The sequence below is a fragment of the Hetaerina americana genome, unplaced genomic scaffold (genome assembly GCF_022747635.1).
Source record: "Hetaerina americana unplaced genomic scaffold, ioHetAmer1.1.p SCAF_13, whole genome shotgun sequence".
Lineage (NCBI taxonomy): Eukaryota > Metazoa > Arthropoda > Insecta > Odonata > Calopterygidae > Hetaerina > Hetaerina americana.
Window position 1 is genome coordinate 13,874,790 of NW_027286403.1, and position 139,643 is coordinate 14,014,432.

Genomic DNA, 139,643 nt, shown 5'->3' on the forward strand with positions numbered 1-139,643 from the left:
AAGATTTTCGCCATCTTGCAATATCCCCCACACCGCCTTCTTATAGGCGTATTACCGGTACCAGCCTCCCATGCACAAGAACGAGTTCATACTTGTATAAGCAAAGGGAAGATGGAAACCTTGAAAAGAGAGTAAATTAATACTTAGGAGAAGATGTTTGGGTTTAGAAAGGGAACGATTATGCGTGAGGTCGTGTCGATAATAAGGTAAAAAGTAGACAGGAACATAGAATACAACCAGATTTTTTTATACGCTTCGCGGATATTGAGAAGGAATAAACTGGGCATGATTAATAAATATTTTGCAGAAAATAGCTGCATAATGGAGAAATAAATGACTTATCCAGAACCTCTGCATGTCTTAGAGTGCCCAAGGGCAAATAGCGAATGTCCAGTTGGGCAGTGCCACCCAGGGGAGTCCATTATCACCTCTTTTGTTAAATACATGTGCAGTAGTTTAATTCGCACCCATCTTTCCGTGACATATTCTTCCTCTCATCACCTCCAATTACTCTATTCTCCTTACTTTCCACCTAACCAGCTCTCATGATTCTAATATCACTTCCATGTGAATGACATCGATCTAACGTCACCTTGGTACATAAGTGTAATCAGAAATATTCATTCAATTCATTCAAACTAGCTCATCACACTATTTAAATTCATCTGACCCGGCATATCATCAGGTATTATTCGTAACGGGTTAGTGTCACATTTTTACTCTCAGGACTGTCCACCTCTCATCGCTCATTTTTCTAAACGTCAGCACACCAACAGTCATTTCTTCTATGACACTCAATCCAAATTCAACACACTATACTAGTAAATACACAAAATATATTAATACACTCCCTCATCAACATCCTCTCTTGGCTCCATATCATCGGATTCTTACGCCTGCTCTTGGCTCTCTTCGACTCCACCCCTATCGCTTAGAAAAGCATCCTCCATATGCATTTGAGCAACCTTAGCCACAGTCCACCCACCACCTCCGCCCCTATACCTCTCCAAGCCTGATCTGACGTATATTATCAAACTTCCCCTCAACTCCACTATTCCCTCAGGATTTTTTAAAACGTACCCCCAAAAATAATGGTCTCTCACTCGTTCTATCCAAGCCGCAAGACAATTCGCAAGACCAATAGGACAAGCTGGCTATAAGCCTTTCGTTCGCACGCTTGGCGTCCCATGAAATCTCTCTCTTTACGAAGGGGCTCTCATTTTCTGCCACCCTCAGAGTCAACCGCGTGTCTATTCCCTTGGGTATCTTTAATTGCCGCAAAAATGTAAGAAGGAAAGCTTTTTACATAACTGAGTCACTGCCCCAACTACCATCTAAACTAATACAAAATTCGCTCCTAAAATTCAGAGCGAGAGCTGCTCATAAGCCTACTCCCTCGAATCATTTGGCAGAAATCTTCATCAATTTCTTCCTTTCCAAGGTCCCGAGTCTTTTCCTTAATTCTCTAAATCTATTATCCAATATATCTCTATTGGACTCCCCAGCTTTAAGATAGGCCACCGAAAATTCTTTGAGGATCTCAAGATTAATCCGGGTTTTGTGCAGGGGGACCCCAAAATTGGGCCCAATGAGTTGTGAACTGTTGTCGTTGGTTCTCTATTTCCTATACGAAAAAATACCTCTTGAAATATAAGAAAATTACTGACAAATAATTTTTGGAAGAATACTTTGCATATCATCAGTCTTTCCTGACAGCACACAGTCCTCTTCTTCTTAATTTTTCACCCGTAAGGCGAAACATGAAGCCCTGTGTTTGATGCTACTGGCAGTTCAGCTACGTTATTTATAGTCTTATAGAGTCTATACTAATATACTTCAATCCTGAAAATCATTTTACCGCAATGCGACGATTTTCAGAAAATAAAGAAGTATCGAAGGCCGTAGCAGGCTGTAGCAAAGCTGTATTGATGAAGAATTTTGACCCCTGAACTGATACCATTGTTGCATCCGTGCAAATGGTACTCATTATTTTTTGAACTGCCTTGTCTAGATATGAGCTTTCTTTCTTTCTCTTCACGAACGTTTCACTTACGCCAACGACATTTGTTTCTCCCGCTATCAAGAGCGTTGCCACCGGGATACACCTTGCCCCAATGTTGGGGTGCTAGATGAACAGAAATATAACGCTCGCAACTATTGAAGCTACTTAGCGACCTTTAAATATCATTGCATAGGCTTCAAATTTTGTATATGAGATTTTTTTCGCCGACTGTTATTGAATTCAGAGCAAATCAGTATCCTTTTCGAAAAGCTTAGAAAAACGAATCACACTTGTGGCAGTAAACGCATTTTTTGTAAACGTGAGTGAACGTAATGTAAGTAGGGTTATCGTTTTTAAGTAATTATTACAAAGAAATAACTGAGATATCAGGATTACATTTATTCTGCGTATTAATTGACCCTTGTGTTCATTGTTGCTATTTTCAATTTTATACATAACAGCTATTAATGCTAATTTGTTTTGTCTAAGGAAGCCGTAGATTTAGGTATGGAGAAGAAAGATGCTCGCAGTGTGATTTATTTTCTTGATTTGAAAGGTTACAGTACCAGAAAAATTTACGGAAAAATGATGGCTGTTTGTGTAAATGATGGATAGATATGAGACAGTTGTGACTCGGGAAAGCAATTTTCAAAGTGGCCAAATGTCCTTCATAGACAATCCAAGAAGTTGAAGACCGTCACTAACAGATAATGCTGCCACAGTGAAGAAAGTTGAGGACTTTTCGCGGGAAAAAAGAGGAGGAATTTTCGCTGATCCCAGTCACCTTCATCATTGCGAGAATACGCTTTAGGCTGACGTGAGAATTGTAGGAGCGGTGGTATGATTAGGGCCAGGAGGAGGGAGAAGAGAGGGAAAGGATATTAATAAGGGGGCGGGGGTGAATGATATTTATGCGCAATGTTTAATCCGGGAGGTTGGAAATATTTTAATAGCCATGAGCATGTCTGCTCGATTGCTTTCAATTGAATTGTTTTGCGATTGTAGAGGAGAGGGAGGGAACGGTTAATGCATTGTAATATTCCTAAAAAAAACCGGGGATCGAGATGGTGCGGGGGCTAACGTACTGGCTTCTCACCCTGAGGGCGCGGGTTCATATCCCGGCGGTGTTGAATATTTTTCAGAGGTATTTCGATCCCTACTTGAGGTGCTTTGTGGAGGGCACTTTGAGTGAGTACGCCGTCCGTCGGATGGGACGTTAAACTGCGGGCCCCTTGGCGCCTTTCGTAAAGAGTAGGCTAATGCCGACGCCGGGTTTCCCTCCACCCTTCATCCTTTCCTGTCCATCCCCTATGGCGCAGATGACCTTAGCTGTCGGTCGCCTCCCCTCAAAACTACTACTACTACTACTACTAAAAAAACCGTGGGTTGCTGTGTTTCTGGGAACTAGGAGTGAGACGGACTGGGAGAATGGATTACAGGAGCCTAGGTTGTTACTAATTTTTGCATTAAGGGAACCATGTAGTGGCCGATGCAGTACCTATGGAAAAGTTTGCTTTTAAATATGTTGTGACGTTACATGAGGTGCAGGGAAAGTTAGTAGGGATGAGATAAATTTGAGGGATTTGGGAAGTAACCGCTTGGCGAGTGCAGAATGCGTTTCAATTCTTGCGCAGTTGCATGAAATCAGAAGGGTTTAGTGGATTCGCATGAACTCAAGATATGTAATCAATGAAGATAACTCAATTCCTAATCACTATCATAATGCAAGCATGAAAATGGAATAACTAAACACAATTTTGAATTAGTAAATTATTTTATTGTCTTTTCATGGAGTACAGTAACAGGAGCCGTTAGTTCTCTTGTGGATCCAGGTGAGGTACCGATTGACTCTGGTGTATACTCCAGGGTACTTAGGTCTCGCACAACCTTCGCCCCAAGACACGACACCTAAAAAGAAAACATTTATAGACGTTCAACTCAATGCAGAGAAACAGCTCATCTGAAAATATCATCACTACTTCTTGATTAAGTTTAGCAAGATATTCAAAAGATATTGTTGAAAACTTAGTCGAGAGTAAATATTCAATCAATTCAAAAATTCATTTTATGGAAATTTCCTCGTAAATGTGAGTATTCAATTGAATTGTCATAACGTTAGGTTTTTAGAATGAAGTTTTATAAGGATGTGGGCACATAGTCATTCATAAATTATTTCCCACATAGTCATTCATAAGTATTTCTCACTCTTGAAGTAACTCACGGGATTTGAGTGCTTTCGCAAAGAATTTTTAAAAATATTATATTAAGAAAACTGCCTTCTTAGAATACCATTAAAAACAAAATTGCTTCCTCATTAAATACATACCAACAATCTCATATACTCCATCATTTAACACTTGCAATGGCCCGCCACTGTCTCCCTGTGAAGGCATAAGTAGTGAATAGATCATTATTCTATGAACATCTTGTAGTGTTTCGTTAAATATTTTAAATGTACATGGGAGAGAATGTTGTAAAAAATAATTCTTTCAAATTATTAGTAAAATATATCACTGCTCAATTAAGATTTAAGTTGGGTTAACCCCAGGGTTTATTTTAACATAAGAAATCCATACTTATTTCTATCAAGAAATATCAACAATGAGGCTTATTTAGATTAGTCAAATTCTGGTTCAAAAATATGATGACAACTTATTTGTTGAAAAAACATGCATTATGATAAAGATTTGAATTGGCTGCACCTGAAATGCTTGAAAGCCAAGGTAGCAATCATAGGGCCTAAGTAGCACAACTTTTCGGTCGATTTGGATCGAGTAAAACGGAATCCACGTCTTTTATATTTTTAAAGGATTCAGTTCCCCAATCCTCAAGATAAAGAGTAAAAACGTTTGACTACATCTGGAAACATCACCATATTTTTTAATCTAAACGGAAGGATTGAATATGTTTGCATTTGAGAATCAGGGATGAGGATAAAGCACTGGGTAGGTTTTAAAATTCAATCATATGAATCCTGTCTCATTTTATATCACTGCTCAGGATTATATAAAAATAATCATACTTAGCTGGAAAGTCATTTACACTGTTTAAAAATTTTGTGGAACTCGCTAGGCATTGTCAAAGTTGAGTTATAAATACAAAACTAGAAACCAGCTGCGATGCAGCCGTTCACTTTGGCACAAAACCTCAATTTCATCCACCATAGATTGACATATAGAGTTAGTTTTACTAAGGTTGTGCTTATAACAACTACCGCTTACGTATAAAACATACATTTATATAACCTGTGTTTATGTAACATATATATATATATATAACTTATATATTTATAACTTTAGGGACTCCGCCCACAGCGATCCGCTAAATGCAACATCAATGATTTTTCCCTGATGGTCGCCCCTCTTATAAGCGAGATACGTTTGAGCGTAGCTTGTCCTTTGTTCGGCGTGAATGTGGCATAAAACATAAATTTACGCACAGTTCCATTGAATAATGGTTGCCAATTCAATTTCAAATTTAGGTGGTATTTACATCGAATCTTTCTTCTAAAATTTATGTCTTATTGATACCACCTTCGATCTTAGAATGACACAAGGGTATTGGTTTAAGTCTGTATATCATATTACGATGAACTGATGACATTAGAATACCAATACGAAAAGAAAGAGGATAAACAAAGGTCACAATTCGAATCCTCTTTCGGAGAGTATCGTAATTTTACCCTGAAATGGTTCGTTTGGAGCTGAGTTCGGAGTTAAGCCGGAGCTTGTAGCTGAGTTCACAGCTCGAACCAGAAATAAATTTTTCAGGACTGTGTATCTTTCTTAATGATCACCACTCCGTAACATTGGCTGCCTAAACATTGAATAAAATGCTTACCTGGCATGAATCCATTGCTCCGTTTCTGTAACCAGCGCAGAGCATGTTATCTGTTATCCTATTGGCTCCATATGCTGATTCCGCCCGGCAGTCTTTGTTGGAGAAAATTGGGACTTCAACTTCTTGGAGATGATTTGATACCGGTGCTGTTTCACCAATTCTTCCCCAGCCTGAGACAGTACCCGTCATGCCAGAGTAACTTAATCCTACGGAAATACAGGGTTTTTATTAGTATGTCACTGTAATATCATTAATAGTAATTTCAATTTGTACACATACTGAGATTTGGTGAATGCCACAATATATTTCCTTTGGAGGTTCGTCTACTTGGGCACCCGCCGAACCAGCCTATTCGTTTGCAAACTCAAATTTCGCACACTTAATTCTTGCTTCACTAATGGAACTAAAGCGGTGAAGTCAGTGACGGTTATGTGGCCCAAAGTATATAATCTCATAAACGGGGACAAAGAGCTCGTAGCAACTCGTAAGTTTTAAATAATCATGAAAGTTTTCCTTTTCATTCATTACATTTTCGGAGATACTGCCTAACTACGGCCGCACTCATTCAAGAAATTGCACGTTCAACACTAAAGTAATGTTATGAAATAATCACCTGGTTTTTATGTGATTTTTTTTCAACTATGACCAGAGTTTTATTTCTGAGCAACATTATAAGACATGAATGTCGACTGAGGCTACAGGTAAAGTACATTAACATAAAATCTCAGTGTACTCTTATTTCCAGTAGACCATTATGTACATTAATCAATATATCTTATTGATTGTTGCAAATTTAACCCATAAACAATACTTGGTTTTCAATGTTTTTCTCTGTACGTTCCAATTTGAAGCGGGCGCTACCGAACTCTTTGTTCCTCGAACCAAATTTTTACGATTTTGATTACATTCGGCCATAAATTGGCGATTCCATTTTTTTAACAAGGTTTTAAATCTCTTTTGTATATTTTTTGCTTTATTTTATCATCAAATTATTGTTTCACTTATTGGTAGGGATGGACCTGAATGTTCGGGTAGTAATTAAGTCGATTTTATAGTTAAACAAAGTTCTAAGTTCAGGTTGGTGCGATGGCTAGTGTGCTGGCTTCCCATCCGCAAGGCCTTGAATTCAAATCCCAGCGGTGGGAGGATTTTTCAGTGGTATCTCAATTACTACTTAGGGTGCCATATGAAGAGCACTTCAAGTGGAGTATGTCGTCTGTCGGATGTCAAGTTAAATTGTGAATCCCTTGGCGTATTTCGTTAAGAGTATGCCAATATCGACGTGGGGTTTCTCTCCACTCATCAACATTCTCTGAAAATCCTACTTCTACCTCATTGCCCACATATCCCCAACATATGACCTCAGCTGCTGGTCGTCTCCTCTAATAACTGCTCATACTAAACCGAGTGCATTCCAATCACAGTCAAAGAATCTCAGATTATTTGAGAACAGCAACGAAATTACAGCTTTATTTATAAATATTAGTGCATTGATTAAAAGTGAAGGTGGAATTAGTATACACAAAAGTATTTTAAAATTTATTCCAGGATCTTTCGTGCGCCATACCAAGAATTCTTTGCAATAAACACGTGAAAATAATTTAAAGAAATTAGGATTCCATGCTTGAAAACAGAAAAAAATTAAATTTGCGAATGATCAAGATCGAATGCAATACCCAAGCTTAAATTAATATTTACTCCACTAAGATATGTGATGAGACTTCAATGACCATAATTGACCTTAAAAAATTGTGGCAATAATAAATTCACTGTCGTGGAAAAAATTAAATTTACAAGCAATCTTGAAGTGCAAATTTCCATATAATTCGTACATTTTCCTGTAACGCGGATCCGTGTTCGACGTTGATACCGAAGCGATCAACGGTATTCAGAAGAATTGATAAATTTGGTCTACATCCCAAATCTCTTTTCGTATGAGAAATCAGACGGCATAAATTGGAGCGAGGAGTGCGTTCTACTAACGGGGAACTTGCGAACGGTTTAAGATTTCATTTAACGTGTCCTTGTATCGTGTGAAGCCTATATTGAGCAATTTTCAGTATTTAGAGTGTTGGCCCACCGTTAAGGCACAAACATGTTTTCTTCCTGTTCAAGAACACCGATTTCATGTGTTATTTTAGAATGACGCCGTGTCCTGTCGATACACGAGAGGTATCTGGAGAAGAAAAGGGTCGCTGATCTTCTCCTATCTTTACGAATAACCCACGAGCACACAACCGTCGCCCATCATCAGTCACCCCAACCACAATTAAAAAAATCCATTCCTCTCGAGCGATTCCACGAGTTTTTCAAATCCGGGCCTCGGGGCTCCCCATGCACTACAGGAGGCTATTGTCATACGACGAATCTCAGATTTCTTTAACTTGAGAGATTACCAGAGTTTATTTTACAAATGACTTGGCGGGATAATTCGAATCTAGTTAGTGAAATTTGTTTATACGTGCGGACAAAATTTGAATCGCGTGTAGTATAACTGGCATAAGTGATGATTGTGAATGGCAAGTAGATAGAACCACAAGGGAATAGGTAAGATTAGTAAAATGCTGACGTTTGTCTTCAAATTTTAATTTTAAAATGCCCGCATAAGTTCTATTAAAATCTTTTGCTAAATTACACCTACTACCTTTGCACCTGATGTACAAATTGGTGCTGGGCTACGCTGAAAGAAGCAGGAGATACATGTTAGAGAATATGGCTGCGTAGGTTTTCGCGGCGGTGGTTTGAAGGATTCTGCATTCTCGGGTTTCACCGCGTTGTTGTTGTCAGCATTTAACAACAACGTGGTGAAACCCGAGAATCTGTAAGAGAATAGGTGAGAGGAGGATCTGAAGTGTAATATCCTTAACTGCGACCTCCATGGCTGTCAACTACTTACATAATTCAAAGGGATACCCTGATAAAAAGAGTGATAATACAAATAGTTACTATATGAAAGCTATTTCCTTTTGTAAAATGCCTACCATTGCAGTACTTGAAGCCTATCTGTCTGGCCCCCTCTTTAAAGTTTACCCCATCATAATTCACAAACGCATTTTTTAGTTTTTGGCATAATTATATTTTAATGATATTGAAAGAAAAAATGCCATTAACTAATTACCTTTCCTCGGGAGACAAGCTGGGCGCAGCAATCCCTTGATTTCAACCTCTTTGCTCAAGCGAATGAGAGCAATGTCGTTGTTAAAGGTGGAAGACTTGTAGTTTTTGTGCATTATAATTTTTTCCACTCCAACCAACACAGTGTTGGCTTCATCTTCAGTACTTTGGTCGTGTTCCAATAATTTCACTGTTATTTTTTGCGGCGTTAATCTGTAAGAATGGAAAGAAGTGAATTTAACTTTCTATGCAAGAACAAATAATCAAATTGCCAACAAATATTTAAAAATGAAATATAATTAACTTGAATTAAAGATTAATACTGTATAGAGTTTATAAAAATTTATAATACGCATTATAATTTATAATACGCATTATAATTTATAATACGCATCAAATCTCCACAACGGTGCAATATACGACGGGGTTCTGATAAAAGTTATGCGGGCGCGCTTTGTCTCCAACGTTCATCAGTGGAACATGGTAAGAATATAAAGAGGTCATTTCAATATAGGCTCGTTTTTTAAATATGAGAATATAGTTATAGTCTTGAGAAAGCTAGGATACTGGGCTACAAAAACTGGTAGCATAACAGGAAAGGGAATAGAAGCACACATTGAAATGAATATGCTTACCCATCGACACAATGTGCCGCTGTCAAAACATATCTGGCATTGATCAGAGTTCCTCCGCAGTAGAACTTCTTGTTGTGTTGAAGCATTGCCATCCAACCATATTGATTCACTGTCGTTTCGTGCCCACCTACTATTCTATTCTTTTTGTTGCTGATTCCGCATTCTGGAAAAAATAGTTAAAACTCTGTTGTATCGAAAGTAATAGTTTCTGTTGAGGCACCTATACATTTAGTCATTATCATGCCCACTGTAGGGCAGATAAAAGGGTTCAAGGCACCCTAAGCAAGTAATTAGTCTTGTACCAGTCGATGCGGGTGGAGTGGAAAGAGGGAGGCTAATAACACACACTATTATATATATATATATCTGAAATTTTTTGAGGTCGGAAACTCGTATGTGTGTATATATATATATATATATATATATATATATATATATATATATATATATATATATATATATACACACATACGAGTTTCCGACCTCAAAAAATTTCAGAAAAAATGTCTTGTATATTTGTTAGGTCGGAAACTCGTCAGACCACCCTCTTGTATTTGTGTATATATATTATATTTACTTATACAAACAATTTAATTTAAATAGATAGTATGCATGTAATTTACTTCCCCACCTTATCCAAATACTGACGTCATAGGCGACCTCCGGCTACGTTAGTAAATGCCAGATGCCATTTACTAAGGGATAGTCGGCATCGCCTATGTAATGAAACTGTATCGGTTGCATACTGACATTTTGACCAGGCGAATTCTGACACTGCCCATAGAAAGTTCGTCTAAATTTTTCTGTCCCTAAGACCAGGTATCTATCACCAAGTCGTCAGAATATTAACGTACGCACAAATAGGAACCCTTTCTTTATATTAAGTCTTTCCAATCAATTGGGCAATTAGGTAGCGAATTTATCAATTATACGAAAAATTATTCCGATGTACCTTTCTTCTAAGTGCAGAAAAAGTAAATAATCAGATACTCCTGCCATTAAATGCACTTTAGTTCTTTTATCTGGTGATAATTTTCTCCCATCACGGTTTTTATACCAGTCTTGTGCATTAAATATTCCTCAATCTGTCTGGTAAGCACTATTATTTTCAAATGCACATTTTAGATAACCAGTAAAACGTATTCATGCATTTTCACTTCACTGGACAGGCTCATTCTATATCATTCCAACTGTTTTGTCTATTAAAAATTAAGTACCTTTTTTATTAATTGACTGAAAGTGCTTCTGTCAATAATAATAGTTTCACACATTATATGGTCAATAAATATTTGTCCATTACACTTTTGAACCAATAATAGCAAGAAAAGCAAGGAATTCCAAGTCTCACGAGTACAGCTAATCTAGATAGATAGAGGTCTTTATCTAGGATGGAGAATCAAATGATGGATATTTGAAGTGCCATACTCTTATGTTTTAGGGATTGCTCTGGTGTTGAATAACAGTACAAAGCCTGTGGAAAGAATTTACGCCATTATTTTGAAAACTTAATTGTAAAGAATTAGATCGTATATGACTAAAAGTAACTGAAACTACTTTAGGCAAAAATTATTCCTTTTAAATTGCAATGTATATCATAATGTGCTCACCTCTCTTCTATAATTTTGAAATATTTGCAGTCACATACTTATTTACATAAATCCATTGAATTTGTTAAAAAATTCAATGGTATAAGATGGATTTCATCCCACAAGCTATTGTTTTATTGGCAACAAATAAATTACGCGGTAAAGCACAGAGGTAGCATATTGTTTTTGAGTATGTAGATACCTTATTTTATGTACTAATATTTAAGGCTAATTGTTACCGAAGTTTGGCAAAATTCGTGTTTGTCCATAACGACAAATATTTTTAAAAAATCTTCCAATATGCTTAACTTTGAATTACTTTTGAGTGAATGCTTTCGATTGATAAAATTTTCACAATTTCCTGGATTTATTGCATTTTTACACAAAAATATATGGGCAGCTTAATGATAATAATGTATGTCACGAAAAAATCTTGTCAATCTTAGAATGAAAATTGCCCGCTAAAAAATTTAAGGAAACGAGTAAAATGGATTGTAATTGCACAAATATTATCCTTCATAATTGATCCCGCACAATGATACATCTGCTTGCTAGAATTGATTGAAGAGTGATAGAAAAGGACTGAAGCACACTTCTCAATTCGGACGTTAATTTTTAACAGACAAGCAAGAAATAATACCATCAAGTTCAAGCACAGGAGTAACTCCCAATTATCCATTTCCGGGGTGCATGTACCGATCCATCGTGCTCAAAAAATGAAACCCCTTAAAAGTTCACTTCACCGCAAAATAATGGTGGGTGTTTCCCCACTTCCAGTTTCCGTGATAATCCAATACACTACTGCACAAAATATCGGTGATTAACAGAATCCACTTTTCGGACAATAAATAGACTTTTGTCCAGTGCACACATGGATATTATCCTCCTGAGTCTACCTTTCAAATCACACGCCAATAACGGAGCACAATACTCACTGCAGTCGCATGTCCTAATCTGCACAGGCGTAGGAGGGTTGGACGTGGGCTTGGATCCGCCATCTGGTGCCTTGCTCGGCTCCAGTCCCAAAATCCACGATATAAATCCGTTAGGGCTCCCAGTGACGCCAAATCCTTCCGTAGTCTCCTGTTGGGGCACATGAATTCTCTCAGTTGAGCACCACACAGAAATACACAGAAACCACAGGTAGGTAGTAGTTAATAAATAATATTTCGCCATGTCCAGATTCACACCGGCTGAGGTGAAATCAACTTCGGAATATCTTCCGTATAACAGGAACAAATGCCATCAAATGGGGCCAAAAATAGTAATTAAGTTTTTGCACGCGATATCAACCTAGAAATGTTCGAAGCCGGAGTGAGCCGGGGCATGCCTTTTCTGTCTTGCCGATCGCAACTCTAGCGTCGGGCACACTTCAAAGAAACGCATGCGCACTGATGTTCTGGCGTCGTCATATTGTTTTCACTTTCGAGTTTCTGGCACACCGTGCGTAGGTACCCACTTTCTCCCCCTCCACAACTACCATCTCCTTCCTTTGGAAATAATTCCACATACCTCAGACAGCGGTATTCATTAAGTTTTCTGTGACAGGATAAACCTGGCGTCGAGGAAAGAAAGCAGTAAAAAGCCCTGGATCGGATGGCTACGTCAATGCATCAAAGTTATAACTACAGTAATGTCAGTATTTAGCGAAATACCGTAATTATTATTTTATCACTTCTCATTTTTTACAGAGCGGAATTTGATCGGAATAAATTGACCTCATTGAATTCCTCATGTTACAAGGTTTTTTTACTCCAAATACTCTGCCTTCGAGCGAACCAGCTTAAGTGAATTTTCCGGATGTATACCATCATTCTTAGAAGGAAATGTTGAGTCATTTATAACTTTCACCCGCAGCTCTCCTGGAGCACTTGCTGAGGGAATGGATACCCGGTAGTTTTCTAGCCTATTAACTTGACGGATTTCACAAACGATTCGTAAAAATATTATAGAAATCTGTCATAAAAATTTTATAACGGTAGCATATAGACGTATAAATAGTAAGAGGCAGGGTAGTACATTTTAACCCTCAATTTTAATTTGCCAATATGATTCGAATGCTTCATTTTTTCGCAGTTTATTGAGAAAATAATAGCAAACTATAGTTGCGTGGAATTAAATGCGCAAATTTTCACAATGGACTCTTTTCACTTATCATATTCACTTTTTCTTCGGGAGCATTAATAAATGATAAACGAACAATGCTCAAAAACCCTTGCCGCCAATTCACATGGAAATTACAACGTCAGCAAAAAGATCGCACTTTGTGTACCCCGGATCCGCGACGATAATTTGAAAACTGACAAAGCTATTGGAGTTAGAATGGAAGAAAACACATCCACTCTCTCGACGGTTCCACCCACCACCCCATCTTTACCTGTATGATTTCGTCGTTTGAGTCGGCGCTGGCCACCGCAAGAGCGAACCAAACGAGGCAAAGTCGGATCCAAACAGTGGCCATTCCGTCCTCTCGATATCCCTTCGTCGCAATGGATATGTGGTCGGGAGGGTACCTAATCGGGAGGGTAGAGCAGAGTGGCTATGTTAGATCTTTGGTGGCATTTATAGGACGTGGGTGGTGGCTCCACTAGTGCTCCCTTATCTCCTTGGAACCGGGTCAAGGTGGCGAGGCGAGGATGTGGGCGCATGACTCGGCCGTCCCTTGTCGCCGCGCCGGAAGACTGAGGGAGCCGCTCACCGGCGCCACATGCAGCATGAGCGCGCCCTCTTGGCCAATCGCGGCCTCACGTTGCAATTTGGCGCCGCTGGCTCGCACCGCCCGCGGCCCTAATGTGCCGGCGCTTTTGCATTTCCGCGCGGCGCCGACACACGTTTTCGGTCTCTCTTCCGCCCACTCGTGGGATGCCCCGTTCGGCCTCCACGCTGGCAGTCCTTGGCACACTCTTCCCACTAAGCGGAATTTTATCGGGCTATGGGTAAATTGAAAAGTCGGTCGATTGACCAATTTCGACATAATTGGGTAATGGGATTTTATATTGATGATGGAATTAACTACTCTTCTACTGAAATGACCTTCTGAGAGGACGCACGCAAATGGGAATTCGGTACTATAATGTGACCACACGATCGCGGTCATTTTTCATAAGCGTAGAAAAAATGGATTAATGGGTCTAGTAATAAGCAGAATATTTTTACCTTTCTTCATCACCCTCTGAATCCCATGCACATAAATTTCAACATTTTCTAAATGCATGTTGAATATTTATAGATTCAAGTATATGTTTATATTTAAGGGTTTCTTTTGCCATGAATAACTTCCTTACAAAACTTCTGAATATGAACGTTGGGCTACCAATACCCATGAGATTTTGAAAACGTAATACTCATTTATTATATTCTTCCGCGCTCCGCAATTATTTCCAAGAGCACAGGTTTTTATTGATAAATTTATGAAATCGACTTTGTGAAAGAGCTTTTATGATGCTATTTGGAAATATTTTCACTCTAAAAACTTTTGAAAATTTCATGAAATGCAATGTAGGGGACATTGAGTTAGCCGTGACAAATTTCGGTCCTTCCATGAATATTCCGACCCTAACTTTGCCCAAAATTCTTATAAATAATGCATTTTATTTTGTCATTTTTTTAATTTAAATTACTCGCCAAAACTGATACGTGCTGGCTTCTCAAAGATAATCCTAAACACATTTCGAATGCTACTCGTATAATTTATTTTTGGGGTACACGTCATTTCCTTTAAGACTTTTCTTTTGATGATAATTTTTTTGAGGCTAATCTAGTTGAAAACGCAATTAGCAGTCCACCGAAGTTTTGAATTTAAATCCTACTTCTAATGTGGATATTTCATGAAACACAATACTTGTACTTCAACTGTCTTAACGGTAGGAAAGGAATTCAGAAACAGAGCAACTGAAAACCCCCTACCATTACCTGCTTAATTCGACAAATTATATGTACCTCGAAGTAGAATAATCCTGATATATATGATATTGTGCAACATGCATGCATGTATATGTTCTCTACTTTATATCTCCGCGTTTGCAAAGAAATAATATTTTTCAGTATGCATAAACTGAGTCGTTAAAACAATTATGGACTAATTAATCAAGAAAAATTCTCCTTGTGTGTTAGTTAAGCGTTTTCTTGTCTTTCATTTCAACAAAAACAAGTGCACTGCCTAAGTATTTATTGGTGTTACTTCTTGTTTTTCCCATGCAATGGAATATACATTGTTAGTCACATAGTCCTATAATCATAGCATGAGCAGGAAATACTTATGAATCTGAGGACTCTAGAAATATAATTCCAGAATTTAAAGTTCTGGTAAGAAGGAAATACTCTCAAATAATTTCCAACATACGTTAAAACTCTGTCACTAGTGACACAAAACAATAAGCTACTTATTTTTTAAGATGTACTCAAAACTTAGCTTAAATCACTTTGTTCATTATGATGGTAAAAAGAACCTTTACACTTCCATAATAAACTTTATTGGGGAAGTGTAAAGTTTCTTTTTAATCTTGTAATGAAGGAATTCCACAAATTTAAACCTGAAGCTGTTATGTTTGTTTGTTCATGTTCTCAGGACGTCTCGTACTTGTTTTGATTCTCAATACAGAAGGATTTGGCTCCAGTAAAATATTCAAGCCGGATGAGCTACATTGCGTGGTCGCAATACCCTCCTACTTTTTTTGATTTACGTCCTGGAAAGTTTCCAAAAAAATTAAAGATTAAAGTAGTATATTTTAGAAAGGGTTTTTAATAATTATTTAGGCTCATTTTAAGTAAAGTTTTAAATCGGAAATAAAAATCTTTCGGGAAAAGGTATAGGACCGCGTAAGAACCCGAGTCTTCAAAATGAATGCAAATTTAAATAACTCAACATCAAGCATAGTTAGACAGGCGGGGCGGAATTAGAACGGAAAGGAAAGCTATAATTGCAATCCCTCGAGCAGAGATGATGGAGCTCACTAAAGAGTGCGCACGAAAATTACTCGAAAACATTTTCATTTGACTGTCATTATTCACATGATTACTTTATTGAAAGATAATTGAGTTTATTTGAGTCATGATATATTATTTTCTGGTTTGTTTTTTTGCTATTTCGTTTCACGTTTTTAGTCATTTTCTGAATGATTTGTGGACTGCTAACTACTACTATTTCTTAATGCTTTTTCCCCCGAGCCCTTTCCATGGGGGATATGTCCTATAGTTAAACGAATTCCTATTTTTAATGGATTTCATCGGGAAAATAAAAAAATACCCAAATATGGATGGCATATTCATAGTTTGTATTGCAATGAACAATCGACTTCTTTGAAAGCAAATTTGATATTTGGTTATTTAGAAAGCAAAATAGATAGTAACTCAGCGCGGGAACAAATAAACTCGACCATGTTTACGATACAATGTTTTCATACTCTTTTGGACCAAATTTTATGGGTGATCTCTTACCACTAAAGTGCGATACAGGTGAGAGGTGAATACGATTTCAGATGGATGAAAAATTCGTTAAATTGATCGAAAATAACACTGCTGAAGTGTGATAAAATATTCCACAAAAAAAACGCAATAGTCCTACGCCGGAAATAGCAAGGAAGGCGAAATATATAAATGTATATATGTATAAAGTCTGCCAAAAGGACGCATAGTATGCTGTACACACAATTAATGATAATTAGTCAAGTACTCCACAATTTCATTACTTACATTCTAGTTTGACTCGATTTAAGTAAATGTGCAAGTACCTAATAAAAATAGCCAAATTATGCTGAAAAAGTTTAAGCTGAAAGAAGCTCTGGCTTTAAAGTCACTAATTAAAAATGGGCGACTGAGTTGGGTATTAAATTCATCAATTGGAAATTGTAAATTATACAGGAATCACATTTTGATTGACACGAATTAGCGTCAGATGGAGTTAGAACAATTGCTTATGACGAGTTTTTCAGTTATTATGTCACTATCTATTTCTGGTACATGAGCATATAATTATAAACAAATTCGCAAAAAGGAAAAACGTGATTTTTTGAAGTGCTGAAACTTGGAAGGTCTCATAAAAGGTTTCCCATAATGGACCAATTTTCGAAACATTCACGAGCCAGAGTAATGTCCTCGCGGGGCCTTACCCCACTCGTGGAGTTTGGCTCCCCCAGATTTGTTTAAGGTTGATGAATATTATTGAAAATAATCATTGGAAAGACACCTATGTCACACGAATTCTTCGACATGCGTGGAAATATTTCTTAATATTAATCTAAAAATCTTAACTATTTCATAATGAGTAATCCGTTAGCAAAACTTTATCTTGAAATACTCAGTATGCATTGCAAATATTTTAGTGCAATTCACTAATTATAAGGTTTATTTGAAAATTTCTGGGTGAATCTACAAGCTTGTGTATCAGCCATAAGCTCAAAACACTGGAGACTATTATGTCTGCTTGTCTGCTTTTTCCTATTACGTGTTAGTTTAAAAAAAGTATTACTACATGCAATTATCTCTATTGAAATACCTATCAATCATCATTAACAATAAAACATTCAGGGAGTGGAATTTTGAGCATTGGTGATAGATAATTGAAGGTTTTGCAGCAGCTCCATGATATGTTTCAAGGTAGTCACTATGCTTCACCGTAATAATAAGCTCATGCATTTAGGGTGCATACAATGTATAAATGAGAAGAAATGACTTGAAATGTAGGTAATATAATTTTCAAATAAAAGATATGAAATCGTCCAAAGTACTTTTATATTATTTTATGGTAAATTCTTCCTACAGACCTACTTTTGAAAATAATGCCCATTTAAATAAGTATGTCCATATCTTTTGCATAGTGATTTGCATGTCTCAGGATCCCATCGATTTCTTTGAAATCCCAGTAAATCTGCCTTCGCCGCCACAATGCCCAAGTATGAATACCAACCACCAGAATATCTCGGAATTGTCCTCACTATTCCTCCCTTGGGTGTTTCCTACGCTAGTCATGATGAGCCTTAGATATCAGCTCAGCACGAAGTGGATCCACAGCTCCAAAGTTAAAAGTGGTAGAATGATTTAATGATATCCATTCACCGGGATTCCCAGAGGTTTTTTTCAACCCGGGCGAAAGCGTCTTCGTGCCCTCAAGGGCGCTGAGGAATAATTTCGTGACATAGACAAATTTATCTTTTGGTACCCGTGCAAAAGAGTCGTTGCCTCCACTCAACGTACAACATAGAAGGCGGACGGCCCTAATAGTGGATGGTGCCCGAAGTTTTTCCTGCTGGGCAACGATCAGGGTGGCTGTTGCTATATTTAGCCTCATTGAAGTTCTTTTGCTCAAATGCAACCACAATGGGGCTCAAAATAAGACCATCTACAATATTTAATATCAATTATCGCCTTCGGAATAACTTACCCTGCAGATCGCGACGAGTGTGAGTGGCAAGGGGAGTTTTACCAACAACTTTACGATTATTTGGGGAATATTAGCAATGCTTACGAATTATTTTACTTTCTGGAAGTTTGAATCATCGCGCCTGATAATTTTTTCATTGTTGGTCACGTATTGTGCGAAGGAAAGTTATTCCTCATATCGGTCTCTACGAGGGTCAATTTTTATTTTATTCCCGTGGTCCTTCCTGCCAATTTATTGATAAAAATTTTCTCTCCGTCTCAGCAATAAACTCTAACAATTTTAATTTATCTAATAGATTAAGACTTTCATTTAATCTTCGCAATTTTAATAACTCCCAGTCCAAGATTTCAAATTGTTATGTCACGCTTTCTTTTCGCTTGTTACGATTTTTCACGAAACGGGAAGATTTTCTCTGTATCATTTTATATTCCGAAACATAGTCCTGCGAGATAAAATGCACGTAGTTGATAGCAGAAGAGAGGTCAGATAAGCATACGGAGGGAAATGAATAGGCTTGTTGAGCAAGGTGAAGTCTGATAGATAGAATGAATAATTAAAGAAGGAAATAAATTAAGGAACACAAGAGTGAAAGTCAGAGGAAGTGTAGATGATACATGATGCGTAACAGTTGTCAGGGGTTGTCCGTAAGCCATCAGGTACACAGACCAAAATGGGGCCAACTGCATCAGAAAATTCATGAGTAAAGTGCCTATTGAAAACATTCCATTTTTATCAAAAGACTTTGTTTCTCAATATTTGTTTTTCACAAATCTTTCCGAGAAGCTAAGCTTAGCAAAAAAAAACAATTTTCTCTTGGCTCTAAAGATAACTGAAAAAATGAACGTAAAAGTATGAGTTCTGGTTCTGCAAAATTATAAGAAAAATATTTTTTGTTTATGAAAACCCTTTTTAATGTTCATTTTGGTCTTTTGCATAGTCTTATGGCCTTGATCATTGCGTATCTCAGGAAATAAATCATGAATGTTTCCTTTCGCACGTGGCCGGTCTTATGTAAAATAAAAAAAGATTGTTTCCTCAAATGCAGATTTATGGAACTAAAAAATTTTGAAATAGTTCGTTCTCATTCGAAGGACTTCCTGAGAATGGGTCACGCCGGTTACGCAGTAAATTATGGGAAGGTTTCCACGTTAATCAAACATTGAGGTAATAAGGGCACGTCACAAATTCACAGATATGCACGACTCCCACATTGAGGTTTGCAGCTGCCGATACACTTCGAAACGATTATGACCGTGTCACTTGCGCCATTGCGTTCAACTGCTCGGGCTACTTGAGGAGAGGCCCGTGTCGGAGTGGAGGGACGGAATGATGGTCAGTCAAAGGTGGCGAGACCCACCTCCCGCGCCGTCCTCAAAATCCGTGCCTTTGACGTGGAGGCATCCCCATTCACATGCACGGCGTCGCAGTACCATTCTCAGGCGCGCGGGAGACGGTCTAACCAGCCGGGCGGAGGAAGAGATGGCATTTCCTACGCCAGGTAGGTCGCTAATTACTTATGACCTTATTTCACCAGCACCAGGCTCATCGATAAACCGATGCGCAAGCGCTTTTCACTGCACTCAAGGGTGTGCGCCTGAATCTCTCGATTAGTTTCCCTAAGGGAGTTTAATTGTAGATCGCTCTTGATAGCCTGAAGTCACATGTACCACCTGGGAGAAATGGGTAATTAGTCCCGAGGAAACAATGAATGGGGAGGAGATAAGAGCAGGCAGAGAAACCCGATGTCGGCATTCTTCTACTCTGGAAGAGAGATGAATGAAGGGTCTGATATTCGAAGCTCCTCTATATGTAACGTGCCTGAAGTTAATCTCTTCTAACACAGTGACAGAGTTACACAGGCTACGAGGCTACGGGAAAATCGTGCCGTCTCCGCAAATAGAGCCCTGGTGCTAAATTGCCCGGAAACGACTCATCGAGACGAAAGCACGCTATGAGCCATGTTTTGAAACTACATTGAGCATGCCTTTGTGCCTTCGGTGACGATTCTATCATGAATAAACTTTTACGCAGTTTTATTGAGCACAAAATCCGATTGGTTTCACTCCAAATCTAATCGACATAATATCGATCACATTTTGTTTTTAAAATTTGAAAAGGTGTATCTATTTTACCTCAATGTAACTTGTTATAGTTTTAAAATCGATAAATAACTAATTACAACAACATAGAAATAGTGGTTTCTTGAAATTGGGAATGAAAGAGAGGACAAGAATAATATCTGAGAATTAATACCTCACGATGCTATATAACCATAAATGTCACATACAAATTTCCAAAAATAACTTCTTTTGATTTCGCTATTCATTACTTAAGGTAAAATATCATTTTTACCTATTTCCATGGGCATAAACGTTCTGTGTCAAAGGAAAACATTTTAATGACCTGACACAGAAAAATACCTTAAGAATATAGTCAATCACACAAAAGATTCGTTTTCCCTCAGTCGACTTTCCTCCTAAAATTATGTTTCCAATTCAACTCCGTGTATGCCTAAATTTTTGAAAATTCTATGCTAATAAACCCTCTTAATGAGTGGGTCACTAATTGACAAGAATATTCAAATTTCTGCTCTATTTACTTTGTTTTCCTTTTCGCAAAAATTGAATGAAATAAGCATTCCTCGAAAAATGTAAACCATTCTTTATCCAAATACACGCAATTTATTTTGCATAATAACAGTGCATGCCCTAAGGTCAATTTCTTGAAGAAAAAATAGGGCCCGTAATAGCTGTGCATCCATCATCATATCTTGATTTCCTTTTATAATCTAGTGTTTAAGATAGCCACGTCGCTTAATAATCGAATTAGTTATATTTGCATCATAATAGCTCCCTTCAAAAACTTATATTTTTACATCGTATCATCTCTTCAAAGGATATACGATTACTATGAAAATGAATCAACAGTTACCCAGTGGTTTGGATGGAATTCCCTATCTTGAAAAAATATAAAAGGTCTAACTGGCTATTGCCAGAGGCTGCATAAATATCTGTATCTGGCTGAATTAGATGCGCAAGTTACATTCACAAGTGGAAGCCTTGAGCACATAGTATTACTAGCTATTGTACTAGCCTCGAGTGCTAACCATCATCCTGTTCTGTGCGCTGCAGGAATCTGTGAGCTCTTGACGAAAATTTGATTATAATGTAGAGTTCTAGTTGGTATAATCGTTTTCAACAGTCAGGCACTAACGATGAATGTCCACCCAAATTTCCCACCTACCCAGAATCAGTCGTCTTAGGAGAAGTTATTAAAAATTTAACTTTTTATCGCCCAGAAATTATGACTGATTATAAATTTTGCCGTTTGAAGTGTTTATCATTTATATGACTCCCAAGTAGGCTCTTATTTAGCAGAAAAATCTAGTCAAATGCTGACATCGTTTTTCACATTTTTCTCTGAATTGCTAAGTCTCCCTTCCATTGTGTGGCGTTCAACAATCTATTCTTAAAGTTTTCATAACTGATAAGAATTTATATCGCAAATAACCAGAGAATCGACCATAATTTATTGATATTTTCCAGCGTTTCGCCCAAAAGCGAGAGTTTAGAAACTCTGGTAAAGGGGCTGGGTTTGTCTTAAGATTAAAAATGCCAATTTTATAAAAATTGTAATTTCAACACGTAGTGAGGTTACAAGTCCAAAAATAATGAAAACGATGATGGATAAGGGAGGGGAAAATAGGCGAATTAAAAGATGGCGTCAATATATTCATAGTTAAATGTCCTCTCGAGGGAACTTGAAGCTTTAACATTCTATCTAACGAACGGTTGGCGGCAGCTAGAACGAATACCACTTACCACCAAAGTACTGAACTGGAAAACCACATAGTATCTACAACCTTTGAGGATCAAACCCAGGTTTCTTGTATAAGAATCTAGTAGGAGAGAGACAAAATCCCACCTTCCTCTTGAAGAGTGAAGGTATCTCGTGAAGCTGTCGAACTCCAGTTCCAGCCTTGCTGCCTCGAGGAAATGGAAAACTCCGCCTGACCGTAGCTTCTAAATCTCCCTCCTAAATTTCAAGAGTAAAGAACAAGTAAACTATAAAGGGTGACCTCTTCGGATAATACTTTTCTTTTTAATGTGAATTTTAGTATACTACGCTATTAAATGGCATTAATTATTATTTCGATCAAGTTATTTCTTTACGCTAATTACGCAATAGTCTATGAAATTTGCATGGCATTGAATACCACACGGATATGAGCAATTCCATGTTAATGCAGTAAAGAGAACTGTCATTTTTGACAGCGCTGTCTCGGAATTTACTGAAAATCCCAGCACTCATTTATTTCCATCCATAACTAAGTCAGTTGAAATATTTTTATGAATGAGCAATTTTACACATTTTATGGACAGTTGAAATTTTCTTCAAGCCCCGAAAGGTCTCAAGTGATGCCATGTTAACTTTCCATAAATTATGGCAATACGTTAACAATTTTTTTAAACGTAAAAGCGTGATATGCACAGTAGAACACTTGTAATAAAATGTAAAACATAATTGTTTAGATTATAGTCAAATATTTATAATACATTATTTCAGTTCTCATTCTTGAATTATTCTTTAAAAAAAGTTAATAATGCATCAGAGATTGCTCCTACATTTACTGAAATTTTGAATTAGTGTCCATTTTTTGAAGGACTTAAAATATTTTTAAACTTAAGCCTACAAGCTCGAAATTCGTAGTCAAACGAACTACCTTCCGCAACGTTCAGAGAAATGTAGGTCAGATGGTGTTTGAAAACTATCTCGAATGATTAGAGAAAAACTTTATGAGCCTATGGTATTTTATCATTTGACTCAATGTTGTTGTCAGACTATGAGTGTGACGATTTTGTGTTGTTTAAAATAATTTTCTTATTTAACATCATTGTGTGTAAAGGGCGTATTTTGATTTAATGCTGTACTCATTTATTCCTTTCATACCTAAATCAATAGGTATGAGGCTATTTATTACTAATGGTCGCTGAGTTAATGGTTTAGGTAAGAAATTATGATCAGGAAGTTCGTGCAGGAAGGAGGAAGTAAAGAATCGCGAAGATTATTTTTCCATTAAGGAAGAACGTTGAGAGATAGTTAGTAAATGTGATTTGCTAGTGACAATGGTCTTTATTTGAACTTGTAAATTTCCAGTTAATACAGAATTCCCTGTAACACTGCATCGAAAAACGATTGAAAAATCGGATATGTCCGCAAATTTACTCAGGTCCTCGGAGAGGGAGACCAATAGTATGTTTTGAAATGAGTCACTGCCCAATAACTTTTAATCAGTGGTGACAGAAAGTGTAAGTGAATAAATTCCTTCAGAAGCACGAGAATGGAAGTATGCGAGACAAGTTGGAACAATTGCCTTAAGTTATAACATCATCTCCTCAATTTGGCAATAATGATACTTCAATATCTTCTCTTTATTTCAATTTAGGCCCCTTTCCTTACAGAAAAGGGCCTAAATTGGGAAAACTATAACAAGGAAAATTAAAATGAGCCACGAGTATTTGCGACCACTGAACCTCCTGAACCCTTTTCTTTCTCTGTGTGTTGTGGAAGTTAAGCTGCCCGACTAAGAGCATGGAGCCTACAGACTAAGACTAAAAATATTCGATACCCTCAAAGCAAAACACTCTGCTTTGAAATTTCAGTATGTTTAAAGACGAGATTTAAAGTGTTTGATTTGATTTGTATCATACTGAATTTGATTTTTTTAATATCTGATTGTATTTGAGATAATAAATTTTTAATACTTCTTAAATATTTAAACAATTTTTAATACTTATTAATTTTACTTGAGGAATTTTTGTAGTTTATATCATACCTTTACCTATTAGAAACAGGATGTTTATACATTTTATTATCTACGATTGGGGGAAAACACGGGATTACATGGGACTTTGCAGATATTTTGTCAAAATATTCGATCGTTCATAAATGTGCAGAAATTCATCATTCATAAAACTACTTCAGAGGACTCAGTTTTAGCTGGATATTATGTGATGCACAATAAAATCTGGGAGAGTGCTGCCATAATTGTTTGCTGAATTGAAATGGAATGACCATTGTTTTTAGCCTATTTTAGCAAGTTGACGGAGATAGAGACACTAGGAAAAATTGTTCCCTCTAAGTATAAATAAATGTCATAAATTTTGATGGAGCTACTCCAAGTGCTTTTTCCATAAATTTAGGCTTAATTTTTTTGCGCATGTATCCTGTTGAACCCAATGCAGTAAAAGAAATACTGTTCATTCACTTAGTTTAGAGTGTTCACTTTACAGCTAAATATTCAGGCAATAAGGGGTGCTAACAAATTTATCTTTTCTCAAATTCAAAAATTTACCTACCACAATCGACTTTGAGGTGATCGTGACTGAAAGTACACTTAGTAGAAAAACATTCTGTTTTCGTTTTTGCCCATTCATTTAGTCTCCAAGCCCACGCCAAGAGGTAGAACACAAAAAATAAATTTATTCACTCAAGATATTTAATCTGCATTTCCCTAGCTTCCGTTTCTAGAACCATCATCACCCAAGAAACTTGTGAACGTCTGATGAACTTTTGACTACCCTCGAGCTGACGTTATAGCTCTTAAAAAATGTTTTACTGGTCGGCCTCTACAAAGGACCATACATTACAATGTTACGACTTTTTTCGTCGTCATAAGATCCTAAAATAGTGGTTACCTAACCTTAAATGGTCACGACCCAAAATTCAAACGTCCATTCCCTCGTGACCTGAACGGTACCCGTACCTACAGGTGATCTTTCTAATTTTTGGGCCGAGGAACCTTCCCTGACCCGTCATAAAGCGCTTCGTGACCCAAATTGTACATCTTGTTGAACTCATAGTGCTGGGAGCCATGGAGAAGAGGAAAGGCAGCTGAAATCATTAGTACGATTAAGGGCAGATAGGTGATTTGAGGTGTGTGGGATTGAGGTAGAGTGGAGAGAAACCCGGTGTTCGTACAACCTCTCTTAGAAAATGGCAACAAGGGGTTCATAGGTTAACAGCTACTTTTCATCCAGCAGGCGGAGTACCCTAAACGCCACTCAATCTTTAATCTACATACCTCTGAAAAATCCATTGCAGCCGGAAATGGAACTGAAGCTCTCACTTTGATAACCCAATGCCCTTTCCCTTAGGACTTTATCATCAAGTGTATCCAAAGGATTGACCATTTGGAGCCATTATTCAACTGTGATGTAACGGAAAGCACGCTAGAGGCCTCACCGGCTGGTGAGGCCTCTAGCTAACTTTCATTAGACCGTTATTTACAAGGCCTATTACGGTTTTGGTTCGCTTCAGATTACATTTAATATTTCCCAAATATTTACTCATCATGTAAACCATGCAGGATACGTAGCCATGTGCAATTCGTGGTCACTTGTTAATGATAAATATTCCAAGGACTATTATGTGTTACATATGCTCCGTTTACAGCCACATATTATGGCAATACTTCATCTGAACATGGTTTATTACCCAGCTATGATTCCTTGGTCTTCAAAAGCATCTAGTATAAATGCAAGACTATAATAACACCATAAATAAATTACTCAAAGATAAAGCATCGATGACTGTATTAATGGACTACATTAGCTATTTATGCATTTACAAAAAAGCTTTATAATACTCGAAACAATAATAATAAGGTTACATCCATCAAAAACGACGGTACAAACAATCTCACCAAATTTATACCGCCTGGTGGCTGGGCATAAGGAATCTTTAGGTTAATGCATCAAATCTATGGAAACGTGCTTTTTTAAGACTAAATTCATAAATACTCTGTTTCACTGAACGTCTAAGGGGGAGGAAAAATTGAAATGGCGCGCTTAAATAAGTCGTTATTAAATCATTAATGCTTTTTATGATATTCATCCATGAAGACTTGGATTTTGCAAACGACATTTAACAGGATAAAGTGCATGTCAGCCACTTTAGGAGGTAGTGAGTGTATTGATAGATTGGAAGATATTTTGTTGAGCTGTAAGTCAATAAATATATCAGTGAGTTCGATCGAATTCCTGATTACTCTTAAAGGCAACAAGCACAGCAAAACTCTTAGGAATAACGCAAAACGCCAAGTTTCTGGTGAATTTTCTTCCTGCATGCATCATATTCTCCTCACCGCGAAAGTGTTGTCCAATCTGGATGCGACCAAAAATACTTTCAAGTAAATTAAGTCTGTTCTATCAACGGATGAATTTTATGAAACCAATAAGTTATTCTTTGATGAATAAAGAATTTAGCTAAAACGCATGTGGTTTTTGTGATAAAATAGACTACCATTTAAGGTTGAATTGCGTATATGACAGATATGATCTCCAATTATTTCATTTTTATTAGCTGATAGTGACTTACAGCAAGAAATGTACACAAAAACGTAAAAAAAAATCTTTCAAACCCTTCCCATACACACGCATATACTATGAAGACAAAAATATTGATTGTTTCTGAGGAACATCTTGGTCCACGCACAAAACAACAAAATCATTTCTATCCGAACAAAATGGTCGCTGAATGCTACTTCCCGGCAAATTTTCCCTTCTCTTCATACCAGAGCGAGCTGCTTGAGATACACATCCAACCGGTCGGAGGAATGAGATTTAGTCGATTTCACTTCTCCCTTCTCCATCATTTTCGTATTCATATCCGGCTACCAGTCCTCATCCCAGGCCGCGTAGGAACTTTCCAGAAAATGCCCCCTCTTCTTAATTTCAAGCGTTGAAATCACCAATTCAATTTTCACTGCTTTCTGCTCTTGCAATTAACTAAAATGGCGAGCACGCCGGATGGATAAATGATGTTCGGCGAACTTTTATTTTTTTTTGTTCCATCTTTGTGATATTTTCAGATCATATCGGGCTACTTTTCCTCACTCGAAGTCTCGGTGGAACTTTACAGTTAATAACTCTCGTCCGCTCAGTTTCGCTCAATGAAATAACAATACAATACCAGCGGCTTACTTTTATTGAACTGGTAATTGGAATCTAATATGATATTCCTAAGGCACCGTGCTTTTAGCCGATAGTTGAGACAGGACTCTGTGGAAGCCTATTTTGATGGAGGAACTAGGAACGAAGAATTGAGTGTTTCACTGTGTAAAAAGATTTTTTATTTACCTGTTTCATTCTAATTTAGTATCTTCAGTTATACGAGGGTAGGCTGAAAAGTAATGCACACATGATTGTAGACGGCAAACAAAATGACCTTCAGAAGCACTCCTGGTGGCATATGGAAGTAACATTCCCCCTCAACTATACTAATGGTAATTTAGTGAACTGACGAATGCACTACCATCACACCAAACTCCAATAGTAAAGGCTTCAGTACGTGACCATATGTCTACATCATAGAACGATATATACCAATATTAATTGTGCTGGCTTTTTAGCAAACTTCTGACGGTAGCTAGAGATTTTTTAATCGTTAAAGGCATTAATAGTCATTTCGTGTATTTTTTCAGTTAAAATAATCCCTGGAGTTTTGAATAAGGGTGTTTTAGTATCAATACTTCTCGATAAAATATGTGGTAAATGGACATGCTATTGAATTCCACCCCTAACTCTACAACTTCGATAAGACGAGAAGTATTTAATTAAGCACCAGAAACACAAATGCCTTTTCATTTTGAATTTTCGGTAAAAAATTGAGTTTTGATTCCAAAGCACATGAAATATTTAATAATTAACTTGTTATATTTTAATTTTAGGTAAACAAATGTAGAAAGATTCCTTTTAGCTGATTTCATTCTTCCGGCAATTAAAGCTTTCTTCGAATAATCGGAAGATAATATCTAATAATAAATTTGGAGTTATCATGAAATAAGTTGCTCTGTGATTCATATCAACTTAAAATCTTCAATTATTGATCAAAATATTCTTCATAAAAGCAATTATTTGACAATATTTTTCTCGAAAATGTTAAGCTGAAATTTTAAAGTTTCTCCATAATAATTATTCCTATTTTCCTTTTGTTGTTTCCGTAACTCTTCCGTCTATGGCTTCTCTCAAGAATTCATTCTAGCTAATAGTGCAGCCATTCTACTGGTGGTTCAGTTTGAGGCTATATTCCACAGCGTTGTTTCTTTTTATCCTCTTATGATTAATCGCCCACTAATTATTTGTTGTTATCATTCATCAGCATGTATTTCTTTGAATGTTAATCCTACTTTCCCTAGAAACAGTAAAAAATCTTAAATTTCCTTCATTATTTAAGAATAATTAAGGATTCTTTTATTTTTTTAAAGTTATATCAGGTTTGCCTCGGTTGATTGATAAGGGTATATTCCTTCGGCAAGAGGACTCCAAGTATAAAGAATAGCCACCTGAAACGTAATTAATACATTAATAGTCATTGATAACTAGAATATCTGTTGGCATTTATATAATCAAGCCAAAAGTGAACAACTGAATCCTCTCTTATAGTGAGTTCTCCATGACTGGCTAAATGACTAAAATGACTCTCGAGCGCTTACACCAAAATGCCTGTCACTTCGCGCTCCGTGCGTTAAGTTTTCCTTATATGTGAGCCGGAGAATTTGTGTGACTTGCTAGGGATGATTGGGGTTCAATGGTAGCGCAAACCTTCTCCAATATGCATCCTCTGAACACAAAACAGAGATGAGGGTTTACTTTCCTTTTGAAGAAAGTGACATTCTTTGTGAATCTCCCGTGAAGTAAGCGTGACGTAGCAAGAAGGTCATTTGGCCCGATAAATTCAGAGGAATGTATTCTTTAACGGATCTTACCTTCAGACCCACTCCAACCGAGAGAAATTCCTTCCCATCTCATTATCTCCTCGGGCCATGATGCCATCACAAGTTAATTACTCGTTCCACATGTAACTAGCTTAAATTTTTTTTGACTCAAATGGATTCAAATCTTCTTTCGGGCTGAATTGTATCTAGGTCAGCAGCGAAGGAGCGAGCCGATGGTCGTTGCGTCACCAAACCAGACTTTGCTCCACATTAAAGTACCGCTTTTCCTTTCCTTGAGCGTCTAAGGAAGTAATTCCATCATGTTATCGAAGGAGAAACTTCCTCAAAAACGTGAAAAATGTGCGGTTTCAAGAAAGTGATTTTAGTATGAACATAATGTACAAATTCGAAACTTTTTTTCATATTCTAAAGAGTGAAGCAAGACAGGAGTGAACATTTTATTTTTTTTCAGAGTCAAGGTTACAGCGAGAGGCGCTGAAGGTTGAGAGGTGTTTCACCTCAGAGCAATCCACTATAGTGCTAATGGAGGTCAGGTCATGATATAGTAATGATATAATTAAAAATAGATTATAATCCTTTAATAAATAGGTTTACTTAGAGCTATCCCTAAGTTAGGATGAGAAAATCCTAACTTTGAATTATATTCACTTCGCTGGACAACGCAACGCATGTACCTAGAATAAAAAAGCGACTCACTCAAACTCTAATTCCTTCAACTTGGGGAAACAAATACGAATGAGGCATTTACCTCAATACAGCTTCTCAACGTTATATTTACGGAAATCAATTACCATCACTTTTCTTTTATATTTGCATGTTCACTCCGCTCAATTCGATTTGTTTACAGATCAAAATTATGCGTCATTTTTCCATTTATTTTCTATATTCCTTAAGCAAACTTGCTCATTACCCTTAATAAGCTGTTTTCGGATTCTATTACACCACTGCAGTGGGCATCTCTGTTGTCAGCGGTTAATCTCTTCCTGGAAGAATGCTAATCATTTTTGAGTCTTTGTCATGGTCAACTGCAGGCTCCTTTCCCCTTCACTCTTGAGAAAAAGGTTGTCGAAATAATTTAGGTTTAGTGATTCTACCTGTGGACTTTATTCCTCTCCGTCAACAGCCAAAATTTAACGCGTAAAAATTGATTAGTCTTACAATCGCGAATCAACCCCATGCTTGAAATAGGATATGAATCCATGACCTTGAGTCCCAGTGCTAAGCGCGCTATCAAAAGGAAGATGAATTCAGAAGAGGGTGATAATGAAAAGTACAGCGGTGATTAAGACAAAGCCACTCAAATTCATGGAGCTGATGAACCTCCGATATTGTCACAGATTCTCGGCTTCTTTCGTCTATTCTCCTGCAAAGTGCTCAATGCGTCGTCATGATGACTGTAGTGGAGGATGTGACTCTTCCGTTACGATGTATATACGAAATATAAAGACACAGCCCTAAATCCGTTCTGGATATTGAATTGGTTGCATAGGTTGTCAACATATTTGCTTCGTTGCGTGACATCATGTCTATGTTTTCTGTGACAATTTACATTTGTTTTTAGCTTTCCGATTTCCGACTGCCGTCTTCTGCAGTGACATATCATAAGGCAAGAAATTTCGTAAGTCATGAGTTTCAAAAACTTTGACTTTGATTCCATCAATATTTCAAAATTTTCATATATTTCCGTAAATAAAAGTTAAAATATTAAATTGTACGAAAACATTGCTCAAATATTGGCTTTTATTTCTCAACGTACAATATATTTTTCTGTCTAAAGGTCATGGGCATGGGAATTCTGAATGAAGGTTGGTTTTATTGATGAATGTTATAAAGTGTAACTTCTTAAATAATTGATTTTAATGGGTGTTTCCCTGCAATGATAATAACAAATGAAACTCATTCAAGGATGTTGGCAACTCCAACTATTGATTTTATATCCACTCATCTAAATGGTAAGGTACTTTGCCAAATTAAGGTCTGGTAATATTTCTCCTAATTGCTCTTTTATTTCAATTCTCAAACAATGCACTTTTATTTCAAACAAAATCAGTGAGACTATCAATAAAATATTAACCAATTCACCACTTAGCTTTCAGTCAGCTTAGCTGGAATATATATATATATATATATATATATATATATATATATATATATATATATATATATATATATAGGAATTATCTTAGCCACTAATAGGAAGAATTATCGCTAACTATGACCCACATGGATGATCGTCAACTGAGGACCTGAGGAATCACTGAGGACCAAATTTGCTGGTATATGTAAATGCTTTTCATATCAAAGCAAAACGGCAGAAAAGAAGAGAAATTATGGAGTATTTCAATCAGATCTACGTTTATTTAGACGTGTGTTGGATGTCAGAGGTCGTTTCCTGAAGACCAGCTTAAGGGATGAATTGTCATGAATTACTCAATCACAACCATTCTTCGTCAACTATTATCAATAGTTCTAAGAATTATGATCAACCCAATAGATATTATGAGCTTCAATAGTACCATTATGACTGACTTCAGCAGTAGAATTGTAAATGTTTAGTCGCACACAGTCTTGCTATGGAGTTCCCTAATGTGGATGACGTAAGAGTTTCACTGGAAATTATTCCAACCAGAAGCTTGAGAAGCGATTGTAGTTCCTCATCCGACGATGTCCATTCAACTTAATGGTCGATCCTTTTCGGTGGCATCAACTTAATATTAATAGTCGCACGCCGGACGTGAAAACGAAGAAAAATGACACCGCGGACAGCATTTCAAGTAATGACGCATTTGACTGGGGAGAGAAAATTTCGGTCACATAAATCTCATTGACGCACACGACAAATTAGCCATCCCACCCACGGAAGCCTAGTAATTTATCGCTTTCCTTGAGATAGTAATATTTTTTTAGCATGTGCGTGTACATGCTAATGGAATTAAAGATTTTGAATATCGTGAAGGTATCACATTATGCACGGTTGGGTCGGGACGTGGGGAGGAATGCCTGTGGGCGCAGAGGGTCACCCCGAGCGCAAAAGGGGCCCGGATCGTTCATCACTCTGGACCGGGCGAGAGGCGCCACCGAAGGTGGGAGAGGGAAGATCTGGGGCGGAGAGATCTGGTCTCTGCGGTCACTCACGCGTAGGCCAGGTCGCGTGGGTGGGCGGAGCGGATTGTCCACGAATTGCCTGAAAGTAAGCGAGAGTCAGCCACGCAACCTCCGCCGAACCACCAAATCGTCTGCGGGGCACAAAGAGAGTTCCTGCGCGTATAAATCCTTTGTTATGTCCGCGCATTACATTAGGATAAACAGAGTGAGGCGTCGTGAATGGACTGCGTGATTCATCCCCCTTATCCAGAGAGTATGGTCCACTTGACAATGCAGTGAATCAATCGTTCACCCAGCAAAATGTTTCCGTTCGAATTCTAGCATTAGAGTATGAATTCTCACCATGAATGGAAACACTCAACACTCTCAATTACCTCCGATGATTTTTCTTCTAAAATGACTTCCTCACGCAGTTAAGTGCATCGGCACCGTAGACGGTCGCTACATTTTCTTTTCAGATTTTTTTTCAATTCTTTACGTCCGTTGGAAGCTCTCGTAAGAGACTCGTGTGTGGTAACCCCAGGCGTATGTGAAAGGAATAAAAGTCGTATAATACTTATCATTCAAGACACGTCGTATAACGAAACACTAAAATGGTTTGTCAATTACACGTTTACCTACGGAATGTATGAAGATTTTCTTAGAACCAAGGAGTAATCCTTAGAGAGGAATAACTGCGGGAAATACGCAAGCAGATGGTTTTCTACCAAAAGGGCACAAGGGATAGACTCAAACAATGGATGGGCGATCACATCAGCTCGTCTATTTACGGAAATGAAGTCAAGTAACTGTTCACCAGACTAACTCAATTCAGATACTGCTTGTATTTGAAGAGCTATAAAAATTACGAAAATGGTATCTTTCAGCCGTGATTCTCTTTCATTTTTTCTTCACGGTAGCGGTCATCGTATCATCTTCGGTGCTTTCATTCAGATGAAGAAATGCTCATTTTTCTGATCCATCCTTGGCGGCGGTTGCCTTCATTTTGACTCGTGGAGTGAAGCGGGAAGGAAGTCGGGGAATCTAGAGATCGAAAGCAAAGACAGCGGGAGAGAGTTATGATCAAGACGTGGAAGAGGCGAAGGCACTTCCGATCGGAGGAGAAAATGGGCTGGGATCCGAGGATGGGGCGGAGGATTTTTGGGATCAAGAGCAGGGGGCCGGAGAGGGGGGGCAACGGGAGCTACGGGGGGAGAGGGAGGGGCGGAAGGTGGAACTGGGTCCCACAAGGAGGTCGGAGGGGTGGGAGGATGTTGCGTGAGGGGCGGAAGGAGGTAACGGGGCTGGAGAGATTGCCTGCATCCAGCACGCGCGCTTCCTTCCTTGTAGACGTCCGGAGATGGTTTTTTTCACGCCAGCTATTAAAATGACAGTGGCGCATAGGACAGCTGCCTATCCTTTGCAAAAATGTTTACCTCTCCCATAAGAAATTTTTTTGTCCGTTTAATACCTTTCGATGAGGTTACGCGAGGTTAAAAAATATACTTTTCTTACACAGAAACCGTAACATAATTAAACTTGCTCGTGTAAGAAATGTGTGCACAATGGTGAGTAGTCAGTTATTTATTAACGTAATTGCTTTAACCACATACACCATTCATAAAAGGTCTACAGAGCCAATTTGCAAGTATTGAGCGATCATTAGCGTATCAGAGTACCCATCGGCTAGAATAGGTCTGCGACCAGCATTTTCTCTATCTCTATACATTATAAGTCGTCAGAGGACGACAATTACCCTCTAATTCAAAGTTATTGCCGATTAAATTCATGATTCCATTGCTAGAACGAAGAGGGTTTTCACTCTGATTTGGCTTCTTGAAATTCAATTTAATGAAAGGCATAACGCACTGACAAGCAAGTGAACGTATCAGTTGGTCGTAGATGACGGCACAAAAGTAAAGGCAATTGGCAGAACGCAGGAAAACGCCAAAGGCCGGATTAGTCTGGTTTAATATATTTTCAAAGCACATACACTCAGGATACGTCCACCAATCGGCCGATTGAGCTGTATCTAGGCCTGAGGCAGACGTCATGTGACGTGATGGTCCACCGGTATCCCTGTGAGCACGCGGATCAAAATCAAGTTCCTGCGACCCAAAAAAAGAGAAAAATATGTGAACCAGTACATGTGTATGCGTGTAGAGGAAGAGGAGATGTTTACAAATAGGAAATTCCTGAGGGAAAGTGAGTAAAGATTTTTTTTGCCTTTGCCCACCCCCAAAAAAATTTGCGTATCGTCAAGTGAATCAGTGGAGGAGGAAGGTTTTCGGGAAATATTTGCAGCGAAAATATTCACAGAGTTAGAGGTGTCTTGCTATTCAAAATTCATCAGCACCACAGTTGGACGAGAGTGGGTAAGCTACGAACGTCACTAAAATCTCGCTCTTCCACTTAATTTCCCTGCAATATTTTGTGGATAAAATGTCGAAAATGTATGTCATTGAAAAAAACAACTCTTGTGCTCCAACTCCACTCTCCTTTCGATGGCCCATCTAATCATACGTTCTCTCATTACGGCCTCTCGGACGCCAAAAGGATGCCATGCCCACCGATTCAATATATCTCGCCTTTGGCTAATTCAGAAAATAAGCCAATGAATATTCTTCGCTTCTGTTGGAACACACTGCGATTAATATTTTGCTCAGAATATTAGAGAGTGGATGCATAATGATTTCCTAGTGAATTACGCTCGGTGAATTGAAATTGAAATATTTATATATATATAAACCATAAACACAGTAATCAACCCGAAGGTCGGTTTAGTAGGTGATGGTAGAGTTCACCCAGTACTAAGCCCTATACGGCGTGTGAAAATTCACACATCAGGGTAGGGGGGCCAGTTCCTTTCCCTGTGCCGGTTATGGTTTCCCAGGAAGACCTGGTACCCGAAAAATCACTTTAGCTTGGGTGGAGCTGCAGGTGCCCAGAGTGCCTTGCCCGGGAATCGAACCCGGGACCCTCCGGTCAGCAGTCCAACACTCTACCCACTGCACTACCGCGACCCACATATATATATATATATATATATATATATATATATATATATGCATATATATATATGCATATATATATATATATTTATTTATTTATATATATATAATTGCTCAATTTCAATTCACCGAGCGTAATTCAAATTGAGTGGTGAATTGAAATTGAGCAATTATATATATATATATATATATATATATATATATATATATATATATATATATATATATATATACATATACATATATGAGAACTTCCCACCCGATTGGTCAATTCACATAAAAATTCGTGATGTGTCGAATTAAAAATATTTTAATGTGCGACTGCTTGCGTTGTAGCTCGGGGATTAAGTGCCTTAATGCTAACTTCCTCATCTGGTGGTCGATTTTTTTATTTTCGTACGGCGTTCATAAAATTAAAAATCCACCAGTAAAAACGCTAGGTAATTCGTCTAACGGATTAGGAATTGATTGCTACGTTTGCATGCATTAGGTTTCGTGTTGCATTTTTGCGTTGACGTCATGCCCTGTTTTCATGCAAGCGGCAACGCCGGAATGAAACAGAAGAAATCGTTAACCCATGTGTTTTGATGGGAGATGAACAAATGACAGACAGCGAGCGTAAATTTTCGCTTCGTGCCGTCGCAGCTGCGTCACCGCAGTCTGAGGTGAAAGTTAAAAAGATGGACAATTTTTGCGGTTCCACAACCTGCGCCAGTTATCTGCGTCCTGTTTGGCTACGAAGTCTTCCTTGCCCCATAACTGGATGCATAAACACGTAGCTTAAGACATTCCCCTCCAGGCAGGCTAACTGGTAGTTAAATTTGCATGACTCGAGTCGCATTCATTGCTTCTGAAGTGACGCGGTGGCATCTCTTCAGGCCCAGGGTTTTCAACATCCGCAGGAAAGGGTGCTGATGCGAGGGAAGAAGTAGCGACGGCACTCGTCTCGTTGCTTAACTGGGTGGACGGGGTGGCTGCTACGCCCCCATCTCCGCTCTCCGCCAGATTCCCGGCCTACTCTCCTTCTTCCAAGAGCTCCCTCCTGGGTCAACCAAACCGCAGAGACCCCCCTCCCTCCCGAATTTACCAAACTCCCATCCCCCACGCCCACAGCCGAGCCTCTCCATTGACCCCACTCCGGCCACAGAACCGACAACGACCTTCCCCCAGCCCCACTCCTACCCCCTCAACCCCCCCCACGGCCCCGCCCGCCCCCTCTCCCCCCCTTTCGCCACCACTCGCACCTCCGGCCTCCGCTTCGCCACTCTGCGTCAGGGCAGAGCTGGCGACGGATCTGCGCGTACCACCCGGGGGGGTCACCACGGGCGAGGGGGGGCCGAGCGGAAGAGGAGTTACGAACACACGGACAGGCCAAGATGTGCGAGTCGCGAGTGGTGCTCGTGACCCTATTGTTGCTGCCGATGCTGCTCATACTGGGGGCTAGAGCGGCGGTCGGCGGAGGACCCGAGGACGACGGCGGAAGGGTGAGTGGCGTCGGGGGAAGCGATCTGCGAGGGACTCCGGCCCCATCTATTCCACGCCCGCCTCCTACCCCCCACACTTCACCTCCCCGATCCCTCGCCTTTGTCCCCAAGGGCTCTCACGAGCGCCGCTTCACCGCCGTTCGCGAGCCGAGGAAGCTAAGCCGTCATAATCACCTAGGGTGATCTCTTTACACATGGTCCGCAGTGCTTTAGAGGGAAGATATGCGAATGTGCTGCCTTCCAAAACTACTATTGGCAGAAGCTATACGCTCGGGCTCTTAGGCGCCGAATCGATCAGTTCGGTGGAGGATGTTATTGACGGCAACCACAGCATTTCCAACTCGAGCCCCCCCACGGCATGGATGGTGTGTGCCAAAGTTTTACGATTTCCATGGCTGAGTCGACGGTGCGATATGACCTTAGCCGTAGGAGAAGCTTTGAAGAATCCTTTTCCCGCTCTTGTGAAGGCCAAGGAGAGGCATCAGGTGTTCCCATAAAAGTGAAAGGTGGCTGGCGCGCTCCTTAAGAATGCACTCATGCACTTCTTTAGGACACCGCTTGGTTGGCGACCGGAAGTGTTGGCCCGTCTCGGAAGTCAATTGCTGGCTAAGAGGATCCATGACGGGGTTTTCTCCCTCGTTTCCCACTGTAACCATGAGCACTCTGCTTTGGTGCCTACGATGGAAATGCCGTGGAAAAAGACGGAAACGACGGTCCAACGACGGGAACGAAATCCGCGTAAAATCATTAATTGAACTCTTTAACAGCCGTGGAGCTAATCTGAGTTGGGAATTCTAAAAATATTTGCTAAAATGAATGCAATTTTAACACCACAGTAGTTTTGTTTACCAATGAACAGCACTGGTTAACACAATAAACAACAGATGGTTGTTTTCATAAAATTATAGTTATCTAAAAATAAATTGATTCCAAAGCTGTTCTTTTTTTGGTAAAAAAACTGTGGAATCAATTTATTTTTAGGTGAATATAATTTTATGAAAACAAGAATCTGTGCTTCGCGCAAGATTTTGAAAGTAGGGTTCACCCTTGATAGTTTTGATGACTTTGAAAATGATGGATCCGTCAAGCCAAAAAAAAATCGCTGCTAATATTTGAGATCATAGACTTATATCTCAAATTACTCGAAATATTCTCGTAAAAAATCACGTATGAAGTATGAGATATGGTGGCTTAGTACCCAACTTACGTGTTTATTTTAACCGATGTACTCTAAAATATTCGCCGTGAATATAACTCCGTGCTCACCAAGATTTTTACGAAGGACTTGAAACACATTATTACGCTTACGCTGAGGGCAATTTGCAACGTGAGCGTAATCTCTTTAACTGCGTACACATACAATATGATCAATCACTAAACCCACAAAAATATCTTTCATGTTATCATATATTTCTAAATACCAGTTGGGTACAATAAACTGAAATAGTATTTTCCAATTGACTGACACTAGCTACATGACTTTGACTTACTGACCATAAATTATGGCATTAAAATTTACAATGGGGATATGTTTGATAAAACCAACATCCAAATGGAGCCGTTCCGTAATAGCATTCATCTAAGTTTTCTCGATATCCCAGCCATTGCCTATTTTGATTGCCCCCAGAGAAAATGAATAACGTCAGCTTTTGGGGATTACAGATGATACAGAGTGATATCAGGGTTCATGTGAGACATATCCTCCACTATACGAGTATTACATAGATTTGACCTAACTGCACTTTATGAAATTTTGCGCTAGTGTTAATTTATATTTATATTCTTGGTCAATGTCTCTCAACAAAATTATTTCTCGAACTCCAACATCTCCCTCCAGTGACCTTCAATTTTATGTCAACTTTAAAAGTAAGGGAGAGGATATTTTGAAGAAGCAGTAACACATCCTTTCCAATCAATTTACTCCTCTTTCAGAATGTTGTCTGTACCTAAACTAACATTATCAAGATGCTAGCTCTGCTCTACGGGCCCACGAAAACTTTTTTAACTTAACTCTTGGTGGCCATTTATGTTTACTTCTATGCTTTTATCCTTTTCCACTCTCCGAACGCACTCTCTCTTACACTCGATCCATTTGCCATTTCAAAAGCAACCTCATTTTTGCAGTTTCTCCGTTTACTCGGAGTTGGCAGTTTTCTAACACACACTGGAGATTTCACCACGCAGAGTCACTTGACGCGACAGAAGGAATCAAGCGCAGTAAAAGTTGATAGCCTTCGGTGATCTAATCCTATGTTGTTACTTTTTCTTGCAATTAAATAGTCCTTTTATTTCCTATCGTCACCTATACTTAGAAAATGTCCAAGCCTCTTCCTTTTTCCTGGTTATTCCCCGGGGATTATGACCCATTTTTCATCTCGCTTCATTTATTTATTACTTACTGTAACTATGGAAGCCTTGCCATAAAACTTCATCAGAATAAGTTCATACTCATACATTGCATCTCGCGTCCATACGGTTTAGCCATTGCGCTGTCGTGATGACACATTGAATCATATATAACAATTAAGCCATTATAATGTAAGTTTCCCCGCAATGGTTCATCAAAAACATCAAGATAATAAATAAATAAGTTCTAAAATAAATACTTGTAGCCAATCAATGCCAGTTTAATACTGAATTTACATAGATTAATCATTGAAATGATTTTACATTCACGCACAAATTTGTAATTTAAATAAAATTATTTATGTACCTTTATGTTCTAAATGAATTACATTAATATGGCTGTTCACATATGCAGAGTTACAATTTAATTCTCATTGGCCGTACTCTTAACGAGCAAAAAAGGTGGTAGGAAATAATTAAATAAAATCATATTTATTAAATGAAAGATAAAGTACAAAAATAATGGAAAAACAATCACACTTGTACTTTCAGGACACATGTGTCGCTCATAAAATTACAGGTGAGAGTGTTTTTTTCATTATTTCATTTCTTTACTTTTCATTTTATAAATTCCTCTTTGTCAAATTTTTATCTGTCCTTTATCATGATGACTTTTGAAAGTAGAAACTTAATCTTAAAGTTCGTCAAAGCCATCTTCAATTGTTGTGACTATGTGCATGATAAATTAAAAAATTCGCATCAGAGTAACCGCGTTTTTACCAATCGTAAGGTTGAAGAAGACTCCATCAATGTCTACCGTGATTAAATCCCCATTTTATCTCTTAATATGATACATATTTGGCATGGGTCGGTTTTATTTATTTTGTTTATTAACTCATTTTAGAGTAAATTCCTTAAATAGAAATAAAAAGCAGTGAGAAGGCTGGAAAATGCGTATTAGATAGCAGAGTTATTTTATGATTAGTTTAACGCACCCACATTTTAATTCTTACCTGTTTGCCACTCTATCGCCCCAGTAGTAACCTTAAAATAACAAATCAGTCCCCTCTTTTGAGGAATTTGGGAAATCTAATGAAAAATCCTACCTTAATGATAATTTAAAATAATAAAATATAACCTTATCCTGGCCCTCGGTGTGGGAGGTTATTGCACTAGGCTCTCCATCAAACCGATTCCCACTCTCCGTTATTTTTTTGTTGTTTAACCTAAAAACTCGAAATCCACGTTCTAAAATTCAACTCTATTATGATTTCCCCCAGTAGAATTCCACTCGCACAGTTAGGAATAGATTGTTCAGTGTCCTCAATTATGATTCCATTGTTTTTCTGAACTGATTTCTTTCTTTATTGCAGCCCAGTTTCTCTTCGATCGTATCTTGTAAGGAAATCACCGTAGCATGACTCCTTTACTAGCGATCTCTAGTTAATGTATCTTGGCTTCCTATTGTGCGATCCTTGCCAATAATTCTTACCTATCAAATAGAGTGGCTATCCCAGCCTCCGTTTCAGCGCCGTCATTCTTACTCCATAGCATTCACTCATCCTTTGGATGACTTCCGCAATCACCCAGTTAATTGACACTGAACCTTTTATACTAAAACAGTTATTCGTTTTTTTAATAGACTCCTCACAGTCTCTATTTTCGTATTTTTTCTTCTCACCGTAAGCACTCTTTCCCGTGTCTTATATCATCTCCCATTTTTCATACTCCTTCCCATAAAGAGAATGAAGTCTCATGGAAAATTGTTCACCTTTCACGCAGAGCGTATGTGCATTCCAAAGCGCGTTCACAATTCGTAAATTAACACCGACCTGGTATGGAATAACCTGATTTATGTTCATTAGATCCCAGTGGTGACCCATCTCATCCCACTGAACAACTCTATCTAAAACTCAAATTGTGTAATTCGCTGACTACCAGAATATCATGGCTGACACAGGGAAATGATTCGGTCACCTGTGACTTTGTTTGTGTGATTTTCAGACACAGGATGGCTTATGGATATATCGGGGTGAATTCTACCCTCACTCATCAGAAGCAGTCATCTGGTCAATCAATACGGATTCACCACGGCGAGGGGGTATTAAAGAGCTCCACGGGCAGACTGCTCCTTTTTTAATGCATGCGAGGAAGATATTTAACTGAAATTTTGAACAGAAATGATGATAAAAGTCATCGGCCACTTCACATAAATATGCTTGATTGGAATGGCAAAAGTCATTGACGCACATTTGAAACACATTTTTACTCCGGAGAGGTGCCCTATTTAACGGGACACCTTAAGACTTGTCCATTTCCCTCTTCCATTCCCCCTCAAACATCTCAATTACTGGCGATTTCCATTCTTCAGAGAAACTGCTGTGCATTCATGAAAGTACATATTGAGTAAACTCTACACACTCATAAATGGATAAAATTGGTATCTATTTATTTTGAATGTTTTCCTTATCTTTAAAATCTTGAAAGATTTGACTAGGTAGAGTTTTCAAAATACACAGACTTTACTGTGGAAGGGTTCTCCAGCGTTCATGATATAGATAAATGCTATCAGGCTCATGCTTTATATTTGAAATATTTTCTCATTTTCTAATACACGGTAAAAAAATGTTACTTCTACCGGATTAGTACACTGTATGCCTGTTTAATAGCATTAAGGCACATTAGAGATTACGGAAAAAATAAGAGAAAAGACCTTGGAAATTACGTAACACGAGCAGATTCAAGTCGAAATACGCAAACATTTTTGACACACACGAACTTCTTAGGTATTCTGCATACGAACATTGCCTGTGTACGAACGAACGAACCTTAGCAAATATAAAGCATATTCGTAATCCCCTACAATTGTCAAACTTGTCAGGTGTCGTAACACTATATACCGAAGGTCCATGCGGTAATAAATATTTATGCATTGATGAGCTCCCACATGATATACTGTCTATATAATGATATAAACCACAGTCATCTGCACGAACGTCGGTTCTATTGGTGAGGGTAGAAAGCAGCCAATACTAAACTCAACGGCGTGTGAACACATTCACACATTAGGGTGGGGAGGGGGAATGGCAGTTCCTTTCCTCGCCCCGCCAATGGTTTCCTAGGAAGACCCGCAAAATCACATAGTGTGAGTGATGATGACGGTGCCTGGAGGCGAACCCGGGAATCGAACCTGGACTCTCTGATAAATAGCCCAACGATAATGGATTACATCGTCCCCGACAGAAATATGTGCCTAAAAGCTGTTGGTATAATCTAATACAACTGCTGATTATAAGGCAAAAATAAAAGTAATCCTAATTATATCGCTGACATCGGTTGGGAACCATCATAATTAGGCAAAACTGAACGCTCTCCAACAATGACCCTCGACATATATGGCAGATCCCTGTGAATGCGCTGGGGACTTTCTGAGGGAACTCTTGCGTGAGTGTACGCACTCCTCTTCCGAATACTAAATTGATTCCGAATCAGCCCCAAGCCGAATCAGCCCGGGATATGTACCAGAACAACTTCGTTTTGTTGAAAGCAGACTCTTTAAAAACCAGCCTCCAAAGCTACACGTGGCTCAAAATAAATCTCCTTAGTCAGCGCGTGTGCGGTGTTCAATGTAAAGAATTGCAGTGCAGGCGAGCGATCATTTGCGATTTTTGTAGAGTAATTTTGTGTCGATAACTTTTCCAATCCATCAAATTAGTTCTCCGCGTGCTCCTTGCATGGTTAAATGTCTACCTGCTCTCTTTGTCCATTGATTCATTAGCCTTTTTATATCACACTAAGATCAGAATATTCATTTCATTCAGACAAATATTTTTTCATAAATTTTATAATTAAGTTCAACAGATTCAGGCTTGAGGTCGTGGAAGTTCATCATAATGAAATAAGGACAATTTGCACTTTTCCACAGTTTATTTAACGTACGACGCGTTTCAACTCAGAGTCATCATCAGGTACAAGACAAACTAAATAGTAAGGAGACCTTATTTATATGTACAGCAGATGTGGTTGGGGAGGGAGAGTCGAGTAGGGGAGAGGAGGAGGGGGGGGAGGAGAGGTTATAAAGAGCGAAAAATGGGGGGTTAATGACAGGAAAAACCGCAAAGTGGGGGACAAGGGGCTGGAGTATCGGGAGCGGGTTGTTGTATAGCAGGGGGTTAAAGGCTTAAGGACATAGGGAAGGAATTATCAGTAGGAGATAGTGGGGGGGGGGAAGATGGGTTAAACAGGTAACTTTCTGGGAAGCAGAGCCCACTGCTGGTTTTAGTGGAAGGGATGAGCAACGTGCTGCGAGGGGGGGAAGTGCACTAGTTAATTCTTGGAAAATATGATGACCGGTGGTAGTGGGCAGTGAGAGACCCTGACAGGGGGGGGGGGAAGAGAGGAGAAGGTAGGAGGGTGAAGTCATGAAAGAGGAGGGGCAGTAGGATTTTGATTCTTGATTTTATTAATCGTGAAAGGGATCTTGAGGAGGGGTGAATGGTTCACAAAAATTTGTTCATTTAGGAGAACATTGTGGTCCTCCTGCAGTATTTCCAATTGTTCCAATGTGTCCAGCTTCATCCCCTTATTCTCCAGGTGGAGGATTTCCGGAACAAACTTGCACTCATGTGATGTCCTTATTAGATGTTTGGCTAGGAGAGACGTTTCATCCCCTGATGTCCAGCATCTCTTATGTTCTTTCACTCTCGTGATGAAACCTCTCCCAGTCTGGCCTATGTAGCACTTTTCACAGGAATCACATTTCACTTTGTACACACCGGATTGAAGGAGGGGGTCCAACTTGTCTTTATTTCTGCATAATATCCTCCCTAGTGTGGAGGGGTTGTAAAGGGAAATGTTATATGTATCTTTGGGGAAACGTCTGGCTAATTTAATAATGAAAATGCTAAAGAAAAAACTCCAGAGAATTGCCATTTCCAAAATTTGCCCTCTTAGGCCCGCTAAAGACAATACAAAAAAGTGGTGTAAATTATTATTTGTTGGTCCCCTCACGGACAAATTAGCCAGACGTTTCCCCAAAGATACATATAACATTTCCCTTTACAACCCCTCCACACTAGGGAGGATATTATGCAGAAATAAAGACAAGTTGGACCCCCTCCTTCAATCCGGTGTGTACAAAGTGAAATGTGATTCCTGTGAAAAGTGCTACATAGGCCAGACTGGGAGAGGTTTCATCACGAGAGTGAAAGAACATAAGAGATGCTGGACATCAGGGGATGAAACGTCTCTCCTAGCCAAACATCTAATAAGGACATCACATGAGTGCAAGTTTGTTCCGGAAATCCTCCACCTGGAGAATAAGGGGATGAAGCTGGACACATTGGAACAATTGGAAATACTGCAGGAGGACCACAATGTTCTCCTAAATGAACAAATTTTTGTGAACCATTCACCCCTCCTCAAGATCCCTTTCACGATTAATAAACTCAAGAATCAAAATCCTACTGCCCCTCCTCTTTCATGACTTCACCCTCCTACCTTCTCCTCTCTTCCCCCCCCCCCTGTCAGGGTCTCTCACTGCCCACTACCATCGGTCATCATATTTTCCAAGAATTAACTAGTGCACTTTCCCCCCCCCTTCCCCCCCTCGCAGCACGTTGCTCATCCCTTCCACTAAAACCAGCAGTGGGCTCTGCTTCCCAGAAAGTTACCTGTTTAACCCATCTTCCCCCCCCCCACTATCTCCTACTGATAATTCCTTCCCTATGTCCTTAAGCCTTTAACCCCCTGCTATACAACAACCCGCTCCCGATACTCCAGCCCCTTGTCCCCCACTTTGCGGTTTTTCCTGTCATTAACCCCCCATTTTTCGCTCTTTATAACCTCTCCTCCCCCCCTCCTCCTCTCCCCTACACGACTCTCCCTCCCCAACCACATCTTCTGTACATATAAATAAGGTCTCCTTACTATTTAGTTTGTCTTGTACCTGATGATGACTCTGTGAGTTGAAACGCGTCGTACGTTAAATAAACTGTGGAAAAGTGCAAATTGTCCTTATTTCTTTATAATTAACTTTACTCCTGATTTTTTCGTAATCTCAAAAAAACATTTAATTAGGTCTATAATAAATCTAAAATTGATCAGTTTCACATTTAATAAAAAGGTAACCCCTTTGCATTTCAAGTTTATGTGGAGGTCACGAGTTTAGCTCTAACATTCCCATTTTTTCTACTTTCTATCGCCCACCGAGCATGGTGCTCTCCCTTATTTGTAAGTCTGAATTTGCCATGGTCAATCGCCTCAGGCACTGAACTCAAAAATTTAACACAGGAGTCAAAGGTCTGAGGAGGCAGTGACCGTGACCTGAGCTGATATCTTGATCATGAAAAAGTACACAACCAATTCTGTTAGTACAAGTAACTTAAAACGTTCAACCCATGGATGTTCACGGCACCTCGCCGGCCGGGGTATGCATTGTTCTACTCGTGTTTCAGCGTTTCTCTTAATGACCATTTTCTTTGTCTCCCTCTGATGTAGGCAGGCTATGCTGTGGCTCGTTTCCTCTTCGATTACTTCAACTCGGCGATCGGTTCTGCTGGAGCCACCGTATCGGATGCGGCCGCAGTCATCGCCGATGAAGATGATGACATAACCGTAACAAGAAACTGTAGCTGTAGTGAGTATCCAATGTGCAGTTTTCTGTAAAATAATACATCACTGAGTTCACGGAGAGTGAAAATTGCCGGGAAGTATTAGAAGTACAACTGAAAGTTAATAAATGTTTTCAATTGATCATATTGCCTTGATTAGATAGAAGTTGATTAATAGAATGTGAATTTCAAGCCCAATAAATATTCAAATAATCACCAGTAATAATGCTGAGCACAGTTAATGAGTACAGAAAAACCTGTAATATAGGATGACAGTTTCTTTTTTAACTTAACGTAGAACCTCAAGGGCCAAATTAATGTGACGATACAGAGCATGCGCAAGATCTCCACAATCATGTGATGGAAGCGATATTTGATTGGAATTCACGAATGTGTAATAAATGTTTGGCGGGCCAAATTAAAACACATAGAAGCCACAATCTGATGGCTCTTAGGTGACCAATTGACGTCTAAAAACTTTCTCTATGAATAGCATATGGGAAATTATTGATTCATAAAAATTTAACTTCATAATTGCAATTAAAATATATATTTTGATAAAGAACAGATAGTGACAATTTCCCATTAGATAAAGTGTAAAATTTATTTAGCGGAAAATTGTTACTATCTGTTATTTGTTGGGTTCAAATTCCACTACCTCACACCTGAAACTACTCAATTTGTATATATTTTGAGGTACTTCATACATAAAACTTCCACGTTACCCCTCCCCCCGTGTTCTTCTGCACTTCCCTCCCCATTGACAAACTTCCTGAGGTGAAATCACGGTTTCCCATGCCCACCACCCCAATATCAAACTAATCTTTCTTTTAAAAACTAACCCTTCACTTTCAAAACATACACTGGATACACACCTTAATGGGCATATACCATCCAGTATACATACAAACGCCTTAAACGTGCAATCCCAAATAATCTGACCTGATAATGACGCACAGGCGTGGAAACTTGAATTATATTCTAAATTCTATTAAATTTTGATCGTGCAAACTATTATCTTTATTTCATAAAAATCTATTCGATCACGAGACGCTTGAGAGGGTTCAAGAAATGCAACTCATTTTTAATTAGCAAACGTATTTGGTCAGTATTTGAGCGTAGAACGGGCTTAGCAGTAGCACTGACGATAATTACTTTGACCAAAGTATAATTAGCCAGAAGAAGGGATTTGAGGAGAGGTATTCTACGTAAAAGCGTACGGAAAATATCAGAAAACGCTTAAATATGGAGTTGATGCTTCAAATTAATGGACCAAAAACCTGTGCTTAAATGTCAAGGAATGAGCATAGATTAGGGGCCTTAGAAATATGGGTGCAGATAATAATTGATGAAATAAATTGGACAGAGAGGAAGGCCAATAACTAAGTTTTCAATAAAGTAGGAGACGAAATCTGAAGGCAGAAAAAAGTGTATGGAGGAAATACTCGTACTAAGATATATGCCAAAAACCGTGTAGAAAGAAGAATGTTAATTAATTGGAAAAGAGGATTGAGGGTTTACATGTAGATTTTAAGAAGGCAGGATAATTAAAAACTGAATAAAGAAATTGTACAGGGCAATCCTGTAAAATTTTCTGATTCAGTCAGAAGTCCTCAAGAAATAGTTCAAAGAGTATATAATAGATTATAGGTACCGTTCATATCCTGCCTTTAATATATAAATTGCCTATGATGATGATTTAAAAACAGGAATACCGAAATTGTGGACAAATTAATGTCTTGGCTACAATGTATTTTATCAGGCCAATGAATATGATGCTAAATTTATGATTTCGCTGAAGGAATTTTCCCTTGTAGGATAACTTTCGGGAAGCAATCAATTAAAAGACTAAAAAATAATTACAACTGACTGAAAAATTCAGTATCAATGCAATTTTCGCTCATAAAATTGGTAAAATAATTTATTTCTAAACCTGTCCCTAGTTTTGTCGAAAGCGTTTGGCGTAAAAATTCGAAGATATAAAGGGTTACTAGAGAAATTAGGATGGGATCCCGAATATTTCCTAATAAAGCAAATTAGACTACGACTTAAAGATTAAATACTCCTGAAGAGTAAATTTTGCGGAAAATTCAAGGCATGAAGTTTTTAATATTTTCCCCTCGTATTCGAAGGTCTAAAATAGGTTGAGAATAAGGAATTTCGAGAGCCTTTTGACGACTCCCAAGCCTGATGCACTCTTTCATCTCAAATTAATTGGCTAAATGTCACCAATAACGCTTCAATCGCCTATTAGACATTGAAAGTAGTACATATTTTTGAGATAAATATTATGGATGAACATCTAGCTGGCAAAAAAAAGGTTTAAAAGCGTTAAATTAGTAATTTCCCTCCTCTTTACTTCATTTAGCCGTTCGTCGAAAAAAATACGCATTAACCGAGAAGTGCAATAGAACACTGGCAGTGCAGCGTGTGCTACACTATTTGTAACATTTTGAGCACCCTTGCTCCCACCCCCGCGATTTCTTGGAAGACCCAATATTTCGCATTCATTTTCCTTGATATTCAGATAGGGTCCACGGAACTCGATATACCTCCTTCCCCTTTTAATGGATAAAATATTCACGCTGCGCTATTTCCGAATTTCCGAAGAAATTAATTTTTTAAATTATCTTCACTATTATATTTTTTAGATCCCAAAGAGCCCTTGTTCCATTCCATGGAATAGTATCTAAAAAACATACAACACTAGACAGGAGAAAAAATAAGTTTTAGATAACATATATTAATAGGATATCAGCCAAATTAAGGATCGTGCTATTCTGGTAAGTAGAGCGTTGGGCTACTAGCAGGAGGGCCAGGGTACAGCTTTGGGTAATGCCTCTGGACACGCTCAGCCTCACCAAATCTGTGCGATTTTTCTTTTACCAGATCTTCCTGGGAAACCACAGGCGACACAGGAGAGGAACTAATCCCCCTACCCTCGATATATGAGCTTAACATACCATTAAGCTGAGTATTAGATTAGCTTTATTTTCACTTATCAAACCTATTCATTCGACGTCGGGTTCATTGTTACAGCTTAGCAACCAAATTGGCAATCTTTCCATGCACATATGTTAAAATTCACTAATTTCACAAGGAACTCAGGTAGGCTAAATATACTCATACGTAGGTATGACCATAGAGTGTACATGAGAGTATACATTCGTAACCAAGATCAAACTATTTTACAGATTGTGGTGTGCCAAACCAGGAGATAAGAATAGTGGGCGGCCGGCCAACTGGCGTCAACAGATACCCATGGATCGCGCGCCTCATGTACGACGGCCAGTTCCATTGCGGTGGCTCGCTGCTCAACAGTGATTACGTTCTCACGGCCGCGCACTGCGTCCGGAGGTGAGTTGTCAGATGCGGGGAATGAGCATCCGTTTAAGGAGCACAAACCCTTATTCTACCCTCAGATAGCATCCTCCCCCTTCATTTGGACTGCCAGAGGATTCTTGTGTCTGTTCTTTTATCTGACACTCAAAATAAACTTTCTGAGATAAATGACATGGAAACGTGAATTCAACTTCATTTTATATTAAGAGGAAGTAAAATTGTGTTGATTCAATAATTGGAATCCCGATGATATGGCCGGTGACCGAAGCTATTGCATATGAGGTTTAAAAAAAATTCCTTAGACCATTTCGATGGTTTCCAGAAGATTGCAGCCGGTGAGGTGGTCTTCGTTTCTTCAGTATCAGCAAATATCGCAAATTATGGCAAATTTTAAAGCTGGGCGATCTTATGCCTACACGTGAAATATATTATATCAGTGAATTTATAAATACATCAGATGAAATTCCATTATTTCAGCGGGCACACATGCCATGAACTGAAACATAGATGTGTATCTGATGATGGCGCCTAGGCATGGGAACGAACGTTGTTTTCTGTGGTAAATATGTTGACAGTGCATATGTTCTTCGTTTATGCAACGATGTTCCTTTGCGCTACGCCAGGCATTAACTATGAACGGATATAATATTGTATTCCCAGTACCTATTAGTTTGAGGGAGATAATATTATCTGTTCATAATTTTCACGTTCAGAATCCATTCCCATATCTGCGTAATACGAGGTCAGTATATCCTCAGGGCCTTATGTCGATTAGACTTGAATATGCATATAATTTGACTGCCTTCATTGCATAATTGGGTGAAATGGCTTATGCTCTCCTTCTTTAAATTGATTTTTAATTAGACGTGTAATCATTATGGTGGTAGTCGAAGAAAATTACATAAAAGTGTTAACAAGACTTCCAGACTCAACTTTTCCTTAACGGCCAGCTGCTTGCATGGGCCCCATTTACCCATTTTATTATAGTTTGTAACTTACGGCGTCCTCGATCATTTTCCTTTATCATTTTTTCTCTTCTTCCTTCTCCTTTCCTAGCCAGTGATTACAACATGCCTAAAATTTTGGATGTTTGTTGCTTCATTGTTATGCAATTTGTGACCGTGCTCTCTAAACAGTGTCGCGTACCGGCACGTTGCGCGTCGCAAACGTAGATCTAACGATGATAAAAATACAGTTGAGAAACGAAAAAAAAACAACGGAGTCAATTGACACGAACAGAACTCCACTGACAGTTAGGTGGTACGTGACGGCATTAAAATTTTCATTGTGTTAGGTAGCCACAGACCTTTTTGTTCCTCCGTTTCACTTGTTGATTTTTCGTTGGGGCGTTACAGAAAGTATCAAACAAATATAATTGGGTATCTTCGTGGATACTTTGTAAATCGCTGTCTCAAAGTTATGCAGTCCATTCAGAGGAGGGCTGTCTCCTTCCTGCATTATTCAGTATATTTAATTGGGATAAGCATTTCGATTTATTTCTCTCTAATATAGACTCACTGCACTAGACCTACGATTGTAACTAAGCCATTGCTACTACCCTCGTACAATAATGTGGCCCGAACAAGATGATACCTACATGTTTTCACACAGATGGCACTCATGACTTATTAAGGTTATGATAATGTTCTTTTTCTCAACAAATAATGGTAAAACAACCAAATATATACCACCTTCGTATTTTACATTTTATGAAAATACGTTCCTTGCTCATCAGACATAAGGAAACTGCGGTTTTATTAGCTTCCATTCTTATAAATTTAATGCTTCATCTCACTGTGCAAATTTCAAAGGTACTATCGTTGATTATTTAATAGTGGTTGTGGTGATGTTCTGAGCCCCCATTAAACTTGCCACGCGGCATTGACGGGACAAGTTAGACAGCAGCACAGCATCGCGTCGTAGGTTGTGAAGAACCACTCACCGAGAAAGATTGGCTGGGGAGAGGGGGCGAGGGGAGACGGTTGCTGCGCGGGAAGTATAGTTTTTACATTCGAATAAGAATAAAAGCTTACCGTTTAAAGCCATTGATTATTCGTGCCAGTTTTTCATTGCATTTTCGAAGGATAGTAAATCAGGGGCGCCAAGGCGGATATACATAACTCGCGCACACTTATGGTATCATAGCTCACGCGATGGTAAATGGAAGCGCCATCACGCTCTGTTCATCAAACTTCATGATTCCCATCCGCAAATAACAGGATTCCTGGTGCCGTGCTACAGAATAAAACGATATTTGACAATGACAATTCGGATAAATACATAAAATATCTGTGATCGCGCGACGGAAAACTTTTTGCGTCGCCCTGCCAAGTCTTCCCGGACATGAACAAAGACCTGACAAAGGGGCCTGATTTGAATGTTTTTATCTGCAAGAAAATTTAGGTATAACATCTTCATCCCATAGCATCCAATTGGAGTATGTTTAACATTTCTTTTAGACTTTTCTAATCTTCAGATTAAGCAGTTTAAATAAGAAATTGAAACAATTAGGTCACAGCCAGGTATGGAAAAAATTGATGATTTCAATAGAAAATATTTCAACTATAATTTCAGAGAGACAAAGTGTCTGTGCAGTAATGGGCAACGATCGATCGTGTTTTAACAATGTTTTGACTTCCTGGACACTATTTGCCTTCTTGATTTGCCGGCCTCAGTGGCGGCGGAGTAGCGCCTTCACTTGTAAATCTAGAGATGATGGGTTTGTATCTCCACAGAGTAATGATCCCTCCAAATAGGGTTTGGTTATTTGTAGTTGTCTTGGTTGTTATATCTTGCTAAACAATCCGATATAAAAGGTCAAATTCTCTGTTTAAGGATTTGATGATAAATAAATAATTGTGAATGACAGGTTTTCTTTCTTTTGCACTGCATTGTATTGCTTTCATCTAGAGTGGATTACATGGAGTTTAGCATTAGAATAATGATAGTTTACTTTGCCCTTTTCAAAACTCCACGCATAATTCTCATTTAATGCTTAATATGAAAATTTTACAATCATTTTGGTGAAACCTGGGAAATAATATGACTCTAAAGAGTTTTGTATTGAAGTAGCAATAATTAGTGTTGATTTAATTGTCAACTGTAGTATGAAAATATTTCAATCAAACATCAAGAACCATGCTGTTATAAACGTTTTCATTCAGTTGATCATCAAATCGATGAACACTTTTTGTTGATGCTACTTTCATCTTACTTTAAAGGGACTTGGAAAAACTAGTCCACGTAAATATTTGCGTATGTAAGAACAATATGAAATAATTACCGATTCAGTATACAAACACCGAGTTTAGTGAATAGTCCGATAAAAAGCCGTCTTCCGTTGAGCCCGAGCTTAAACATGATGACATCTATCGTATCTTAATTGGTAATGTTAATCCTAAATCAGTTTTCCTCTCAATTTCCGGCGAAATGCTGAGAAAAACCGAGTTATAAGAATTGCAATGCTAAATTTACTTAATCTTTTTCAAGGAAAGTGAATTCACGTGATATTAAACCCATGTCACCATGCTATTCATAATGTAAAATTAATCAAAAAATGACTACCACTTTAACATATAAAATAAAGATAAATAAGGTGGCTTTTAATATTTTTACTCTTTCTCAATTACCAGCGCAACACTAATATGGATAGCTAATCCATTATTATTGTTCACTTACAAATTTATATAGTTCTACTAAAAATAGTTTAGCCCTAATTTTCTCATGTAATTGATATTTCATCTCTTTTTTTGTGTACATACATTGAGATATATGTTTACCTTCTGAATCCGCAGGCTTCGGCGTTCCAAGATGCGTATCATTCTTGGGGATCATGATATGCACTCGGCCTACGAGACACCAATCGTGAGTCGAACAGTCGCCGCCATTCTTCGCCATAGAAACTTCGACTTGGAGACCTACAACCATGACATAGCGCTGCTTCGCCTACGAAAGACCGTCTCTTACACCAAACGGGTGCGGCCCGTGTGCCTTCCTAAGGGCCGTGAGTACTCACTCGCATTATGAATTCCTTTGATTCCACCATTCCCAATACCCGATATAAGCACATTTCTACTCACAAACAATTAGGGATCAACCCATACTCAAATCTCTATTCCTACGTTTCAAGCTGGTGTTTTTTGCTGGTACTCCAGGGCAGAGCGGCTTTATGGGTAAACTGAATGAAAGGAGCAAGGGACTTATTACCCACTCCTCATGGTCCTGATAAGGTTCAGTGCACGTGAACTTGGGTCCTTACCACACAGTCACTTGACTCTCCCCGCTCCGTGATTCTCTGGAACCCCCAAGGTCAAAATTGACCATGTACTTTTTGACGCAGGAGCTTCTCTGATTAACCCCAGCTGTTGGTTATTAACCGCAAAATAATTCCAAAGCGGTGATAAAAAAGCCTACCAGGACCTTTTAGTGATTCCTCAGAGAATGAACCATAAGGTGTGTCTGTGGTAATAGCCGGTGTGAACACTTGGTTTGCTTTAGCTTTACATGGGTACGTCCATGCCTTGCGTGGAATCCTTTCCCTGTAAATCATCACGTAGGGGTTAGTTATGTTTTTATTTTTTAATTCAATGTTTAATAAGTAAAACTACTCTTTCCCGTGACTGGTTTTTGTATTTTTTTAGGGCCATAGTAGCCTAAAACCCCATATTTTCTTATGTAACATTGTACGTATTTGCAAGATTTTGTTTCCTTCAAGTTTTACTTTTTTTATTGCTAATGGAAATATATCTCGAATCTGCCAGAGGAATTATGTGTAAAAATGTTATACGTATTGCTTGGGCGTAATTTTCATATTAATTATAAGGTATTCAGTACAAGGTGAATGCAGTACTACAGAAATGTTGACGAAGTTTAGGGCACCCTTTAAATTAACTCGAATTTTGTTCTTAATTCAAGAAAAACATGTTGAAAATGGGATCGATTATCTAAACGGTTATAAAAAGTTTCAATTTTTAAATTTAAATTTATATCTCCTTATTTGTGCGTCTTAATAAGATAAAAAAGCATCCTACATTCCATATTTCAGGCGAGGACAAGTTGAATGGGTATAGACGAAGTACGGTAACTTTAATTATTATTTTCTCGGAATAACCCTTCATTTTCCATAATTGCTGAGAGCATTTTCCTCATAAAATAAATTTGCGCTTCCTAACTGCTGTGCTTTGACCTACATCTTCCGTAAAAACTCATAAAAGGGGAACATTTTAGTAATTTCAGATGTACTACTGCTAAGGTTTTTTTGAGGATGTTATTACTGCGGAACTCGCGCTGGGGCTGCGCCCATGATGTGTTTATTTACGCAAAAACTTCCAACTAATGGTTACGATGAGCAGGTGACTCTATTTGCCAGCAGTGAACAGTGCATTTTTTTTCAAGAGTGCCCATTATGAGCCTCTCAGGTTAAATGCGAGTGCGGCGTTACCAGTTTAATACGCATTATTTGCAACGGGACGTGCCTACATTTTGTTTTTGAGCACAAGTAAAGTTCTTCGTATATTTGATAGGTTTTTGCATCCATATAAGTCTCCATGGTTCCACCTGCAGAAAAGAGCAGCCGATCAAGCTGAAAGGATTTCAGTTTTTCACCCTGATATTTAGCTTGTGTGTAAAAACCTACCCGCATAATTATGTTGATATTTGTGCTTCTTTGATGAGGAGAATAGAAATGTTTCAAGTTGTTACGACAAGAAAACGATATAATTTTCTGCCGAGTACTTAAGATTTGATAACAGCGGCAGCCGGGAAAATAGAAAAAAAAAAACGTTGACACAGTTGCGACAACTCGCGAAAATGTTGAAAATTTTCTTGGATAAATAATATGTTGCATATTCTAACAAATTGCGTCACACTGGAAAATAGGATTCGTAAAAGAGATATATTGTGGGGAGGAAAATGAAGAATGGGGAATAAATCGAAATCCTTACAATGTATTTAGTGATAAAATAAATTGCATCGAACACAAAATTGAAGAAAAAGTAGGATGAGATGTTCCAAAGAGCGTAAGAAAAAAGTGTTTGTAGACTAAGAAAAAGGTGTGAAAAGTATGGATAAAAGAGATAAAATAAATATAAAATGCACAGGCAAATATAGATGCATAAAAAAGGAAATACCACTGAATATAACTGTATTATTATATAACTCTCTATCGGATATACCTATGTACCAGGTAGCTATATTAATTTTAAAATGGGGAAAGTACCTAAAACATACAGATTTCTCGTTCGATTCTGATTCAAGTTGACTCGAGCATAGCTCCAGTTCGAGAATTATGACTAGATAATCTATAATAAATGGATGTTTACAAACACCATATTTTTCTCAGTTGCAAAATATGTACGTTTAGAATATCATTTATAATTTTCAATTCGAATTAAAAGAGCGGTTCATAGTGGGTATGTTAGCGCAATTTCCAATTCGTCAAACATTTCTTTAGATTTATACCTATATAAAGCATTTCCTTTGATAAAATACTATTTCTGATATTTTTTAATTTAGGGTCACAATTTTTGTAGCCTATTATGAATAAAAACAAAGAAATTAGCTTGACAAGCTCTACACGAGTGCTAGTGTTCCAGTAATATACACGATTTCCGCATCGTTAAGGGAAATACAACAAATAGGGGAGGTACAAAGGCTTAATTATCGTTATTATACATTCATCTGTTGTCGATCATTGGTATTTCAGTCACTTGGACGCCAGCCATTGGGTTGCTCGCTTCCTTATAGCAGTCAATTTGACCTTCCTCCCTTCTGTTAATTTTGTTTCTCGTCTTATCGGCACGTTTAATCTTCAAAATATTCCTCCAGTACCGGATTTCTATTCTTTTCTGATTGGATTTCCAAATACTCTTCGTCTCTGACCCTCAAAGTGCCACACTCCATACAAATCTTTTCACCTTCTACTTCCTTGTTTGTAACTATCTCTTCTATGGCCAAAGTATTTGCCTTTTCACCATAAACTTCTTCTTAGCTTGAGCTATTCCGGACTTAAAACTGCGTAGAGCTATTGTCATTCGATGCAATGGTAATTCCGTGACAAAATAAATAGTTCCATTCCTTTGATTTCACTTATCGTAAACAAAAATATGTATTCACCTACTCTTTAAAAAACATTAGGATTTGTTTTCACCGTATTGAGTACCATGTTTTATCCTTAAAGGTCCTTGATGTATTACGTTTAATTATGTCTACGTCTTTTTGACTGCTTAAATTAAAATCATCTACGAAACGGAGAATGTTAGTTCAATTAACTTCACCTTAATTCTTTTTATTCCCATTCCTAATTCTTCTCCATTTGCCTACTCCAATTACCACTAGTAGAGGGATGTTGAAAAGTAAATCCTAATACCTCCCAAGTAAGTACTTGTCCTTGCAGCTAAATACTATTTTATCTTGGTTGGATTCAAACAAAATATTAATTTGGGTGTAAAAAACACATCACTTTTCCGCGAGTCTCAAAAGTTACTGAAATGTTTCCTATAGGTTTCCCATTTCCGGGGGAAAGTTTTCAACGCAAGAATTGAAATTGGCCAAATTCATCCTGTTGCATATTCTTATTTATATTAGCGTCTATATCTTCTATTATTCACACTTTACTAGCTTGAACATTATAGATTTGACTGATTATTCCCCCTATTCTCTACGTTTTTCCGACAGCAAAATCATTATGCACTGTCTGACATTGGCAATGTCCTTCCGCTCATCTATATAAGTACTTGTTAGGGGGAGACTATTTTTCTACATGTTTTAAGGTAGAATAGGGCTTGCATCTTCATGGATCCGATTTGTTTTCCAGCTGGTCGATTTTTCTTTAAGCCAATTTTCAATTTTTCCTCTAGTCCCTCAACTCGTCATTCGCGTTATTGGTTTGGGCGATTACGACGGCAAAAAAAAGGTTCGGTTCTTTTCTCATCTTTTGGCCTTCGTCTTTTTCGCCAATGCATCATTCTTTTCTTCAAAGTCCTTCAGTAATATTGCACTCTCGTAGCAGTCTTTTATGATGAAGTTTCTCCAGCTCCTAACGGTTGTTTTATGCACATTGCAATAACGATATATTATAAGGGCATTAATTGTCGAAAACCACTAAGGCTAAACGTAACTTAGTATGGCGTTAATTAGTATAACAATGCGGTACTTACCAACCCTACCAGCAAAGGTTTGGGAAATAATCGATTATACCTTGCCTTTAATAAATAAAAACATGACATTGAAGTAAGAGGATTGAAAGATACACGAATGTTTCGTATTTTTGCTCAATCTATTTTGTACTGCACAGAGTACTCAGGCACAATTACAGAGACTTGATTGATCGCAAAGAAACGCCTTGCTGCTTTATTTAGCCTCACGATAACAGAATCTTATCATCTAGTTTCTTAGTCCAAAATACGAGACATAATTTAAAGGTTCTTGACTGTCCAAACAAATGTCTGACAGCCTCTTTTTTTATTTCCAGCGGCGACGGAGCCGGCAGGCAAGGTGGGAACAGTGGTGGGGTGGGGGAGGATATCGGAGGGTGGAACTCTACCCTCGGTAGCCCAGGAGGTGCAAGTTCCAATACTTAGTTTGCAGCAGTGCCGGGCGGACAGCAAGTACCGTCCGTCTAGGATCACAAATTACATGATCTGCGCGGGGAAAGGATCCCAGGATTCATGCCAGGTAAGACGGTTTTCACATTCCCATTTCCGGGAAAAAATGTTCAATGCGAGAAATAAAAGTAGTGCAAACCATCAAGCACTCCTAATTAAGTTTTATTTAAGGATGAACGGGATTAAGTCTGTAATGTAGTGGGTGTAGAGGCAGGATGGGCAGTAATAGGCAAGGTTGTAAAACTGGCTGCCCCGTTTGTGCCGTGGTGAATAAGCGAATAAAATGATAGCGCAAACGCGGCTGAAGGGCTTGGGGGAGGGGGGTAATTTAAGTGACGTTGGAGGGTAGCGGTTTAAGTCAGTTACATTTGTGAAGGTTAAATCTATAGTTGTTCTGTCAGCTAACAGATGGGTCAGAACAGATCAAGCGCAATTAAAAATAAGTTTGAGAAGCAAGAATCAAGAAAAATCATAACAAAGTGGAAGTGATGATTTTCTCAATGAATAAGAACTAAGGAGATTAGAAAGAGGATTCGAAATAATGGGTAGTAGGGCATGCATTGGAGCAGTCAGATCACTGTTACCATGTGGTTAGTATTTCAGGTGGAAAGAAGCTAAGTATGAAGACGTTAGGAGAAGAATTGCGCGAGTAACAGAAGAATTTTCAAAAAGGAGGGTTTGAAAGAGACAGAGAATACAAAAAGATCCACGTACAATACTACAAGTATCTTTTATATGGCATTTTATGATTCCAAAAATGTTTCGTTGATCGGAGAACACAAGCTTCAAGATTTTTGATATATGGGCATGGAGAATGCTAGAGGTATTGGCTAAAATTACGGAAGTGGACAAAAAGGAAAAAAATGTTACCCTGTGGATGATGGAGAGAGAAGGGTCATGTTATAAAAGGAATTAATTTGGAGTATAGGATGGTATATGTAGAACCAATTACATTGTGAGGGCAGTGATAGAATAATGTTGAGTAAGAGAGGTAGTAGGAAGAAAAAAAAGGTTCTTTGGGTGGCATAAGGGCGGTATGGTGTAAGCAGTAGGAGCTTATTAATGATTTAATTTATATTAGTGAAGACGTATCGCACGTTTCTACGATAAGGAGAGCCTTAAAAGTACCCTGTTCCACTGCATACTACGAAAATGTGCATTAATGTTTTGCAACCATGAAAATCTACCCCTCATCGTCAAACTACAAGCAATAAGTAAAAAATATTTAGGATAGTTATGCTCCGTGATGTCTAAATAATGTTATATGAACATGAGAGAGGATATTTTTTTAAGGTTTTCCCTTATCACTCGTGGCAGGTTAAAAATATATAATATTATAGCCTGAAATCTTTATATAAACGGCTATTGAAAAAATTTAATCTAAAAGTTTTTTTTTATTGATCCAAGTTATTGATTAGCTACTAACACAATACAAAAATGAAAGACCTGGGCGATGAAGAATGCAGTTTTTACCTTTTTATTGCTGTATTGCTTCACACTCGGTAGAGTGTGGTCCTGAAATAGTCATTATGAGAGACGAACTGCCATATCCATTCCTTTTCTATTCATCACACTGCAGTTTCCACCTTCCCTGAATATACTACCTTAAACAGCGAAGGCAGGCTTTTATGCAATAGCAAAATAATGTAAACAGTTCCTTTTAGATCTTGTAAAATTGATGGCTACCAGCGTAACTTTATGGAATCGATTAATATTGTAAATTAAAAAAAGTAAATTTGTGATTTCACTGAAAATTTATTAGGATGCGACCCGGGTCGTATTGTAATAAATTTTCAGTGGAATCACAAGGTTACTATTTTTTCATTTCCGATCTTGTAGACTTTTTTGAATGGGTTGAAAATTCATGTAACTATCTCGGCTATTGTCTGGGCTTCGTCTCTTTCACTCTCAGAGTGAATTTAGGAAGTTGACCGTTAGATATTAGACCGGTGGACGGTCTTGTGCGTGCTTTGATTTCGTACTAGGGCCGTACGCACGCTGGTTTGGTCCCAACCTAAAATGTATTGAACGGATATCGCATAACTTAGCATTGTATCTAAAGAGCATCTTTACTCCCGCTAAATATATGTAAGGAGCGTTTCCAAATAATAATTAAAATATTTATTTTACGAAAGCCGAGCATACTTGAAAAATAATGCGCAAGAATATCCAGTAGTTAATCACAAGCAACATTGCTAATCATTAATTTTTATTGGAAGACGTGGTTAATTTACTCTTCTAACCGTAAATACCATTTCTGTCTTTTATAGCATGAATTCTCAGCTTTAAATACGTTAAAAGTTATTTTTTTGGCGCTCCCAGTATCTTTCCCATCCTAGGCTCCAGATTCACAGTTTGCTTTTCATCCAGTTCCCTGGAGCCTAGTCACCAGACTTTATCTAATATTCATCTCAAGTCAGATAGGGAGAGCTGATTGGGACCTCGAACCTGCTACCTTTGGATTAACTGATCTAAGACCTAACTGGAAAGAACGTATCAAAGAGTAATAATCCCTCCAATAAAATAATTAAAACGAAGAAATAGCATAGCAAAATAGCTTGCAAGGGATAATCCAAAGAATGATACGTCTGAAAATGTGTAGAAATTATAATTGTCTTTATGTTGCCCAAAAGGTCTCAAATCTCTCGGCGATTCGAAGCTCAGCACTTAAGAGGCACAAATGCCATGCATCATTTCATCTCATGCATAATTTGCTCAAAATGGAATCCATTTTCACGGATAAATTCCACGTGAATGATTAAGCAAGTATTAAGTGTCCGGAAAAGTCGGCTCTTCATTAAATCATAAAATTTTATTTTCCCTTAGTGCACTGTTCCGGAGAAAATCAATTTTCTAAGGGCTCTGCATTAGAAAATGGCAACGAAATTGCATTGTAGATACAGCTGGATCGATATCATGGATTATCAATGCTGTAATTTTTAATATTTATTCAATATTATCAATAAAATTTTGTAACGAATTTTGCAACAATTTTTTTAAATTCACCGTCCGTTGCATTTATTATTACCAAGAAGAATAGATTTTTAATAATAATAGTAATGAATGTTTACAACTGATTAGGTAATTAAAAGACGTAAAGATGTTTGATTATTAAAACATACTACAATGAAGTGCATTACTTTCCCATCCGTGGGAGTTCCCGTATGTGGCCACTACACTAGCACCAGTAAGACCCTTGGTTGTTTCCACCAACCCTCGCGGCCCATCAGCCCTCCTCTGCCCCGCTCCTATCCTCTCTTCTTTTTACCAATTTCTCCTTCTCTCCCACTCATTTTCTCCCCACATCATCCTTAACTTTAAACTTAAAGCATAACTTCCCCTCTCTGCACATCATTACACCGCAGTGAGATAAAAAGTGCCCTGACATCTAAATAAACGTATGGAGGAGTATCAAGTGTTTTCTTCCAACATGAACGTAATCAAGGTGTAAACGGTAGAGCTGAATACCAGACATTATCCTCTATGCAAGCGTAGATTTTTTATTCAAACAATTTGAAATACTTGGGTATCAAATCAGGAATCAAAACTAAAGTATGAATATTATCGATAGTCGGGAAATATTCAATTCGGTAATTATCAGATGATTTTGGCATGATAATGACTAATATGGGCTTATATCGATGCATAACGCCTAACTCAACTCCAGACTTCTAGGATTCTACTAAATACGGATATAGTTTTTTATATAAATCGAATTTTATAAGCCATTTGGTCCCCATAAAAAATAAATCTAATCAAACATCCTCCCCTCTTTTACCATTTTTAGCATTCCATTGCCTCTCAGTATTCCTGCATCAATTTGTACAGCCTTCGAACTTCCTCCAACAGCTGTGCATCCTCCCCTTCCACGCCTAAAACTTTATCACTTATTTTCCTTTCCGTCTATTTTATCTTCTCCCTTCTTCTCCACCCATACCACAAAATCTTTCAATTACATCTTGCAATATTTATTGTATTAGTGTATAAGCTATTCTTTTGCATCAACGACCAAGTTTCCAAGTCATACAAAACGAAGCTCCATATTTAATCTTTCGCTAATCTCTGTGTTACACATTACTTAGGTGTCTGTCATAAAATCTTTATAAACTCTGTTTTGCATGATACAGTTCTTCTTTTAATGTCCCTAATTGTCTGCCCACCCTTCTTCAAAACACTTCTGAATAGGTGAAGTGTTCTGCCTGTTCCTTAATCTTTCCCCAGTTTTAATGCTTATCTTAGCCTTCTTATCTCATGGGTACCTCATTGCCTTTCTTTTCTCATGATTCATTGTCATCCCATACCTATGATATAGATTCTTCAAGACACATATAATGAATGTAAATCTTTGGCAAACTGGCTAAATAACAGTTGTTCGTCGGCAAATCTAACTGATTTGAAGAGTTACTCACATACGACGTTCACTCCAATCTCCGGCCCTTTAAATGCCTCATTTGATATTAAATCCGCGTACGCATCTCGTATACATATGTATTGAAAATTATTGATGATAATGGAAAACTCTGGATCACTCCCCTGCCTTGCACTATCCATTCCAAATCTCCATCCTATATCATCCCCGCACAATTTGAGGCATGTATGTACAGGATCCAGATAAGTCGTCCAGTCTGGTTTGCTTTTATCTTTTACAGTATTTTCACTACTTATTACAGCTTCAATCTGGCGGGTGCCCTTTCTGAAACCACAAGCCATACAAACATAATCGTGGTTATACTCATGTGCCCTTATCCTTAACGCCCTTATCATTGCCTTGGCCTCAAGCGTGCCCACCCCCTGCCTCAACCCAAACTGATCTTCTCTAAAGTAATTATTTGCCCCTTTTTTCATCATTTCGTTGACAATTCTAAGTACTACCCCATCTGGGGGTGAAGCAAATTATATTACTATCTTACTCGCATGTTACTGTTTTCCTTTTTTCGAATGGGTTTCAATCCTGATCTAACAAAGCCCTCCGGCCAAATTCATCCCTTATAAGTGTTCTACAAATGAGCCTGTAAAAACTCTCCCTTCCTCGTTTTCCTGAATTCTTGAGTAGTATGGCCTTCATCTACGTATTCCCGGAGCCTCCTTTGATTTTAATTCCTTGGGCGTCATTTCTAACTCACAGTCATACGTTCCTACTCCCAAGCTATCATTATTTATCTCTCCTCTACTGATCTTGTCCTGTTACCATCTCTCAGAATTCTGTAAACTGCCTCCGGGTAATCCTTTTTTCCGCCTCAGTTAAGTTTTCAACATTCCAATTACTTATATTTCCTCTTCTGATTCTCTTAAATGTAACATTTTACCTCATGCGCTCTAAATTGTGATGCATATCAAATTCATTATTACCAGACATTTCCAATCGTTCAGTTATTCGAGAAAAAGCTTCTCAAGGTAACAACTAACATAATAAAAGGTATTACGATACAAAAAATTCGGAGTGGAAAAATGATTCGCCTTGATCGGGACGTTGTGACTAAAAGTCGTACATGCTTACAATTTCACAGGCATTCGCAGTCGTGCGCGATGCGCCACAGTCCACAAGTACGGTATCTACGGTATTTCGTCACAACATCTTGTTCCTTTAAAGCCCCCAAAATTTTGGAGAGTTTGAGGACGCCTTGATAGCTTGACTAGCCAAAGCACTCCGTCGGACATTGAATGATTCAGGTTCGAATCCCGGCGAATGATTTTTACACTGAAATTTTTGCATTGTAATGCATATTAGTGGATGACTCCGTCAAAAGTTACTGTCGTGGCATCTCCCGGAGTTTCTTTTAATAGTGAAAGGTTTCGGAAAATAGCACGGACTATTTATTTCCCTCTGGTACCGTCATCCCGCTTCCTCAGCGAAATAAGTGGACGTGCCTACTTAGTTGAAAGCTTAGAGATGGGTATAAAAAATACAAAGACGTGTTTTTATGACATTCTTGATTAGGATTACAAAATCAATTTCTACCAGGAAAAAAGTTATCCGTTCATGGCAGACTATAGGGCACGCATTTCCTGATGAAGACGGTTCACCTGGCGGTAGCAATATACTCAACTGACTTTTTCAAATGGCATTCGGAAAGCGGTCTTTACAACGTATCCTAGTCATTCGGTTTTTTTTCGTCTACCTTCCTCGATACAAAGAACGTCTGAATTAAGCGGCTAAAACATACTATTTTCCTTGACGTGCACATATTCGCAAGGGCGATTCACGGAGAAGCCAGATCACCACTAAAGCTTTACGACTCGGACCAACTCCGATGATTCTACGGTCCAAATTGAAGTCTCACAATTTCACACTCGTACTTTTATTAGCGGGTTTTATGTGAGCTTGCAATCAGTAATCTTTGGCTAAATTTAGTACCTGCCCACTAAGCTCGCAAATAGGTAAGAATACGAAGGTAAGAAAGGAGTGGTTCAATTTAAAAAATTATGTTAAAAATGGCGACCCGAAAAAAAATTTGTGTCATAGCATCGGACAGGGAGCTTTCCAACCCTGTTCCCCAAAACTGGAGACACTGGTCTTAGAGATATTCAGGTCTGATTCGAGTTCATAGCATTTGGCTTAGTAGTAAATTAGCGATCTGATGGCTCGCAAAGACTAATTTAGACAATTTGGTCACATTGTAACCATATAAAATTTCGCAAAATTAGGAACTTTCAAGATTATGTTCACAACAAGATTGTGTTCGCAAATAAAAGGGCTAAAAGCAGTGATTATATCAGCAGGGGGATCGCATTGCTAAGGGAATATTCAGAAGAAGATGAGAAGCAAGTGTGATGTATTGTGTGCCACAACCACGGTGTTTCCCTACGCCTCGTTGCTAATCATTAAGAGTGATTTGTCATGGAGGGCTGCCTCCGCCATGAAGTTGTGAAGGCAAGAAAAATGGTAATGAGTCACGATTACCTGATGGTGACTTTATACGATGTAACCAGTTTTAATATTTACTTATGAGTGAAAAATACAATTTATAATGGATTTGAAGAGTCATGCTTTCCATAAATTAACTGAATTTTAGCACTTGCCGCAGAGTTTCCATTTATAATCAACGGGCGTCAAACGATTTATACCGCAAAGCAAGAAATAATTATTGGTAAGTTTTGTTTTCTGTTTCCGATTCAGGTATCTGGTGTTACATATTTAGAGATGATATTTAAGCCATCACAACAGCAGTCAACCCATTATTTGGTTTTAAATAACTTCTGACAGATATTACTGCAATTGGTTTGATCGTGTACCAAAAAATAAGTGTAATAACTTTATGCATTCCGAACAGCGTGTTTATTTAGTGAGCATTTTGAATAAAAACTAGGTTATTTTCAATTATATCAATCTGAAACTTGTGAAATCTCATCTTGATAAGTTCAAAAATAAATTGTACATATCACCAAACTTCAATGCGGAACGACTGGTTTCATCGCATTTGTCACATCTTCAGGTGTAGTTATTTACAATACACAAAAGTTTTTCTAATTCCTAATAAGGTCGTATTAATTGCTCATCGGAAGGGAGACTTAATTAGAAATTGACAGCATTTGTTTGCCTTCCAGGGAGACAGCGGCGGACCCCTCCTTGTACAATCTGGCGGGAAATTCGAGATAGTCGGTAAGTACTATAACCAAAACTATTACTAAATTAATCGTAATATTTAATTGCATAAAAAGAAGTTAGCGGGATCTTTGGAGGTCGATATTATTAGCTTAGTTTAGTTGAGCGCTATTATTTCGGAGGTTCGGGATGGTGGAGTGGACTGACATACTTGATTCCCACCGAGAGGGCCTGGATTCGAATCCTGGAAGCGACAGACATTTTTCAGTGGTATCTCGATCCCTACTTTAGGTGCTTTGTGAGAGGACATTGAGTGAGAACGACGTGCGTCGGATGGGACGTTAAACTGCGGACCCCTTGGCGCTTATCGTTATGAGTACGCCGACGCCGCCTTAAGACGCCGGGTTTCTCTCCACACTTCCTTTCCCATCCATCCTTAATGGCGCAAATGACCATAGCTGTCGGTCGCCTCCCGTAAAACTACTAATACTGCTATTAGTTCTTATTCCTAGGGTAAACAGCTGCATATACTGACTCCAGTTGGTAAATACTGACTCCATATGGTAAACAGCTGCATATACCTATCTCAGTACAATCCCTTCAGACGATCGTAGAAAATTTTCCGAGCTCTTCCCCATCAAGATTAGCGTCATCATAATAATTTAAGCATGAGAATGAATACAGTTCATATGTACTATGCTCGGTCATTGTGGTAGCCATAAAAAAATTATTTATTTTACATAACTAATCCAACATTATATTTTTATTACGTCATATGAAGTACCAATAACTATAATAAAGAGATGCGATGAATCAAAACCTCATATAATAAAACAAATTATTACAATAGAGGCATGGTGATTAAAGTACTCGTCTCTCACGCTCAGGATCCAGGTTCGAGGGTCGAAACTGACAGAATCCGAAAGTAATATTCCGATCCCTCTCTTGGGTTTGAGACAACGGAAGTGGCGTGAACCATCAGACGGATGAGTGGTTGAGTTGTGGTGTCCTTCAAGGAGCTTTTCATGGATTGAACTCTTAATGCCGAGGTCGAGTTCACTTCAGCCTCATCAAGCCTAGCCTCTCCAAACGAGCCACCTCTCCTAAGATACATAAGTGACCCACTTGCCGCGCTTGACCACAATAACTAATGGTATCAATCTGGCCATGTTTGTACACTTCGCACTATGACGTCTTTACAGTCCACCATCACGAAAACAATACCCTTCCATAGCATAATTCATGTTAAATAATTTAAAAATAATACCAAATCTCTAATTTTTATGATCCCTAACATGTTTCAAATATCATTTTACCATTTCAAGTCTCTCGAATGCTGTAAAGAATGGCTCGCGCAATGGGTACCGTTAAAATGTGTGCGTGATGGCGTATTTATTTAGTTGTTGTCTAATTGGTTTTAGTTGTTGTTTAGTTGTTGTACAATTGGTTTCATAATTTGGTCAAGAGAACCGATTTTGGGTGTAGGATCGTGGATTAATTGGAGTTTTGAGTGTTATGGAACCCATACTCCCACAACAGCGCACTCCCTCATCATTGTATGTTTCTTTAATACCTCGTTAGCCAGGGGATAATCCCTCGTTAATGCATGCATTTCAAAAATTTAGATCTTTGACCTTTCTTGGTTTAATTTATTGATCGAGTGTTCAGTGTGGAAAATTTAAACTAAACACTATATATCCGTGGAAAACGGGACATAAATTAGCACAGAAAATGTGAAGGATTTTTCTTTCCAGCTCTGTGTACGCCTTTAAAAAATGAGGGCTAGTTGAAATATTTGAGATACCTCTCTTTCTTCCGTGGGTCTACTTTCTTTCACTGCGTCTCAGCTCCCCTGCCTCTACATTTCCGGTCTCAATTCTATTCATACTCTTCCCTGTTCCCCTCTATGCCCAGAAGAAAGTACTTAGTTTGCTCCCTTTATAGGTTCTATTAGAAGAGCGAGCTTATTGGTCCCGCGAAAGTTTACACCTGGCAGAATATCATCTCCATTTCGTTATATAAATTAATTGCCATAGAAGAAGCGGCTACTTCCTCCGCATTACGAATGCAGCATTTAAAATAGTGTTCACATCAATCATGCCATTTGTAATTTACTTCCCTATATGCGGAGACATGGTGATTGCCCGCTAATAGGGAATACATAAGTATTTTTCAAAATCTTTTATTAACTTCACGTATTCTGGATTAAATATAACGTTTACATTTAAGGTCGGATAGCCCAGTGCAGAAGTTTGGAACATGGGTTGTCCCTGAAACTAGTATAACGTACATTAATATTTTATATAAACTCTAATAACAATAAAATTTTATATAACTCGCATATAAAGAATGTTTTTATAAATGGTGGAAATATTGGAAAATTGTTTCATGCGGTTGGATTTTGTAAAGTGCACCGCAGAAATGTCTTGGAATAAGACATAGTCCAAAACTAAGTTTCTTGTGAAACTATGGTTTATTATATTACCTAATATTGTCGTCTTAACATATTGAATCAAACTAAATCTTAAACACAATAGTGCGTTAAAATAAACGTTTTACGCTTCTCTAGTTAATTAAGGTATCGGTTGTTTTTGTGTCACGCAATGTTTTCTGATATTAATTGCCAATAAATTATGAGTTAATTAATAAAACTCTTCTAATCTGCTGACAGGTATAGTGTCCTGGGGAGTGGGCTGCGGAAGGCCTGGCTACCCCGGAGTCTACACCCGCGTCTCCCGCTATTTGGAGTGGATGCAACGAAACATGAAGGATACGTGCATATGCACCGAATGACCATACTCATCTCACAACCGCTCACTAACCTCGTTTTGGCCGCCATGAGATTTAAGTGGCTGCTGTCAAAGATCTCATTTGAGGCACTGCATTGATATAAGAACTTTAGACAAGTTTTGCGCTAAATGAAAATGGCAACTCTCTGGATGAAGACCGTTCCTATCCTGAGGCAACAATTAGGAATCCCTCAAGGGATGAATCATATGAAACAATGTTCCTAGAAATAATTACGAGGTAACGGTAGCCATAAATTGCCATTCTCCGACGATTTTTCCCAGCTACAACACTTAAAGTGGTTGACCTAAATAGTTTTTCATTTCCTCGCATGTTGTCTCATCACTCATCATTATTCAACGGCGCGTGATATTCTAATCATTAATTTAAAATTAATTTGTTTATTTCCACTAATATGTACCTTTCATCGCTGTCATTACATTTCATATTTTTATTTAAATATAAATATTTTATTTAATGAAAGTTGCAGAAGTTATTACTGATTTTCTCACAATAACCTGGTACTAAGACTATGAAAAAAATGGAGCTAAAATATTGTTCCATTTTATAAAATTCTAATAAAACAGAGCACTTTAAAAACATTAAAAGTACTATTGATAGCTGAGGAGTTTCACGTAATATTTTGATCAAGTTTTTTATTAATTCACTGTAGAAGTGACTTGACTCTCTTGTATTTAATTATCTTATTTAATTGATAATTTTGGTGTGATTTGCTCTTCAAAGAACCAATTGTGAAAATCAACCAGGTGGTTGGTTTGATTAATGATGGCAGACCTCACGTTACCCTAAGCCCAAAGGTATGTGAAAGACACATCAGGGTAGGAGGGGGCGGTTTCTTTCCCTGTTTATTCCCAGGAAGTGCTAATACGCAAAAAAACCACATCGCTTGTGCAATGCTGAGGGTGCCTATGAGCGTCACCAATCTATTGATGAAATAAAAATTCTTTCTTGTGCAACACCACCGATCATCATAACCCACAGGAGAAAGCGAATAAACATAAATTACAGGAGTGACGGATTTGAAGGCACACAAATAGGAGTTCTGAAACGCCCGTCATCTACTTGACAAGCTCACATTCTGACAAATTATTTTCAACTGGTTCTTATATTCCTCCATAGAGTATAATAAAACCCATGATTAATTTTTAGCTGACTTCCAGAATGTAATATCCCTAACATGGGTGAAGAGACCGTTTGGTTCGAGCTCCCTACCTTCGGGGTGTACAAGGGCAATTTCTACTTTTCATTGTTGGTTGCTTAGCTTCAACGCCGATGTTATTTACTGACGTAGAAAGCGCTCAGGAGTCATGGTTCTTCGCGTACTTTTTGTGAGCATTCCCTTTGCTGCTACGATACGGAGTTAAGGAAATCTAGTATGTGATTTTTAAACTAGCGGAATGGTGATCCGTATTCGTAAAAGGTTTTGACGGAAATGTTTCTAATATATAGAGAATATGTTTCACTTGAGAATAATCAAAGACTTTTTTTCATTTACTAGATTATATTTATTGCACTTCTGTCGATGCAGAAACTTAATGCAATTAGTTTGCATCTTTTGAAAATCAAACCCTTGAATCTACAATTTATCAAGCAGATCATAGGCATTTGGCATATCCTGATTTTCTCACTCCATTTTTTTCACAAGCGGCCATTATAGTCTACTACCTTACTCTGACTTAAAACTTGTCATTTTTGCTCATAATTCCTCCATCATCATCACAGGATATCCTCATGAAACACGTTAAATTAAACTTGTAAAAATATCTATAGGGAATCGATTAGACTTGACCACGGCAATGATTTCTTCTAGTACCAATAACTTGTTTCACAGAGGTTCAAGAACGGTCGGGTTCACTTTTACACCAAGCCGCTTTCTAATGCGTGTGTGCCGTGCGAGCCCACGACGACGCGGTGCATGGCATACCCAGAGAGGGAGGGAAGGTCGTAGTGGGAAGGACAAGGCGAGAAACGCGGTGCACCCACCGCCCTCATCATTCCCACTTATCGAAATTAACAGCCAGCCCAATGACTTCCCCCGCGAAGGACTTGCACCTCCTTGTACCTCGTAGGTGGAAGGAGAGTTATAGAGAAAGCAGGGAAAATGCTTCACGATGGAGTAAACTCAAAACCTCGGTGCAAGAGGCCAATGCTCCAATTAATTCCCTTCCCTGTCCCGAAAACATAGACAGCCACATACTTTTATAGTTATAAATGTTTTCTTACCAATTTTAAGAGGGAAAACACTCTTTGTACTCCGTAAATCCGACATGCATGCCGTCAGTATGCTAGCCTTCGGGTTCTCTCGAGTGAAAAGAGAGTTCTTTTGGCCATTCTACCAGAGTTCCAGTGACGCTGTGATGGTTCGTACGCCGAAGTTTCCTTAAATAGTACCTTACGTTCGAGCATTGATTTCGGTGCAATTCTGCGTCAGAAGGAAAGTAGCACCGACCCGGATAGACCGGTGAGTAGCTCACGTACCGGCCAAACAGAAGGCGGTGGGCTGGAATGCCGCCGTCGATATTGATGCTGTTTGGTCGTGTGAGGGATATTTCTTAGTTGACTTCACGGAATCACTGGAAAAGAACTGTAGAAATATCCGAGAAGCTCAATGCTTAAAATAATTCAGAAATAAAGTAGCGCCCATGTGGAAATGAATTTTATACAATATACTTAATAGTCCGTCCAACATTGCTGATTATATAGTTAACGTTGGCAAGATTACTGACACTGGAGAGATTTTATACACGGACTGAAGGATCCTATCATTCTGACAACCTCAAAATCAGTTTTATCTCTACTAAAACATTATTTTCACAGCACATAAATTTAGAGCTGTAATAGCCTGGTCATTCAGGTAAAATTTCAATCTGTTGTGAACTGTCTAAGTAATTATTGAACGTCTCTCTGCTGAATATTGGAATTGAATCGTCGAGGGGCAACAGTGCTCTGTTATTATAATGGCTTAAGTAAATAGAAGTAATGAAATTGACCGTGATTTTGGCACTCTGAGCGCAGTTGGTGAAATGGCCTGTCTAACCATGAAGTCAAAACGCACCTGCCAACTCGTAATGCTGCTCAATTTGTGTTGATGAGAGCTCTGGAACCAATCTCAGCGCCACCCGCAAATCCCGGCATCAAGATTTCCTCCTTGCCCGACCCACTGCGAGGATGGGCGTGTGACCGCGTTCGAACGATTAACATAAAGGCGTGATTACGGTGCGAAATGAGTCCGGCGAAAAACCGCGATACGGCAACAAAAGTACCACCCTTCACCGAATCGGCCGCTGTCATTCGGGAATGGATACAGCCTGTTGGACTCGATCGCTGGAGAAGGTGGGGGGAATGGGGTGGTGTGGCCCCGCGGAGGGTAGGGAGGGAGGAGACGGCCAAAACAGGGGCACCCCACCCATCGCATTCAGGGAGAGGGAGCGCAGAGAGAGCAAGTAGCTCTCCCCCTCCCCTGAAGAGAAAGAAGCGCACGAGAGGAGTTGGTGATTTCGCGCCTTCGCGAGAGATGACGGGGGACGATACCGCGCGTCGGGCGACGCGCGCCACAGTTTCGTAATCGGAATGGTGGAGTAGGGGAGGAATGGGAGGGAGTGCTCCGGAGGGGAAACGGGGAGGGAGACAAAGGGGGCGGAGGGGGCAAAGCGAAGGTGTGCTTGGAGGTCGGCGAGGGCAAGGCGTGCACCGGTTCTCCGCGCGGTACCGTTAACGTCGGCGCGCGCGGCAATCGCCCAACGAAGAGGCGATGCCGTCGGGGAAGGGGGGGACCCCAACTCGACGGCGCCGATCACGATCGTCTCCCAGTCCCCCTCCCCTTTTCTCGCGCCCCTCCCCCATACCCCTCCCTGCCGCCTCTCGGCCCCGGAATACGCAGGGAATGGCGGGGAGGGGGCCGGAAGCGAGGACCCGGAAGCGGGGTCCCGGAGGCCCGTGGTGCACTTGGGTGATCTGCGAGGAAAATAACATGCCATCGCCGCCGCTTGGATGGCATGGTGCTGATCGGCATAGGTTGTTTCGAGGGAGTTTGTGTAAGGGGGACCAGGGGCCGGAAATACGGGGGAGGCGGCGAAAGCGGGGCAGCGGGACCGCTAAGGGTGAGGGGGGAGAGTGCGTTTCCCCTACCCGCTCCCCTTTCTCCCTCCAGCCTGCCCCCCTCCCTCCAGCCTTTCCTCCCTCCCTCTCACTGGAGTCGTGCTCAGTACTTGTTAGGCACCCGGCATGGATGCCCTAACCCGCCTTTACACGGGCCGCTCCATCCACGTCGCCCTAGCATCGGCCCTCCTAATTGCCACCGTCGCCCTTGCGCCCGTTTCCGCTGGACTCGCCCAACCACTCGACGCATCCACGGTCAAGGTGAGTGAGTGTGAGCCCTCCTATCCGCGCCATAAGTCACCTGGCACCGTGCTCTATGGTATATTAGCTGCGAGCGCGCTGACCACCGCTGCCGACGAGGTGGTCCGATCCCCTGTAGTATTTTTGTTAAGCGTATAGTTACTTCCTAGAAAAACTTTATAATTAGACGGCAGTGAAGAGAAAAATTAAGGGTCCTTGAAATCAAGAATTGTTAAAGCCCACCTCCAATAGTGTATTAAAATGATATTTTTGGCCAAGAAATCAGTGGCATGAATATCAGTGAGAGTCAAATAATAACATTTTTTTTCTAAAAAATCTGCCTAATAAATATTGTAGAGCAGTAAAGATTGACTTTAATTTTTTCTCTGAATAAGCCGCGCTCTGGGTCGATCAATAATGACTTTGATTTCACCATATCACTACATATTTTGAGATACGAGTAGGAACGATGTGTCACCATCCTCAACGAAATTATGAAATAACCTTACAATCCTGAATATTTAGACATGCCGTCCAATATTTATTTTAAATAGTTGTCCATAGCAACAATATTAGTCAGGAATACCATATACTTGTACGTCTAGGAATTAAGCGCTAGGCATACTACTCTAGAGAAAATTCCTCAGTTTCAGCGTCAGGGTTAGTTTAGTCTTAACTTAGTGTTAGACTTAGTCTCTATGACGGGCCAAATACAGAGTGGTTACATGACGGATAATTTTAATGCTGCATAAAAAAAACTTCTAGACTAATATGCGCAACATTACCTAAGAAATTTTAGAATGTAGACGTGTGATTAAATGTATTAAGAGCATTAGAAAGCACATATGTAAAGGGATTTCGATGCCCGAGTTAATCTTTACTTGGGTAAACTGACGACTGGGCATATAACTAAGAGAAATTACAAATGCTGACAACGTTCCTTTTCCTCCAAATTCCGATAACACGACATTGGTTGATTTGCATAATTTTTATTTTCTTGTATTCATTGTCTTGCGGAGAAAAATTTCAACGGATGTCAATGCTGCTGCCATCCCCACCCTACTTCCCTAAGGTATGTTCAAATTCCTGCCGTGGAATCCCTACGGTGAACCGAGAACCGTATTCTACTTGCAAAGGGATGGGGCGGAAGACTTTGAATTCCTTAGGATGGTTTTAGTATTATCATTTGGACTCTAATGAATAGGTATTTATGGCGCCCAAATTCCCATAACTCCGCTGCTACATTTCCTGATGAGGAATACCAAAGTATATCGTTAGACCTCTTAGGGATTCAGGTGGTGATTTGACCGTATTAGAGGGAGGTGAATTCACTATATAAATCTCTTTATTTCATTTATTTAACTCTTCCATGTCTAATCAAATAACGATTAAGTTAACGGTTTATTATTAAAATCAGTGTGATATTAAGGCAAATCTTTCGTGGAAAATTGTTTGGACTGCGAAAGAACAACATAAATGAGCTTATTCAAAGTGGGTTTCACATGAGACTAATTTGTACAAATTTGATTAGACAGAAGAAGTCTATTCCTTCGCCGCTTACAGCTATTCAATGTAAAGCATTACCTGAGGCAAGGAAACTTTTTGTAAGCATTCGGCATGGTGAATAACTCATTTTCACTGGGTCGATTTCTCAAATGCTTTGCGTTACAGGTTTTAATTACTAAATGGGAACAAAACTATTGAAGCGAACTATTGAATCAACGACATTTGAAGGACGTTCACAAAACATTTTTGGCAAGATTTGTGCTTCTGAAAGATATTTTTATAAAGCGTGCTACTATTACCGTAACATATTAGAGTTCCTTGTAAATTTGAATTCAAGAAAGTCATGCACTGCTAACGATGACTTTAAAGTGAGCAGTTAATTTACGAATACTGACACATTTTTCAAAATACCTTGCAATAGAGGATGCATTTGTAGGTCCCAACGAACTTGTGGATCCTGTAAATCTTGGGTATCTCGAAGCCGACTCATAAATGACATTTTCTTCTTAATCCTATACATCGAAAATAAAACACTTTTCCCAGAAGATCGCTAACTTCATATTAAAAATTAGGCTTTATTTAATTCGTTTTTATTCACACTTAATTAAATTGAATCTTTAAATCACTACGAGTTCCCTTAACGTATCAGAGGCAGGAAAAAGCATTTACCGTTCAATTATGCGAATTATCATGTACAAATATCTCTGGAGTTCCGAAAACATGAATTATACGTATATTGAACGGCCAGTGAGTAAACCAACAGGTAGAGGAAATTTTTATGGATGACTCATTCGATACTGCAAAAAGCAATTGATCGCCACCGCACAGAGGACGTGGGCGATGTTACCCCTCCCGAAATGGTGTGCCCTTGGATGCAGGTTTTGAGCATTGACCTGGGCGTTGGTACACTCCATTCGGTCGCAACTTCCTCAATTTCACAACGGAGGATTTGCCCTGATTTTTCATTCCGGGGACGGGAAAGTATTGCTATAAACACCTGATGCAATATACCTAGAACTCTATAAAGTAAAGCGCTATGGCTCAAAAAGAGTGGTAGTCCATTGCGTAGAAGACTGAATTCTTGATCAATGGGACCAGGTTTGATTTCGGACGATTCCTCTCGGCACTCTTAGTTTAGCAAAAGCTTCGCAAGTTTTTTGGGTACCAGATCTTCCTGGGCAACGGAGAAAGAAGCTAGCCCCCATATCCAATGTGAGAACTTCACCCACAGTAAGGTTTATTAGGAAGTGCAACCAGCAATCAGCCTGCTGGTTGATTACTCTGCTTTGGTGGCGACACAAATCTCCCGAATTGTAGTTTTGAATAACAATCTCAATTTCACGACGATTGGTGAATTATTATCAATTCTCACTTCAAGAGGTTATTCTAATCGAAAGTGGAAAAGTGATTATTTTCAAAAATAATTTTCGGTTTACACATCCAAGGCGTTAAGTTTAATGACACATTTTTCAATCCAACTCTACCGTATTCTAGGTTCATACTAAATGCACTAAATGCGAGAAATGTTTTATGGTATGCTCGTTATGCTTTTCGTCTGTATAACTCTTATATTTCCACAGAAGATTTTAAATGCTCCTTCATTTGCTGAATATGCATAAAAGATAGGAATATGCATAAGAGGCAATCAGATGTCAAAAATCTGTGGACTCTATTGTTTACAATTTGTACTTTTTCTTTCAACAGTCAGTTAAAAGTTTTGCGCGTGCACAAACTCCATTGATGCCCTAAAATTATTGCCTCCGTACAAGTCGTCAAGGTTATCCCACAATAAGTGCAATAAGTTACTGGACGTTTGGTGAAAGCATAGGCTTCGTATACACGGTACTCAAACGTGACTATATTAAGTAAATAACTCAACTAACAAAAATGTTTCATCGTCATTATAAATAGATGGCATGAAAGTAGCAAAAAAGCGGGATTTACCTCAATCCCAATTTTATCCCAAGCATTCACGAGTGTTTCCCTTACAATGAAGGATAATGGAGAATAGAGCAATAATGATTTTAGTTGAATTTCTATTTCATTTAAAATAGTCCGCATTAATCAGCCTCGGATGTGTAGCTTCCGGAATGTCGGAGGACACAAGGTTTAAATTTCTGGCAACGTGTATTCTGCTATTCTGTTAAATTCGTCTAAATATACTTATAATGTTTTAATAGGTAAATGCGGAAAATAGCAGAATAATATGTCCCTTTAGCATTGCTATCAGCGTCTGAGGATTTAAAAAAATACTGTATCATTTGGCAGATCAACGAAACCATAAGAGAAAAATATATTTTTAGAAAGGAACACGAGATTTATTAAAACTTGTCAGTTATTCTCACTTTGCATAATAGAAATACGCAACTTAACTACGGAAGTATATCAGTATAATATAAGAAAATGAATTTTTTTATTATATCTTCAGAATATGTGGAATGTCTGTTAAATTTGTTATGTTTCGAGGCGGTAAAAAATATTTTGGCAGGATCTTTATGCTCTCATTTCTTGTAGAGGTTTTTTTACTTGCTTTTAATTTAGTATTATTTTGCTTCCTTAAATTTAGTATTGAATTCAGTATGTCTAGATAAGAAGGGATATCCCCTATTCTTGTTTTAATGGCTCTTGAGTTTATGAACTGCTTAGGATTACACTGTTAATACTATACGCATTGGATTTTCTGCTCAGAAATCAGAGCTGCAAGCATTTCAATAGGCTTCAATCCTTTTCCATACCCACTCAGGCGCATGCTAACATATATAAAGTGTTGTAATTATTAATTCAAAATGCGTCGACCTATAATTTCATCGTTCTCTTCCTATATGAAGTCAAAAGAACGTAACCTCGATTTCATATCAAATATATGCCCCCGCGGCGAGCACAAATTATTTTCCCTTAAACAACTATTTAAGTGCATTCTAACGGCACACCAACGGAGTTGTTTGCCAAAAGGTCCACTGAGGCTAAAAGGGCCTCTTTAAAGGTTTATTGATCTTATATTAAATCGTCAGGAAGAAAGAGGAAAGGTGGGTAATTTATCACGGTACTTCTAGAATAATATCATCCCCAGTAAAAACCGGTCACCCATGACCCGCTCTTTAAGCATATGAGTAGTCCTCAACGAGGGGATTAGGCATACAAATTAGCAAGAACCCGTTCGTCGTTTACTCGTTCTACCACGTAAATTTTCTGTAATGAGAGTTTGCCGGTTTTTTTGAGATTTCGTAGAATTTACCTTGCATACTTATGCTAGTAGACGTCTTAGAAAAAACTTTAGATCAAATCAATAGAACTTAAGAATTCTTTATTCCGACTTTTATGGTCTGGGTGACATTCTTCACGGACTTAACTGTTCCTTCAATCTGTAACTTCCTCCAGCAGTCTTTTATGTGGCCATATTGGATTTCAATGCTAATATAGTCCATCATTAAAGCAAGGAGTAGATCAGAGGTCAAAAGAGCAGAAATGTAAATAACACTCACGAGTCACTGAAGAAAATGAAACTGCTACAGAAAATCAATTATTCTATTGCGTCTTTCAAATAATGTCCATACCTGTTTAATCTGCCTGTCCATTTGCTATCTGTCTACCATTCTGTTGGCACGCATCAGAAATTTCCTTCCGAAGCCCTCCTTAAACTGAAATGAATGAATGGATACCTAACTTCGAATGCCGGAAATATATTAACAGTAGTGATTTCCAAATCTTTTTCCCCGCATTACATCGCATTTCATCTAAAGTTTTTTCTAAAAGGTCTTCAGAAGCAGTCAGACCAAATATCAAATCTGTGCTGCATTAAACGGAGTGGAGTAGGAAAGGAAATGAACGTGATGGCTGGAATCTCGAATTATAAGTGTGGACCTACATACCTCCCCAGTGCATTCAAATACCGAAATAAAAATCTAGGTCGACTGGGATTAAACCTGACCGCCGTGGATGCAGAGGGCCTCAAGTCACGGTTATCTTCCATTTGGAATGTATTTGTCACAGAGAGCTTGAATAAAACAGGAGTAAAAGAGAGAGAAACAGGAAGTAGCCTGGAATTTGTTTTTAGAGGAGCCTCTCAAGCTCCTGATCTAAAGAAGCCGAGCCTTAATTTCAATGATGTGTAGTAGATCATGCAATTAAAACAATGGGCTAACACGCAGTGTACAAAAGTAGGTTATTTAAAATACCTACGGGTTAAACAGCAGATATTTTGAAAACTACATAATGTTTTGGAGGGTTTGATGCCCCCGTGCTGCCCTGGGCTACATTCCTGGAGAAAGGCACACACCCGTGGATGCGGCTAACGCTATAGGGGTAGAGAAATAGTTTTACTTAACTTAGCAAAAAATCTTTGAAACCATTCTCGTGGAGTTGCTTTTGGAAAACGTGTTTATGTGTTTTAAATGACTGGGTAGAACTTTGGTTGCTCTATACTATGATTCTCAATTGCTTAAAGTGACCATTTTATGCCATATCCTTTTGAATACTTGAAAAATGTATGTGAAATTTCACTAAAAAAATTTGAATACATCGGTAACCAAGAGGAAAACTGATGTAATGAGAGCGGGATATCCTCATCATCAATGTTTTTTCTCACTTTTTCTGCGTAATGATCTATCACAGGTCGAAAATAAAAAAGAGATGGTGTACAGCATCACGCAACTGAAATAATCATTCATGTCCCTATACTTCCATCAAATGTAATCAAGCAGTTCACAGCTCACGGTCTAATTTGTAAAACTTGCAAATACTAACGGGAGCACTACACGAATTACTAATACCACTTTCGTAGTCAAACTAGGCTGTCTTGGCTTAGATATTTAGAGGAGCTATGTATAACAATTAGGGTCTTATGCATTATTCTTATCACACGTTGTATTTAGCTAAATTTTAAGCATTCCATCCTGAGAGAAGTGAAATGGCATCAACTACAATGTTGTTCTCATTTTTATGGATATCATTCTCACACTCAGCAAAATACTTGCATGCACACAATTACGAATATTTAATAAAGGAACACTCGTTTTATTAAGGATCACCTACGAAAGTAAATATCGTCCAATACTATTTCAACTTTATACTTTTCTGAGATAAACTTCCGAGGGACACAGCCAGTACATAGATTCCAAATTTAGATTGCCGTAAGCTGAACTATCATAATGATGTGTTCCCGGTTATTGTAGAGAAAGAGATATCAATGACCTTCAGAGTGATCTCCGTCCACAGAGTAACATACTATTCCACCAACTTTGCTCATTTTAAATTGGGATAAAAGCTGCTATATTAAATTTGTCATTGACTTTTAGGAGAGGCATGGTGTTGGACAGCTCATTTCAGTTTTATAAGCATTTTTAAGCATCGCTAAATGACTGAAATAGTTTAACCAATCTTTCCCACAAAATAATTCTTCACTGTTCGATCCCTCCATCACCTCTTCATCACCCCTAAGGCTAGCCCGTCCCCAGCTTCCATAGCCATATTCACAGTGCATTGTCTCCTGCCTTACATGAGTGAGGTCGGACTTCTTCAAGCTGGAGAGATTAATTTGCGAATGAATAATAAATTCTTTGACTCTATATACTCTACACTTTCAAGCTTCGCTTCGTGAAATTGTTCAATGTCCATATTAAATGATTTATCTTGTTACGTTCATGCTTGAGGAAGAAGAAAGGAGTTAGTTACAAAGCCGGATTCTATATTTTTCTGGCGGGATTTAAAAAGTGCCATGATGAATGTGGTTCATCGATGTGTTTCATGAGAACCTATTGATGTGTTTCATCCTAGAAGCATTTTCTGTACCCATGTAATTATTTATGCAATGATAAAAATAATTAGAGACTGGATATAAACAATTTTTTTTGGAAATAAATTATGCTTTATATTTAAAAGTCAAGATATTAAAAACCAGGAATGAGAATTTGAAGATATTGTATTAAGTATCTGGTTAGTCTCTGGGGCTTCGCTGGTACTTATATTCCGCTTTAAATCGGCCACTCTGACGTTGCCCCTTCACTCTTATGGTGGTGATTACTAAAGACTTTTGATTTTGAAGGCTCTTCGACAGGAGCCCCAGGCACTTAAGACACTTGGTAAATTGTCGCTTATGAATTACGTACCTTAATCCATTCCTTCACACTTCCGATGATTCCATACTCATATCGTTCCTAAATATTACAAAACTTAGCTTCCTATTTTTGTTAATTACGCAACTACAATGGCTTTTTTGGGACCATAGTGTTAACTCACGTTAACACTATGGTCCCAAAAATAAATATCAACAGTAAAATAATGACTAGTAGTTTTATTAACCGTCAAGTAGCAACAGCCAAGGGCTGGAACCTTGACGAGATGGATGGATCTGCGTGCCCCAATGACCCCCTAGAGCTGTAATGAAGGGAGTGCCAAATACTGAATACTAATTAAAATACGGAGGGTCTGTCAATAATATTATATAATAAAATTCATTGATACATCTTCGAGAGGCAACCGAAATGCTGCCGATGCGATAACAATTCCATTGAATAGTTATTGCATTGGCAGGTGCGAAATGATTTGTCCAGAGTATGAGAAGTTAGTAAGGCGAAGAATAACTAATTAGACTATAATCTTATTCTATACTACAAGTACGTGCACTTAACTCTAAATTGGTCATAAGACCACTGCCGACTCACAACTACAAAGATGCTCTGAGGGCCTTCATATATTTCTCCCGTAAAGTAAGGCACCATAGGATCTGGGCTTCGCTTAACCGGACATGTTGAGGCTTTAACTTAGCTTAAAACTCTGCATTTTAAGGTAACAAACGCTGCATAGCAGGGAGTGCGAGCACTAGTGGGTGATCAAAGGGTGGTATTAGAGGTTACTTTATTGAACACTGTACTCGTAACTGGAGCAGTGATTAGAAGTAGCGAGTAAACATGAATACCGTTTCCAATATCAAGTTACCCCACTGATTCCTATTAGGTCATTAGTTCTCAACTTAACTTAAAAGATGAAATGGAATTATATTTAATACTGAGAAGGAATAATTTCAACCCCAAATCGTAGTTAAAAGTGGGCACAACGAGAATACGAGGGATTTCCTGGCGAAATATACCAATATACCTGGTGGCGAAAGGAGAATGAATACATGTATAAAAAATCCTTCTCCCCTTCCATACTTATCACAGCAATACAAATCAACACGTGCGTGCACAGAAACTTCCCAAAAATAAAATAATTCCTAATGCTCCTGCAAGTAACACTAGTAATTTCTCCAATAGCCAAGGGCAACTGTCACGGCCCTATCACACCACTTAGTAACCGTGTTCAGGGTAATCAAAATCAGGGTGATCGAATAAAGACAGGACTGATTTTCTAACTTGTTTTTTTCGACGGATAAGGTTTAATCGAAGTTGTTGCCCTCAAAGTACATGCCTTGGCTGACGACACACCTTTTCCAACGTTTCTTCCAGCTCTCGAACCCTGCTTGGTAAGCCGCCTTAGGGATCCTCTTCAGGTCCGCCGTACTATTAGTTTTTATGCCCACAATAGAGCCGAATCGGCGCCCTTTCAAGGTTGATTTTTAACTTTGGAAACAAAAAAGTCTGGCGGAGCCACGTCTGGAGAGTAAGGTGGCTGCGTCTTCACGGAAGTTCCGGTTCTGGCAAAAAACTCAGTCACGATCAGCGCGACGCGCGATGCGAATTTTGATGAGACGCGCGTCATGCCCAAAATGTCTGTCAAAATTGTCTGACAGAATCCAAAACTAATGTTCACTTCCTCGGCTATCTCCCTAACAGTGAAACGGCGATTTTCCCGCACCAAATCGTTCACCAATTTGGTATGTTTGGGGTCTGTCGAAGTGGAAGGCCGCCCCGTTCGCGAATCTTCATCTGTCAAGGTTCTGCCAGATTTAAGACGACTTTACCACTCAAAATACTGGCTTCGACTCATAGCTTCATAACAGAGGCTTGCTGAATCATTCCAAATGTCTCCGTAGCACTTTTTCCAAGTTTGAAACAAAATTCACGCACACATTCTGTTCCTCTAGCTCCTTCATTGCTGCCGTTGCACGCGGCGATGAACAGGTTAAGACACGTACCGCTGCTGCTGCGTAACGAATTGGCGTAAACAAACGCAACACCTCTCGTTTTAGTCGTCAGATGAGTCATTACTTCTCTTACTTCCGATGAAGACGGAGCTGAATTCCGTCGAAATGATCAAGAAATAACGTGTGGGTGATCTTTTTATGTGTTCTTATAGTGTTTGTTGCTGTCCAAGCTTGTTATTCAACACTTCCGTGTTACTTCGACGAAATCACACACACACACACACACACACACATATATATATATATATATATATATATATATATATATATATATATATATATATATATATATATATATAGATGATATGTTAATATTAATGTAAACGGAGAAGCGAGATAGCGCTAGCGAAAAAAACAAAGAGAGACACATACAAATGAAACTCACACGCATTTTCATGGCCAAACCACTTTCCCCTAGGGAAAGAAGGAACTGTTCAATTATATGACGGTAAAAATAGTTCATAAATAAAGTTAAAGGAAAAGTTTCATGAAAATAGATTTATTGCAGATATTGCTAAAAGACCTGAAAATTCTTCAAAGGAAATCCTTGGAGCGTCAACGCACTTTTTCCAGCGACTTTTCCACGACTCGGAGGCACCCTGTTTGGCGGATTCCGGAAGATCCTTAACGGTGCGTGCTGCAAACTTCTTTAAGGGAACTCAGGATCCCATGCTGGTGTCATTTGAAAGAGTATTTCACTTTTTGGATCAGGAAATAACCAGCCGGAGCCAATGCAGAACTATAAGGGGGTTGGGGAGTCGTCGCGATGTCGTTGCGGGTCTTCGCAAGGAGGGATTCGACTCTGCTCTTGGTCAACCGTCAAGGCCTTCGGGACGTGTTTTGTGCAAATTTTTCGCATTGCCAAATTTTCAGTAATAATGGTGTGCACTGTCATCTTATCGATGCCAATACGATCTGCTATCATGCGCTAACTTAACCGGCGGTCTGAATTCAGTACTTTACGCACACGTTAGAAAAAAATAGTTGACGATACTTTTTATACAAACCTTGTATGTGCACACCTAGGAATGACAAAATCGCTAACAGTGTTGAGGATTCGGTGCCGATTTGACGATACTTTTTATACAAACCTTGTATGTGCACACCTAGGAATGACAAAATCGCTAACAGTGTTGAGGATTCGGTGCCGATGTTGGGCTTTATCTCCACGCAGCCAGTTGGTATCATTAATTTGCTAAACGTGTTGACCATGCACTGGGTTGCTTCCACGATTGTTTTACAAAAGCTCCATTTGTCTTCGTAGTTGTGTTTCTTTTTTGAAAGTTTGAAGAAGGTGAGAAAACCGAGAAAACAGATGCACGGATATTTTGGCGGAGGGAAGAGAAATTAGGAAGCAAACACAGTGCGAGAAGCAATCGAGACGAGTCATTTGAATATGACACGTAACCCGCTAAGCAGCTGGATGCAGCGCAGATAAAAGTGTCACTTGGAGGGAAGTGACCACCACAAAGGGAGACAAAATATATGACATCTTAATTTCAGTGACCAGGAAAAAACACATTTGACGTCCATAATTTTAAAATTTGTTTCCGTAACCCTGATTATTAATTAAATCATAAAAGTATTCGTGGAGGGATTTCCTGGTATTTTGTTAGATTAATCCCGTGCTTGTTAAACCTTCGTCTCTATTGAGCGAAAGGCTTGTTTGATCCCTCATTTATCTATTTGACCATTACAGCGGAACTTCAGTAGAAACTTCCCTGGCATTGCCTCAGCCTAGTTACCCTCAAAGTTAGCGGTACCTGGGTACTATTTGTCAACTCTTATCGGTAGCTTACCTAAACATAGGTTTACGAATATCTATTCGAATACAGAAAAGAAGAAATCGCGGAAGGTAAGATTAACAGATGCAATTAATGGTAGAGCGTAGTAGCTTAAAGATAAGAAGATGTTTTCTAACGAATGACGAATTTTGAATAATTCACTCATGAAGAGATTGTTAAAGGTTGAAGAATATCTTGAAAATCTCTATAAAATCATTCACAGGATTCATAACCTATACGGACGGATAATGATAGCGACTTTCGAGTTTTATCGAGAGTACTCCCTTTCGTGTTAATTCCAGGAGAATTATTTTTAGGAGTATTTTTGTGAAATCATATATTTATTTAGTCCAAAAACAGTATCACGCCAATTACATTGGACAAATAGCAAAGGAAAACAGATGACATAAATAGAAACTTAACGGATAACAAATAGCAGCACCACATAAACAATTAAGTGCAGTTAGCAAAATCATGGAGACATAATGGATGTATTTATATAATTTATGGCACGGTGATCAGTAAGTAAGGGAATCCCGAGAGAAGGGGATTTAAACGTTATCTAGAGAAAAGTTACGGAAGTGTGCATGATGGTGGCGAAAGACAGAGAGAAAGAAATTCAACAGACGATCAAGTAGTGTGAGAGAAGTGGGTGTGAGAGTGGCCCAAATTTGGGAACAGCATTGATGTACAGGAGGAGCACAGGCAAAAAAAGAAGCGTGAAGAGCAGGCAAGTAAGTTACTTCACCGGATCGATAAATTAAGCCCACAAGTTGTATAGCTTTAGAGGAAATATTTTTGTTAGGCCTAATGGTTCTCATGGGTTAAAAACTCTGTAACTGAATCGTATCACGTTCTCTCGAGGTGTTTGACACTGAATATAATGTTTAATAACCTCTTCTATTCTTCCATCTGAACCTATAAGTTACCCGATGCGCTAGACCTTATAGCTCATCCGGAAATATTCACGACAAACATGATGTTTGGGGAAACACGCTGAAGTTTGGAAATGTTGGCAATGTTCCGTTTTTAATTAAAAATAGCAATTTTCCACAAAAATAAAGTTTAATGCGACCGGTTTCAATGTCACTACATCATCATCGTCATCATCATGACCTGATGATGATGTAGTAACATTGAAACCGGTGCGCATTAAACTTTATTTTTGTGGAAAATTGCTATTTTTAATTGATCATGATATTCCACCTTATCACGCCTGAAACGTCTCTTTTTATTACGGGTTCCTTTTGTCACCGTTCTCTGTTGACACGCCAGTCATGTAGTAGAGGATCATTATCCATGCAAATTGAATGAAATGGGACAGTTAACGAACAAATACTTTCCTAAAGTAAATATTAATCGATGAAAAGCGGGTTATATGAATCAGGAGTTTCGTGCTAAAATAAATTGCATACCTCAGTAGTCATTTGGTTATTTTAACCACTTTGAATAAAATCCACAGTTTCACATTCACATTTAGATGATAGCTGTTACAGAAATCTGCTATCAATGCTGAATTGCAGTATTTTTTTATAGTCCTGGAGTAGTAAAAATTTAGTAATTCTTTTGCATTTCAATGAAGACTTTACGTGATATGGGCCCATAACTTGCATATTCCTAATGTTTCAAAATTACATTGTTTTAGTATCAAGTCTATCTATCTAGTCTATTTCCAAAATGGATCGTACGTATCTATACGTACAATCTTTAACGTTTTTAACAACTTTCACGGAGTTTATTTAGCATAAATTACGTAAACGTCCCTAAAATCCGTTAAATATATCTTGATTTTGGTCTGATTTATAGGAGAAACCTTAGATAATATGCTGATGAAGTTGAAAAATAATAAGCTCGGTCACTTTCAATTTTGTATAAGAAATTTTCTCGCATGAAGAAAGTTAGTTCAGTAAATATGAACTTCTACATCTACATCTACATCAGTACCCTGCGAGCCACCAAAAAGGTGTGTGGCAGGGGGTGCAGCACCAGGAGGAAAGGGTAAGGGATGAGGGGGTTAGGGTTTTTCAAATGGATGGCGAAAGGTGGGGGGAACCTGAAAAAAAAATATATAAATATACTAGTATAACCATGCGCATTCGCTACCTTGGAGGTTAATACTTATTATCGAGCCGACTAGTGGGGGATTTCGATTGCAAGCATTCTGGTCTCTTATTGTTCTTTGAAAAAATGACCACTTAAACCTGTCAGTCTTGCAGTCTATCTCTCTAATCTTATATTCGTGATCCCTCCGCCCGTAATACGTTGGGGTTCGTATTATGTTCTTGATTTCATCGGAAAAGGACCCATCTTTAAATGTTTTTAATAAGTTTAATCTATATTGTAAACGCCGCTGTTTAAGGGAATCCCAGCCTAAATTTTCTAGCAAAGTAATTACGCTACTGCGTTGGTCATAACAATTTTTAACATTCAACATTTTTCAACAAAACAACTTAAAAGTTTCCCCGCTGTACATTGATTCCTTTGTCAGTCTGGAATTTTCCATTCCCTAGACTATTTCCATTCCCTCTAATGGGACAACATCGTGCATGGTTTTCATCATAAACGTAATTCAGTGCTCATTCATATTGATAAAAGCAAAATCGATAAAAAATGACCAATCGCATTCCAATTCATCTCACATCACCAAAGCTTTGAACTCACCTGTAGTTGTGCATCTTCAGTATTCGTCACATACCACTGATTAATGTTTTAACTCCGCAGAAATTGGTCTTATTCTTAGAACAAAGTCTGTTTCAAGCAGTTTATATGGCGTTCCCACAACAAGTTTCTGCAGAGAGAAACTGGTTGGAGGCTAGTGGCTTACACTGGATGCTTCGAAGTGGTATTGTTGTTTGTGTATGCGGATGGCTAAGACCATATTGTACCTCTCATAATCTCGATTTATTGTGCATCAAAATAAATTTTAAAAATTAATCATGACAAATTATGAACACCCCTGTAAAAGTTGCGTGAGATATAGCAGATATATATATATATATATATATATATATATATATATATATATATATATATATATATAGCCGTTTTATTTAAAAAGTAAAACAAATTAACACAGTAAAAAATACATTAAAAATAACAATGAATTATAATTTTGTTAAAATTACATCTTAATTTTTTTAAATGAAACTCGGCTAAGACAAAATGGTCAGCTAAATTAAATTTTAGATATTTAGCTCCTTGTACACGGGAATAACAGAAGATGTTGGATACTAATAGGGCAGTCGCACTCAACGCACCAAGGTGGTGCATTCTCTCAATCGCGCAGGCATATTGCGGTACCATTATCATGGAACAACAAACAAAAATGTTATCACTACGACTAAAAAAGCTGAAGGATAAAGCATGATTTATTACTGTTCTAAATAAATTTGAGTCAAATTCAAAGAAACTATAGGAAACACCGTAAAAAACCTAGCAAGACACAAACTGACCCCCTACAGTACCCATCCTCAATTCCGCATTAACTCTACCTCCTTTCATTCCGTCCAAGATGCCTATTCTTTCCTCCCGTGCCTCCCTGGTGTTAGGTGGTAGAAGAGACTCCATAGTCTCAATCTCACCCCAAAATTAGGACGACTATCTATCTACATATCCCATTCCTAACATTCTCCCTTCTAACGCAGTTCTTAGCGTTCAACATTCATCTTCAACATCCCATCACCAATCTAAACGCTGAGAATTCACCTTTTTGTTTCCTTCGTGTTTCCCCCAACAGCTCTCTATCCTCCCCCACATTGCCTGATACTTAATTCAATTGTTGTCTTTTCCACCCATTTCACTCTTTCCAATCTTATCCACGACCACATTTAAAAAGCCTCCAATCTCCACCCATCATTTTGCCTCAACGACAAATGTTCCGTGCTGATAAAACTACTTTCTGATGCAAAGATTCATTTTAACAAATCTTTTCCTAAACATCCTTACTCAAATTCGCTGTCATCAACTCCCTTCTCTTTAAAAAAAAGACATTTGACTTAAGCAATTCTTCCATTTTGGTCAAACACATTTCCAAGATAGCTAAACTGTTCGAGTTACGCCAGTTCACGCCCTTCAATAAACGCTTAACTTAGCCTTCCTATCTCTTGAACACCTCATATCCTTTGTTTTGCATACATTAATTTTTATCCCATACCTATCGCACACTTATTTGTTAATGCGTTCAGGAATGACTGTAACCCTTTGGCAGAATGGCTAACTTAAGTTTGATCAGTGGCAGATCCAACTTTATGGATTCCCTATCTATTTCCATTCCTACCACCAGCTATTCTAAGCCCCTTTTACCATTTTCTCCACGGTTACGTTGAAAGTTATAAGAAATAATGGACAGCCGTACCTCATCTACCTTCTTAAATTTCCCATTCCGACTCTCCATCCGCCTCACACAATAGGTCAGTGATATAAAGGTTACGGATAACTACTCTATCCCTTCAATCTACAGCTATCCTCCGTAATACATTCATTAATACTATTTCATTTACTATACCGAATGTATTCTCGAAATCCACGAAAGATACAAATACATCGTTGTTGTATTCTATCTTTCCTTCTATCGTATAAGAGATCTCATTAGTCATAAGACATCGTACGTACCTATTTACTTTCTAAACCCAAATTGATTATCCCCTTAATATTCATGTTTCCATCTCTTCATTATTTCATTGATGATCCTAAGTACTATCTTTTGTTTGATTAAAATCAATCATTAGCTATATATTCCTCTCATACAGCCGTCTTTAACGTTTTGAAATGGGAGCAAATAATGTTCTGACGAATTCTTCAGCCAAATTCCTCCCTCAAAATTGTTACGGAATAACACGTGTTCCTAAACCCTTAAGTAGTTCCGCGGGGATGTTATCTACCCCCACGGCCTAATTTATGCTATTATTCTCAATTTTCTTTCTATCTCGCAACCAAATATGCCTGGACCTAAGCTATCCTCATGCATGCCATATTCACATGCTATTCACATGACATTCACATGACATTCACATGACATTCACATGGCATTCACATGACATTCACATGCTATATTTACATATTCCTCCATCTCTCGAATCTTACTTGGTCCAATAAATAATTTTCCTGACTTTTATTTGATTGTTTGCGCGGATTATCCCCTCTTACTTTCCGGCAGTGCTTTCACTTTCCTCCCCAGCTCACTCATTTTGGCATTCCTCTATGGCCTCTCCCATTCCTACAGCTCCCACCACATTCTTTCGCTCTCTTAATTTTCCACCCATGTTCATTACTAATCTCTATGCACTTCCTTGACCTAATTTTCATTCTTCCATTAGCTCCTCTCGACCATTTTCCTTTTCATCTTTTCTGTAATCCTTGGGTTCATTGTCATTTTCCTATTTACTGTCCCCATAGTTTCCATTGCGGCTTTTCTTATCCCTTTTTTGCGATGTTCTCATCTTTTTCTACTGTACACGTCACTCTGTTCTCACTCATAAATTTTTCCAACAGCCCCCTGGTGCTCATTATTGTCCTTCCTGGTCGATTTTTCTTCATTCCATTTCCTCATCTGACTTCCCTGTTTTATCCTCTTGAACCTGATGTTACATTTAAGTAGCACTAGCTTCTGAATTCTGATCTAAAGTCTCATCTGCTCCTGGGAAACTGGGCGAATTAATTACAATTATATATATATATATATATATATATATATATATATATATATACACATATATAAATATACATATACATATATTTATGTATATATATATATATATGCATATATATATTTATTGTAGTGTTTAAACCAAGTCTTCGTTATAATTGATTCATTCCTTCTGCATAAGTCTATTGTTTTAATTTGAATGTAAATCAAAGAATGCGTCAAAGTTACCTCTGCAACCACCACGCTGAAGAAGCATATACTACCTTTGTCCGGTTCCTATTCTTTGACCAATCTGTCATGAATGACTTCACCAGGAGCATTTATCATGCACGCAGATCTTACCTGCTATCATCAGAAAACGTAAGTCCTTTCGTCGCTTTAAGGTCGTAATTACGAGAGCTCATAATGGGGTTGGCAGAAAGCATGCATCGGAGTGTTTTCCTTCGATTAAATTCTCTATGAATTTAATATTTAAAATATTGGTATGCTCTCCATTCCTGCAGGAACGGCCGTCACAATAGAAAGTAAAAAAGGATGAAGGTAGTTCGGAATTTCAGGAAAGAAGAAAAAGTCTCAGGCATTCCTCGCGGAAACTCATCCTGCTATTATAGTCACTCGACGATCCGATTTGATATGTCATCTACCTCCCTCGTTAGCGTTAAATATTTCAATATGTTTTGTAAATTTCAATAAGTTACGTCTGAGACAAAAAATTTCATCTGTCAAAAATTATTGAACCCTTTTCATTACAAATAATATGCGGTTATAGAGATCACACTTAATATAATCAGAGAAATGTCATTAACAATAAATAAATAACTATTTATTAAACTTGTCTACAAGGAAATGTGTGATAGAATTAAAAAAATTAATTTTTGGTAAGTTTACGAAATATATTTTTCACAGTGCGGTTTCTTATCAAGCATTATTACCTTCGTTTGGAGTTATAGAGCTCGAATAGTTTCTTATATGTCGTATGGCGCTGCATTTCATTTTTTATTAATTAAGGGGTGCATGAAATAATTTCCTACCGAATAAGTTGTCTTTTTACGTTTGGACATTGAAAATTGTCTTGTTTCTTGTCTCGTTTAATAATGGGCGAGCAATTAGTTGCTGCTTACTTCTTCCTCGAGGAATCACATAGGAGAATGCACTGAGGGAAAATTGTAATGGAACGTAGGCAGCTTAGGAATTCGATTAATGCATCCGATAAGCGTTCCAATAAACCCCAATGTGCTCCGGCCCGAGGCCTTCTGATCCTCCCCTATGTCGTCGGAGATTCGTCTCCGATTTGATTTTACTCCGACCTATGCTGGACATCTTCGAAGTGCTCCGCAGTGTTTGGCGATATTCTAAGAGGAGTGAACGAATTCCACCAAAAATAATCCATAAAATGTTCGGAAAAAAATTAAACAAACATTGTTTTTCCAAATTGACGTCGAAGGTAGGAACCGGATGGTAGCATACACATAACACTCCCTGTTTCCAGAAGTTCCGGCGGAGAAGAAATATGTTTACTCCCACTGTCTTGCTTTTAGTTAAGCACACTCCCCACCGAAGCTATGCACTTTCTCGAGTATTTCCTTCAATCAGTAGACAACAGGTATGCATAAAATCGCAAACATCAGCGTCGACAAAGACTGCTTTTCCCTTTCGCTCGTTCCCTCGGGGTTTCTTCTACCTTTGTCAACGACCGGGACACCGGAGCTAAGGTGTCTTCTCCTACTGAATCTGATAGAAGGGGGTCTGCAGCCGATTCCTTTGAAATGTGCGTAAGACATCCCCACCTTGAACCTCGGAGGAAGCAAGCAAGGTCATCCCCCTTTGAGAGAGGGGAGCGAGGGGGCGGACGTCGAACTTCCTCTTGCATCGGATTGCTCAGGTCCCTGGTAGTGGGTACTTCACTTTCCCTTTCCCTCTGCCCTCTCTAATCTTATATTGCGAGTCTTCCTTCCTTCTTATCCTTCGGGTTGTTCAGTTTTTGCGTGCCCCCTAACGCACTAAATATTTTCCATCGAAAGGAAAAGGGGATTGAAGCCCGAGAGGGAGATCGCCACATGGACGGCCGGATGTGGGAGGCATTTTGGCACAGCCCTCGAGCTCCAACTTTGTACTCCATCTCCAGTACTTCTGTACCTTGATCTCCGTTTTATTACAGTGTGATGGTTTGCATTGGCGTTCTATTCTCCTGCCTAATTCGTCACAGTCGAGCTCCGGTAGTCTCTCGTGGCCCTCCAGAATGCATCTGCAACAGTAATGCCGTGGTCCTTCGGAAATCATGACTGATATATCCACTTCTTTCAAAGGATGGGAAGGAGTCTTTTCTTTCTACACCCATCTTTGCAATTCTGGTCCCCTTTTTGATTCGTAGTTTTTCATCGCCGTCATATGTATTTTCCCGTGTGGGATAAAATTGTCCATGTTAATGAAATTCAAAATTAATCACTTCTTACTGATAGACAAAGACGATTGAATAAAAATTGAACTGAATTTAGTCCATGTTGTTTTCCGATTAATTGCTACGTTTGGGAAAAGTACGTAATTTCCCGGGGAATTCCTCAACGATTACATTCATAGCCCCTCCACTAGCAACCTCAGAAAAATCGTGTCCGTTAAACCCTAACTGAATTGCTTCCGTTTCCTTAGCCGTGGAGCCTAGAGTCCCTTGTCAAAAGAGGCAGTCTAGGCCTCTTGTACTTAAATTTGTTTCGTTGTAAAATTTCTCGTAAATGCAACTTCTAATCAATTCAGAAATATTGCAAATCGTCACCTATAACTTGGATCAATTTGGTGACACAATCAAATTCTTCGACTTAAAATTTCGATGCATTGATTCACCAAATTTATTTACGTCCGACCTACATCGTGACGTCGCACCGATATGGCAACGCTGAGAAGCTATGAGCTCCATACTGGTTCAGAGCTGTAAAACTAGAACCATTTATTAAATCAGAAATAAGTTACTGATGTAAAATGGTGAGAAAATTACTGAAAATTCCATGCATGCATCGGATTCACTCGTTTATTGAACGAAATTAAATATATACTTTAGGAATTTTGAAAAATATTTTGGAAATAACAACAACAATATATTAGAGATTTTAAATAAAAATAATCGGCTGCGATATCCCTTTTGTGATGCATAAAATGGTATAATTACGAACACGTAAACTTGTGACGAATATGTTAAATGGAAGTCTATGCCTCGAACACATGGTGCTGGCATGGTGAGACTGGTTATAGCGAATACTCACTCCTACGCAGTGCCTACTTGTGGTAGGGACGGAATACCTTTAGTCTCTCTCGTATCACAAGGAGACAGGTGAAAAATTATCCTCGGAATGAGAATGAAATATAAATAACGTATCTCGCCGTTCAATTATAGCGTTTATTCAAGGCTGTATGTTGATTATCCCACATTATATTAGTTTGCAGATTCGATTAATGAGGAACCATCACAGGATGGGTGCCACTCGCCGAAATATTTCAGTAATGTTTGATAAACGCTGAGTGATCATGCGCACTGGCTACATTCCCACCCCATTAAATACAGCTGCAATACGTGACACGATTAATGTTAAACCAAGGATAAGTGCCACAAGGAGCAAGAGGATAACCTGCACGAATTTAACATCCTACATAATTAAAAATCACATGATTTTTTTGTCGATATTGGGGTAAAACTTCTAACCAATATCATAATAGTAGGATAGACCAAAATAAGGAAATAATAGTTGTCAGTCGCAACAGCCACATAATTCCTTTCCCAATGTTCAATCCGGGATCATGTAAGTGTACAAAACTCCTACATACAAAGTTTATATAAAAAGTATCGGGAAAGTTCCGGAAAAATAGATTTATTTTTTATATTCCTATAATGTCTCGAAATTCTTCGAAATACATCCACTTAGCTTCGACACACTTTTTTCAGCGGCTTTTCCACGATTCAAAGGCTCCATGGTAGGCGGATTGTGGAAGGTCCTTAAGGGTCCTTAAGACGGAACTTAGGGCCCCATGGTGGTGCCTTTTGAGGGAGGATTTCACTTTTTGGATTAGGAAATAGCCTGCCGGAGCCAAGTAGGAACTGTAAGGGGGTTGAGGAGTCGTCGCGATGCCGGTGTGGGTCTTCGCCAGGGCGCACTCAACTCTTGTTCGTCCGTCAAGGCCTTTGGGACGAGTTTAGTGCAGATCTTTGGCATTGCCAAATTTTCAGTAATAATGGTGTCCTTAATAATAAATAAAGGTCATCTTATCAATGCAAATACTATCTGTGATCATGTGCACTCCTAACCGACGGTCTGAATTCAGCACTTTACGCACACGTTAGGAAAAAATAGTTACCGGTACTTTTTGTACAAACCCTGCCCATGTCACATTAAAAGAAAGTTGAAAAAATAATTCCTTTGATAGTGAATATCATTTTGAGTAGCCGTAATATCTTCTCAAATAAGTCAAAAAATGTACAAATTTATGGGTCTACGATGTATTGGCCTTTAATGTACTAGGGGTAGTCTAATGACAACCAAACACCCGTCATAACGCATAGTCTGCTAAAAGCTAGAACCTAGCTTTTTTCGTATCGATACTGCTATAGCTGTAGTGGGAGAACTGCATAGTGACAACTCACAGGCGCACGCAGATGTTGGGTTATGTCGTTGTTGGTGCGCGGACTGGTTGTTGTATCTGGTGTTCGGTTTTCATTTGACTGCCCCTCATAAATGGACACCACTAGGAAGACAAATTATATTCGTCCCTCTGCCTACTCTCCATGTAGATTTCCAATTTGTGTATTTTCCAATTTGAAGAATTATCAGTTGTACGTTGTGCATAATACGAGGGTCATCCGGAAAGTAGTACCCGTTCGTGCCGCATGAAGTGCTGACGACGCGAGTAGCCGCTGGACGAGGTCAGATAGCTTCAGTGGCTTGTCTGCCTTCTCTGAGCCAAGTTGCGTGACGCTAGCATTGCCTGTGTTGTTTCTGTGATTGTTTACAATGTTTAAAAAAATTGAGAACGCCGCCAGTTGTGAAGTGAGGGCAGTGATTAAATTCCTCAATGCAAGAAACGTTGCTCAGTTGACGAATTCGTGAGGAACGATCGGCGCGTCACAATTGATGACATCTGTGAGCATTTTCCCAATGTTTCTCGAACAATTGTTCATGAAATTGTTAAACACCATCTGCATTATGCAAAAATTTGTGCAAGATGGGTCCCTCGCGTATCTCAATGAGCTGGCGGCGAAGGACTATGCAGCAGGAATACAGAAACTTGTCACACGTTATGATAAATGCCTTAATTTGCTTGGAGATTATGTTGAGAAGTAGTTTAAAGTATCCTCTTTCAAATAAAATTTTTTATGTTTGTTAATATTTACTTTTGTGTCTTTATTTCACGAACGGGTACTACTTTCCGGATGACCCTCGTAAGAGCTGTGTTGAATTCCATCTGCGACAAACTCAGGAGTCGAGCAAATGGAAGACAAACCCCCCCTCCATTGTCTCTCCTCGCACACTTCCGCTAAGGCAGTGGCTTATATCGTAGCTATTTCCAAATGTTATTAAACTTATTTTCTCTTAAAATTGAGATATTTCAATTGTAAATAAATCCATTGCCAACGTCCCTTTTTTGATCGGAAAATTGTTTTTTTTGTGGCAGGAAGGTGTTAAAATTAGTCCTGGAAAAACCCTTTTTGGAGCATTTGGACCGAGGCCCCCGAAACCACCAGAGAAGTGCAGCTGCAGTAAGTATTACTATGTATATGGTTTTAGTAATTGCCCTTTCTGTGTGAAATGCTCTAAGGAAAATCTTAGCCTATGATATAACTGAATAGTGACTGTAAAAATTTAGAGTAGACATGGGCACCAGGGGTAGGGTGTTGGACTACTGACTGGAGGGCCCGGGTCCGATTCCCGGGCAAACTCTTTGGGCACTCTCGACTACACCTAGGTTGTGTGATTTTACGAATACCAGATCTTGCTGGGAAACCATAACCGTCACAGGTAAATGTCCCGGCCCCCCTACCCTAATGTGAGAATTCCATACGCGTTAGTACTGAGTGAACTCCACCATCGCCTGTCAAACCGACCAAATGTTTTATAATTACACACACACACGAAATATGTCCGGAAAAAATACAGCCAAGCAGTATTTTGAGAAAAATAGCCCACCTAGAATAATGAGGTCTTATTCCCATTCGAAGTACTAAAACCTCGGAGTTGGGACACACTTATCCCAGCGGCTCTCTCATAAACCGACTGTTGGGTAGACTGGGAAATTCAGGGTCATAACCATAGACCCATGACTCATCTCCAGTTATGACCTCTTTTTAGAAAACCCGGGTCATCGTTTGCGGCTTGGAGCAAGTCACCTGCAAATGCAACACAAAAGACTTGACGTTGATGAGATACAAGGGAATGAGACGTGGCAGCCAATGACCATTCCGAAAAAGGTCTATGGAAGTGATATTATTGTGCGTGATTACCATACCAAGATTTTGGGTATTATTTCATTTGATTTTCCATTCCTTGATTTTATGACTTATCCAAAATATTTCTTGAGGTTTGTACCTCAACCAGACCAGGGGCAAACGTTTAGTTTCTATGCGTTAAACACTAGCCCTTAGAGCATTTTATGATAATTAGGCCATTTATAATAACCGAGTTCCTCTTCGTAATACTTCTCTCCCATGATTCCAGCATAGTTGTACTTACACGTCATCATATATATATATATATATATATATATATATATATATATATATACTTCTTCTAAATGGAACGCTCTTCGGCGACGCACAAATATATAAAAACACAGACGTAGATTTTTAAAATATAGGAACATAAAGAAAGGACGGTAACATATGTAGTTTTGACGTTTCAACGGCTCGTCCGTCGTCATCAGAATGGCGTTCTCGGGGAAGAGCGGAGAGGACATGTGCGGGGAAGGGGTGAGGGAAGGAAGGAGAGAAAAGGAATGAATAGGAAATGAACAAAGGGGTTGGAGGGGATATTTAGGCAGCTATATGATGCATTCAGTGGGCTTGGTTCAGCCCAGGGGGTTTAAATGACTGGGACACCCAGATATACACCATCTCGCGGTATGATACATGATACTGGCAGATTTTGGAAGGATTTCAATCACCGAAACGGAGAAGCAGTCATCAAAAGATTGGTTGTGGGAAGCAGTGTGAGTATGAATGGGATAATTAAGGAAGGTGGGAGATTTTGTGAAATATCGGTGGTTATTCATGCGGAGGGAAAGTGTGGTCGTGCATTCGCCCACGTAGAAGGCAGGGCAGAAGTTACAGGAGAGGCGATATATAATGTTTTTTGAGGTGCAGGTGTCAACCGGTTGGGAGTTGGTACTAAGTGAGGGGGAGGGTCTTAGAAGATAGCAGCATTTGCAGCGTGGGCGGTTACATGGTGCGGATAGGGGCGGGGGAGATACGGGGGTGCTCGCAGTTGGTTTTGTCGACTTGAAGACGTCTCACAAGTTCGACGGGCGTTTAAACGAAACGGAGGGACAATGTGGGAATAAAATTGATGTGGACTGACTGTTATTAATGATTGGGAAAAGGTCACGGATTAAATGTTTAATTTTGTGTGTTCCGGGGAAGAAAGTGGTGATAAGAATATGGCATTTTGGGCGGTTTGGTTGGGGGAGAGGAGTGTATTAGGTTGACGGTTTGAGAATTTTACTGTTCATTAGTTTTTCAGGGTGCCCACATTTTCTGAGAGTCATGTAGTTGGTCCATGTATTTCTGTGTTGTTGCAGAGACGGAAGCCACGGACTGAGAGTGAGAAGGGGATGGAGCGTTATGTATGAGATGGGTGGCAGCTGTCAAAATGAAGATACTGTTGGTTATTGGTTGGTATAATGTGGACTGAGGTATAAAACGTATTGCTTTGGGGGTGAATTTCGATATCTAGGAAAGTGATATTCGAGTCAGATATAGAAGAAGTGAAAGATACCGAGGAGGAGGAGTTGAGAGAGGAAATAAAGGAGGATAAAGTTTCGCGTCCGTGGGACCAAAGGAGGAAAATGTCATCAATAAAGGGCCCAGAAGAGTGGTTTGAGGGTTTGTTGTAGCAGAAAGTTATGTGCAAGTTTAACCATAAAAAGATTGGCGTATGAAGAAGCCATACGCATGCCCATTGAAGTGCCTTTTATTTGCAAATATATTTTGTCGTTGAATTGGATAGCATTTTTGGTGAGGACAATTTGGCTCAGTTCGATAAGGAAATCTGTGGATGGGGTGTGTGGTGTGGGTCGTAGAGAGAGGTAATATTTCAGGGCTTCTAAGCCTTCTTTGTGGGGATGGAGGTTTGGAGAGATGTAATGTTTATTGTGGCCATGAGAATGGTCGTATTGTGCGGAATTGGGATTGAGTGTAGACGCTCCAGAAAGTGGTACGAATCTTTGATGTAAGAAGGGAGTGAAGTAGCTAGATCCGGTTTTGAGAAAAATAGGGGCGGAGGTTCGGGTGGGAGTGGCGATCGTTTAAGCGACAAGGAAAGCCCCACGCGAAAGAAAGACTGAGTAAAAGTGAAGAGTTTTTTCAGGAGGCCCTCAATTCTTCGTGTTAGATTTAGAAGTTTCGAGTGAGATTTCGCCCTATTGTCTCCAGCATCAACTAACCCACGGAACGAATCTCCGCATTAACAGACCACCAACTTCAACCCATTGCCACTTCACTCCCTTCTTGAATTAAAGAACTACCCGGTGAGAAATAGAGAAGGAACATGACCTAGATGAAGATAGCTTAGATCCAGGCATACCCGACGATGAGAAAGAAAGGGCGTCAAGGAAGATGAAATCAAATAAGGCCGTGGGGGTAGACAACATTCCTGCGAAACTACTGAAATGTTTAGGAAAATGTGGGAGGAAGAGACTATATGGGTACAGCTGAAGTGGTACTCAAGATCATCAGCAAAAGGATGGAGAGCAAGGCAAATAATTACTAAGGGGATTCTCAGTTTGGGTTGAAGTAGCGGAAAGGCACATGTGATGCCACTGGAGTAATGAGAGCACTAATCGAGAGGAATATAGAATACAATCAGTACGTATTTGCCTATTTCGTAGATTTCGAAAAGGCGTTTGATAGAGTGAATTGGGAACAACTCTTGAGTATATTGCAGAAAATAGGAATAGATTGGAGGGACATGAGGTTAATCCACAACATGTACATGTCTAATACTGCTCAGGTACGAGTGGAGAACGGAGAGTCCGGATGGGTAGTGTTAGGAAGAGGAGTAAGGCAGGGTTGCCCATTATCACCGTTGCTGTTCAACGTCTATGTGGAGGAAATAATTAAACAGGCAAGGGAGGAATTAGGGGGAGAGGAGAAGGGGGAATTCGGAGGGGAATCCGTAAAATCAGTTAGGTTTTCTGATGACCAAGCTTTAGTTTGTCAGAAAAACAAGGGATTGCAAGCATTGCTGAGTGATTTGAAAATTCAGTGTGATAGATACTGGATGAGAATCAATATAAATAAAACAAAGGTTATGCTATACTCCAGAAGAAAAATGCTTAGCTAAATATTAAAATAGGAGATAAATAAATAGAGTAGGTAGAACAGTTTACGTATCTCGGAAGTGTTTTGTATTAACATCATCAAAGTAGTAGGGACATAAGGATGAGAATTGCGCTGGGCAAAGAGGCTTTCAAAAGGAGGAGGGAGTTTATGATAGGGACGTTGAGTAAGAATGTTAACAAAATACTCGTAAAAGCTTTTATATGGAGCGTAGTTATGTGCGGCGCCAATACGCGGTCAGTGAAGCAGGATGATAGAAGTAGATTTAGAGGCTTTTGATATGTGGGTCTGGAAAAGATTGGAGACGGTGAAATGGACCGAAAGGAAAAGAAATGAGGATGTGCTAGGTATTTTGGGCGAGGAGAGAGGTTTGTTGGGAGAAATCCTAAGGAGGAAGGAAAAATAGATGAAGGGCGTATTGATCGGCAGTGGGATGTTGAAGACTCTAATAGAGGGGAGAATGTTAGGCAAACGAGGAAAGGGAAGGAACAGGATAGGGATGTTGGACGAGAAGAAGAAAGTACACGGAGATGAAGAGGGACTTGATGTAGAGTAGGTTGCTGGATTGTGTTTTATTAGGAGTCACAATATATTTATTTGGTAGTTATGTCCATCCAAAAACCCACCTTAACCGGTAGATTACTTCAGTAAATATATATATATATATATATATATATATATATATATATATATATATATATATACACATATATATATATAATTTTTTACTAAAGTAATCTCCCGGTTAAGGTAGGTTTTTGGATGGACACAACTACCAAATAAATATATTGTATATACATATATATATATATATATGTATATATATCTGTATATGTATATATATAAACCATTAACACAGCAACCAAACCGAAGGTTGGTTTGGTAGAGTTCACCCAGTACTTAGCCCGATGAATATCGAGGTAGGCATAATTTTTAATGAGAAACAATTTTTCATACCTTATTCATAATGTCTACAAAACGTTGCTCGAGGACAGGTAACGTTTTCAATACTTTGACCATTACTATATTTCGATTGGAATTTTAAAATATCTGTGGGCACAAATATTAAGGCTCAAAATATACGCGAAAAGCTTTTAATGTTTCGCAGCAAGCTCTCTGAAGTGAACATTTTAGCTACTAGGGACATGAGTTTTAAAAAGGTGTAAATACATGTAGATATGTATCCCAAGTGAGGATGCCTTTTTCGACAAAATATACTTTTAACATTCCAAATACTCCCCTCACGCACTAAAAATAATAGCTCGCGGTTGCAATGTTGTTTTATTTAAATTTCCGAATTTTCAAAACCACTATTCTCAGATGACCATAAACATGAAATAATATATGACGCAGTAAAGTGACTGCGCATGTTAATATTAGGGTGATGCAGGCATTTTTATTTAAATCTTTTAATTTTGTGGGCCGAAGACGACTTTAGCTTAAAATGTTACCGTTTTTGAGAGTTTTCACTCACAAACTGTTCTGCATCTATGTTTCAGTGTCGCACATATAAAAAATGTGGAAATTCTGAGCCCACGGAATCAGTAGACATAAAAAGAAAATTTAATTTAAAGTTCCCGCATAATCATGATCCGCAATAACCATGGTAGGACTTGAACTATCTTGATAGGAGGTGCTGGTGCCATTCGTTCGTACTACTTTCTTCTCATGTTCTCAGCTGCAAATCCACAAAATTCCGTTTAAATGTCCTCTTTCGATGTTAGGAATCGAAAACACTTTCAATATTCAGAGCAAATAATGTATAGGGTGTGTGCGGGATACTACAGGACATCAACATGCGTCCGAATGTACTAAATCTATCACAAATTTGGGATCGTTTCTATGGGTAGCTTCTAATGCGTGGCACCTACTGTGATTTTGCAATAAGGATTTTTTCAGTTATATACTTGGTCATGTAGGGGCCAAAAATTAATCCCAGACTTTCACAAGAAAGGAGTTGATGACAGTGACGTGCAGCAAGGACGCAAAGATCGAATTTAGTTAATACTTTCAAATTAAATGTAGGAATCTAAGGCTCGGTAATTTGGTCGATAAAGTAATCTGATGTGCGTAAATTGGAGTATTTTGACATTTAGGTGTAGAGGAGAATGGAATAGGTAAACTGGACGGAAAGGAAAACAAATTAGGAAATGCTAAGCATGACGGGGGAGAGGAGGGAAACATTCAAAGGATGCAATATAAGTGGATACTGGTCCTTTTGTTTGTTGATGGAATGTTGAGGATTGTGATAGAAGATGCTAGGCGAGCAATGTAGGGTGAGTAAATGAATAGGCATATTGGGAAGAGCAAAAAGAGGCAGAAAGTATGCGGAATTTGTGGGAGATACTGTGGTTGGGGGGGTTGTGTCATGATAGGTGGGTCTTACATGTTTAGCGATTTTCATTCTGAGTGCCCAATCAAAAACTACCTTCAATGGTAGAGCACTATTCATAAAATTAAGCACGTTTTGTCAAAATGCTTATTTAAAAAACCGCAGAATACTCACATGGAAATCCATACACCAGATGATCCGAATAATAGTTCGTTTAATGATAGGAGTCGTAGAATAACAAACTTCACATTTTCTTAAACGGTTGTTCCTTATATCAAAGAGAAATCATGGTACCTGAGGAAGTGAGAGTGATTCTCGGAGTCGCTGGCTGATTTGAATCAGCCCCATCTCAGTATATTTTGCGTCAGTCACGTGACTCCACGATGCGATCGAGGGTTGACCACCGGTCACCCTTTGAAGGGATTACCTGATCAAATACATTAGCTTATTGGCGAATAGATTAAGGTTCCTTTTTCCAAATGTGTGGCAAGTCCAACTTTGGGGTCCAACTGGATCCACTTATTTGAAATTACATATCCCCATGTTACTCCATTCCAAAATTACCTGAAATCACTTAGTGTAAACATCCTAGCGTGACGTCAATTAAGTGACGGCTGGAGTAAGTTGCAATCATCCCTTTGATCTCCCATAGAGAACTCATAGGAATTTTTTAAATTAATTTCTTTCTTCGGTAAAATATGATTTTCACTAACTGTCTAAGAAAGTAAAACTTGAATTGGTATGTAGGGGGGACTTTTTCTATTTTCACCCGAGCAACCAACCTATTTAGCACTGGAATGCAACTTACTTCGAAAACCAAAAATGAAAAATCGGAACTTGAATCCGAATGGCGTAACCTATAGGTCATACAGTTGACTGAAATTGGTGTCAATGGGTACTTTCAAGCTTTATAAATACATCTGTAAAGAAATAAATCAAAAGTGGTCCTAATAATTTCTCTATGGTAGTTGAAAGGGTTGAGTGTAGTATGCTCCGGTATCTACTTTGATGACTTAACTTAAGGATGTTCTCATCAAGTAATTTTGGTTAATTTTGAAATGGAGTATAGCGATAACATGTATTTTTTAATAAAATTAATTCCTGTTATTCCTAGAAGACTTACCACCAACTTGTATATTTTATTACTTACGGGACACAATCCGCTCGCCTAATATTTCAGTTTGAGGGAAAGCTTCAGTATGTTTAGCGAATAAACGGAGAGAGGGCCAAAAATAACATTTAAGAATGATGGTCATGAATAACATTTAAGAATGATATTCTTATGAAGATTTTTTTACCATTTATACTCCTTTAATTCAAATAAAAAAGCATTATTTTGAATCAGAAAAACATAATAGAACTATTCTAGCTAGTTAAGCTGCATTTTATGAAAAAAGTTTCCAAAATAGTAGTTATCCTTGATCGAAATTCAGTCTTTTATGAATAAAATTTTAGGTCCTTACTATATCGCCCACATTGTCCGTTTCACATTGAATGCAACTTAGTAAATAAATCTTCCTGAGTGACAGAATGGATAGACTCAAACGAGGGGACGGTTAAAACGGGCATTTAATAAATTAGTGAAAATCATATCTACTAAAGTGTTTGGTAAATCACTTTTTCACTATACGTATGCAGCAAGTGTATAGAAAATATTTATCATAATAATTAAAGACTTCTTCAGCATTAGATAAGCGTGCCCATTTCATTTTCAAGCTTTCAAGTTTACGCTGAGCTAGTAAGAAAACTACGGGTGTACCCACATTGGGTCCTAACTTCACAATGCTCACGGCTGTTTTCAGAATGTGGAGAGCGGAATGACGCGAGCAGGATTGTCGGCGGGCAACCGGCTGGGACTAATGAGTTCCCCTGGATGGCACGCCTCTCATATTTCAGCAAGTTCTACTGCGGCGGCATGCTCATCAATGACCGATACGTCTTGACCGCTGCTCACTGCGTTCGCGGGTAAGTTCCCCCTGGCTTTACTATGATAAACTGTGGTTCACCAATGCCAAGTGATGTACATAGTATAAACCAGTGCGTCTGCCGGATGGACCGGTTTCTCTGAAAGGCATTAAAACACTCCTCCGTCTCACATGAACATGAATGGCGGCCACCATTAAGACCGCCCATGCTCTTGAGTGTATTAACGGTGCAGTGCAAGTATATCTCTTTGTTTTTTTCTTAATTTGTTGACAACAATGGAGTTGCTTTTTTTATTGATATATGGCATGAAAAGCGCTAAGTTCTCCCCCCAACAGCTAATGAAAAGTTATTCACTACAGAATACGTACTTGAGTGCTTTCTATTCAGCAAAAAAATAACGATATGGTCAACAGCAGAGAAAAACTAGCGAACAGAAAACTTAAACACTCCAGTTTTGTTACCCGGGAAAACACTGGGATTTTAGCTCGGTATTATCACTAAAGATTACAAATTATTATGTTACCGGCTATAATTTGGTTACATAATTAGAATTTTTTGGTAGGAATCAACTTTATTTTAATGCATGTTTCATAAATTATCCATTATTATTTATTTTCTGTTCATTGCTTATTAAATTGGTCCCCGACTCAAAGCCCAGACGACCCACGTTGCCCCGATCCAAATCTGCGTGGACCTTGGTAGCCCATACATTAAATTTTTTAGTTTACTATAACTACGAGTATGTGGTAATATCACATCATATATCATGGTTTCATGGTTTTGTACAAGCACCATTACGAGCACCATTTTGTATTAATATTCGCGTGGACTACCTCTTGTTTGCCCGATAGAATTTCATTCTTCAGTTCTTCATACTTTCCATCTTTCTTCATATCCTCTAAAATGCCTATCTTCTTTCTTGCCTACCCAACATTCTCCCTTTTATCACGGCCTAGAACAAACCACATCCATACAATATTTCCACAATCGACTTTTTCCCCCTCTTTCTAATTTTTCCAATTATATTCCTTTCGTAGTATTAGTATTTTAGGGGAGGCGACCGACAGCTGAGGTCATTTGTGCTATTAGAGATGGACATGGAAGTATGAAGAGTGGAGAGAAACCCGGCGTTGGCATTAGCCTACTCTTAACGAAAAGCGCCAAAGGGTCCGCAGCTTAACGTCCCATCCGACGAACGGATGGATCAAAGTGCCCTCCACAAAGCACCTCAAGTAGGGATCGAGATACCTCTGAAAAATATTCAATACTGCCGGGATTTGAACCCGGGCCCTCCGGGGAGGAAGCCAGTACGATAGCCACCGCAAAATCTCGATCTCTATTTTTATTCCTTCCTAGTTCAATTTAGCTTTCTCTATACTCTAGACTCTCATTGCTTATGTTTGTGATTCATCTTAATTCCATAATTCTAGTTATGCTTCATGCCATATGATTGCACTAATTTGGCTGTCTGGCTAATTATTGCTTACTCATTTTCAAACCTAGCGGACTTCATAACCTCGCAACACAATTGAATTCTAATCTCAAGCCGAGCCACCCTTGGCACGCTCTCAGTAAAGCTTTTCTTAGCATATACGTATGTTGACATTAAGACTGGAAATAATGGAGAAACGTTTCATGCACCCAGTATATCACTGCCCAAGTCGATTCTCTCTTCTGCCCTGATTTGTGCCATCTGATACAATCGCAGATTTCGGATTTCATATCTCCGAGTGCATTTTCTAGCTCATTATTTAGTAATTCTGGACTCAATACATCCTCTTCTACGTCATATTCCCATTATAACCCTAATTTGGCTAGTTTAATATCTATACCATAAAGCTCTTCTACGCATTCTTTTATTCTTCCCTGAATCTCTTCCGGCTCCATTAATACCTTTCCTGGCTTATTCGATATTGTGTGTATAGTTTATCCTTTGCTATATCATGGCAATTGCCTTGCCTTCTTATTCAGTACCTCTATTTTTATGTCTCTGAAATGACTTCTTATTATCACACGCGTATTTCCACCGTATTTCTTTCGCCCTATTACTTTCTCGGCTATGTTAATTATTTAACTCTCTGCGCATTCTTCTTCTCAGCTCAGTTCTAATATTCTTCTATTCACTTATTCATCTCCCTTGTGATATCGGCTTCTTAAATTCTTTCATTATTTACCAATCCTAATATTCGTCATTATTCAATTCCTTGTTGCAGTAGATAATCCAGAGCAAAGCAGAACAAACCTCGTTGTTAGTTTTCGTGAGAGGCCTCAACCTAACGACGCGTTATCTTTCATTTTGGATATTACCTTAGCATTGAAAATGACACTTTTTCAGTATTTAACTCTAATTAATGAATGCAGTAGTTACCTCTTATTTCATTTTATCATTTCCCCCATCAATATCGCGTGTCTAGTTCATCTCTGATGTTCTTGTATATTTAAATTTGCCATGCATGCCATGCACGCCATTGGATGATTTATGCCAGCTCACTCTTAAAGAACTCCCCATATTATACAACTAACTCCTAAACTACCCTTATTTAATGTTATAGATTTTTCTTTAGTTCAGTGAGACCTTTAGAATTTACCACGTTGACCCCTGAAGGTAAAATTTTGGGGACCATTGTTTGATATATTAGAGCGATTCAGAGGTTCATAGTCATACGATACCATTAAATCACCCCTTGCCCTCATCTTTGGTGGTACTGGGTCACATATTAGTGATGTCAACCCTTTCAAGCAGAGCTGACTGGTGTTCGCGTGATAATGCGGTAACTTTTTCAGTGATCTCCTCCTCCTCCGAAACACTCATGCTGCTGTCACTTCGATCTCCGCAGTCACAAGAAAATAATTTCTTCTGGTCTCCTCCAAATTTTTTTTATTTCATGTCATGTTCATGGATTGGGACGAAAAACGTTTAAATGAATTTAATATGGGGCAATTAAATTTTTATGTTTAGGTAATTTCATCCTTGCCTGAAAATATTCCACGCCCATAAGCCGTTACGAAAAAAACAAAGATTTGTTTGAAATATTGATACCTACTACTTACTATCTAATGTCAAGAAATATAAAAATCAATGACTCATAAATATAGCATTAGTTTATTTCCCGGACGCCGCCTGCGATTACACTTAACAAACCTTTTGTGGGATGTGTTCATATTTTCCGGTTTGAAATTCGGGCAACAACCGGTTTTGAAATGTGATTCACCGAGCATCAGTTGAACGCTCTAGTCCTACGCTTTATTGCCGCCCTACTCTACTTTCCCTTGTAGAAACTCTGCTCATGATTTGCATAGCCGTCATTTTATTTCTTTGGTTTCTACTGAGGCTTTCTCACCGATCTTTTTTCAGTCAATCTCTTATTTCAAGTTGTACATCCGTCTCAGCGTCTTGTGATAAAAGGAAGGCGTGGGGGATCGGGATGGTGCGGTGGCTAACGTACAGCCTTCCCACCAGAGGGCCCGGTTTCAAATCCTGGAGACAACAAATGTTTTTCAGTGGTATCCCGATCCCTTCTTGAGGTGATCTATGGAGAGCACTTTGAGTGAGTACGAGGTCCATCGGATGGGACGTTAAACTGCGTACTCCTTGGCGCCTTTCGACAAGAGCAGGCCAATGCCGACGACGGTTTTCTCTCCACCCTTCCTTTCCCATCCATCCCTAAGGGCGCAAATGACTTTAGCTGTCGGCCGCCTCCCATAAAAACTGCTAGGAAGTCGTTATGACGGCACGAGTGCATGTGCACAAATTCTCTTTAGGCTCTTCTTAAAACGTTTCCTGAAGACACTGAAGAGGATCTTGAAGACGATTCCCGCGATGGTGTCGAAACTTTAAAGCGTCCTTCAGGAAACATTATGACACCACGGTGAAATAAACCTAAACAAAAGATTTATTAATGTTAAATTTTCTCTGTGAATTCACAAAACAGCATAGTTATTGTCATAATACCCTAGAGATTGATCAAAAAAGGCAAATAAAGTGGCTGATAATGGACGCTCAAACAAATTACAATACTAATATTGCGTTCACCATCTAATACCATTTCATAACATATATTAGCCTGCATGTATCGGTACGGGACGTGCATCTTTCCGAATAAACTTGCCATAAAAACAGCGGTCTTATTATAAAATCAAAGAAATAATATTCCAATGATGCCGATATTATCATTATTTTTCAAAGTTCCTCCTCTGTGGTTCTGCATTTATAAGAGTTGAAAACTATAACAGTGATATTAAAAAAGAAAATTTACTTGATAAGTAACCATCCCATTCCGATGAACAGAAAGTAGCAATTTATGACTGTGTTAAAGTGGTTCCTAATTATAGCAGTATTTAATTTTTACAACAGCAAAAAAGTAGATCTTCATACAATGGAAAATTTTGTTAATAACTGGAAGCCCATCGCTATAGATGCGCTGAGAATGATGAAGCATTTTTCACGAGAGACCAGATGGACGCGAGGAGTAAAATAATTAAAGAATATATATTTAATAACAGAGTAATAGTGATAATACTAGAGTAGTAATAACAGAACAATTGAGGTAAAACTTATTTCAAAGAATCTTCTATCAAGGGCAACAAAGTTATCGAAAAGGTCTCGCTATATTATTAAATATAAAGTTACAAGACCAAGCAAGAAGCTGTATTCAATGTAGAACAATACGAGGACTGTTCGATAAAGAGTTAATAATAAATGCTTTATGCACATAAGTAATTGTGTAAATATTTAATCATTCATCTTATTGTTAGCTTAATCTATAATAAATTTGTAATACAAGATTCATTAATTTGATTATAGTATTTCCTTAGCGACAGTTGTTGCAATTTGAAATATGTTCGGTTCTCTAACGGCAACGGGGGAGGTAACACATGACACGAGCCGGCACACTGCATTACAATTTTGCTTTCACCTGGAAAATTTGTCAGTCAAGGCTTATGCAATGATGCATAAGGATTATGGGGAGTCTGTCCTCCCCGATAGTGCAGATAGAGGATGGTTTATAATGTTTAGAGAGGGAGGACGATCAATTTCAAAGGAAGGTGGGTCTGGAGCTCTAGTCACTGCTCTTATGGAAGTAAATATTATAACTGCTGCTGCCTTTATGAGAGAAGATCGTTGAACAACGTTAAGAGCACTATTAGAAACATTGGAAGTTTTACGTGGCGCCAGCTACTCCTCTGAAAGAAACATCGCGCAAGGGATGTGATCGTGCGTGGTGCAGGCTAGACTGCCGGAGAGCAGGACTATCGTGGTCAGAGTTGTTCGTGGTCGATGTTACATTAAGATGAGGAGTTTTATTCGGAGGGTGTGGCTGCAAATGAAATATGAATTGATCATTTTCATCCGGAGAGCAAACGGAAAGCTCTGTTTAAAAATCTATGGCATCACTAATTCCAAAAAAGCCAAAGTGGTGGCATCAGCTGGGAAAGATATGGTCATATGATTTTCCGAATTCTAGGGAATGGTGTGTCAGCATATCATAACAGCATATGCAACTGTAAATAAAGAATACTATAAGGATGTATTGAAATTATTTCAAGTCCGTACCATTCGCAAAAGGCCACCTTTCAAAGTAATAGGCTGGATGCTGCACCACGATAATGCACGGTCGCGCATCGCAAATGTTGTAGGAGAATATCTCGCGTAAATCGATGTGAAGTGTGTTCCTCATCCGTGTATCTATAGTCAAGACATATGCCCATGTGACTTTCTTCTGCTAATGCTGTTTGAAGAAACACCTTTGGGGAAATCTTTTTTAACATCAGAAGCAAGATTAAGATAGCCGAGGCAGTTAAGAAGGACCAACAGAAGTCGTTGCCAGGATGTCGTCGAAGACTGGAAAAAAGTCGTGACAAGTGCACTACGTCCAGTGGAGACCTGAAATGGTAAATCAAAATTTTGAGGCTGGGTAGAAATATTTTGTTAAAAAATTATTGTCATTTTTTATTATATGGCCTTCGTAGCGATGAGTTTTTATGATTACAAAAAATGATTGCTGAGCTTTTGTTAGCTAAAATTAACAATCTGACCTCATAATTGTTGGTTTCCTATCTTCCATAGTAAATGCGCAAATACATAGGGACATTTTTCATAGAGAAGGCCATCATAATTCTATGACGGAGAAAATACTTCTACGATTCTTCTTTCCTCACACTGAAAATGCCAAATAGAGGCGTACATTCGTAATTTAGAAACTCAAACGAGGTTTTAGTCAAGCAAATTTTGGAGCGAGAGAACGTCTTCACTGAAGAACTCGGTTACTTTAAAAAAGTTACTGGCCTTCAATATATACTAATGAATTTGTTACTATCCTCAGGTTCATGTGGTTTATGATCAAAGTGACTTTCGGAGAACACGACAGATGTGACATGGAGGTGAAACCAGAGTCCCGCTTCGTTCTCAGAGCTATAAGCCAAGACTTTAGCTATTCTAGTTTTGACAATGACATCGCCCTGCTCCGATTAAATGACCGAGTGCCCATATCGGATACCATTCGCCCAATATGCTTGCCCGCCAGCAAAGGTAAGACGTTCCAGCCTTTTATCCTTCTGTTTGCTTTAGCTTGTTGATTTTCCTAATTTCTCTGTGAAGCATGGGAGAATAATAGCAGCAACTGGGTGATTTACTTGGAATATTTCTCGTATCATGTTTTCAAATAGTTGTGCATGCTACCTAAACAATATATTATACCTACGCTGTAAAGTTGAGTTTCTCTCACTATTCTAGGTTTCTTCAAAAGTATGGATCAATACGCAATTTATTGGCTGTGTGACGAATAGTAAATAAATAACCCAAGAAGTAGAAGACGCCAAGAATTTCAATTAGTTATTGTAATACTCGAAACGAAAACTAGTGATTGTAACTTAATATTACAGTTGAAACTACAAGTATTTTCAATAAAATTTACACGAGGAGCTTTTTCTAAATGCTTAATGTCCAACGTGGCTAACCCGATCCGGAGTTAACTCGCAGAGTAATCCAGATGCTGCGGATTCTTATCCTACCAAATTTATAGATATTTCGTTCTATATCGACTTTCAGCCAAAATATAACTGGAACCGGATAAAATCCGCCGAAATATCAAAAGTTCAGACATAACCATTTCTTCAAGAACGCAGAAAATTTTCCAGGACCTCATAAAATTTAATTCATTCTAAGTGAATTCATGTCAGGCAGGAGGCATTTAAAATATCTTTTGATTTAAATGCATTTCTAAGTCTTGTTTACCGTAGTATGCAATAATACTGAGTCTAAGAGTTGTTCCGCTCGATGATGCCATAGCGTGTGGGAGCGTTTCAAGTGCATCTTCGCTCTGTGTGGATAAATTCAAATTCCCCTTATAGGATCAATTAATAAGATAGAGTACATTATGTATTATTATGGATACAACGTCTTTAAATTATTTTATCCTCAGAAGAGCGCTATCATGATTATTAATGATTTGAATTAATTCGGAAATTGATGCAATAGATTGATGAACTTGATGAAATCTGGAAATCATCTGTTTTTCTGAAGGTAGGCATTCTTTGAAGCAACCCACAGCAAAGTTCCCCCTCTAGAAATATGCGAAAAACTCACTTGATCAATTCAATCCCGAATGATACAAACCTTACAAAATTTTACTTTGTTTTGGTGATGCACCTGTATTATATATAAATTCTAATTTCCTTAATTTGTCGGTAAACACTCTTCTTTTCCAAAATGATCATTTTTCGCTTCATGGTTCTCTCCTCTCATAAATGTTTCTTAAATACATCGAAAAGAACTTTTGCGGCATTTCAAGACAATACTGCATTCATCCATGTTACTGATTTCCTTTTCAGGTGAGTTATACGTGGGGAGAACCGCCGTTGCATCCGGCTGGGGAACGTTGATGGAAGACGGTAAACCCGCATGTATTCTCCAACAAGTAGAATTACCAGTAATGAGCAATGAGAAGTGCCGTCAGACAAAATACAACGCGTCTATGATTTCTGGAAACATGCTCTGTGCTGGATTCGCAGAAGGCGGTAAAGACTCCTGTCAGGTAGAGAAAGCCATTCATTTCTTCAGCATGCATTAAGGAAAAGGATTGTACGCATCTATTATTAACTAATCTAAATGGTTATCTCTGGAATACTTGTTAACCCACCAATTCAATATTTTAGATTCTTTTTAAAAGACAGCGAGAAAAAATAAATAATTATCACCGTCTGAAGTTAGCAGCTCTTCAACGTGCACCTTTTACTACAAACCTCTTCATTTCATGCAACACCTTCTAATGTTGACTTCTAATATCTTTCACACCTTAATATTCTATTTCGCCATATATTTCTTCTGGTTTATCGCACATGGCACCTAGGTTCTTCCTTCTCTTCTGTGAATGTTTACTGAGACACAATGTATTGTTAAATATATTACTCTTAATTTTAAATGCATATATTATACTATGGGGGAAGTGGTAACCTAAAGCGCTGGACTACTAACCGTAGGGCCCGGGTCAGATTCCCGGGTATACCTCTGGGCACGCTGCATGATTTTTCGGGTACTAGATCTTCCTGGGAAACCCTAGATGGTACAGGGCACCCCTACTCTGATGTATGAATTTCACCCCCGCCGTATTGGACTTAGTACTCTTCCCTCGCCTACGCGAATCAAACCGACCTCCAGGTTAGTTTTTTTTATATTCTATCATTTAATAGGTGGAATTTCAGTTTCAAAACATTGAACTAATTTCTCACAGTGGAGCCTATGCCATAATCTATGCTTTTCTCTGTGGTGTATAAATGTGTATATTTTCCTGATATAATGTGTCTCTACCCTTTCATCTGAATTCCTGCGGGGATATAATGCTAATTTTATGTTTCTCTATCTGTTCTTTGAATACTTTCGGCAATCCTTGCTAATCTAAGGTGTTCATAAACTGGATTATTAGATTCATTAGCCTTTTTACTATGCCTCTTGCTGAAACTGTCTCCACGATGCTCCACGGGGGCCCTACATCTGATCCTGGCCCATTTCCAAAGTTTTCGTGTACCCGGGGCCATTTTGGGGGCTTTTTTTCAAGTGATTATTTCGCAGGATAGGGTTCTCATCCATACGTCCAACACCCGATCTGAATGACCAGATGTTGCTCTTTGTCTGTTCCATATCCTTTGATCTGAATCGGGTTGACCAAACCAGGGACTTTTTATCCTGACAGCATAATCCTAGCGGTCATTGGACCACATAAAACCCCCATTGCCAGAATAACTCGAGGGGCAGAGAATGGAAGAAGAAAGCCCAAGTAATGAATCAAAAATTTTAATAAAATTGTTTTCTTTCTTTCTTATTCATCATTAGTCGTCACCTAAATCAACTAATAGAGGTAAGTCTGATGAAATGGTAGTTTTGAACTATTTGGACTAATACTAGACTCATAATGGCGGAATTTTCCGTGTAATTATTCTTGTTTTCCTCACATTACTTTCGGCTTCGGAGTTCTTCATTCCATCATCATCTCTCCTTCGGGAAGCTTAATTCTTCTGAAATCCCGATCCTGTTACCAAACATTCTCTCGCCTATCACTGCCATTACCATGCCACCACCTCTAGATATCTCCTCTATCCACATTTTCTGTCTTCGAATCATGACCATTAGCCGTTCTTTTCGAGAGAAAGCAACGGTTGACAAGTTTGACATGGCGAGCCACACAAGTGAATTCAAAAAAGCCAGCGGATAGTGGATTCATGTGCTCTGTTAAGGTTCATTCATGCTCTTTTAGCATTTCTTGCAATTGCAGCTAGAAATTTTTTGTTGTTTGAGATCTCTCCTGTGAAATTATGGAAAATAAAAGGTTATTCATATTAACTAATGCATTTTGAACGTAGAATACAGCAGCTGCCAATAATATTATTGATCTTATGCAACAAGGTATAAAATGAACAAATGCGGGAGATGGCGTGGAATAAGGAAATTAACCCTGTACCCTCCTTAGGAGTTATTGAAAACCCTTCATACCTAAATTAGTACTTTTTTAATTCCTCGCTTCTTTTGTCGCTTATTTCTGCAACAAAAGATTGAGTGCACAGTCAGTAGTAAATTATAATTGGGAAAAATGTTACTTGCATGGAATTTGATGATTGGGGTTTCGGTTTAAGTGCGGACCACCAAGAGTCGACTCTGGCTCGAGTTTTTCCGCTCAAAGAACAGAATATGTAGTTCAGTTCAATAAATAGCCAAAGTAAGAATGTTTAAAACCAAATTACTTCAAAAATCACGAAAACGGTAAAGAGTATATCTTCCCTGCGGTAGCATCCGCCGATTCCAGAGAGTCAAAGTGTATTTTATAGCGCAAATAGTGGTCGCTCCCTCGAATTGAGTCTCAGAAATATAGTATAAAATGTCTTGATTATATTTTATATACATCATCATCTACATGCCTGTGAATACAAAAGCAATTGAGAACAACGCCTAAAGCTGCGTTAAAAAATTATATTGTCCATAACAATGGAGATAATGTCCTGCCAAAATGTACTAAGCATTTATTATTGCCATTATTATTACTCACTTATTGAAGGTTATCAGAGGGCGATTTTTTTCTGGATTGTATTTATTTTGTTTAATTAGGTTAGCAAAATGAGGAAACAATTTCAAAGTGTAAAAAGCATCCGCCTTGACCGGGATTTGAACCCTAATCATTCAATGTCCGGTCAAGTTCTGTAGTCAATTAAGCTACCGAGGTGGCGAATTGAGTATTGGTTCTAAAGGACCAAGATATTATGGGGTACATACAATGTTGCAGGTAATCGCGACATCTGCCGCGGTTTCATTGAAATGTAAAGGGTAAGCACCCTATTATTTATGCTTGGAGTTGTGTATCTGTTACATTGGATATGCGGTATTTCGTAATTACTTTTTGTTCCTTGGACGCTGTGGTAGCTTAAATGGTTAAAATACTCGGCCGGACATCGAAGGGTCCAGTTCGAATTCCGGTCAAGGCGAATAAATTTCACACTTTGAAATGAATGCATTATATCGCGCATTAGCGGATTATTAGAAATTACTGTCGCAGTATCTCCCGGTTAATAGTAAAATTTTATAAGCATTCTTCAACAGGCCTGTTTGACCTCGAAAATGGCCGACTTTTGTGCTGGAGAATATTTGGCTAGCTTTGACAGCTTTATTATCTGTATGAACTTCTGAATGAAATGAAAATTACATTTGCCATTTTAATGGAATTTACGTCATAGCAAATTTTTGGACCTACATAAATGCTTTAGTAAACATTGATTACTTAAAAAACCCACCGAGTGGACAATATGGTTAAAAAATAGAAATTAATTCTGCTCTATGTGAATATGGTCATAATTTATTGCTAACTCCCTGGAAATTAAAAATAGTTTACCTTCAGTCATCTGATGATTTCACATGGAATTACACATAAGTAGCCCATGGTAAAAGTTTTATGACATTTCTATAAGCATACTTATTTCCTTTCATCAAATCACCCTCTGATGGATCTCACTTAATAAGTTGTATCCATAGAAGAAATACAACATTATATTCTATGGATAAGAATAGCAAGATAATTCTTATATCACTTCTGAAGAAACTGCAGCCTGCCAGGAAATTAAATAGTATGAATTTTTCTTAGGGAAATAAATATTTTTCAATCATATAATATTTTCAGTTTCTTTCACACTCCCTGTCTCAAAGACATAAACTAAGAGAAGTCATGAAATAGGATTCATAAATTTCAAGAAAAGAGCTCCACTGATAAATTACAAGGATGATGGGTGATTTTAGCTTTCGGATGTGCCATACCATTATCTGCCCCATTATGTAAGCATGGAAATAAGAACATAACTTTTCACATTATATCATGAATTGATGATGTTTTTGCATTTCACTTTAGCATTTTGCAACATCAGAGGAAGCCAATGGGCATTAACTATTTTGTATGTCCTTTCTTTCAGGGTGATAGTGGTGGTCCACTGGTGACTGAAAGACCAGATAAAACATATGAATTGATAGGTAAGATTGCATTCAAAATTTACCGAGAGCAATAATTTAAAAGCAAAACAGTTTCATTTCCAAGGCTCATAATTAAAGAACCTCCACTTCTATGAATCTTGTTAATCATTGGTACTGGAAACCACACACTTAAAATACTAATGTAAGTATTGGATGACAAGTGAAACTACACATTTATGGCAATATTCATACATTTAAACAAATGCACTATTTAAAGCTTTTACCTTCGGGTGACAATCCATTGAAGCATTAGGAAGCTTTTAGAATGTCTGAAGCATTTCAGTTAGTATAAAACTCTGTTACTTCAGTCACACAAAAACTACAGGGCTTGCCTATAATGCTTTCATAATTACAGAATTAAGTCGGAAACTTTTCAGACCACCCTCGTATGCATATATAAAGACACACACACACACACATACATATATATATATATATATATATATATATATATATATATATATATATATATATATATATATATATATATATATATATGTATATGTATATATATGCATTTTACATGTATATATAATTCATATGTGTTTGTAATGAAAAAAATTGGAAATAAAAAATATATGTGCAGTATTTGCAAGAAGTATGTTCTTCTTTTCCAGGAGTGGTATCATGGGGTAATGGGTGTGCTCGTCCTGGCTATCCTGGTGTTTATACAAGAGTCAACCGTTACCTTGACTGGATTGCAGAAAACACAAAAGAAGGGTGTTACTGTACTGACTGAGTGATGTGTGACAAACTTATTATGCAGGGGAAACTTTTAAGAAAATGACTGTCATAATGCTCTAAATAATGCTCAATTATCCCAGCCCTTTTATAAATCCAATGACTCTTTGACTATTTATCTTTCTTGCAAAGAGAAAAATTATGTTTATTCACTGACTTTAGCAATTACAAGTAAATACGCCATTAATTGGTGTTCATTAACTATTTTGCTTCCAGATTGTGAAAAATGTACTTTTGCTGGTACAGAAGTTCATGATTTTAAAAACTGTAATTAACAGTTAATGTGAAAAAATATATTTGGCCTTTGCAAGGGTTATTTTCTCGCTCAGCATGTGTACATTTCCTCACAGAATCATTTAATCAAAATGATTACAACGAAAATGCAACTGAAGCACATTCTTGTGAAAGAGAAGAGGTGCTATGAATATAAGTTTAATCAATATTTATTCAACCCAATATATTTTAATATATTAAATTAGAAATCCTCCAGGGAACTTCCTGCCATTATCATAAAATCATTCCATTAATATCAACTGTGATCATTGTTATGTTTAAGTACTTACAGTAAGAAAGTTATTCCCTGGAAGCTGCAGCCCAAGTCTTCAAATGAATTGTGACAGATTTAAGGCAAAAGCAAATTCTCTTAAAAACAAAGATTTAACAGTTCTTCCACTGTTGATTACACTATATGTTAAATTATAAAGTTATTGCATACACTTAAGGGCTACACTGGAACCAGTGGCAAAGGATATGAGAACACAACGTATGAATAAAAAAATAATGTTCATAAAGCCTCCTTTAGTATGTAATAAGGTTTGGTTTACCATCAGAAGTAATAGCTGTAGATAAATGATATTAAAATACGGCTATACTACTAGAATCCATTTGTAAATGAATTTATATTCTTACCTGAATGCTTGATTTTTTTTACAGAAGGTGCTGTAAAGGTAATAAAGAGAGGTTGCATATTTCATTGTAAGGAGAGAGACAGTATTGAAATGTTCTAAGGATTTTATATCCTTTAGTACCATGTAAATTATTTTAAATGTCATAATTATTGATATTTTGATTAAAGAACCAATTCATTCAGAAAAGTCAACAAATGCTTCCAAGTAGGTAACAGTTTACAGGATGTTTATTATGTTCTCAAGCATGAAAATAAATGTTGCAATCTGTCTAAACATATGTTTGAGTTTTAGTCAAGATTTAAATGATAAATTAAGGAGAGGTATTAGAAAATACTCATTATAAGAATATAAAACTTGATGCAGTCGTTCGTTTATATGGAAATATGTTTTGGGGCAGTAGAAGGAGCACATCAGGAAATTTTGTAGCATAGGACCAAACTCTGAATTCCTGTTATTCAATGAACGTCATATTTTAACCAAATTTGCTGCCAATAAATTTAATTAAACGGGAATATTGTACCATGGAGACTTGTGCTTAATTTCTTCAATACTAGATATTTATCTGCATTGTAAGTATATAGGAGAAGGTTAGGTAATTAATAGTAGGACTAATTGTAATATATGTTCATCAGTAATGAAATGATCAAACCCATCTGCTTAGAGATTCCCATTCCCTAATTAATGCAGGTAGAAATAATCACTTCAATTACTCAGCTGCTCTTTGAAGGGTACATGAAGAGCAGCCCTTCTTCCTGACCCACAACGCCATAGGTTCCAAGGAGAATTATTCAGAACCTCCTTAAATGCTATCTATTCATAATTTATAAGTATTGTATGCAAGGTTAATTGTCCATCAAATGTTATTTCAGTGTAATTTATTTTAATAGTTAGATAGACTATTTATTCAAGAACAGTACATTAATATTTGTATGCATCAAATATTTGCGTTTGATTTATCCATTGATTAAATTCAACAATATATACATATATTTCTGCATTATGGTAATGAATACCATTAAAAATGTATTATGGATTACCTTCTCATTTAAATTCAATATTGTCTCTTAAAATGTTTTACCATAGAATAATAATTATTAAATGGTGAATTTTGAAACAAAAGTCATTCCATGAAAACTATAAGTTTTTTGTTTTACTATACATTATTTTGTCTGTTCATTATATTGCAGGACATTTTTTACTAAACCACCAAATGTAAATCTTAAATTTTATTTCTGTATTTGTGAATTATTGTCTTTGGATTGGATCATAAGCATAATGTACTATGATCTAGTTAGTGAATGCATTACAATAAATATGTACCTAAATTGAGTAAAATATGTACTATTTGGTTTTACCTGACTTAATACATAGTTTCTAAAGTCTCTGAAATGCAAATTTACATCTTAAGCACAAAGTGTTTAAACTCTTCATATTTTTTTAATTATATTTTCAAACCACTGTCATGGGTGCTTACGAGAAATTTTCAGTTAGTGGGTACCTCAATACCTTGGCATTGACTTGGGGAAGTTTAGATGTCATGGCCTAGTCATAGTGTTAAATTATACATAATGAACTATGATGTCTTCCAGACTAACCATTTTACACAGTGAATGAAGGTGTTGAATTATATTCTGGAAGAAAGATTTCTCAAGCAATTGATTGACTTTTAATTCATCCCAAGGAAATATATGTTCACAAAAGATCCTCAGTACAGCATTAAAAAATCTTAAAAAATGCTATGCCAAACAGTTTGATGAGGGACTATTCTGATAAGCCAGAAAATGGATATTGAATGGAAAATATGCTTTTCCATTTCATTAAACATTAGTTCTTAGATATCAGGACCTAAAATGTTCAACAAGATTTAAACCTTAACCTTAAGCAAGTCTTTGACCGCATTTTATTAAAAATAAAATACATGAAATTTTCCCTGGAATTCTCATTAATAACAATGCATGATTCAATTGGAAGGTAGATGTGTATTAAAATTATTTTGAAAGTTTGGAATTTAACTGCCTAAAAGGGAATGAATGTAAACCTGCAACTCACGGAAATGTAGTTAACCCGGAAATAATTTTACTCAAGAGAACTCAAAAATTGTTTTAACTTAATGGTGAAGACAAAATTGTAAAGACGTATCTTTGTGCAATACATGCTTAGAGACTGAACTTGCTGCAAGAAAAGAGAAGGATATATTTCAAAGAGTATGTGAGATCTAGTTTGTAGATTTGCTGACATAGGAAGGGTAAAATAAAAATGAAATTGTATTAAAAGCATGAATTTATTTGAATTTTTTCTTTTTATTCACATAATGGTCAATGTCATGACAGTTATTTCCTCATAGTTCTTTTTTTGATTTATTAACGCCTATATATTTAGGTATTATGCTGTTATAAAATTGTTTGAAGTCAACTTATGCAAGGAATTAATGTGATATCATGTGAATCTTAATCAAAAATGTTAATTTTTTATTTTTCATTCCAGTACTTTTTACTGCCATTGTTTTTTATCATTTGTTTACTAATTTATCATTAAATTTCAATTATTATTTTATTCCTGTAAAATAATAGGCCAAACAATTTTTGGTGTTAAATAGTTCTTCATTTAAACTGCATATACTGTTCCTTTAAATTTTGGACCTTTATGGAAACACTCCTTTAAAAATGTAAAATTAAAATGTAATATTTTAATGAATCACTATAATACATAAGCAACAAATTTACATGGGCCAGCTTTCTAGTACACAGTTGATGAAAAATTTCATGTGCTTTATGGTTTCATAGCATACGTTTCATTTTACCCCAGCCCTAAGCCACTGGCACTACTGCATAGTCAAAACTTGAGTGCCATTCTTCAGGTGAACAGCAATGATATGCAAGAAACTGTCTTTGCTTGCTTCATATGAGGACTGTCTTCCCTTTCTATAGCACACTAATTATTTCTGGCATAAGTATTAAAACAGTGCCCTAGTGAATCTTTCCAAGAATTAGAGCATTCATTATACCATGAATGAAATTGGCATTTTATTCAGTTGAACTTTTCTGGGGCTAACTTGAGATCAACCATTATTCCTACCCATGTGCCAAAGTGGATTGGTCATGCAATTCCTGACCAGTCCTCTCTTAGATGATTTAAACACATCCAATTATTTGGAAATAGAACTAGCAGTCCCCCAGAAGTACGTGAGAGAGGTGATAAGGTAGTATGATATGATAGATACACACAGGGCCAACTTGGGGCAGGAGCAAATAATACCACATACCCCATGCAAACCTTTTAGGTGCACAAATATTTATGATGAAATATATGAAAATATAGCATTTATATTACCATATTTTGGAAAAGGTGCAACAAATATGTTCCCTGTACTTTTCTAATGATCAATTTCAGTGAGTGTATACCAGACAATGCTGAATATGACAATGGCGAATGACTTTATCCCTGACATTCCCTGTAAGAACAGCCACAAGATTGTTCCTCAGGCAAGCAATTTTGGTGAAGAGCAATTTATCTTGAGGAGGGGTATGTGTCTGAAGGGGTATAAGCTTCTGTGGTCTAAGTAAATGAGCAGATTGCAGAGAGAAATTTGCAAAGGAATAAGAAACATTATATTAGAAAAAAAGGGTGTATGTGAAACCGATTTCTCTGCTAAACCATCCCAACTACATGTGATGGAAGTCGAAAAGCTGATGCCATTGCTCAAGGAATTCAGAAATCTTGTCTCCAAAGGAAATCACAAATCTGCCATGGATTTAACTTCTAATAGAACTCAAATGGGAAAGCACTCCCCATTTATCGGAATATATATGAGGTGTATACCTTGTCACCAAAAGCAATAACTTAAGGTTTTATTGAGGACTATCTATGTGGTGTATATCTAGCAAGAGTCCTTGGACATCTACTATGATTTCCAATCCAAAAAGTCACTTGATATCTTTCCCAGATACCATTTTTTCACTGATTTCTGTAGTCTAAATGCTGTCATTACCCTTTACCCATAATCACAGATACAATGAATTAGCTGGGTCAGAGTCACTATTTTACACCCTTGATATGGCCAATGGATATTACCAGATTCCAATAAACTCAGGATCACAAGTTAAGACTGCTTCAATGTTGACAGAGCACATTATGAGAGCAAAAAATGCCCTTTGGGCTGAGGAATGATTCTGCCAAGTTTCAAAGCATGATAGATGTAGTGTTAAGGGCTCAAATAATCCCCCAGTGCCTTGTTTAAATAGACAATGCAATAATTTTTGGTGTCACCTATGAACTGAATGTGAAAATATTTTGGAGTACTTTCAAAATGTTAAAATAGGCTGCCCTCTCACTGAAATTCATAAAATGCTCCTCCATGCGGGAAGAGATGAACTAATTTAGACAATTAATTGATAAGAAGAGGTTAAGAAGAAAGAAGATGTTTCTGATGACCCCTAGAACTGTACTGGTGGAAGCAATGATATTTGCTCCTGGTAGATGCCATGCCAGATAGGGCAAAGGGTAGGAGCCAGATGAAAAATAGTCCACACAACATCTGTTCCTCAATCAGGTGGCTGTAGGGGCATCTGACCCCAGTGGAGTGGCCAATTGAGTCATGGTGTAACATTTAACATTAAAAATGCTATTTGGGAAGGATTCTGGAAACAATCTGAATCACACAAATCAAAACCACCTCTTATCAAAAGAATGTAATGATGGGCACTATAGAGACAAAGACTCCTTGCATCTACAGGTCACAACCCAATCAACTGTGTGTTTCATGCCCAAAGGTGGTAGAGGCTAGGGTTATGTCCTATACAAAATCCTTGAGAATCAAAACCAGCAGCAGCAATGCCAAAGATGTAGAAAATGAAAAAAATTAGTTTGAATAGAAACTTATAATGCTAGGACAATGTTGAGGACAAGGTCATTAAAAAATACAAAGCAAGAAATGGAGAGAGAAAATAAAGATTTGTAAAACAGTGACAGGTGAGATGGAGGGATAGCAGAGATTACTGAAAAGATAGATATAGACTAATATATGTACAGTGGAGGGGATAGGAACCAGTAAGGGGTGGCTATAATATTAAATAAAAAGGTAGGAAGAAGCTTAATAAACATTGAACAAGCAACACTCTTAGAAATAAAAGCAGAACCGACAAACTTTTTTAATGTTCAGGTGTACATGTCATCCAGTAATCATTGGAAGAAGTCGATAGGATATATGATCAGTTAGAGGACATAATCGCTTGTGTTCTTGCGGGAAGACATTTGATAGTGATGGAGGATTAGAACGTAACGACAGGTGAAGGAAGAGATGGTAGTGAGGTAGGGGATTACTGTTTCGGAACAATGAATGACCATGTGGAGAGAAAGCAATAGAGTTCTGTAGGAGACAGGGATTAATCATTATGAACACATAGTTTAGATACCTTAACAGGGGTCCTTGCTTGGCAAATGGCTGGGGATTTAGTAAGGTATCAGTTGGACTATATAATGGCTAGACAGAGATTTGAGTATTGCATGATTAATTCGCATAATTTCCTGAGACTGGATATATATGATCTCAAACTAGAATTAGGATTAATCATTATGAACACATAGTTTAGATATCTTAACAGGGGTCCTTGCTTGGCAAATGGCTGGGGATTTAGTAAGGTATCAGTTGGACTATATAATGGCTAGACAGAGATTTGAGTATTGCATGATTAATTCGCATAATTTCCTGAGACTGGATATATATGACCTCAAACTAGAATTTAGTGATAATGAAGTGTGGCATCCGATTCAAAAAGATAAATAGGAAAGAGAGGTTTAGGAATTTGAATATAGAAGCATTAAAAGGAATGAGAGGAAAGGGGCATCAGCTGGCTTTAGAGAAAATCATGAGTAAAGGAGGGGAGCTGGGTGGTATAGAGTAAAAACGGGAACACATCAAAAAATGAAAATCAAAAGTTGCATTAGAAACAATATTTAATAGGAAAAGGGCAAGAAAACTATATATTACAGATGAGATGACTAGAAAGATACACAAAAGAAGGAAATGAAAGAATATAAACACCAGGTTAGGTAGGAGTATAAACACCAGGTTAGTATAAAGAGTTGAATAATAAAACAAGGCGAGAAACAAATAGAGTTAAAGAAGCATGGCAGATAATACAGTGTGAGAATATGGAAAGGGTATAGAGGAAGGGTGAAATTGGTGTGCTGTACATGGAAGTGAAAGCACCATCAGGGTGAAAATCATTGCAAACAATCAAAGGCCAGTCAGGAAAAATATTATCTCAGGGATGATTCAAGAGAGATGGAAGGAATATATAGAGGTATTATATTGTAAAAACATTGGACCAGCAAACTTAGACATAGAAAGAGAATAAACCATAAACACAGTAATCAACCTGAAGGTCAGTTTAGTAGGTGATGGTAGAGTTCACCCAGTACTAAGCCCGACGGCGTGTGAATATTCACACATCAGGGTAGGGGGGCCAGTTCCTTTCCCTGTGCAGCTTATGGTTTCCCAGGAAGATCTGGTACCTGAAAAATCACATAGCTTGGGTGGAGCTGCAGGTGCCTTGCCCAGGAATCGAACCCGGGACCCTCCGGTCAGCAGTCCAATGCTCTACCCCCTGGACTACCATGACCCAAGAAAGAGAATATGATGTAGATGAGGATAGCTTAGGTTTAGGCTTACTCGATGGCAAGAAGGGAAGGGCATTGAGGGAATTGAAATCAAATAAGGACATGGGGGTAGACAACATTTGTAATGAACTAATAAAAGGTTTAGAAAAACATAGGAAGAAGAGTTTATATTAATTAATTCATAGCATTTATGTGGAATGAATTTGGCCAGAAAATTTTGTCAGAAGAGTTATAGTTTTCCAAAAAAAAGAAAAAAACAGCCATATGTGAGGGCTACGGAACAATAAGTTTCATTTTGCATGCTGCTAAAGTGGATAAATCTGGATAAAATGTAGTAGATTGGAGGGATAGGAGACCTATCTGCAACCTGAACAAATCTCAGACTGCTAAGGTGCAAGTGTTAGATGAAGAGTCCATATGAGCAGTATTAAGAAGAGGAGTCCATTATTATCTGGGCTATTCAATGTATGCATGGAAGAAATTGTTTGAGAGACTGGAAAGAAATGGAGATAGGAATGAAAGGCGGTGAAGAATTCATTAAATCAGTTAGCTTTGCCGATGATTGAGCTTTAGTTTGTCAGTCAGTCAAGGTATTGCAAGCATTGCTGAAAGTATTGGAAAGCCAATGAGATAGGTATGGCATGAGAATAAAATTCCTCAAAGTTACATGTCAGTTTAAAATCCCTTGTTATTTGCACATGTGGAGTTTGATTATTGTAATTAGCGGTGCAGCGCACGTTTATTGTCTAGATTAAAGGGTATGCGAATTTTTTGGTGTCATGTTACATTACAGCTGTTTAGATATTAATCTCAGGAAAATTCTGGCCATTAGTAGAAACCAAAGTCCACCTGGTCAAGTAAGAGAATATTCACGGACAGTTTACCTAAAATCTAATTGCAAATAGCTAGATACAAAGATAAAAGAACACCCACGACAATTAAAGCAGAGGATAGAAAAATTTATATCAGACTTTGTGCTGATTCATATGTCACGATCCCGCTACAAACGATAATCCGCTTATTAATACGATTTCTGTTCATGTTTCCCCTATATGGAGTTAAACCATGGACACTGATGGAAGCATTCATTAGGAAACTCGAGGCATTGAGATACGTTGCTATAGACGAATATTAAAAATATTGTGGATTGACAATGCTACGGATCAGGAGGTATAAAGTAGAATGAATAAAGAGTGGGAAATCCTGACAAATATAAAGTGCCGAAAACTCGATTTCCTGGATCACATAATGCTTAATGAACACTGATATAACTTGTTGCACCTCATTCCTCAGGGAAAATTATATGGGAGAAGATACCCAGACAGAAGAAGGATAAAGTAAAGTAAACTTGAAGATATGCTTTTCCTTAACTACCACACAACTTTTTCGAACAGCAATAAAATTTTGAATAGCTATGCTCATAGCAAACACCCCAAACGGAAGGGTATAGCAAGATGCTACATTAGCACTCTTTTCGGAGGACTTTTATATCGACTTGCAGACTTAAGAAAATGGTTTGCCATTTTCTGTTGCAGTGTACAATACTACCAGTGCATTGAGTATCATGTGCGCCCTTTAGAGGTAGTTTTTAATATATCTGAATGTTTTGAAAGAAAACTTCAGATTTCAGAGTGTAAACTTTGGGTCACGAGGAGAGAGATTGAAAGCCGTCTGGAAAAAGGAGGGCTATGACGAAAGGAGGGCACGCATGACATTTGCCATAAATTATGATAAATATAATAAAATAAATCATACAAACCGCCTTATCACGTTTATTTGAGCCACCCGCGCATCAAAACGGAAAAATTTAAAGTATACCAGCCAGTTGGAAATTTAAAAAGATGCCAGCATAGGGTGAGTGAGGTACTTCTGGAATACAATCTTGTTCAGGAAAAGAGTTATTCATAAAAATCGTGTGAGAAATCTCACCCTTGGCACAGTTTTAGGCTGTTGCCTGCGTTTGGATTGATATTGATGCTGGTTGAGTCCTAATCCTTGAGAGTAATCCTAATATCTTCTCCTAGAACACAGTTCCTTTTGAAGCAATATTGCGGGGTTGTATTGGTAATGGTGGTTAAGGTTAAAAGTTTTTCGATGTGGAGTGTAATAATGGCATTGAATGTATATGCTATGTGTGCCCCGAAAGGGGGCGCACATAGCATAAACAGAGCCGGAGGAGAAGACCTTTCTACCTCTTCGAGCGCCGTTGCCCCCCCTATTGGCTTCCCCCCAGCGCAACGGGCGAAGGCAGGCGCCGAATAGCCAGCGAGCGAGCCCCGACCACCCTTGCCCTCGAACCCCACCCCTCTGCCGCCATAGGCACTCCTCTTTCCTCCCTGGGAAACCACCTCACCTCTCCTCCTCCGCTCTCACCAGCTTTAGCCCGGAACCCCTTGTCTCTTCCATCAAACCTCCTCGACCCGCGTACCCTTCCTCCCCCTGTAATCTACCACCTCACGAGTTTCGACGAAGAGTGGGGGTCGCCATACAGCTTTATTGTGTGTGAATGTACAAGTCCGCGCGCGTGTTGTGTTATGTGTGATGCCTGTCACTGTTGGCGGCCAGCAACACGGAATGCCTCGACGCAGCGGTGTTACATTCGAGAAACAACCTAATATGGGTTTCTCATAGATAAAGTGGGTACTGGTGTACAATTTTGATCTGTTAGAGCTGTCTCGTGATTATGTCAATTTTTATGAATACTTTGAAGGTGTATATGGAATGATTTAAAATAATTCCTCCACAGGATGCAGTGAAAATGAAGAGGTTTCGCTTAAAAGAATGTCGGTCGAGTATTATAGTGTTGAGGGGAAAAGGGAGATAATGGTTGACTTTTCGAAGTGAAGAAGGATATTGTGAGAGTGGTTAAATCATCGTGACAGTGTGTTAAAGATCTTATTAGGCACTTCGGATTCTGAAAAATTGTAAAATGTAATCCAAAGGATAACCAAGGTAAAAATGGAGAACAGTAGACCCATTACTGGGTGTGTCTATCGACATCATACATTGGGGATATTGAATCAAATGGTTATAAACATCACAAAGATCATTCGAGAACTCATGGAAGAATTGATTTGGTGTGGAAATAAGGAAATTTTCAATAGACTTATCTCAAATTTTAAGGTTAAGTTGGAAAATGCACTGTAGAAAATTATACTAGTGCTAGTGAATGCAAGAATCAATATGGTAAGCCCACGTAAAGATATAAAGATTAGCATCAAGGGTATGTTAATTTGTGCTTAACTCAAACCCAAAGATACATTTAAGGGTTCCGCTAAGGATTAGAAAAGCAAACTCTTACTTATTGTGAAGCATGCATCACAATACGCGATAACAGCTTGCATGCATGCACGTTTGCACCTGCCTTAGTCTGCCATGGTTGTTGGATGTCAGTTAAGTCTAGTGATTAAAGTATCCCTTTAGAAATAAATAGAGTTCCTTTGAGAGATATAAAATTGTTGTCTTACATTATATAAAACTAAATTAAATTTTCATGCAGAATTAAAAGTTTCATTTAATTAGCAAATGGAGAAGTAAGTATTTGGTCAAAGACAAAGATGAACTCCGGAAATATCGGAAGAGGCTTATATTCCATATTTCCCAGACATTTTGCCAGTTTTATTAGCTGTGATATGACCTTTTTATCTCCAGGCTATTTCATAACTGAAATTATGTTTCATTGAACAAACCTTACTGCGGAAGGACCAAAATTAGATCATCATTTCCCCTTCCTCACGTCACACAAAAAAACTGCGTGATTCGGGTCATATGTCTTCCCAGGAAGACGTAGTACCCGAATCATGCAACTTTTGTGAAGCTAAGAGCCCTGGCCCTCCGGTTAATACCCAAGCGTTCGGCCATTGGACTACCAATCTTCTTTTTAGAAAAACACCAATTTGAAATAGTATCCTTCCTTTATGCTTAGAAATAGTGAAAATGAAAAATTTGTCGTAACGTAGGGGACTTCTAATGAGACAGAAACCTTCTGGGGCTACCTTTAACAAAATAGGTGCCTGATCTCCGGTGCCCACAAGGATGTAATTCAGAAAAAGCAACACATTCCATTGCAGATGGAGATGGGCTAGGAGGCTGGTGAGATGAGTGCACGAATAGTTGTCTAGAAAGTTCAAGAGGTCAGTGTACGAGAAAAGAAGAATCGGTTTGATGTGATGGCTCCTCGGCTTCCCACCCCGTGGACGCGGATTCGGGGGAACGAAATAATTTTTCAGAGGAATCCCTACTTGTGTGTCATGTAGGGAGCACTCAAAGTGGAGTAAGCCGTCCATCGGATGGGACGTTACACTGTGGATTCCTTGGCTTCCTTTCATTAAAAGTAGGACAATGTTGACACCGGATTTTTCTCCACCCTTCTCTTATTCCCTTAAAATCTTACCCCCACCTACCCTGAATGGTGCAAATGACCTCAGCGATCGGTCGTCTCCCGTAATACCTACTACTACTGCGTGGAAAAACCTGAGTGTTCGTCAGGTAGACTACGATTATTAGAACATGAATTTTGCCTGAGTAATGACATAACTCTTTTACACCAGCATTAAACAATTAAATTAATCTGCCCTTATTTTTCAGAAGATTGCAATTTTAATGCCATAAAACAGGATTAAAAGCCAAATTCCAAAGAAACAGCGGGAGATGCCGTAACAGTAACTTTTTTAACGGAGTCATCCGCTAATGTGCATTTCAATGCAACAATTTCAGAGTGTAAAAATCATTCGCCTTGACTGGGATCCCAGTCAAGGCGAATGATTTTTACACTCTGAAATTGTTGCATTGAGGATTAAAAGCTTCTAATTCCAAAAATGTTCATTGATAAGTTATTCATTATTGTTTGTAGTCTCCTATTACTGAATCTTTGTGCCTCATCTTCAGTTCTTTAACCTTTTTCTTTCTCTTATAGCTTTCTTAAAGTACTTCTTTCTCTCCAGTTAAATTTCTGTCCCTTATGTATTTACAATATTATCCTCCATGTCTTGTATTTCCTTTTCTTTTGATGATCCTCCGTGTTCATTCCCTATTTCTTTTACTGAACCCCTGATTTTACCATCCCTAATGATACGCTTTACTGTAGGTCATATCTTCTAATGTCATAAAACTGCTTAATACGTCCGGGCTTCGCAGTAAACACTTTTCTCATACTCTCAGTTTCTTTGATAATCATGCATATACGTACAAATTAATAATTGATAAATGTACATTATCAAACTCCAGCAAATGAAGCTGTTATTTACATGAGATGTTTCACACATTTAAATTTTGACGGATAAACATGAAAAAAGAGAAATGACCAAGGCTGACTGCAATTTACAACGTCTAGTCTAGGATAAGTAAAAGTGAATATCACTTGACTAATTTTAATGTAATTAATATCAACTGTTATTAGTCTTTTAACCCATCAATAACATTATTTTACTAAGAAAGCACTGTTTGTCATATATTTTGTGCTAGATTTAGAATGTGTCTGTAAATGTAAATGATTTTTTCTTTGTGAATATCCGGAACGGTCCATCTTTAATGAACTTAAAGGGATTTGAAACAAAATATTTAATTTAAGTTTATCCCTGACGCTATGTAACCCGCATTCACACTACCGTTGGACTGGTTGCATAACACCTGCATAAAAGTGATGATTTATTTTATAATCCACCATATCGTTCGGTGGATTATTTTGATTTACACCACGAGGGTGGTCTGAAAAGTTTCCGACCTCAGAAAATTTCAGAAAAAATGTCTTGAATCTTTCTTAGTTCGGAAACTTTTCAGACCACCCTCGTATTTTTAGTCGCGACCAACCTGCGGTATAGATTCAAATAACACTGCTACATTCAGTGACTCTTTAGCAATGCATGTACGAACGAACAGGCTAAATTACAATTTTTTTCGTACACTAGGGTAATCCCAAAATCGAAGTCTCCAATTTCTCTAGTTAATATTTTCCAAAAAAAAAGATTTCGAAAGAACCACTCGTCAAACGAGGAAAAGAATTGCACCGGTGAACCCTTAAAAATTAATTTCCTTTCACCAACCTTTCTTCCAAAAAATAATACTTTTAACAGAAATTTCTTTGCATAAAACATTCTTGCAGATCTCTCAGAAAGAAATATTTGATTTTCAAGTTCATGCTGTCCTTCGTCAGGAGCATGTACACACTCACTAAATATGAATCATAATTTGAGAAAAGGCGCCTCAGTTACTATGCCAGTGTTGTTTAATTGAGAAAGTGACAAATAAGCGCTTTTTGGATTTCAATAAAGCTTTTGATTAAGTCCCACATGTCAAAATGAATGAGCAGTGAAGGTTTGAAATAAATATAATGATAATAAAGAGAATTCATGACATTCACTCCAGCTAAAAGTGTGTTGTAATACATAAAGTTTCAAATATCAAAAAGTAATTAATAGTATGCCTAAGGGAATATTAAGAGAATATGTGCCACTTTTCCCGACCCATATGACGCTCATTTTTATACTCCAAAATGCACTTTAAAATCAGACTAAATCATTTGGGCCGGGGTACACGGGTATAACTTCTTGCCAAACCGATTCGCCGGAAAAATACTATCTATTGAGTTATACTATCTACTTTCCTGCATCAGGCAGAGAAAATAGTTGTCTTGATTACGATACAGTAGTAATTAGCAAGCAACAGAGTTTTAATGTTTTCGATGAAAGTACTGCCTACAAAAATTCTCAAATTTATCGTATTGTTACATCTCACATTTGGTACTGCTGCGAAACTTAATACGCGTCGGATTAGCGGTGATTTCGTCCCTCTGCTAATGTATACATATATTTTATCTCTCGCGTTAAACTCGGAGCCCACAGGAATTCAACCTTAATAAGCATGATAGCGTTATAAAGGTACAGAAAATGGTAGCTAGTAATAAAAATTTCGACAATATCAAAATAATAACGAAAAATAAGAATCGTAGAAAATTTAAAGTTGTAATAATATCATGAGAACTTAAAGAGAGAAGGTTGTGATGCAGCATTGCATTTAAACTTGAGGCCGTAAATTGTGCTTCAGAAAACGGAAAAAAGTGAGCTAAAAGGCGTTTTAGCCCACTTCCCACTGAGAAGATGATGAGAGAATTAAGGGCCCAGAAGGCGTATTTAGTTAATTCAGATGTGAGTAAAAAAATGTACGTTCATATGCTCCTAAATGGCCAAAGCTGAGAGAACCCCTTAAGAACTGGAAAATAAATCACAGGAAGCACGGGATTACTGTTTCAACAAAATTATTTTATTTGAAGCGAGAAAATTAGCGTAAAGGTATTTATATAACCGATTATTTTGGGACAACGCCATGGCACGGGAGATTCATGAAGAGAAATGGTCTGTTCATTCGCACCAGATCTACAATAGCATAAAACTGCCACTTTACGAAAAACTACCAAATACGAAAGAAAGGATATAAGACGCCAACTAATGATGCCACACCGACGGGAATAATGAAACGGTCGTCGATTTCTAGGGTTTCTGATTGACGACGTCCTTACAGGGTGGGACTAAATATGAGGCTCAAGATACAACGCGGATGTCTCCCCTCGTGGCGCCTCCACTTGCCGCGTTCAGGACTAGAGGCCCAAGTCTATCTTTTTGCCCTCCGGGAGAATAGATAAAATGTTTTCTTCTTGAGAATTCTCTAAACGCAAGCCTGAAACTGAGCGAGATAACTCTTTCTGCTGACCGGAAGATAGAAAAGTCTGGACTCAAACAAGTTTATGGAGGGTGAGAAGTTATCGTAGGAAATGCTTCGTCAGCCAATATAATCTTTCGTTACCACTTATTTACACTTTACGTCACCCAAATCCATATTGTGCGGACGAGTATCATGCCGAGTATGAAAGAGTTTGTATGTTTTATATATAATGAATATTTTGAAAATAAATTGGTCGATGATGTTAATGCAATAATCTTCCAGGGCGTTTGCATTAATAGAAAGATGAATTCCTAAAAAATGCCATTGTTAGATTGGTATCAACATAGTTATTTTCGAAGGGGATAAAAGGTATTTTCATATTTCCGCAATCAAATTAATCTTTACACGACATTTGAATACATATACAACATTAGCCGTTCAGCTAAAAGTTAACTATGGTAATCATAGAAAGCTTATCGATCAAAAGCTAGTTCATTGGAACCACAACAAGCTCATCCCATCAGCTGTTGTAGTCTAGAACGAATGGCCCCTTCCAAATGTTAATACTCTATAAATATTTAAAAACTGAATTTACCCCTAATAGTAATATTATATACTATCATTTAACCGTCGAAGAAAAGCAGGGAATTCGTTATTGGTTCATCTTCAAGAACGATATTTTATGAAGTTGAAGTTTAACCAGTAGAAATCACGGTGAAATGGCCTGGACTGAGTGTTAAATTTAGTAATTTGAAAGTAATACAACGTTTGAAAAATACGTGAGGGAGATAATGATGGCTCTGTAGACAATTTTCATTAGCTTTTTCAAGAACTGATCAACGAGATTTAGTGCTTCAATGAAATTAACGTTTGAAAGTATTTTATTAAATCATCATTTGGTGAATGACCTATATTTGTTTAATGTGCATGTGATTGTGGGATTTCATGGTAAGAGGGGTATGTACGTTTTACGATTGAATTTAGCACGAATACGATGAAATACAGCTTTTTCATCATAGAAAATGGCACTTGGTTCTACTTAAAGTGCCTGTGCATAAATGAAATAGTTAATGAAAGTTCAAGGGTCTCAATTATCATATCGGCAAGTCATATATCATGAAAATTCTTAGCAAAGGCTCTAAAGTTCTGTTCGGCAGGAAGAGAAAATGAAGTTCCCGTACCTAGTTAACCGTGACATTCCTAGTTAATAATGTATTCCAAGGGGTAGATAACAGACTTTAATATCTACACATTGTATAAAAGTAACCTTTTTCGTCTATTTTAGTAGAAACACACCAGCCTGACTAGTTAGATAGCCTGCTACAACTCGAGACACTTGTTTCACAAAGAGAGAACTTCATTAACCGGCACTTGTAAAAGTGCAGATTCTTACCTCACTCATAGAATAAACGAAGTCTTTCCGTAGACATAGTCTATGAAAACGTATGATTCAATTTTTAATGCATGAATACTTAACTAACGGAAAGATACATTATGCATAATATGGTGAGCAATTATTATCAGTGCCATAGTCGCACAAAACACAATCATAAACGAAAAAATGAAATGATGTTACAAACATTTATCATTATATTTCAATTACCTGGATATTTGAAACTCAAATTCGTAGTAATGATAGTCAATTATGTATATCAATCAATCATTGGTATAACACAATAATTTAATACAGCCCTTTCAATGCTTTTACAGAAAAGTTTTACAACAGATCCAATTATCTTATAACCTGGAGCAACAAAAGACTATTATTTATTTACTGCAACAAATTTAAGAAGTCAGATGAAAGTTAAGTAGTTACCTTGGCATAGTCCCATAGTGTTAGTCTTTGTCCCTACCTCAAAGTAAGGAGGAATTTGGTTGATGCCTATAAAGCACCTCGACCAAAACCAGCAATTTTACACAGAATAACAGTTTATTTTTATGGATACACAAAGCTAACCATTTTCCCAAAAAGATGTTCGTCTTGAAGCCTTGGTTGCCTAGAAGAACAATTTTTAACGTTAAAGTACCTACTTCAGCTAAATTGGTTGAAATCTTACTCGTTCACGTCGTATGCATCATGATCGTTAATCGTTCGCAACAATTAGCAATAAATATCAACTACTTACTGCTCGGGACATAAATTATAAGTATTGTGTACAGGTAATTGAAATTCTACAATCGAAAACAAACAGGCTGAAGATGGGCACAACACCAAAACAAAGAACCAGTTTGACGGGCAACGTAGGGATTCGGTAATTCAAGAAAAATGTTTGAGAATTATCTATATGTCTTCCGCAGAATCGTGCATCATTACTTTCATCTAACTACTCCTAAAATACGGTAAATGACCTCAAATGTACATATCGTGCCCCACAATTTCAGAAACAATTGACCAATTCCTGTCGAAATACACAGTTTTACCAAGGAGAAAACTTTTAGGACCCCCTCTCAGGACCGACGTGAAATATTGCCCCGCCAGTCTCTCTCCCGGAAGTTGCTTCGCGAGTTAGAGACTTGGGCTAGGAGACTCATTTTCTGAGAGAGAATCATCTTTCTACTTCCCAGAGAGAAAACAAGTTCCAGAATATGGCTCCAGGACGTTCAGACGGGCACGGTGAATGAAACGCCAGTCCCAAAACCGGGTATGTCTACTCTTCCGGACCGAGAGGAGGCGTGGAAAACCTTCCCCTGGCCCGGTTACGCGACTTGCCTGAGGACCTCTTCCAACGCCACCATTATATAGCGGTACAGGCACCCTCTCACCTCAGCCGGAACTAAGGTGGTAGACCCCTCCTCCGGCTCCACCCTGGAAATCGTGACTGCGAAGTCCTCTCTCGCGTTGCTACATTACCGCGATGGCTACGAGATGACTATTAGGATGTCATTTGTCACGGATGACCGCCACCGGCAGTCGCGTACGACCGTCCTTTCCTCCTACTGTATCAATGCATAAATTTAGGATGACGTGAAACTAAAATTTATCAAGTCTATTTATTTCAAATTTTAAAGTAACTTTCATCGAACCAATTTAGCAATTAAATAAATTACGTTGAATATATTTACTAATCATGAAGCACCTATTATTTCTTTACATTACGTATAACTAGCTTTAAATTGAAAATAATAATGACACCAAAAATTAGCAGTGTTCAGCAAAAATTATTGAACGTTGAATTCCATTTACTAAATGACATAAATCACAGCACTATTAAATAAAGCAACAAAGGGAAAGGGTATCAGTTATGTACATATGAATGCTGACTAGTAGCCAACAACTTATTTAAACGGCATGAAGGAAAATAATTATTCCCAGAGCAAAATTCATTCCGCAAACAATTCAAGCAATATTTTGATTTGACCATAGTAATATATCCTCCTAATCTAAAAATAATTGGCAAGTAAGAAACCATCCTTGGGAATTTTTAGATATCAATGAATTGCAAGGAATTCTCCACAAACTGGAAATAATATAGGAAAGAGCTTAGAGTTCAACTTTGTTCAATAAATAGATCACCCACTCTTATTTAATAGATACAATTGTCACACAATTCACAATTTATTTAACAACAAAACATTATACAGACATTTAAAATGCATAATTCAAATGAATTGCTAGCAAATCATTTTAAGCAGTTCTAAGCAAAAACATAAATCATGGCATATATGTTTCATTATTCTTTCGTTAACGCAAAAGTTGGCCAATAATTAATCAGTCACAATTCAGAATTACCATCAATATTTTTCAGACATTAGACTTATTTCTGATGAAATTACCACCCCTCAACTACTCGTACATAAATAGGAGGTGCACATAGTTGATTTATTATATTTTAAGCTGGCATCTACATCCAAGTTTTGAAGGTAACTCCAAAACTTAGATTCCAATATACTGCAATTTCTCACAAGTGTCAGGAACTCATTTATTCTTAACATGATAGCTAGTGTAAACATAGATGAGTTTGGTGCCTAGTAAAATAAATGTGTTCATATAGTAATTTTGAACTCATGCTACCTTAGGGTATTTTTCCTATTTTACAATACTCACCACTTTTATGCTGTATTTAGCAAAATCAGTTTTTCATTATAATTTATATAAAAACACAAAATTATAATAGAATACAAATAATTTGTACTTCACAGAAAACAGGATGTTTCAGGATTATTATAACAGGGTACAATACCTATTGGAAATTAAGTACAAAATATAAATACTGCCCAAAGATGTACCACCAAGAAAATTGGTTAACCAACTGCTTCCTAGAGTTTACGTGTCAAAATCTAATAAATTAAAACATGATACATGTCACCTTTTAAATAAATTTGCATTCTGAACTTACTACATTAGCCTTTATGGCAAAGCAGTCAGTTCCACCAGCTTCCTGTACCCTGTATTTTTTTAACTGGACACTAAGCAGCTACTTTAAGTGACTAGAACTGAAATTCGCCAAATAATTGAGTCATTTCAAGATGTTCTAGCTTTTAATCTTAGGGCAAACTTAATCAATATTATCTCATAATTAGATGGCATATATCCTCCAATCACAACATAAATAACGAAGATTAACCCATGCCTGAACCATGGCTGATATTTTCATCAATGATAAAAACTGCTATCATTTTATAAATATTATTAAACAAACTGGCCTCAACTAATATCATCATTAATTAATATATTAAAAATATCAACTGAGTGCCCCTTGCTAATATTCAGTTCAAGATTTTACTACAGAAAGGTGTAAGTTAAAAGGGAGGATCTGAGTGCAGTCTGAAAGCACCTTGAGGGGGAAGAGAGAACCCAAAATATTAGTTTCCAGCTGAAATGGGTTTCATGCTTGATGATTCACATTGGCTCATTTAGTCATGATGAGCAATTATATTGCACATTGGTAACATAAAATAGATAACATGCCAAAGGACACCCACATTTTAGATTGTTTTAGCTGTCAGCCTTCCATGAGGCCTTCTTCAGGTCAGACTGGGAAATCTTAGACAGGAACTATGGAGTCTGGGAGGGGGGAAAGGCGCAGGGTATACTGGGAAGGGAATTGAAGATGGCCGTTAAGGATGGGAATTTTAAAATAAATACTAACGATAAACAATCACACAATCACTAAATATAAACAAATTTAATGTATACTAGCTTTCCCATCTTTTAAAATCCCACCCTTAATCACCATCTTTATTTCCCTTCCCAACATACCAGACACCTCCCACCCAGACTCCATAGTTCCCATCCAAAACCAGGTCTTACCTGAAGAAGGCCGAAAGCTCAAACAATATAAAATGCTAGAACGTCCTTTTACGTGTTATCTATTGTATTTTGTGTTCTATTGTGCCATCCACATGTTTTATATACATGTTTCTATCTATCTATAATATATATATATATATATATATATATATATATATATATATATATATATATATATATACACACACACACACACACACACACACATGTATATATATAAATATATATACATATATATACATGGTTGGCACCAAACAACCCTTACCAATTTGTAATAAAATTGCTCATCATTATTGAATGAGCCAACATGAATGATGAAGCACATATTTATATTCTCTTGACTTTCATACAACTATCCATAATTAACTCTAGCTCAATGAAAGGATTTACTAAGCATCAGAGCTATGAGGACTAATACACAGTATCTAAGTGGAATCATTTTACATCCAAAGCCATCAGACCTATTGCAGATTGAAACTAAACAATAGTCTGTCCTTCCCTCTGAAGGTTATTTTAAGTATGTGATCCCCAGTTATATCAACAGACTCAACTCTCCCCACCATTTAAATTTGCTTGAAATTATCCATCCTTTAAAAACTGCATATGTGTATATAAATAGTTCAAAATTTAAAATTAAATATTTTACAGTCCATTTCAATTTTTAAAAATTCACAATAATAAAGCAAAAACCAAAAATAAGTGAATGATTCTAGCACAGGAATTGGGTAAAACTTCCCTTTAAGCCCAAATTTAAAGAATGAATGCATTTTTCGCAAGAAGGGTACATAAGAGGTAAGATAATTCACACAGATTTTCAGTCAAACTGCCCAACTAGTAAATGGACAAAATATGGAAATTATGGTATTCAATCATTAAACTGCTCATTGAATAATAACTAATTACTACAAAAAAAACCTCACAGCCTAATTTTCAAAGCACTGCATCTTCATCAGGTGGAAAATGCATACTATTGCACCAACAAGTCCATGGCACATTACATTACTTTATTCTATGCATACAAATATTGATGAAGTTCACCACATATTACATAATAGCAAATCATCATCAACATCTGATACATTCATAAATATTTCCTTTGAAGGAGATTTCCCAAAATGGAGATCTCTTTTATTATTTCCACCTGAGGAGTTGACAGAAGAAAGACATCCTGGTGGCTTTGGCCTAAGTGTTAAGCCATTTTAAAATTCAATTAACAGTAGAAATTACTTGTGAAAAATACTGCCATATTTAATCATTCAACAATTAATGCATGGAAAATATAAGATGCCCTCAAGTTAAGCCATTTGTTTCAGGTCATTTTAACATAATTTAGGTTATACGCACATGAGTGATAAGAATTTTGCTGCCACCATTAAAACTGTACCACATTCTTGACTGTGGGATATCGCTCTTAAGTGCCCCAAAGTATTTCTTCAGTTCCCTTGAATCATTATTTTCCAAAAATAAAAAGTCCACAGACTAATTACGGCAAACACTTTAACAATCATTAATTTTAATTCAAAAACAGTGAACAGAGCAAATTCAGCTTAGATATACATATTTACATTGCTTCATTTTTTGCCGTATATCCCACAAATGCAAATTTGGCAAATAATCATGAAGGCACTGATTAAATGTGTGTGCCATTTGGGCTAACATACTCTAAATACTGTTGAAGAAAAGCTATCAACTGTGAGACTCCCAAGTTTTTAAGGCTGTACAAGAGAAGATGTTAATATTGTTAAGGAGAGTTGAAATGTGAAGATGAGATAGGGTATGAGAAGACCACATAACAGACTGCAGGAGGATTAGTAAGAAAAGGTTCCCTTCTAAACAAAGAAAGCAAGACTGCGAGAAAAGCTTTTCAGTATGGAGATTTTACGGCGTACATTTGTAGGTGTATAACAGTATACATACATACAAATATGTTACGCATTCTACAACACCAAATATGTTTTCACCAATGAGGACAAAAGCATGGCATGTACACACTCACTGTGACCATGTGCAGATGTCACCAGTGTAATTCATCACTGATGTATATGTAATATTTATTCTCAGTCCAACTGAGTAACAACTAATAAATGCAATTCATCCTCCATTTCGGCCCCCTTACAAGGGCTAACAGACATAACTCTTATAGTCTGCACTCCCCAGGATTACTAGTTGAGGGAGATATTCACATTAAATACAATTGGCCAGACTAAATAAAAAAATTAGGAGTTTTCATGACTTTAAAAAACACATATGTCAATATTTCTCAAACACCATATTTGTCTGAAAAGAGCCCCCTCGCCCCTTACTTTCAAGTTCAACTTTTAGAAAATTTGTCAAGCATATGGTCTGAGGTAATTTAGCTATGAGGGTATGACTACAAAGCTAAGGGCCTCAAATTTAAAACCTGGGGATTACAAACATTTTTCAGTAAAAAAAATATTTTCTGATATTTCTGGAAAAAATATGCCTTCCATTACGATAATATCCTGGACCAATATCCAGATTCAACAGTTAAACCAGAGGCCATTGATGACATAGAGCAAAAAGATTGACCAACTGCCACAGCGGTAGTCAAGGGTGATACTCATAGAAATCTGCCACACAAGCGTAAGGTGGGAGGAAACCACCACATGAGTCTGTCTCTCTAGAAGATGAAGCCTGGAATTTACAAATATATGATGGGGTGCCTTTTCCAGTAGCATATGCATTTTAGGAGTAATTAGCGACACAATCATAGTTTTACATAGAGACTGCTGGATAGGGACTATCAGCCACAGAGGAATTTAGGGTAGAAAGAGAAAACGTGAGATACCTACAAGGATTTGTGTTGCACATTGGAAAATGAAAAGACAGAGACTGATCCTGGCTTGGTTGGGATTAGAGACACTTAAGAGTCGACAAAAATAAAATGGGCTGTAACAGATAACTTCTTCAACAACAGTTAGAAAATGGTACATTCAGGATATAACTAAATAGTAGCAAGATTTGGGGCCATTGTTATAAGAGGATACCAGAATGAGGTGTTTGAAGAAGGCAAAAAGCAGCTAAAGGCAGTTTGGATGGGAAAAAATGTAAAGGTAAATTGCTGCAGTTCTGCAATGAAAGGAGCTTGGTAGTAGAGAACACACTATGCTAGCAACACCAACACAAAAGACACACACTTGATATTTGCTAGATGAGAAAGTTAGATATAAAAATCAACAA

At 38.0% G+C, this 139,643-nt stretch overlaps 3 protein-coding genes across 3 annotated transcripts; 2 read left to right on the forward strand and 1 right to left on the reverse strand.

Annotated features, from left to right (window-relative positions):
- Positions 1–3,788: 3,788 nt before the first annotated feature.
- LOC139686133 (trypsin-1-like) lies at positions 3,789–12,353 on the reverse strand. The gene is made up of 6 exons (XM_071583317.1): positions 12,113–12,353; positions 9,592–9,754; positions 8,961–9,169; positions 5,843–6,048; positions 4,329–4,383; positions 3,789–3,910 (listed from the first exon to the last, which is right to left on the reverse strand). Exons 1-6 carry the CDS (start codon positions 12,351–12,353, stop codon positions 3,789–3,791), a joined length of 996 nt encoding a protein of 331 aa, XP_071439418.1.
- A 24,411-nt stretch (positions 12,354–36,764) lies between these two features.
- Positions 36,765–68,110, forward strand: LOC139686134 (trypsin-1). The gene is made up of 7 exons (XM_071583318.1): positions 36,765–36,872; positions 45,717–45,855; positions 49,024–49,186; positions 52,966–53,174; positions 57,642–57,844; positions 65,320–65,374; positions 67,989–68,110. Exons 1-7 carry the CDS (start codon positions 36,765–36,767, stop codon positions 68,108–68,110), a joined length of 999 nt encoding a protein of 332 aa, XP_071439419.1.
- Positions 68,111–72,349: 4,239 nt separating this feature from the next.
- Positions 72,350–116,078, forward strand: LOC139686135 (trypsin-1-like). The gene is made up of 8 exons (XM_071583319.1): positions 72,350–72,484; positions 95,133–95,217; positions 103,144–103,306; positions 103,817–103,825; positions 109,591–109,796; positions 111,098–111,300; positions 115,211–115,268; positions 115,886–116,078. The coding sequence occupies exons 1-8, from the start codon at positions 72,350–72,352 to the stop codon at positions 116,005–116,007; spliced, it is 981 nt and encodes a 326-aa protein (XP_071439420.1). The 3' UTR covers positions 116,008–116,078.
- Positions 116,079–139,643: the final 23,565 nt, after the last annotated feature.

Bases quoted from the DNA above. Each gene is read 5' to 3' on its own strand.
- LOC139686133 (XM_071583317.1), bottom strand. From the start codon at position 12,353: ATGGCGAAATATTATTTATTAACTACTACCTACCTGTGGTTTCTGTGT. The intron at 6,049-8,960 runs GTAATTAGTTAA...GTATTTCCGTAG, and splicing joins AGCTTGTCTCCCGAGGAAAG to GATTAAGTTACTCTGGCATG. The intron at 4,384-5,842 runs GTAAGCATTTTA...ATGCCTTCACAG, and splicing joins GAGCAATGGATTCATGCCAG to GGAGACAGTGGCGGGCCATT.
- LOC139686134 (XM_071583318.1), top strand. From the start codon at position 36,765: ATGTGCGAGTCGCGAGTGGTGCTCGTGACCCTATTGTTGCTGCCGATG. The intron at 36,873-45,716 runs GTGAGTGGCGTC...CCTCTGATGTAG, and splicing joins CCGAGGACGACGGCGGAAGG to GCAGGCTATGCTGTGGCTCG. The intron at 57,845-65,319 runs GTAAGACGGTTT...TTTGCCTTCCAG, and splicing joins GATCCCAGGATTCATGCCAG to GGAGACAGCGGCGGACCCCT.
- LOC139686135 (XM_071583319.1), top strand. From the start codon at position 72,350: ATGGATGCCCTAACCCGCCTTTACACGGGCCGCTCCATCCACGTCGCC. The intron at 95,218-103,143 runs GTAAGTATTACT...GGCTGTTTTCAG, and splicing joins ACCAGAGAAGTGCAGCTGCA to AATGTGGAGAGCGGAATGAC. The intron at 115,269-115,885 runs GTAAGATTGCAT...CTTCTTTTCCAG, and splicing joins TAAAACATATGAATTGATAG to GAGTGGTATCATGGGGTAAT.